General features: G+C 34.9%; 2 protein-coding genes across 2 annotated transcripts; one reads left to right on the top strand and one right to left on the bottom strand.

Annotated features, from left to right (window-relative positions):
- Window positions 1-15774: 15774 nt before the first annotated feature.
- Window positions 15775-18383, bottom strand: LOC120629479. The gene is made up of 2 exons (XM_039898420.1): window positions 18303-18383; window positions 15775-16221 (listed from the first exon to the last, which is right to left on the bottom strand). Exons 1-2 carry the CDS (start codon window positions 18378-18380, stop codon window positions 15775-15777), a joined length of 525 nt encoding a protein of 174 aa, XP_039754354.1. The 5' UTR covers window positions 18381-18383.
- Window positions 18384-56741: 38358 nt separating this feature from the next.
- Window positions 56742-142649, top strand: LOC120629558 (protein eva-1-like). The gene is made up of 8 exons (XM_039898518.1): window positions 56742-56814; window positions 98735-98952; window positions 108614-108752; window positions 112610-112759; window positions 113648-113791; window positions 123577-123669; window positions 137610-137759; window positions 142126-142649. Exons 1-8 carry the CDS (start codon window positions 56742-56744, stop codon window positions 142647-142649), a joined length of 1491 nt encoding a protein of 496 aa, XP_039754452.1.
- Window positions 142650-144179: the final 1530 nt, after the last annotated feature.

Raw genomic sequence — 144179 nt, 5'->3', positions numbered from 1 at the left:
AAATACCTATATCTGTATCGGAACTTCTTTGGTACCATTTCTATGTTTTTTAAATATTTTTCTTTTCTGTATAACTTATATTGTGACTATCGGATACCCGCGACTTATTCGACAAAATCCTTCTAATTTCGAGTACCTTGTAGTGGCCTGTTAATTGGTTAATCATAAAACAAATTTTGCAATGTTACCACGGATAAAGAATTATCTTTCTTTCTTCATAGTTGCCCAGGTGAGAGGCTTTTTAAGTGATCCATTCCTATTTCTGAACGAACAGGTGTTTCAAATCATTGATGAAAGAATGAAATTCCTACATCCACGTAATATATTGCCTCTATACTCAGTGTCATCACTCAACCCAAAGTAATTTATCACAACGGCTTTCGTTACGTTCCACGTCCTAATTATTTGTTGGAAAAAATCCAACCTGTTTAGGTGTCAGATTTTGGGACGAATTTAGCTCCCCATTCCATTTTAGTTGTAATTTATATTATTTCTGTACTTGTTAGCGCTCGCTAAGACATGGTGATTTTGCCATATAAAATTTAACCATGGTTGTGAAAGCGTTTGTTAGCAGAACACGATTTAACTTGACAAACTATCTTTTGTAAGCTGATAGACTGTTATCCCTTTTTAGTTAGTACATCGGCTTTACTTTCAGGGGGCTGAGTTCGAATCCCAGCACGCCTAACACTGTAACTTTTCAAACCTATGTGCGTAATTTAAAACAAGCTCAAGGTAAAGAAAAACATCGTGGGATAACCTGCATGACTAGGTTCTCCATAATGTACCCAAATGCGTGTGTCGTCCACCATTCCGCACTGGGCCACCGTGGTGGGCCATAAATCGTGTTTTTTTCAGAAAATTCCAGTAACAGTCCAGAGTAAGGTAATATGCTTTGTTTATACCCCGCCTCAAAGGGCGCGTAAACCTGTCGGTTTAGTTTTTTTTAATATTAACGTATAATAATTGCGTCATCATCAATAATAGTTCTTATTAGTTTGACGGCCGATTGGCCCAGTGGGCTGCGACCCTGCTTTCTGAGCCCAAAGCCGTGGGTTCGATTCCCACAACTGGACAATATTTGTGTGATGAACATGAATGTTTTTCAGTGTCTGGGTGTTTATCTATATTTATGTATTTTATTCATAGAAATTATTTATCAGTTATCTTAGTATGAATAACACAAGCTACGCTTACTTTGGGACTAGATGGCGATGTGTGTATTGTCGTAGTATACTTATTATTTATTTATTTATTGAGGTTTATTATTATAAACTTCAATAAATAAATAAATACGTGTGTGTGGTTACTTTTTGATTTAAAAATTATTATTGTAACATTATACACAAGTATCACCAAGTACCTAATATGATTCTTCAAATGTTATAATGTACCATAATAACATTAATTATGGTACTAAAAGTACCATAATTCAGGTCAGGTCATCATCATGATTTTATCAACCCATTACCGGCCCCCCACAGAGCACGGGTCGTCTCCCACATTGAGAAGGGTTTAATGCCGGAGTCCACCATGCTGGCCCAATGCGGATTGGTGGACTCCACACACCTTTGAGAACATTATGTAGAACTCTCAGACATGCAGTTACCTCACGATGTTTTCCTTCACTGTTTCTCCAAGAGATATTTTAATTACTTAAAACGCTCATAACTTAGAAAACTTAGAGGTGTGTGCTGGGATTCTAACTCGGCCCCCCGAAAGTGAAGTCGAGCTCCTGCCCGACATTGACAAATAAAGCAGGTGGCCCATCTTATACTAAGTGGAAAAATCATCGCTTATATACAATCAACACTTCGCAGTGCGTGCACAGAAATCGAGCTACTGAGTGCCTGTGTCCACCAACCTGAGGCTAGGTTGTAAGCCTCATGTATTACACCGACACCCACGCCTTTCAGACCTAAAGACAGCAATAACAAAGGTACTTCCTCGGGTGAGCACAAATAGCTCGACTGCTAATAATATTTTGATGTGAAATATTTTTACTGGCGAGAGTAAAACTGATTGTTGGCGCGGGTATAAAGGCCGTGGCGACGCATCGCCATGCTATATAGAATATAATATGTAATATACGTAGTCCATACATAGTAATGTGTATAGTGTATACAGTGTTGTTTACGATTTTACATATGGGAGGATAACAATGTATTAGTTAAAAAAAGCGTGTGTGTACTTATGTACACGCGTTAGAAGTTACACTACTTTGGCGTAACAAGATAAAAATCTTTTCAAAAATTTTATCTTTCGCCTTACTCTACGTTTGTATAAAAACGACACTAACAATAGAAAAAAGGTATTTAATACATGGAAAGTTTTATTATAACGCATTATCGTACGCTTGAGCCAGAGTTATTGACAATTCAAAGTGTACACTGTCAAACCTTTTCTTGAAATACTAAGACTAGACTATAGCTATATTCAGGTAGTAGGTTTTTTGTGACGGTGTGCGCGCAAATATTTACTCTCATCATTGTTACTTAACGCGCCCAAAGAAGTATAACATCAAAAAATATTTTATACAATAAAATATGTTTGACAGCGATAATTATTCAAAAAGTAAAGTGAAATCACAATATGATTGTAATGCTTTATCTTATCAGTATGCCATATCTGATTGCTGTCGTAATCTGTTTTTTATGTATATAGCTTATAGAAAATAATTTCAGTGTTTCACACCTGCCAGGCGTCCCGTGATGGCTCACACAGATTTTTGAAGTTATACTTCTTGAGCTACGATGAAATTTTACGATAAACGAAATGCGCGCGCACACCGTCACAAAAAACCAACACCCTGAAGTTAGCTGTAGTCGAAATTTTAGTTTTTTAAATAGAGGCTTGACAGTGTTCACTTTCAATTATCAACGTCTGAGGGCTCATTCCGGTGATTTAATTGATTCAATTGTATAAAAAACTCAAATTTTAATGTTCAGTGAAACTTGGTGGTCCGATAATGAGATAACCAGATAATGCGTTTATTTTATTATAAACGCATTATATAACTTTAAATATATTAAATACCATTTTTCTATTGTTAGTGTCGTTTTCTCTACAAACATAGAATAAAGCGTAAGAAAATTTTTGGAAAGATATTTATCGTGTTACGCCAAAGAAGTATAACTTCTAACGCGTGTACGTAAGTACACACACATTTTTTTTTAAATTATTATTTCGCTTATATAACTAAGAGATTTATTAGATAACTAAGAGCAGCGAGGTGAGACTTCGCTATATATTATCCCGCTTCCCTCAAGATACAAGTCTGATTCCCAGTAGTAGGATATTTATTTCGCCCATAATGATATAAACTTTGAAACGCAATTATATTTTATGTGAAAATAATACGTTATAGAAGACAAAGGTCTATCAGCCTACCGGGACGGAGGCAAGTTAATTAAAGTATGAGATTAGTTTAGAGGACCTTATTAATCTAGTTAATTTATTACTATCACTGAAGTTATTTTACCTGTAATTTATTTTTAAACTTTTTAATTAGTTATACTGTGTTATATTATTATAATTTAATATATGTTGGCATACTTTTTAGCATTTTTAATATCTCAAGTCCCATTTTTTTTATGTAAACAAAATCTTAAATTTTAATAATGAAACTATGGAAATAATAATTACAAACTAAAATTAATATTTACAATAAATATAAGCAATCTAACTGTTCACTTATGGGCATGGTACCCAAAATGCTGGCGCTATTGCCACTTTGTATAGCTAGACATAGCCGTTGGGCTAAATAAGCGCCAGCTCTTGGGTCACCAGACGTAAGGACCAATTAATGTATGTTCATAATAAAATTTCTAAATTAAAGAAGAAATGTGACTGCAATAATTCAAACATTAAAAGTTAGAATAAACTTACAGTGCAATATACTAGGTTACATAAAATTCATAATTCGTTTAAAGGAAATTGCATACAATTCTACAATAAACTACCCATTGATATCTTGGAGATGTCTCTTAAAAAGTTCAAAGTTCCTATTATAGTATAAAGGACTGCGTAATCGATAAAAAAGCTTGGGTGTGTTATTGCTCTAACCAGGTTGCTCTTCTAATAATTTTAAATGACATTGTTGTGGGCTTCTTCTTAGACCAGGACGCGTTTTAAGTTTACGAAAGTGGTTATCGCCATCATCTCACTACCGTGTAATTCTTATGTACGCATCAAAAGTGCCACCTATGAGCCGGGCCTACTTGAATAAAGATATTTTTTACTTTTTTATTTTATTTTAATTATTTTTGCTTATTGTATTTCCATTAAGCCGTGAATAGGTAAAAAGGGTTATTTTTTAAAGTCCCGCGTAAGCGTTTTTCGCGGTTGTCGTACGAGTCGTAGGAAGTATAACACAGATCGGGCAGTGGCGTCGTTTGCGCCAATAACGTCGTCTGAGCTTCTGCGATCACCAATCTGTCTGCTTGACGTGGTGATTAGGCTGCCAGTCAACCGGAGCGGAGCGAGGCAGCGGAGCTGAGAAAGAGAAATTTACTTATAGGATTGCACAAAATCTCCGCTGCTCTTAAGTGAACCAGACACAGTACGCAATTGCGCTCCGCATTAGTCCGTTTCTCAGCTCCGCTGCCTCGCTCTGGTGGACGGGTAGCCTCACGGACAAACTCTTCCGTTGGGAGAGGTCTTTAATCCAGCATTGGACTGTTCTATCAACACCATCCTATTTATACTACTGGGAATTAGCCTCCTGTCTTATAGGAGGTTGGATATTAAAAGTTTTGGCCCACCTTGCGGGTCCAATGTTAATTTGCGGACTTTAACGATTATCTTATTATCACGTGTTAGTGCAAATAAACTGATTCGTTGGACTTGCGTGTACCCCGATAAACGGGCGTGGACTCTACGAGCGTGATCGTACAAATAAACATACTAAAAGTGCAAAGCTGTAGAAAAAGCCGTCTGCCGAAAATATCAGCCGAATAAATATTGCTCGGTAACAAAAAGCTATTAATTCTGGTACAGCTAATTCAGTAGGGAAGGTTCGGTACAATTAATTTTATTAGCGCGATAAAATGATAATAATTTAGTATGGCATGACCGGAAATAATATCCTGGTGCGTTAAGAAAGGAAATATAATGACCCCCAGTTTGTATATCGTACAGTTGGGAAAAACTATCACGTTGGAAAACCAAGCAGGTATGTTATTATACTGTGATTTACCAAAAGGCTCTGAAAAAGGAATCAATGTATTCAAACTGTATTGTTTGTAAGTTTGAATTTATATAATACTAGCGGACCCCAGCGCCATCTGTCGGGCTAATTTGTAAATCTAAACCATCCAGGGTGCCACCCTGACCAAACGTATACCAAAAAAATTCATTCAATTCGGTCCAGCCGTCTAGGAGGAGTTCAGTGACATACACACGCATACAAGAAATATAAATATAAAGATACCAATTCAAACTTACAAACATATTATAGTCATCTTATGGGTTAAGGAGATTTTATATGATAGATTTAACGTAAAGCTCCCTTTTGCTCTCTTAATATTTTATAGATATCACATACCTAGATGCCCCTAATTTCTATTATATATCTTGTTAGTGTTTTTTTAATGACGAAGATACATAGCAGGAATTCGCTCTACTTTCATCTGCACCCAATGTGTACTCTGAATTTGAAAGAGCAACTGTTTAAGTTTTTGTCAGATTGTTCCAAGTAAATTCTGCATTCAAAGAAGGTCGTAGTCACACTAAATAAAAAGACATCACTTTTTAAAAAATCTGCGAAGTAACTCTTCGAAATGTATTATAAATAATGTTTGTATGCATATTTGGATTTATAGTACCTACTACAGATCACGATAAATCCAATATGTTTGTTAAGACAAATAATTTGTCAAATTCAAATGCTATGTTTTTTTAAAAGATATTTTTCCTAATGCGATCTTAATTGAAATGAAACTTGTTCGATTTTGTTCTCAACTGTATGATATCTATACCTACTGTATTCGAACGATATTGGGGAATAGTTAAGGTGTGTGCACCGATAAGTCTTCGTGACTAGAATTTCATTAGAGTATTAAATAAGCCTGCTGTTTTCAGATTTAATTTAGCTAAGTACGGCTATGGGATTTTCTCAATGACATCTCGAAGAAAAATACATTTTCACAAGAAAAAACAGGAATACCAACGTCCATTTAATGAAAGTTATCATATTTCATTCCATAGAAAGCTTTTTTTGTTTTTATTCTGCCTGTTGATTAGGAATCTACCTAGCAAGTTTCGTTTGGAGTAGTTCGGATAATATCTTTAAGCGCTCGTTGTGTTGCTGTCATCAAGTGTTAGTAACAAGGAATCTAAGACTAAGAAAAATAAATGAGTTAGTGAAATGATATGATGATATGATTTTCTGATGGTGGACCTTAAAGGTTTTGTTTGTGTACCATTCAACGTCGTCATAGTTTTTTATTATGTTCTACGTATGTGTTAAACGAGCCTCTGGGAGTCGGCAATAAGCGGCCGAGGACCGTGGATTTTAGATCTCCGTACAAAATACCTATATGTCCAGCAGTAGACCCCAATCGGTTGAAGTGATAATGATGATCACTTAGGTTTCACCAGCTCTGTTTGGGCAATGTGTGTAAGCCAAGAGTATGTTCAAGCATTGCTGCAACTGGTGACTTTACCAACAAATTCCTAAGGTAATTTTGGACCTACCAATGCATAAATTTAAAGAATTTGTTAAAACACATTTATTACAGGAATTGAATTTCTTAATGACAAGGTTGCTTGGAAGCATCCGGCTCCGCTTTCAACTCTCACAAGATAGAAAAATGAATGTTAAAATGTAAATTGTTGATGTTGGAAAAGAGCAACTGCTGAGTTTCTTGCCGGCCTCTTTTCGGTAGAATCTGCCTTCCGAACCGGAGGTAGAATCACTACAAACAGACAGACTTGAAAAGTTTTGAAAGTGCTTATATTAGGCTTACTTGAAATAAATTAATTTTGAATTTTTTGAAAAATTGGTTTCTTAGTGTCCTATCGTCCGTCCATGATCTGAACTATGTGCCCATCTTGTTACTTTGGCTTAGTGATTGGCTAAGTTAAGTATGATTTTAAGACTTAAACAGTAACCCATTTTTATATAGTGATAATTAAGGTACCTAGCAGGTGGCCACCTTATGGGAAGTGGAAAACCAAATAAAAAGGCCTACAAGCATAACAACCCGCAGATCTGGCTAGGAACACGGCCAACAATATGTCCATCAATCTGAAGCGTAGTGGTGAATCCCCATGTGCCTCCAATAACATCGGTAACCACGCCCTTCAGACCAAAACGTACCAATGCTGCTTGGCGTCAACACTTCCTCGGACGAGCGCTGGACCTAATATTTTTTACTGTATTAAAATTAATTATAATTCCATCATAAAATATACATTCAAAATTGACTTGTAATTTATTTCGACGGCCGACTGGCGCAGTGGGCAGCGAACCTGCTTTCTGAGTCGTGGCCGTTGGTTCGATTCCCACAACTGGAAAATGTTTGTGTGATGAATGTTTTTCAGTGTCTGGGTTTTTATCTGTATATTATAAGTAATTCTGTGTATTATATTCATAACAACATTCATCAGCTGTTTTAGTACCTATAACACAAGCTACGCTTACTTTGGGGCTAGGTGGCGATGTGTAATATATTTATGTATGTAATTTAAATGCGCGAAGCGTGTTTAATTTAGTTGTGACATATCGTCCGTCGATTAATAGCTTTTATGCCGAAGGATAATCATAATTGTTGATTTTGATTAGGTAATTTAGAATAAAGGCCTATTAATTATGCCATGGTCTCTGGAAAATGGTTATTACAAAACAATGTAATCACAGCTAATCTGATTATCAATTTGCATTGGCATTGTTTGTCAATATTTAACTAGTAATAAGGATAACCTTATATTATTATAGTTCACAACCATATCGCTGGTTTCTGAGCATGAACCTTTCATGCTACTAGAAATCAGTTTAGGCTTAGAGGGCCTAAACAACAACCATCAAATTATATTATGAGTTATAATAATAACCGGGATTAAGGGCTCAACGTGCTTTCCAAGGCACATATGTCCTATCGTCCAGCCTGAGTAGTGCCTCATACGCTTCATGTACCTTTAATTACACTGGCAACACTCTTTTTACAGAGAGGAACAAGCAGTACCTATGTTATATACTGATAAACAATCTTTTCCAAAAAAAAGTATATTTCTATTATTATTAAGTAATTAAAACTGCATGTATAATATTTAAGCTAATCACCCGAGGGGGTGAAGGCACTGAAGCTGAAATACACGGTTTCTTAGTTTAGCTTCAGAAGCTTGTAGTAAAATAATTATTTAAGATTTCATGGATGCCCCATCCTATAAAATGAGAAAACCCTTTACTATATTGTTGAGACTCAAGATTTCTTTTGGAAATAAACATTATTATTATTATTATTTTTTCTATCATTTATTGATTTTCATTTTTTTTTTAAATTCTTAACAATGCTTACAAAACAAAAAAAACACTATAAAAAATTTATAAGAAAAAAAAGCAAGCAACCGGCGATCAGGGATCCAAAGTGAGGAACCTTCTCACAATACGCGCCGTTACCAGAACAAAGCTGTTAAAACCCCTCCTTATGCTTGGGATCTATCCCGGCACTCTTAAGCTAAAATATTGCAAACCTTTCATGAAGAACAATCTACTTTTATGGTCATATCAATATTATAAATGCGAAAGCGTGTTGAATGTATGGACGCTTCTAGCTTTTTCTCGCAAAAACTTCTAAGCAGATTTGTATCAAACTTTAAGGTACACATCAAAATATGTAGGCTGTCATTAAGTCAAGTCAAATCAAGTATATAAATTGGTCAAAATATAAGAAAGTCGGATTAAATCTTGCCAACTGAGAGCTATCTTGGTGTGCGCCGCATTAACAGTTACAGTTGGGTGATAATATATGGGAATGCTTTTCTTAAGCAGTTCTAAAAATAGTCCCTGTCAGCATATATCTATCTTTTATCAGCATCATCATTTCAACCAATGGACGTCCAATGCTGGACATAGGTCTTTTTTAGGGAGTTCCACAATCCACGGTCCTGGGTGGCTTGCCTCCAGCGGCTACTAGCGACTCGCCTGATATCATCTGTCTACTGCGTTGGGGGCCGACCTACGCTGCGTTGACCGGTGAGCGGTTGCCATTCAAGCAAATTAAGACGCTTTAGATATTCAAAGAAGTAAGTAAGTAATAAGAACCAAATTGTTAAAAGCCAAACATAGTTAAGGTGGCGCACAGGATAGCAGGGCAGGGTATGATGCGAGAAAACTGTAAGAAGTGAAGTTGTAAGCATCCAATAGTCATTTATAAATAAAATAATTTTAATAGGATTTCTCAGTTTATTCGTTTAATGAATATTCAATATTGACCTTCTAACGTAATTGAATGCGCGGTGTGCGCTTAATTTAGGTGTGACGAATCGTCGATTAATTGACGAAAAGGGTTCGTTTTTATATTGATAGATGGAAATCGTTAATATCAATCAACTGGCTAAAACCATTCATAGAAACCCTATCTAAATAAATTCAAATTGCAACATTCATTTATTTCGAGAATAAAATATATGAAAATAAAATTTAGAAGTATACATTATTCGACTAATCAAGCCCTTTCGTTTGACACCCATATTGTGGAAGTTGTTAAAAATATGAATTTCGCCATTTTAATCAAACACAGTTAAGAACACTCCAGACTAATTCATCTTTAAAACAAAAGAAAACAATCGGTTCATCCGTTCTGGAAATAAGATGCAACTCTCGGACACACGCTCTCACACGGGGTTTAAAAATCTCATAAAGTCCGTTAACAGAACTTTACATCAATATTGTTATCAGTGTAACAGTAAATTAAGTTAACAATTTTATTAGCCTCTCAATACTGGGTATAGCCCTCCTCTCTCAACGGGGATTTTAGAGCTGACACCGCTGAGACACCAAGCTGTGGGTTGATTTATAAATGATTATCATTATAATTATGTAACTGATAATTACTGGAACTGACGACTTCATATTGTGCTCTCCAACACAGGCGGGTGGACATTGTCAAATTCTTATCATCAGGCTGGTACTGAGCATCAACAGAAAACCTTAACACAATGCTTGATCGGACCCCATAGTTCAACATTCCAACCACTTTATTATCAACGAACGTAGGCAATATCGGGGAAAGATTTATTTTCTGTTTTAATTGGTAAACTTTTAATCGACTAAACTGATTTTAATCAATCTTTCGCCACATGAAAGATATTTTGTCCTATTGGTTAGAAGCAGGCGTTACTTTGCGGAAATCAATGATATAAAATGAAAATTAGGCTTATTTGCTATACTTCGCGAAAAGCAGGAGAATCTGTATGGTGTAAATTATAGTTTCTTCAATCCTTATACTCCACACCGAAGAGATCTTCAACAATGCACCCGCTACGCACATTTTGCTCCGAAAACGGAGCATCCTCAGGAGATGTTGACTTTACAATGAATAATTGTCTTGCCTTTCATGAAATTGCAAGAAAAGGACATTCCAAAATCAAAATCACAATCATTTATTTTCTAAAAGCTTGTAGCACTATATATATTACAAAAAGCAGATACAGAACAATGTTTTAGCTCATAAAAAGGCATGCAAGTTTTAACAATAAAAAAATATTTATATTCAGATATTACAGCCGATTAAGTTAATTATTACAATTATTATTACAATGTCAATTATAAACTTTTTGGCCTTTTATGACCAAATTATTCATCTTTAATTCCTATTTTAATTTTAATTTATGTATTAGCATATAATACATACCGAGATTTTGGTCTGTCTGTTCTTCCGGTAATGCATAGTAAATCTTAGGTGCCATTAGAAAAATACTTTTCCCAAACTGCACAGATGAATACTTGGAAAAACCTATTTAAATTTCCTCCTTACGCTCTCAGAGGATTTAAAAATATTTCCAGGTAATCCGCACAGTAAAATCATTTAATTACACAGTTTTTCATAACAAATTTGTAAATAAATCGATATAATTTAATAAACGGTGATTAAAACGGATTTATTTAAATAAACTCATTACAAAAAAGTTTTCGAACAGCATTCATAATGGCATGAAAGTGCGCGTAATTTCCACGAAACGCTGGGATGAATTTAATGAACTTTTGCGAACCCATTTGCGAGTTTAATACACGGGGCAATATCGTTTTAAAGTGCGCGGATGACCAAACGACATTCGCAGAGTCATAACACGTTAAATTATAATTGTGTGACCCGAAACAGTACCGCTTAATTATTTGCCAATGAGAGTTAATTACTATCATTTGGATCTATACTAACATTATTACAAAGTATAAGGGTGTGTATGCCATACGCACCATTCTGGTTGCTGTTGCATTATAGAGTTCGTTTAATGAGGAATGTACATTTTACATTCCAAATTACATTAAAGTATGACCTAGCCACCGGAGGAGAAATAAAAATTTATGTAAAAGTAAACCAAAAACCAAATATTTCCTTGTTTTTAAATAAAGAAGAAAATAAATTTTATTGCAGACGATAGTACGTAGAACTAAGAACGTTATCTTAATATTTAAAAGTAAAAACGGCAGAAAAAAAAGTAGTAAGGTATACAATACAAAAGTAGAGCAATATTATGTAGCTGAAGAATTTGTGTTTGAATGCAGTAATTTACGAAATGGCATTTTAGGAAAATATATTTTTGCGCTAGATGGCCTGTTTATTAAGGAAGATAGAATTACTTGATTCCACCAAAATACATGAAAACAAAGACAGTACATAACATGTTAGGATGCAAAAGCGGCCTGATAACTTAAAGTGATATTTTAAAGGCGACTTATTTGTGAGGAGCGAGCAGTCAAATATACAGTCGATGATGCAAACAGTAAAGGTAAAATACAGAAAATGAACCCACAGTTAACCGCTAGCTTAACTAATAGTATACAAAAAATTACCTTCAGAGTCCATGAATATATGTAATGGAAGACAAAAGCTTTTAAAATTTTAACGTGTTAGATTTTACCATTCAAAACAATTCAAACAAATCGTATATCAAAGAATAGTATAATAATAATTTACATGGATTGTCTTGTTTACCCATAAAAACAATATTGAAACTGGTACAGTTTTAGACCTCTCACTACGGTTGCATTTAGCGCATTGTAGGTTGACTTCAACGATAATTGGAATACCTATACAAAAAAAAAAAAAGTACTTGATAACACTTTAACATCATTATTGAAAACAATCCCAATTCGGAAATTCCAATTCATAATATTAAAACAACTTGAATGAAATAGTAGTTAATGCCGTTGCTTAATTATATTAATATGTTGTTTTACAGCTTAATGTATTGTTAAGTTCTTCGGAACTTCAGGTAAAAAACAACACATCGAAAGAATGAAAAAACAAAAATGATGGAGCGATGAAACTCCCCCAAGATACTCTATCGATTTTATGATATTCGCGTTGCTAATTGAATTAGATCGAAAAGCCACTGGTCGGGCATTAAGCAAAAGATAAATTGCCTCGTTTCACGCTTCAAACCGTTAAAGCCCGAAACATACTTGTAACACTAAAGGTTTTACCAAGCAAAAAAACTTAGTATTCTTTTTAGCCCTCTAACTGTGTATAAATCCTTCCAAAATGTCAAAACATTATCATTTTATTTCATGTAATAACCCCCCGCCTGGTTAGTTATCTAGTGGCGTCTTATCAGTGTTCTTCCAGCCACATTCCTGTACTGGCTATACTCTGTGAGTTATTGGAATTGTTCTTTTGAAAATTACTGTTAACACTTCCTTTGTGAACTCGGGCTTGCTTATTTAATAATCAGCATTCATTCTTTGAACACGGCATTTCCTCGTAGATAGCTTTGAAAGTTTAGAATGTAAATGTGCTGAACTGTTAAACGTTACAGTATAGATGTGTAATGTGATTGCTAAATGATAATATAGTACTAGTACTTATTAAATATTTAAATCGGTTTAGCCATTTCCCAGGCAATAGAATGTCAGATAGATAAATAGAAAAAGAATGAATATTTTTCACTCTTTTTCTATTTAGCTATCTAACAATCGATATAAATAGTGATATACCATACAATCATCATCATATCAACCCATTACGGCCCACCACAGGGCACGGGTCTCCTCCCACAGTGAGAAGGGGTAAGACCGTAGTTCACCACGCTGGCCCAGTGCGGATTGATTGACTTCACACGCCTTTGAGAACTCTGTGGAAGCAGGTTTCCTCACGATGTTTTCCTTCACCGTTGAAGCAAGTGATATTTAAATACCTTAGATCGCATATAGCTTAGAATAGCTAGAAGTGCGTGCTGGGATCAAACTCTGCCCCTCGATAATGGAGCCGAAGTCCTAACCACTTGGCTACGTGTGTTAATATTGGGTTCTCGTTTGTGAATTGTGCCAGTTTGAGAACGATTTTAATAAAACTGGAGATATTTGCTTGCCGCTTTGTCGGTTTCATATTTATTCTTATGAAGTTTACCAATTCTGTATATTGGCTACTCAGGAATGAATCAAGCCGTGTATTGAACTCGTATATTCCTACTGTAAGCAACACCTGTACAATACAATATGAAACGTCTATTGCAGACCAAATTTGTTTTCAAAAGTAGTTTTATACAGCTTTTACCTGAATTAGCATAAGCTCTCATATTCGACCTTAACTCTCGGATTTAAGGACTTTCGATAGAACAATATAGAACCGAAAGCCTAAAATACCACCCGTCTATTATTTTAACTACTCCCAGCATGTTTAACTCAAACATTTACTTGGATAGTAAAGGGGAATTTTAGTCATAAATGTGGCAAATACTTTGATTGGAAAGCAAAAGTTCATCATACATAATGAAAACATAGTTAAACTTGCTTGCCTAATATCAATCCACCAATACCAGACAAATCTGGGAAAAGCTTTGGTTTGGGCAGATTATAGCATACCAAGTATAAATTATGAGTTATGACTGATGTTACAGAAAAATATTAGTGTAACTAAACTTATAGATTTTTAATTATACCTAGTTTTTAGTTTTATTAAAAGCCCATCCTTTATACTTAATATGCGTTGTTAGTTATTATTTAGTACGTACAATAAGACCGGAATATTTTTTAGTCTACTTAAGTTAAGTGTTATAAATTTTGATATTTTAATTTATTTTACAAGCCAACAATATTTATGTTTTAAAGAAATTTAGATTTACAAAATGCAAGGACATACTATGAAATATTATATGCTTCTTATCTAATATCCAAAAATGCAATGAGGAATAAGACTAGGTACAATGCGAAAAACCAATTAAAGTACTGTAGGGGAAAGTCAAAGACACAATCACATGGAAAGCCAGAATTTCAAATACAACTGAATGTTATTTTGAAGAGCTTTTTTAATAACTCACTACTATAGCAACATAAAAACTGATATGGGTTTTTGTTGGAGGTGCTGGAATGGTGCACACACGGGCTATAGGAGGGCCACCCCCAGAGCTTGGTTTGTTGGGCCGGTATAGTTTAGGATTTAAGTTGTCTAACATAGGATAGTGGTTTTGTATTGTTACTAACATTATATTTATTTATTTTAATATTTGTTTCGGTTTAATTATTAATTATTAGTATTTTATTAATTTTAATTATTTTTATTATTATTATTATTATTATTGTTAATTTAATTTGTGCTTCATTTTATGTTATTTTTAAAAGCTGTTAAGTGCACACTATATGGGCTATGCCTGAAATAAAATTTTATTATTATTATTATTATTATTATTATTATAAAACTCCGATTATTTTTAATACAATGAATATGTATTCCGAGTAACAAAAAGTTGCCCGTCAAAATGGGAGGCAAATAAGCGTTTTAAGGTTCAAAACCTCGTTGACGTACAAAAATACAAAATGTAAGTAAATCAGTGAGCTCGGTGTTGCCGCACGTATAGAGGATATAAAAGGTATTCTGTACGCAAATGCATTCCTGATAGTAACCCTACCCATCGTATTGGAGCTTAGAATGTTAGTTTAGTATTCATGAATATGCTGGTAGTATGTTGATGTAAAATATAGTTAATTCAATAATTTTTCGTTATTTTTGTTTAGTCTTTAAACTATTAAAACTGCTATTAATACTCTTTTTCCATGTTAAAAAAAATTATGAAAAAATAGTTGACAATAAAAATCGACTTGCAGAGCATGAAGTTAAATTAGCACCTCATCCCACAATTAGTTCTGCTATTTTAATTTTGTTATTAGCACAATAAAAAGTATCACAGTTGTTACTATACTAGTTAATCCTAATTGCTTTGCGAATTGACATCAACAGGATTACTTGGATTACAGTAGGTATGACGTATTAAATTTTAATTTATTGCAAACTATTTATCCGACCTATTACTATAATTTAAGCGACCTCTTGAGACTGAGTTTGGTGCAACATCGTGAAGAAATCTGTACGCCTAAGAGTTCTCAATAATGTCGCGTGTGAAGCCTTCCAATCTGTTTTAGGCCACAGTGAATTACGGTAAAATTTTCTCGATCTGGGAGGAGACACGTGCCTTATAGTGGGCCGATATTGGATTGATAACAATTAATCATCAGTCACAGCAATAAGAATAGGTGCTTAGATAATGCAGTGTACTTTCAGCAACATTTGTGCTATTGAAACCAAAATACCAAATCCTTTTTGGATATTTAATTATTTATTGAAGTACTAAAGTCCTCAGTATCACCGGTTTCGCAGCAATTAATCCTTTTTGTAAATCTAAAGCTCTGTCAATCTGCCATTCTCTTAACGTTTTCACTTCAGTGCCTGGCACAACATTGTTATCGACATACTTCGCTCTATACAACTCTTCTCTATATTTCTTGAGTTGTTCTTTAATGTATTCAACGGGCACTTGTGATATCGCAAGCAATCTTGGTTTATTGCTAGTGTTTTCAACGTTTTTAGCTTCATCCAGCTCGTATATTAATAATTTATCATGGGATTTTGGTTTCCTCAAAAAAACAGCGTAGTCTTCGCCGATGTGTAGGAAACCTTGTAAGTTGTGTTCAGATTTGTAACCATCCAAAAATTGAAATAGATTATGTAATCTTACTGCCTCATTATTCCCCAGCAGGAATATTAAAACAGCAAAGTAGGTCTCCTGTAATTAATGAAAATTCATTTATTTAATACATACTAAGTGCGGTAATTAATTTATTGTTTTTATCTTGCCATATCCAGCTTGTTGCAATGGACTTTGTAATGGCGTTTATAATGAAAAATCTTTAAAAATTAACCATATGGCAAATATTTATCATAAAGAGATCCGTTTCAGTTACTGGAATAATGTTGCATTCATTACAGAGCAGTGCTAAAATGTATTTGCTTCATTCCAGAAATGTGAACAAATCATTACATATACATACACGGTTCCAATACGTAGAGATTTTATAAGGGGTTTCGTATACATTATGAGATTATTATAACAAAATACGCATGCTACATTTCAAATGCACATCCAAAACATTTGTTGGTTTTATCTTCTCACATTAAGATACTACAATATGGCAATACAAAGAAACCGTATAATGTACGTTGAGAATGCAAACAAAGACCCTTTTGTTGAAGAATGTGATAATTTACAAAATCTGGAACATAGCCTCATAATTATATGTGGTTGTTTTGGTTTTAATGGCAAGTGATAAGATAAATATTTTGTTAGATATTCAACGAATAAAAGTAATTCGTTTCAAATATTTTATTATTAGATTTTAAGTATCTTTAACAGAATGCATAAGCAATTTATTGGGTGTGGTATAGCTTTCTGAGAATGACCTCCGTAGGCTGAAATGATGATGAATGGATAAGTGGCTCAAGACCTAGGACTTTGGAACTCCACTACAAATTAGCCCTTCAATGCAATCTCACCTGCTGGAAAGTGATGATGCAGTCTAAGACGGTAAAGTGAATTTAATTTGTTTGGTTAACATTGTATAACGAGTCCCACAATCTCCCTCTTTCAGAATCAGTCGTATTATATGCGAAAAAAGGTATCAAAGCGTAGCGAGGCGGTAAACGATTAATAAAATTATTTATAGCGAGGTATTCTTTCATATATCTTGCTCATCAACATATAGATGTTAATTATGGCTTTCAGATCAAATATCTTCAGTAATGCAATATCTGTTAGTGCATTAACAAATTCCAATTTCCCGCGATCCGGCATAGAAGCTCATCGTAATTTTATATCTTCCGGGAACGCTGCCAAATGATGGTACATCATGTTATACGTAATTTTGAGAATAAATCGTGTCTATTAAGTCAACGGAATTATGTTTCAAGGTCTCTAAATCTCATTATGACGCAGAAAAATTAATTTCATTCGAAGATACTACAAATACGGCTATTAAATTACTCAATACATACTTCTATCCTCAGGTACCAAAAAACTGCATTATTTGCTAAAAATCAAGTTGATCGGTTGCTTAGTTAAGGCTTTAAGAAAGGACAAACAAACACACTTATGAGTTTTTTTAGTTGCTTTGATGATTAGTTGAATGAAATTGTGTTAAAAGTTTATTGGTTTTGTACCGTCCTCTTGGGTAATTCACGTAATTCCGGCAAACAGCTTATGGGTGACATCAACTCGATATTTGAGTGAGTTTATATTAATCTGAACTATTTCTAATTTCTATTTCACTGAACCGATAGTCTTAACAATTAGAATAAGCAGATGTTTTATTTTACTATATTATTATATCAATATGTTGCTAAGAGGATCAGACAGTTGTTACAAATATGCCACAAACAAAACATAATGTTTGAAGCAGACATTTTGTGCAGACATCATATTATAACGTGGGACAGCGGCAATAAGTTGAAAAATTATGAGCTGGACCATAATTCATTAGACCATATTCGCGGTGGATAATCCCATGAAATGAAGGATGGATAATTAATAAAGCATACGTCATGAACCGAATAGTTTAATTCATTTTCTTGTTGCTTTGAATAGCTGTTTCTAAATAAAACTAAATTTTAACATTTACATAAATCTCCATTGCAAAGTGCAGTTTAAAAATACGACTGCACTTTGCAATGGATAACTAAATAAAAACTACAGATCCATTTTGGTATAAAATTAAGCATTCACCAGTTTTATATTTATTCATAATCCTACGGTAATAAAGTTTTCCAATAACCGTGTAACGGGAATCATACAAAATACGAATGCGGACGTACCCAATTCATGACGTCACAATATAATATTAACTTTTGACAAATATTATTTCGGACAACGGGGACCGTTGATCCGTGCATCAAACCACGTATGAATATTCAACACTCAACTTTACGCCGAATAAAAAATCTGCCAATAACTTTTGTTGTATTTTACGAGGCTCTAAAAATTTAATGCGTTCAACAATTTTCCGATTTTTATTGCTCCGAATGCAGCGCACGTACACGCGTTTGCTTTCGATTGTTTGCGCTCAAAGTGTTTTAATTTTGTTCCGAATGTTAAATGGACGCCTAGGCGGTCTGACGGTACCCGAAAAGTATTGAATAGTTTGATTTTGTATGACGTAGGTTACATGTTGCAGGTAGATAAATGGCGTCAAATATCTTTGTGATAGTACGCAACAGTTTCCTACAGGTAGTTACAGTTTTTTGATAGTGATGTAGTATAAAGATCCTTGTTGCAAAAAGATGGCATGCATTCCTTATGCGGAGGTTACAAATGTACCTCATTTATCTTGTTTAAAGCTTCGGTTCATTCTCACTTTCACAGTCAGAGTTCTGAGTGGAATGTTTGAAAGAACTTTTTAGTAATTCCCCGAAAAAAATCAGGAACAGACAAGGAGAAACAGAAAATGTGAGAAAAGAAAACCACTCATTGAACTTACTGCTTTAAAACGAGGACAATTAGTTCCATTTTACTTTGACGGTAAAGTAAATGGGTAATCGAAAACGGCATTGCGTTTGCGAGCGTACAAATCTCATACTCTTAGTAAAGTACATTAATTGGATTCACGATGCCTCTATAAATGGCCTAATAATTTAACGATTAAAATTCCGATCCGTTTAGAATCCCAATTATTCACTATCAAGCCGATCATTGGGTTTGTATGCGGTCTAAATCAAAGCTTTGCTAAAAGCAAATCCATAATGCATTCACCTCTTCTCCTGCTATTATCATGTTAGTAAATTTTGTATGGACCATTGTACATTGAGGCGCACCTTTGCTAATGCGCAAATCCAAAGCTGTCCATTAGAATGCGTAATATGCCGAGACTCGGATTTCACGCGTTCGAAGGCAAATGATACCTATATTATAGTTCGGTCTCCTTTGCACGGAGACGGAATTCGATCCCGGCACGCAACTTTAACTTTTCGGAGCTATGTGCGCTTTAATTGAAGGTTCAGGAAACCATCGTGAGAAAACCTGATTGTGAGTTCTGAAAGGTGTGTGAAGTTTACCAATCTGCACTAGGCCATAGTGGACTACGGCCTAAACTCTACTTATTCTGGGAGGAAACTCGTGTCCTGTATTGGGCTCAATAGCACCGAATGACAAACTGGCGTGACGATCTACGTTTGAATCCAATATTGATACTTCGAACCCATTTATGGCGCGCCATCATTATTCAAATATCACGACCAAGTTGGCCTGTGCTCTCTATGCTTTACGCTAAATATTATATAATGCACATTTACAAAATGCTTCGACTTTGAAACTATTTGTAACGCTAAATATTGGCTCCAGACTGTGTTAATTACAGAAGGCATTTTAGTCCGTACATAATATGTAATAAAGTTTATATTTCCACGTACCCATAAATCGGTATTTTGAGTCTACATACTCCAGCTTGTTCCTGCAGGGCGATTAAGCTTCGGTAATGTAATAAATTACTTTCGCTATTGTAATTAATAACATGGCTATTAATATTTTTACTCATTAGAGCGACTGTATGAAGCCAAATGGGTTTTTAAGGCATGGATAGACGGTATAATAATTCTTCATAGGTAATTATAATTAAAAATTGAGGGTAATTTGTATCTCTAACCTAACATGTCCGAAGGGTATCGGGACGGTCTACACAGAAGACAAGATTTATACGAATACAGTTCTATTGCTTTACTTGATAAGTTGAAACTATAAAACAGGACAAAGGTGTAGAATAATAAGTAACCAGATCCTGTGTGATTACTCAAGAATATCTTTTGTTTTCTTTGATTTTTCTATGTATGAAAAATTAAAATATGATAAAAGTATCGAATTCATTAATAATACTACTTATCAGATCGTTATTTATGTTGATGTTAATGTATTCCATAGGTTTTAACTTAGTTCACATTAGTATAATATTTTACAAAGAAGTTTGAACAGTCACATACTCATATTTGACGGCCAATTGGCGGAGTGAGCAGCGACCCTGCTTTCTGAGTCCAAGGCCGTGGGTTCGATTCCCACAACTGGATAATATTTGTGTGATGAACATATGAATGTTTTTCAGTGTCTGGGTGTTTATCTATATATTATAAGTATTTATGTATATTATTCATAAAAATTATTCATCAGTTATCTTAGTACCCATAACACAAGCTACGCTTACTTTGGGACTAGATGGCGATGTGTGTATTGTCGTAGTATATTTATTTATTTATATTTCTATTTTTAATAAAGTGAGTAACAATTATATTATAGTAGCATTTTTGTAAGAGTAGTTGAGTTTGTAAGAGTGTATATCATGTACTAGACTACATAAAATAAGTAATTCATTTAAAGGAAATTGTATACAATTTTACAATAAACTACCAGATCTTGGAGATTTCTCTGAAAGAGTTCAAAGTTTGTATTAAACGTAAGCTTATAGAAAAGTCCTATTATATTATTAAGGACTACGACAACGATAAAAATGCTTTGGTGTTAATTTTTGCTCTAACCAGGTTGGTTCTTTAATAGTTTTAAATGACAATGTGAGATGGTGAAAACAAAAAAAAACAACAACCGGCGAAGTTTGTTGTGGGCTTCTTCTTAGACCAGGGCGCGTTTGGAACCCTTGTAGCTTTAGTTTGAGGTTGACGAATTTAGTTATCGCCATCAACTCACTTCTATGTCATATTTTACATGTATAGTACACATCAAAAGTGCCACCTATGTGCCTATTTGAATAAAGAAATATTTGACTTTGACTTTGACATACCTAATACTGTTTTAGATACTGGATAAGATTATCATGTGATCCAATGCTTCAGAAATAATTTATAGCCCGCTTGTACATGTTGCTATGAACAATAAATACATTTAATAAAATAAAAACTATTTGAATTGTATGTAATTAACTGAAATGCTGCGCTTATTTGGAAAATCATATGCATTTTTTTTATCTAATATATATAAAGTCCCATTTACTGACAGCAACTATTTTTTTTATATATAAAATAGTATCCTACGTCAACCGCCAGGGTGCAAACTGTACAAGTGGTGGGAGAGCTAAACATAAGTAACAAACAAGCAAATAAACAAACTTACTTTTGCATTTGTAATATAAATAGTGATTTATTTTGTGGGAGGGAGATAACTACGTCGTTTTGTCAACATCATATTAATTCTACGGAGGGCGCGAATGCGCCCATGTTCTAAAAAGCAGTCCACAACAAACTTAACCTTATTCCTTGTAATTTACGATTACAACTGCAGCTTATAAAACTCGCTCTCAAAATATATCTTGAAAACAGAAAAAAATACATAATCCAACATAATTCTTGTGTGCACTGTCCTTAACGTTCGGGCGCTGTGAAAATAAGGGTCGACATCGCGCGCCGCAAAATTTATAGGTACCTCGCGTTAAACAAAAAAGGTACAGTATCTTTAAAATGTGGCCCTTTTTGGGGAATCAGGGTGAATTTTACTGTAATTACCCTAACGTGATTTTGTCGCCTGAAGAATTGCAATTCCCTAACTTGCCTTAATATGCATAGTGTTTATAATTAACTTCTAATGTTTTTTTTTTATCCTTCGAAATTTTAATCACTAGTAGTAGTTAAAATAAGTCGGAAAAAGTTATTTTTCCGGGGTAAATATTAAAATATTGTATTATAGAATATGTAAAAGTATTTAACAGCCGGTTTGCGCAGTGGGTAGTGACCCTGCTTCCTGAGCTCGAGTCCGTGGGCCCGATTCCCAAAACTGGAAAATTTTTGTAATCCATGTTCATCACACATGGATGTTTTTAAGTATTTGGGTGTTTATCTGTATATTATAAGTATCTATGTGTATTGTATTTATAAAAATATTCATCAGCTATTTCAGCACCTACAACATAAGCTACGCTTACTTTGAGGGTAGATGGCGATGTGTCGTAGTATATATTTTTCATTTATTTATTTTATTTATTTATCCCTACTCCAGGATATATGCTGTCCCTAGGCAAAAATAATCGGCAGATTCGGTAAAGCTGTGCAGCCGTGCATAAGTGATGTAAAACGGTGATAGCTTAGTGCGTAAGACTTGGGCATCACTTTCCGTGACAACAAATTCAATCCCCCAGCACGTACCTCTTACTGTTCGGAGTTATGTGCGTTCTATATCTCTTAAATTATACTTGATTTAACGGTGAAGGGAAACTTCATGATGAAAATTAGAGTATTCCATATTCTCTGGTCTAGTCTAGTGGGAGGCTTTGGCCGTGGCTAGTTACCCTATCGACCAAGACGAGCCACTAAGCGATTTAGTGTTCCGGTGCGATGTCGCGAAAACTAGGTTAGCCCGCACTTGACCAGCGAAGCGGGCTACTTCCTAAAACCTCGTCATTGTGGGAGAAGACATGTGCCTTATTAAATGTGCCAAATGACTCCTTTTAAAGGACACAGGTTAGCCCGCAACCATTTTGGACTGTATTCTCACTTACCGCTTGTCGAAATAGCAGTCATGGGCTATTTTGTAGTGAAATAAAAAAAATCGCCCACCATGCGGTATAAACGCTAGTTGGCGGGTTACCAGGCATATGAATTTCGTTGCAGGCTTAATTGTTGTTGTGAACAAAAACATTTATAATCATCATCATCACACCAACCCATTACCGGCCCACTACAGAGCACGGGTTGAATGAAAAGGGGTTAAGCCCGTAGTCAACCACGCTGGCCCAGTGTGGATTGGTGGACTCCACATACCTTGGAGAACTTTATGTAGCAACTCTCAAGCATTCAGTTTCCTCACAGTGTTATCTTTCACCGTTCAAGCAAGTGATATTTAAATTACTTAAAACACACATAGCTTAGAAAAGTTAGAGGTGCTTGCTGGGATTCGAACTCGGCCACCGGAAGTGAAGTCGAGCTCCTAACCAATGCGCTATCACCGCATGAATCAATTAAAACGCACCCAAAACTATTCTTCCTATTAAAGTCATATCAAACTTAATTAGCTTCCAGTGTCTCTATAATTATTGTGCAAGCAATTTCGGTTGATAGTCCAAAATATATCCCAATTCACTCATAATTTACCAATTAGTTTAATTATAATATGCATCCGCTTTATTTCAATCAGCTGATTAAAATGTCCAGTGACCGATTAATAAACTTTGGTGTAATCAAACCCGCAAACCCGCAGCGTGGTTACGTATCTCGCGTCAGGCTTGCGACGTAAATCTCGAGATCACTTCTCGCAACCGTCAGTTTTCCACACAGTTGTAACATACAAAAGTGACGTATGCCAGCAGTGATCGCGAGTATTACGCCAGTCGCAAGCCTGTGTCGAGATACGTAAGTTCTGCCGTATAGTGCCGCCTGGAGGGTCTTAGCCACCAGATCCTTCTTTATTTTTTTTATTTTATTTACACTTTTATTGTACACCGAAGAAGAAAAGTAGTTACAGAGATATAAATACATATCAAGAGAGTACAATTTTGTGGCCTTATCGCTACATAGCGATCCTTCTTCTGTATGAGTGAGGCATAAGTATTGTGCCCAGAAACTTATTGATCATAGCCTCGTGGTTAGGACCTCAGCTTCACTTTCAGGGGGCCGAGTTCAAATCCCAGGATCTCTAGCTTTTCTAAGTTGCGAGCGTTTTAAGCAACGAAAATATCACTTGCTTCAGTGGTGCAGGAAAATATCGTGAGGAAACCTGCATGCCTGAGAGTTCTCTATGATGTTCTCAAAGGCATGTGGAGTCCATCAATCCGAACTAAACCGAAACTTTGTTATTTACTACATTATCTTAATGTTATATAAGAATTTTGTAGGTTATTATTAATTAGACGAACATGAAGCGGTGATCGCCCAGTGGAGAGGACTTCGACTTCACTTTGGGGGGGCGAGCTCGAATCCCAGCACGCACCTGTAATATTTTTAAGTTATGTGCGTTTTAAGCAATTAAAATATCACCTGCTTCAGCCTGCAAACATCGTGAGGAAACCTGCATCCCTGAGAGTTCTCCATAATGTTCTCAAAAGTGTGTGAAGTCTGCCAGTCTGCACTGGGCCAGTGTGGTGGACTACGGCCTAAAACCTTGTCAGTGTGAGAGGAGACCTGTGCCTTGTAAAGTGGACCGGTAATGGGTTGATAGGATGAAGTGTCCACGTTTACGGTCAGCAAAGTCCTTTCACCTTTAACACATTTATAAGTTTTAATCATTTTGCTTATAATATAATCAGTGTGGTATGCTTAATGTAAAAAAATTGTAAACCAGGCTGGATTAAAAAATATATATTTATAGTATGTTTCCGCGTCTTAGGTCAGCCAAATCCTTTCACAAAAACCTGCCTCAAAGAGATTACTTTAGGAAAAAGACAGCTTTAGCATAATTACAAAGTTTTAATCCTCTTCGCTTATAAAATTTACCTGTAATCTGTATGAGCTATAAAGTATTCTAAATAGAATAAATAAGTAACATTGTGGCTGTAATCTAGCCAGATGGTAAATATAAATGTAGTTAGCAGATTTTTTTTATTAGAGGAAATATTTAGTTACTGTCTGAAGTGACTCTCATCACTAAGGAACGCTTATTATTTGTTTTTTTTTTGTCTGCTTCGTTTTATAAAGAGTTACGTTCCGTTAGTTCCAAACAAAGATGGCGACGCTTTCAAATTCGTTGGCGATTCCAAGAAAATAAGACAATTTATCAGTATAAAAGTAACCTAATTACGCGCACCTCTTCAGTGTGCTACTCAGTACTTTATTATATTAAAAAGATATCGAATAAGAAAATAGAAAAAATAGGTTCGATGTCCAAGATACATGTTTCAGTATTTAGCAGATTAGGCTACTCATTGTCTATCGGTAAGTTGGTCACTATATTATATTATTGGAAAAGATACATTTCTATAAGATTTTAAGTAATTGTTTAAATTGGCTACGACGATATTGACCAAAGAATAAGCGTCACTTTAATATTATTTTATTAAAATAGCATTATACCATAAAAACAAATGGCTCTAGTTTATGGCGTGCTCATAGAATATGCATGAGCTGTCCACTTTAAAAATTCTAACACACAGAGTATAAAAGCTTTTATGCATATATGCATGCATTTGACATTATGTACTAAATGTTGTGGGTGAAAATAGTCCTTGAATTTTGAATTTTATCATGAATTATTTACGCACAATTATAAAATTAGTCGAGTATACCTACTCATTGACTAAACCTCATTTTGTGAAATCGTCGCGATGTTGTGAATTAATTTTTGTCGATAAAATTTTAATTACATTGAAATATTTCGATCAGATAATCAAACATTATATCCTATTACGTAAGGAGATAAGTATTTTTTTGTGAATTTGTATCATGTTGTGTATGAATTGTTTCTATGACAGAAACCAATAAATTTGCCATACTCCCATGTTAATCTCAGATTCATCATTATATCAATCCATTACCGGCCAACTACAGGGCACGGGTCTCCTCCCACAATGAGAAGGGGTTAAGGCCGTAGTCCACCACGCTGGCCCAGTGCAGACTGGCAGACTTCACACACTTTTGAGAACATTATGGAGAACTCTCAGGTATGCAGGTTTCCTCACGATGTTTGCAGGCTGAAGCAGGTGACGTTTTAATTGCTTAAAACGCACATAACTTAAAAATATTACAGGTGCGTGCTGGGATTCGAGCTCGCCCCCCCCCCAAAGTGAAGTCGAAGTCCTCTCCACTGGGCGATCACCGCTGCATGTTCGTCTAATTAATAATAATCGCTACACAATTCTTATATAACATTAAGATAATGTAGTAAATAACAAAGTTTCGGAAAGTTACGTACAAAAAGCAAAATAATGTAATAGAATAGATATTTACATACGTATGTATATTTATCTACTTACATATCTGACGGCCGACCGGCGCAGTGGGCAGCGACCCTGCTTTCTGAGTCCAAGGCCGTGGGTTCGATTCCCACAACTGGAAAATGTTTGTGTGATGAACATGAGTGTTTTTCAGTGTCTGGGTGTTTATCTGTATATTATAAGTATTTATGTATATTATTCATAAAATATATAGGCTAGATGGCGATTTGTGTATTGTCGTAGTATATTTATTTATTGTTTTATTTATTTTATCTACATACGTTATTAAAAGTGTGCTATTAAAAACAGAACTAACCAAGTGATAAAGTGATAATTTGCAGGTTTCAAAGGGAATCTAGAATTTTCTAAAGACCGTCCTGCCCGAAGATGTACCTGCAGTAAGTTATATACTATAAAGCTACAGCTAGCACAAGCTCATTATAATATGAGCTCATTTGGAACTCACTTAGGCGAGGGGTAACTTTAACAAAAGAAGTTAATATAACTCCCATTTGTAACTGTAGTGTTAAAGTAATGCTGTGCACAGATATGATTTATAACAAAGCGGGGGTCGTTATTTTTGCACGATGCTCTTAAAGCTTGTTATTTTCATAATAATTGAGATTCATGGAATAATGCGTGTCATTGACATAGTACAGGGAATTTATCTTTAAAAATATATTTTATAAAACAAATTGTAAACATCAATTTTTCACTTCTCGTGCAATGCAGTATAAATACTGTATATTGTCGATGATGCTACATAAAAATATATATAAATGATTTTCCAACTCCAATCTTCTCTCATCATCATCATCATCGTAAGTGCGTAATTTATAGTAGATCAAAATAATAAAAAAAAAAAAAAAAAAATATAGACCTTTAGTATTGTATAGTAAAATGAAAACCTCTTAGGAAAAGGAGCTCGAAAAAACCAAAGCAATTACTAGATATATTTATTTTTTAAAAACTAACTTCAGGATCCTAGATTCTTTTAAACTTTTAAAGTAAGCTCGTGCATATACGCTTACTTTGGGGCTAGGTGGCGATGTGTGTACTGTCGTAGGATATTTATTATTTATTTATTTATTTATTATATTCAATATTGTATAACAATCTGATTGCAGCTTTAACAAGTATTGTATAGTGAAGTGGCTCGTGTATACTCAGCTTAACTTTTGCGATGTAGGTGAAGTGTTCTATGTTGTGTGAGAATATGCACACGCAGGTTATATCGCGATCCTCTGCTCTTTGTAGGGGCACCCTTTGCTTGTATGTAATGATTTATAAATATTATGAGTCACTATAAACGACCTGGGGTAGACTAGACTAGCCTAGCGGGAAAGCTAGTACCAGTCAGCTTCTCAAATCGCCAACCTCACCTGCCCTGCCTGCCAGTGCACCCTGCTGACTTACTTACGAAACTCTGGTGGTCAACCAATGGCTTATCAGCTGGTCCAAAAGACGAGAGGTAAAGACTGCTAAGTGTGAGGTTCTCTATCTACGTTTACTTATTACATTACGTATAAGATAACTCCGATTTATGCGGTATCGTAAACCGCCATCTAGTGACAGTACAGTTTTCCAATAGTTTAACTAGATGGTGCTACTTTTTTACCATGTAAATTGTAGTAAATATTCACGTGATCGAGTAAGTAAACGTAGGTAGAAAATTTCATACTTGACACTCAGCACTACGATCACCAACACGAATACCAAGCTTGTTGATTATTAGCATAAATTTGATGGTCAGAAGTAAAGAATAATCAAACAAGCGGCCCTGGACCATGTATTTTGGAACTCCCTTCAGAAGACCGATCGAGACCCGTCCAGCCATGTCGTTTAAGGTGGTGGTGATGATTTTTTTATTCCACTACAAGTTGGCCTTTGACTTTATAAGAGTATCTACCATTAGTATATTAGTTAAATATATATTTTTAGTTATATTTTTGTATATCGAAGCAAGCAATTATGTGAATTAATAAACAATTTCATTCTTTCTTTACTTTCCAGTGCAAGCTTTTATCGCACGCAATGGAAGAATCGTTTTCAAGTATCGAAATACTTGAACGTCCGAGTCAAATGGACTTTATTCGTATCGTATCAAAGCCTACAATTCTTAGCTCGGGCCTTTGACAGATCGTTTGTAAAATAAAATTCTTTTCAATTTTAGAACCCACTCAGGGGTAGGTACATCTTAGCCAGTTGGCTTAAAAGAATTCCACCGAACTAGACCAGACCTGAGTTGAATTAAAAAACATTCATTCCAAATTAAAATACAGCTTGAAATCATTTTGAGAACTAACGACATACAATCCAAAACAAAAAAAAAACCGCATGCTGTTTAGAAATATCAATCCAATAACAATCACAGATTTCCCATTTTTGTCAATTCAAATATTTTTATTATTTCTAGTATTATTTTTAGTTAACAAGTGAATTTCGTGCCGAAAGTGCCTAAAGGCAGATAGAGTTTTTAGGTTTTATTTGCAAAAATTCATATCGGAGTCAGGTCTCATAAAATGGTTTCATAAAAGGTCTATTCACCAATAAATGGTACTGAATGGCTACGCAATTTGAAAGTAATTGTTTTGAATATTGATCTAAAGAGCTTTTATATAACTGGGTTTTTAACAGTATAGCAATTAAATAAACTGCCTCATTTATGTTTTACTTAAATATCACTTGTTTTTATGGTGAAAGATAGAAAACATCGTTAAGCCTGTATGTCTGAGAGTTCTCCATATAGTTTAAAAATAGCGCGTGAAAAGTTTACCAATCCGCAATTCGTAAGCGTCATCACGCTGTTTGAATTGAGACCGTAGTCCATCGACAACCTTTCGCATCCAGAGTTAAAAGGTCTTAACTATAGTAAACTTGTATATGATATGTTGGTCAAGATGCCAATATTTTATATTATATGTTAGCGACGCAGATACCCTTTACAGTGAGAGAATAAAAATTAATAATTAGCTTCGGTGACGGCGCTCTCTGAGGCAAAGCCGTCGCCACCGGTTATAACCATTTCATGTAAAACCAATCGACCTAGCAAACTGCATTAGGACAGTGTAGATTTTAAGCTTTTATCCCCGCTAATCGAGAGGACTTTGCCCTGCACTGAAACATTAATAAACATAGAATGAGAAGGGCATTCAATTGCTAATGCTGGCTTTTTATTTATACTATCCTAGATATCTGAGGAAAAGTCGCGCAGCTAAAGTTGTATTAGGTGGGACACACAGCTCAGAGAACAATTTACGTTGGAGTCCCAAGGTGCTAGGATGGCGACCTAGCATGGGTAAACGCAGGAGGTGGAATGATGACATAAAGCGAGGGGAGGCACTAGACCCAAATGCCATGATGATGATGATGGTGAGATATGGGCGAAAGAGCTTTACTATGTATTCCCATAAGAGCTAACTGTAGGTCTGAACAACGTAATCGAAAGGTCTAACGAGTAGCAGTTATGTCTACGTCGAGCCCTAGGGCGTACGTTTAAAGGCAATCGTATTAAATATCAGGAGCTTTAGAGACGCCGTTTATTGGATATATTAATTTATAATCAAATTAATTAACCTTAAACATTTAATGTAGATTCACAAAATTAATAAGTATAGCAAAAGGCAGCTCTTCTTATAGGTATTTTTTGCCGACTTTCCTAGCACAATAGTGAGCGGTGTGGTCTTTTAAGTGGGTGATTTCGGTTTCAATCCCTGAGCTAAGCTACGAGCTTGTATTTGGGTAATTTTTACAATTTTAGAATTACAATTTTAGGTACTTTTCTGGTGGGACATTCCAAATGTGGTTAGTTACCACCCTATCTGAGATCGTCATGCCAAACACACATTTTATAAAATTTAAATTATTTTATTTTTCTTTTGCCAATCAATAGTTAACAAATTGGTTGACTTAAAACTAATAACAGGTTTCCACAGATAAGTTTTATACAAACAAGGTTACCTGATAGAACCCAGCAAAAATGCAGCAAACTATAACTAAATATTAAGTTTACCTAGCATGCAACAGTTTATCCACTAAGTTGCGACGTACACTATTCATATTACCAAAAAATAAGTCAATTTCGGGGTCATTGTAAACAGATTTAAGAAGGCAAGAGACACGGGTTACAAAATAATATATTAAGTTTTATTCGATTGGGTTTCAAATTAATTAAAAGCTGAATGTAATAACTACTACGATAAAATGTTTCAAAAGAGTTTGTATATTATGTCAAGATATAAAAAAATTATAAACGGTGCTCTTTATTTTACAATTATGCTATATGTGTCAATTCCTAAATTAGTAAATTAATATTTTGACGAATAAAGTTTTAGTAAGTGTTAAATAACGATAGCAAAAAAATTTTGATTGGAATAGCGCTATTCCATTGTTTAGGAAAGAGTTTTCATAACACGAAAAATCTGATACGCATTTGAATTATTTACAGTTAACAAACGCAACGTGAATGGTTTTCAATTTGCAACGAAAACCTATGAAAATATTACGTCCAACTTTTCACAAACCCTACTGTTGGACCCTGGGAACAATGTATTATAATATTCATTGTTCTTAGAATGCAACTTCGGGGTGAATTGTTATTTGTGCACTAAATTTAAATTAATTTAATTTGAGTAACTGTTCGATGCCCATTAAAAAATACCTTTTACATTATGTTCGCTATTATATTAGCAAGGAAGGAATGTTTTACTTGGCACAGACCTAAATATAATATGTTTATTTTTTGTTTTATACCGGTTTGATTTGCTTTTTAGTTCACTTGTTTATTGTTTTTAGCGTAGATGTTACAATATGTAGGTACATTTGCCTTTTAATAATAATAAAATCTCTTTATTGCTTTCATCATTGCTAGAAACAGAGTGGACTCAATAAATAAATCACATTTAATGTTATGAATATAATAAACTGTAAAGTTATTTAAAACACCCAGGTCATCTGTATTTCATCTTATATACTAAGAAAAATAAAATCAAATTGATATTTGTCTAAAACAGCCTCTAAATAAAATATTTATTAAATAAGTTAATGATCGCCAGAGAAGTTAAATTACCAAACAAGCTTTATGTCAATGAAAATGATCACGTAATGCAGATTAAATGCTCCAGTGACAACATACAGTTAAACCACGATCCAATTGCAGGGCACAAAGAAGTATCCTTAATTAAACAATGAAGTGGGACATCATTCCCCGAAATAAAGCCATTACATGATTGTGTGAACAGAATTCATATCCGGTTGTTATGTACGGATAAAAAGCGTTTTAATTTCCACCCAGCATTTAAGAGTTTCCGGTGTTGTTTAAAGCTCGGTGCTCATACGCAAACTGTAAATGGAACTTCTTCTTTTTCTAAGTAGCAAAAGTAAAGTCTTACCCAATTTCATCATCACCTAAAACACTAATTAATCAAAAAATTACTGCAATTTCACCCTCTAACAAGAACTCACAGCTTGTTGTGGATTAAAAAAAGTAAACGATTTTTTATTTCGCTACAAGTTAGACCCTATAATCTCAACTATTTGTAAGTGATGATGCAGTCTAAGATGTCAGCGAGCTAGCCTATTAGGTGTATACCAGTTAGATGTCGAACCCATATCCCATTAGGGATTTGTTCGCTATATCTAACATGTCGCTTATTCGCTTGCGGTGGTTCAGTCGGCGTCTGTAGGATGCTTCACGCCACGTCCAGCCACTTGTGGTGATGTAGACGGGCTTCATTCACATCCATAAGTTGGTTTGTCCACATGCCTGAACACGTGATCGAAATATATCTCATATCAACCCTTTACCTATAGGGCACGGGTCACCTTTCACAATAAGAAGGGTTAAAGGCCGTAATTCACCACACTGACCCAAAGCGGATTTGATTAAATGCTTAGTGCACGTAAATCCGAAAGTATGAGGTTCCTCTCAGAGGAACACGGCCCCAAAGAAGGGAGGCGGTAGTGAAGATAGTTAATAGCAGCAACAGCTTAGAAGATAACCAGGTTATCGCTGTTTTATACAATTTTCACCTCTTTTTTTGTCAATTAAACATATATGCGTCGTACATGAGTACGTCGCTTAATGCGCGAGCCCGTTTATTTGATCCCCGGTAATACGTTAATAAATTGGTAATCAATCGATGCTAATACGGAAATGGAAAATACGACACGCCATTATAATATTGATAGTAATAAAAGATCGCGACTTCTAATGCATAAATCTATACTTTGCAGGCTGTTACCAGCTACTTCTGCGTTTTATTCATTTTTGTTTTTATATCCCGCGGAAACTGTTAGTTTTTAAAAAAAATATTAAAAATACATAAATTCAAAAATTCTTTATTCGTGTAGGCCTATCACAGGCACTTATGAAGCGTTCATACATTTATGATTATTGTAAGGGGATGGTGATAACTTCGTTCATCAACTTAAACTTAAAGCTTTAAACGCGCCCTGGTCTAAGAAGAGCCCGCAACAAAGCTGGGTGATTTTTTTTTATCACCATCACACTCACAGTAAATATGGCTATGAAGAAAAAGAAATTCTTAATATTATAATCGGATATTTCTGTAAGCTTACGATCTCCTAAGATCTCTAAGATTACATTCGATAATTTGTTATAAATTAATGTACAATTTCCTTTGAATGAACTAGCAATTTTATGTAGTAAACTGCGCAACGAGTTTGTTTTTGCTGCTAATATTTATATAGGTACAGTCCATTTTCTTTTTAAATTTCGTTATATTTTTATGGACATAAATTAAATATACCTACTCGTATATACCAGTATATCTGACTACTGAGCTACAGAATGCAAGCTATCTCTGCAAAAGTTTGATCGGTGTATAGGAATCGAAAGTATTTTTTAATCGACCTTGAACGTTACTGAGTGGTTTTATGGGATAAATTTGGGGTTTTTTTATCAAAGAATTCTCACTACCAGCCCAAAGTCCAGGTAAAGTCCCTGTTTTAGTGCTGGTTCAGTTCTCTTTTACAATAGGAGAGAGGCAAACAGAGCTAATCTGAAAAACCCGAAACTGGAGCTCCACTCAGCTCCAATTTGGGTTTGCGGGCTTAATAACGATTACTATTAAGCGTTGGTGAAATAATGCCTAAGTCTAAGCGTAAACCCACCTTCACATGAGAGAAGTGTCCTCAGCAGTGGGACTTCAACAGGCTAACAATACCGAGGTTACTGTGCTCTTTGAGGTGCTTATTATCACCGGTCCACTACAGGGCACGGCAGGGTGATAACGTATCTCGCGACAGCAATGCGACAGGAGTAAATCTTGCAATCACTGCTGTCAAACGTCACTTTTCCATACAAAAAGTATACTACGACTTATGAGGCCCATAGTTAGCTACTAACTATGGACCTCATAAGAAGGCTCAGAGTCACTCAGCGGGGGATGGAGAGAGCTATGCTAGGAGTATCTCTACGTGATCAAATCAGAAAAGAGGAGATCCGTAGAAGAACTAGAGTTACCGACATAGCTCAGCGAGTCGCGAAGCTGAAGTGGCAATGGGCAGGATTACGAAAATACGTAATCACCCTGCGGGTCTCCTGTCAGAATATTGAGGACGAAGTGCACCATGCTGGCCAAGTGCGGATTTTTCTTCTGCAAACTCTGGTGGTAAGTGATGATGCAGTCTAAGATGGGTAGTGAGCTAACCTGTAAGGGAGTTTGGTATTCATACCCTTAATCGGTTTCTACGCGACATAGCACCACTAAATCGCTTAGCGGCATGTCGTTGTCGGTAGAATGGTAACTAGCTACGACCAAAGCCTCCTATAGAATTTATAATTTCAGAATTTTCTCTGTAGTCTGCTACAGAGAAAATCCTGAAATTATAAATTCCCAAATGGCCCCTGCCGGGAATCAAAACCCGAGACCTTCTACTTAAATTCCCAGCGCTCATCATTGCGCCAGGGAGGTCTTCAAAATTGGTGGATTTGTGGACTTCAGGTCTTTAAGAACATTTTGGAGAACTCTCATGCATAGTTTTCTCACGATGTTTTCCTTCACCGTTAAAGCAAGTCATATTTAGTTCTTATAACGCATAACTCGTAAACCAGTGTAAGATAATAGTTAGTAAAGCGTACTTGGAACGTAGAACGTAGTGTTTTGAACTTTTAATCACTTTACTCATTAGTTATTGATAGTAACTAAACTAATAGTAACCTAGCTTTTGCGGAGCACGTAGATGGAAACCGTAGATTTGATCGTTCTGGAATTTTCTGTTTAAATTTGTGGTTCCCCCGTACTAACCTAGTGAAAACGTTGTAAGGAGAAAACTTATATATCGAAAGCGTATACCTTTTATTAAAGGATAAAGTTTTGATCTCTTAACTATATGTAAGGCGGTGATATCCAAGTGGTTTTAGACTTTGGTTCCACTTTAAGGGGGCCCGAATTCGCATCCCAGCACGCACTTTGAACTTTTCTAAGTTATTTGCGTTTTATTTATTACTAGCTGACCCGGGCGACTTCGTCTGCACCTAGAAAAAACCTAGAAACTAATTGCAGCGCTACCTACCAAGTGGACCTGTTTTATTTCCAAACTATGCTTTTCGCGGCCGTACGTGTTATTCTATACCAGTCGCAACTTCTAAGCGATAGGTTCAATTTGAATATTTTAAAACTGAATTTGCAGGTATATAATCAAACTTAATATTTATATTACTTTATTTATTTCACATTTATAATATTAGTATTTAGTAGGATGATACGCATGCATTCGATTTTTATATCACATAAAACCATGAAGGCCGTTCGATTCCCACAACTGGAAAATGTTTGTGTGAGTATCATTACTGTTATTCAGTGCCTGGGTGTTAATATGTATATTATAAGTATTTATGTATATTATTCATTAAACACAAACACAAGCTTCGCTTACTTTGGGACTATATGGCGATGTGTGTATTGTCATAGTATGTATATATTATATATTAAAGATAGTGGGAAACAGTTGTTGGGAACACAAAACGTGTTCTTGCGGCGGTTAGAATTTAATTCAAAGCTATAAACTTGGGGCACAACACTAGCATTAACCGAAGTTTTTTTATTATTCAATTCTGTAGGTGAGTATTTCATATTATTTTAAATTAAAAGGTATTTATTCCCAAAAAATATTGTTATAATGCACTGTTAATAAAGCTCTGATATGAAACTTGAATATGCAGTCGCAATTAGCTTGATTAAAATAATTTGTATTGAAATACGGAAATATTTTACACGTGAAATAAAATGTAAACAACTGAATTTATTTTACAGCTATTCGGTTCCAACTGATATGTGCGTATTAAGTGTTCTGTTTTATTTGACTATGGTAATAACATATACGAAACTTAAAATCCTAGAAGAGAAGAAAAAGTAGCAAGGTTTTTTGTTTTTTATTTAATAACTAACGAACCCTCGCGACTTCGTCCGCGTCTGAGTCAATCGAGAAGCTAGAATAGATCTGATAACATCACAATCATCGTGGCTAGCTATGAACCTACCATTATTTTACGTGGTATACTGAGTTAGAAAGTTGTTTTATACATACATCCATACACTTTCAAATAAAAAAAGAATTATTAAAATGGGTTCAAATTTAACGGCGCTATGAAGAAAAAAAAAATTGTTTTTTTTTTCTTTCAAAATTTTCATCTCGTTTCCCGGAAGAAACTATCGGGTTTATCGGGATAAAAAGTATCCTTTATGTTGACTTGGAATACCAGCTACGACTGTACCAAATTTTATTTAAATCCGTTCAGTAGTTTTCACGTGATGCCCGGACAGACAGACAGACAGACAGACAAAAATAAAATAAAAATCTGTTTTGGACTCTGAAGATTATGAACTCGGACGATTATGAAGCATCCCCCTATCAAAATTTTTAAAATATATTGAATGTACAGAAATCTTCCAGTTACAGTTTTATTATAAGTATAGATGGTCGGACAAACCTTACCGCAGGAGGCATACCAGGAACACGGTCTATAAAATGGCGCCCTGTGTCTTATCAACCTGAGGCGTTGGGGTTAACCGTCATGTAGCTGTAACTATACCAATAACCACGCCCCTCAGATCGGAAAACAGCAATGCAGCTTGGCAGCCAGAAAAACATTGCTGTAGTACTTCCCCAAAAGATCTCTATCACAAAAAGCTGCACTAGAATACTGAAAATAAAACAATAAAAGCATAACAATTGATAAACGACTGAGACACCGGGAGGTATCTTTGCATCGTTCGAGTCCATGTAGGACTGGAGTATATCGATAATGTAGTCGTATTTATATCAAAATACCCACCAATTCCATCTCATGAACATTGGTTATTAATCAAATGTTTAATTATTTACCCACTTTATAGAATTATAAAAAATCAATTATTGCAACTAATATTCCTAGCTTGTATTATAAAGAGTCAACATGTGATTCTTTGTGTTTTTGTAAGGAATGAAAGTACTACAACTATTTAACCGATTTTATAAATTCTTTAACCCAAAACAAGTTTTATGTAATTGGTTTTGTATATAGGCATAGTCCATATGCTTTAAAAAATATTGCCCAATTGTACAAATACAATGTTAGCAGATTAATAATAGAAAACCCATTAATGAAATAATCCGTTCGGAAACACATCTAGAAGATGTATTTCCGAACTGTTATATGTTAACTGTTAATGTGTTTTCCGAACTGTTCAATGTTAGCTGTTAATGTGTGTTATGTTAAATTTTATATTAACTGATCATCTGATCTGATGAACTGTTAAATGTTAACTGGATCAAGTTGGAACAGTTTGGTTTTGTTAGTACTCGTATCATCATATCAGCAGGATGTGGCGGCGAATCGACGTCTATACTGGTGGACTGGGTCTCTCATGTGTTGTGCTGGTTGTGTGGGGCGACAACGTGACTTGTATATTATATTATATGGAAGTTAATATTATTTCCTAAACAGAGCAACTGGGTGACCGGTGCCAAGTATTTGGCCAACCTATTTTTGTTTTATAAATGTTATCTAGTTTCATATTTCGTCATTAGAAGGAAAAATAATTTTTATGACTTGGTATCACACATATAAGTATTTGGTAACTTAGTAAAGCGGTGATAGCCCAATTGGTAGGACTTCGACTTCACTTTCGGGGGGTAAACCCAAAAGTAACCGACTATTAACCTCACGTAATAAGAACTATAATTGAAAATAAGTAAGGACAGGACTTCCTGACCTTAAGAAAGTGTACAGATCCTTCTTCCTTCTGTATCAAAAAAAGAACAAAATTATGAATTCAATTCCACCGACGTGAATATTTTGATTCGCCCACGCTTTGAAGAATTGTGTGGATAACAACAAGCTCTTCCATTACATTGATGGGATGGGGTAGTTTTTTAATTTTTTTTATTCTTTGTTAAACGATTTGTTAATTTTTTTTTATTAAAAGAAATGTTTTATTATTAGCGCCTAGCTGCTGAACTAACCAGCTAAGTTAAGGCGTTGGCGCTGCTACAAATTTATAAAGTTGTTAGCGTGCTGCGGGCTTAAAAAGGTTGGGAACCCCTGGGTTAGGATATATTTACAAAAAACTATAAGTTCCGTATGAGTCTGAAATCGAAACTTGAATGCTGGTTTCACAATTCCAATAAACGAGATAAAAGATTCATCCGTTGTTCTCGAAATGCATCTTTATTTTATGCGTAAAATAAATAAGCAAATGAATTTATTACGAATTCCCAGCAGTCGCGGAAGTAAGGTTCATAACAGTATCCATTACAAAATGCACTATTTTCAGTTCTCTATAATAATGCGGAAATTCTCCGGGTAATTTAATAGCGATCTGATTCAGAAGTGTGTTAGATTCTTAGGTTTGTGATTCTTGTAACATTAATTTGACAATTTATCTTCTTCATCTAAGCTAATAGACGATTATTTCGTTTTATTGTCTTGTTATATTTTCTTTTTTTATCTTAAAATTTCAAATTATTTAAATTAAGACTATAATCTTTCTTCCTACTTACCCTTCATATACTTTTTCATTAAATCATGATGAAATATGATAAATATCAAGTTACTTGTACTAAATTATAACTCGGCATTATTGTCATTTTACTTATTTGCCTACGTTGTACTTTTAACACGTGCATTGATAATGATTGCTTTAAATAACTTATGTGCTCTAATACTAGCTTCAGTGGAAACATTTTGCTACTATAATTTAAATAGTGTTAAGTATTTATCTAACTTAGTGCTAGATAAACCTGAATTGAATGAATGGTTAACCTTCAACCTTTCCGATAGCATTCTGCTCTTTTCAAAGGTAAAAATGTTAAACCTGTCGAGCATATTCTGTTGAGTTATTAATTCAAATTTCATACCTATTTACTTAAAATTATAAATGCAAAGTGTGTCTGCTTCTTTAATTAACCCACCTACATATATTTATACATATATCTTATGTATACATGATAATATTGAGTCTCTAAGTAATGGGACATTACTAAAGCACTAAGATAGATTACATTGTATTGTATTGTATGAGATATTATCAATTTATCATAAATAATTAGAAGTTTAATAAAACAATAAGAAACTTATTTTACAGGGTTAAATTCGCAAGTTAATAGTGTATCAGGACGGGAAAAATAAATAAATACAACATTTAAAAATGTATTATAAAAAAATATTTTTCGATTAAAAATGCACTACTCTGTGTTAAATTATTTAGGGATAAATAATTATACATTATATATTATACAGAATAATATTATTTAACAAAACACTTTCTCCAGAACGTATATATATTTTGCGCCGATAATATATTTTGATCCTTTTTATTTGTCGCTCACATAAACAGGTGTCCAGTACACGTACTCTACCCTGTGTAAGCTGCGAGGAGCGTTGCGTATTCAGACGGGATCACGGAAAGCTCTCTCTGAAATTTCATCCCGGCATGCCAGAATTCAGTATCGCCACTCCGCCAACCAGTCGTACCCGCGCAGCCGTGCCGAACAGTGTTCCCGTAGGTTCGATGATAAATAGATCGAAAAAAAACTTTCGTAATACATGTGCTATTGAAATGAGAAAGTGAATTCATATAAAAACTTTTATTCACATAAGTTAGTGAAATGAATTGATCGATAAATGTACTTTGGTTTTGGAATTGGAAATAAACTACACGAATGATAGTAAATATTATTTTATATGTTGTGCTTTTTAAATAGGATTGTGTGATATTTGATCGGAAAAAACTTCGATAGTGAAATGTTTGGATTGTGATGTTTGGATTAAAGTCGTATTTTTATTTTGGTTTTAGTTTACTTACGGATTTAGTTGCGTTGCATTTTAAAAATAACATGTGTTTTTTTGGATTGTGGGATTAAATGGCTTTATGTGAGTATCTTAATAACTTGCTTTATTAATATAAGGATTAAATTCGGTATTTTTGTTGGTTATGCTTCGTGATTTCAGTAATTAGGATTTACAGTTAGGAGTACATTCTTCTTATTTAATTAATAATTGATATTGTATATTATACTATAAAAATAACTTTACGGAAATACAATATTTTTAATAAATATTTTCAATAATAACTTTCAGATATTTAGCAAAATTATTTATTATCATAACCAAAGACATTATAACTTATATAGTTTAGTGGATGACACAATAACCCGGAGAAACGTGGTGGGTCTATGTTTTCGAGGAGACTCCAGCAATTATTTTTAAAACCTTGGAATTAGCAGCAATTATTTTTATTTAGGTTCAGGTTTTATTAGGAGAAGCGATAGAAATCGCGTCCAATTAAATAAAAGTCAACCTCGATTTACGTTTGTGTAATTAAGGTTCACATTTGTTGAGGCGTAGAACCGACATTTTTAAGTTTGAAAATATTTAGTGCTTTATTGGTATGGTTTATTATTTATTTATTTATACAGTTATAATTCAAATACATTGTCATATAGATTACATAATTATTATAATTTCAAAAAAGGAATATCAATCTTGTTTGTAACCACTGACATTATTAGATCTAGTGTATGTAACATTTTAAATGGAACCCTGTGAGGGCGCTATAATCAGGTTAGGTTACGGTCTAAATGATAAGTATTGGCATTTCCTGTTAAGAAATTCTTAGTATCAGCCCGGAGTAAGGAAATAGGCGTTGTCTCGAAGAGCATGTTAAGACCTCGTTCCCACTTATTGTGATTATTGTCACACAGAGATTATTTTATCCTCCAACACAGACATCCCTAACGATTTATCTGATTTACAGTAACATAGTATTAAATTTACAACACCAGTGTTAAAAAGATTAACATTCATTTCGGCATTCATAAATTGGGAAACAGCTGATAAAAATTCCAATTCGAGCATAATGTTATTTCTGCTGCATGAAACGAACGCAATCGATTAAATTGGAACCGCCGCACCGTTTACACTCTGTGTAGGGTTCTTCTTAAGACCAAATTAAAGATATTTTATAATATTTTTACCAATAAATAGTAGAAATAGGACCGATTATATTGATCATTGTTTTAAGGCGGCAAAAAAGTCACCATGTATAATTTTATATCTTTATACAATTCTTGTATATATATATATATAAATGGAATCTCGGAATCGGCTCCAGCGATTTTCATGAAATTTAGTATACAGGGGGTTTCAGGGGCGATAAATCGATATAGCTGGGATTCATTTATATTGGTATCTCGGAATCAGTTATATTGGACATACGACTATTTTTTTAAGTCGAATCATTCGCTGACAAAGTCGCGCGGGTCCGCTAGTATAACGTAAAGCGGGCAGCAGCGTCCTCTACGCTACTACCATCTACTGTGACTACCAATCCGTCTGCCTAGCGTGGTGATTATGGGCAAATAATCCCGTTGGCCGAGGCCTTTAGTCCAGCATTGAACTGTTATAGGCTTTAATGATGATATGATACCCGCGTCTAGGAACTGAAGATTGGGTCTGTACCAGAGTATAGACCCAATCTTCAGTTCCTCTGACCTGTTCTTCGAACCCTCTCTTCTATGAGAATCAGTGGTGTGCATAGAGGGTATGCACCGTGTATGCACAGGGTATGCACAGGGTGTGCAGATGATATAAAATGAAGAAATCTCCAGTATACGAGCTATAAAAACCTAATGGTAGGCATTTAATAACTCTTACAATGCCTATCCTTAAGTTTTTTATAACTCGTATGAGAGTATTTTTTCATTTTATATTATCTGCCCGCTTAGTTCATACCCTGTGCATACCCTGTATGAGAATATGAAATTCGGATTCGTTAATGAGATTTCAGTTTTATTTGCACGAGTGATGTTTAAGTCGAGGTGTTATTAATTTAATTTAATTATATAATTTTGATTAATTTTAGTAATGTATCATTTTAAATAACTTCAGTAATTTGCTTTCAACTGGGTCAGATTGATTTTATTATTGGTGTGGGTAATTTAGCTTTTTTTTTTTAATAGTCTTAGATCTCGTTGATCACTCATCATCATTATATCATCATCATTTTAAACGATAGACGTCCAGTGCCCGACGTAGACCTTTCGAATGAGCTTTCACACTCCACGATCCTGTGTTACATGTGTCGAGTGACTCTGCGATTCGCTTGTCGTCTGTCCACCTTTTGAAAAGAAGAAAGAAAGATTAATAAAACTATCTTGATTAATAAATTATGCCAGATATTATAACTTGCAACACCTTACGTTCTCATTAGGTAAATTATATCAGATGCTTCCATTACATAAATAACAGAAGAGCCAGGATTACGCTTGTCATGTGAACAACCTAGTAAAAGGTTACAGCTCAGCATTGTGCTACATGTCCTGCCAGACATAAAAGCTTGCTAGCTAAGCTAGTCCACGTGTCGCAACGGAAATAATGATTTCAGCTGCCTATTCTAATAAATTTAATTTGAATTTAGTTCTAATTAAAACTAAAAACAAATATGTCATCATCATCATCATATCCACCGATTACCGGCCCACCACAGGGCACGAGTCTTCTCCCATAATGAGAAGGGGTTAAGGCCGTAGTCCACTACGCTGGCCCAGTGCAGTCCGTAGAAACAGGTCATATTTTAATTGCATGAAACGCACATTACTTTGAAAAGCTAGTGATTCGAACTCGGCCTTCCGAAAGTTTAGTAGCGTGGTGGATCTACGCTGGCCTAGTGCGGATTGGTGAACTTCACACACCTTGAGAACATTATGGAGAGTTCTCAGGCATGCAACTTTCCTCACGATATTTTCCTTCACCGTTGAACCAAGTGACATTTTAATTGCTTAAAAACGCACATAACTTAGAAAAGTTAGAGGTGCGTGCTCGGATTTGAACTCGGCCCCCGAAAGTTGAGTGGAAGTCCTAAAACCACTTCAAACATACAAATATATATATAAATAAAATCTTGAAAATATTTAGACTATGAAACCTCCTAGATTTTAAACAACATCAATCTCTTACTATACTATATGTAACCATGCAATATGTCTATTAGTAATAGTGGGGATTCTATTAATACTGGTCTATCCAGTGCGGCTTGCCACTCAAGCAGTCTGGGACCCCAACGTCCTTCGGCTAACTGTGGATTGGTATTTGACTCGTTTAAAATAAAAAAAAGCCAACAACAACAGGTGAAAAATCGAAAAATTCAAATTGGTAATTTTGTATAGGAATAAGCGAAACGAAGTTCACCGGATCAGCTTGTTAATTTATAAAGTTTTCAGCACTTGGATCAAATGAAGGAATTCGTAGCTACCATTTCTAACTTACAAAGTTTAAAGCAGTTGAATCAAAGTAAGGAAAAGGATTTTGTGTAAGGCGACCCTACATAGTTCTAACTGTAAACTATTTGTATGTTATTTAATAAATACTCGTGATTCGAGCCATTTCTTTTTCCTCTACAAGAATTTTTGCCATTGACTGCAATCTCACCTTCAGGATTATATATCCCAAACTGTCCCCGCCGGGAATCGAACCCGGGACCTCCAACTTAAAAACCACAAAGCTTACCGCTGCGCCAGAGAGGTCGTCACAGGTCTGTGGTTGCAACCCGTTATACTGTAGTAGTAAAGCTTTTTGTAACAGAGCTCGTCCAGGGTAGCTTTACCGTTTTGCATTTCGGGCACCAAGTAACAATGCTGTGCGCCGGTCTAAATGGTGTGATTTCCGGTTTAATTACAGGCTTATCACCTACGCCTCAGTTAGATGGACTCGGGCCCTTTTGTTTCTTGCAAGCCCTGCGAAATGTTGTTTTGAATATAGGTGTTTTTTTTCACTTAACTTCAGGAGGGCCATCTAACTGGTTTTTCAAGTGTTACTATAAAAAAAGATCTACACGACTGGACAGGAGTGAGTGTTATGTTTTCAAGGTTTATTTAGTCCTTACAAACTGGACAGTCTTTATAACCTTTTTAAAATAATAAAACATAATCCTACTCAAACAGGTGCCTTTTCTATTGGACACCTCTTATAACTAAGCTGAATTTTCCACTAACATCTATCCCTATACTTTACTTATTATTATAAATGTCAGTTTGTTTGTTACGCTTTCACACAAAAACTACTCATGAAACTTTGTAAACATATTCTTGGAAGTTTTAGAAGTAATATAGGATACTTTTTATCCCGACATTAAGCTCGGTTCTTTTGGGAGAGGAGATGAAAGTGTTTGACGATTTTACACCATAACTCCGTCAAATTATAACCGATTTAAATAATTATTTTTGTACTATAGAGGTTATAATATGTGTTTAATTTTGCCTAAACTTTGTGAACGTGGTTGGAGATAGAGCACAGAACTCCTCAGCGGACAGCAGCAAACCCCTCATTTAAGGCTTAACGATACTGAATACTTAAATTTTTTAGAACTACAACTGTATTGAATGCCACATCAAAACACAAAATCAAACGCAGGCGAAGTCGCGGGCAACAGCTAGTAAGGGGATATAAAATAATCCGGCAGATATGGTGTGTAAATATAAAATGGCACTCCTTAATTTTTAAAATTACGTACTTTTACGTACTTTTTATTTCGACTTGAAAATTACGTACGTATCTTGACTACGAGAATAACAAAGCAAATGGTTCACACTTGCCTTGTTATTCTCGTAATTTGCATGATAACGTACGCGGCGAACTGAGTACGCAGTGGTAGAGTCACTACAAACAGACAGACTTGACGTTTACAAATTGCTTATAATATAGGCCAGGGCGCGTTTGGAACCCTCGTAGCTTTAGGTTTAAGTTGGCGAACGAAGTTATCACCATCCCCTTACAATTAACAGTAAACATATATGTATGAAGTGCCTGTGATAGGCCTACATGAATAAAGAAATTTTGAATTTGATTTTTGAATTTGTGATATGATTTGATTTTCGGATTGGGCTAACAAAGGTTTCTCAGACAATAAATTCTCCGTAGGTAGCAGCTTGGAGTTAGACAATTGGCTTGCCTTCAATGCTATGCCTGAAAGAGCAAGTTAAATAGTCGGTCGGTCGTCGGTGATACCAAAATCGTTTAAGTTTGCTAATCTGTATTTGAACACCTTGGAGGATCTTAGCTGTAATCTAAATCTCTTCTAATTTATCGACGTAAAGATACGATTGTAGCTAAAATTGCATAGTGAGTTTTCTTTTATAATTCATAGAATACTACAATATGAATACATAAAGGAAAAGGGGTGAATATCTATCAACGCATAGCTCAAACCACTAAAAATCTCGGGCTGAATTCAGGATTCTTGATATCTTGATATTTTTTATGATCTAGTTTTCCGAAAAAAAAAATCAGGAAAATCCACCTCGAAGGAAATGAGATAGGGGTTGAAAAGTTGTATCATCATCACTTCGACCCATTACCGGTCCACTACAGAGCACGGGTCTCCTTAAACAATGAGAAGAAGTTACAGCTGTAGTCCACCACGCTGGCCTCGTGTAGATTAGTGGACTCCACACACCTTTGAGAACATTATGTAGAACTGTCAGGCATGCAGGTTTCCTCAAGATGAAAACCTTGAAGCAAGTGATATTTTAATTACTTAAAACGCAAATAACTTTGAAATGTTGGAGGCGTGTGCTGGGATTCGAACTCGGCCCTCCGAAAGGGACGTCGTGCTCCTGCCCAATGCGCTATGACCGCTTATTGAAAATCCACCTCGTAGGAAATTAGATAGGGGTTGAAAAGTTGTATAGTATAATTTTATAAATTAATTAAATTTTTCTCCAAGGGTAAAAAAAAATTATAATTTATGTGCAAAGCTATTCGTAAATAATAACTAAGGATTACTATCCGGAGGCGGGCATAGACTACCACGGGAAAAATTCGTAAACTCACGCGAAGTCAAAAAGTCTTAACAGTCGCGGGCAATCACTGTTCTTATATGACGTTTTAATTTATTGAATCAAATGTACGATTTTTCCGTAATATAACCCAAAAGACCATAAAAAGCAATAATTACAATCTTAAATTATACATAGTCTTGAATTTAAATATTCCAAAAACATAAAAAAAACAACGTATTATAAAAAACCATAGAAAACCTGTGAATATGAAGACATATATCAAGAACGCAACCACAAACAAGAGCCTATTGTGTGAATTTATCGAGTTTTAAGCGGTAGGATCCAACGGGAGGAAATGTGAGGATTCTCTGTAAGGCGACCCAAATCCTGCAGCGTATATAAATAGTAATAACTATAATCTCCCAGTATTGGTAATATGGTAATATTCGTGGTTATTTACATAATTCAAGCCGCTTGTCAGTGAAGATGATTAAACATCCCATTCCCATTCGTCGTCCTTCGTCTTGAATGTATATTCATCTATGCATTATTGTGTGTATATTATATGAGTTGGAAGCTACGCTGTGATTGATTTGTTAATGCTAGTCGAATATATTTGGCAGGCCTACTGTTTGCCAAAGGTCGAAATACAAACGATTTTTGCTATCAGGGCTTTTCATTATCTATGGTTTTTTGCTTAAAGACATTATTGGCAAAAAAATATGGCAGCGACCCTGATTTCTCTCCAAGGCTGTTGATTCCCACAACTGGAAAATGTTTGTGTGATGAACATTAATGTTTTTCAGTGGCTGGGTGTTCACCTGTATATTATAGATCTTTATATATATATTTCTTATGTGCGTGTATATGTCACTGAACTCCTCCTAGACGGCTGGAATGAATTTTTCGTTATGCGTTTGGGTTGCACCCTGGATGGTTTAGATTCACAAATCAGCTCGACAGATGGCGCTGGGGTCAACTAGCATTTATATATATTTTTCATAAAAATCATCTTAGTACCGACTCATAACACAAGCAATCTTTATATTCTTATAAAGTGGTGATAGGTTAGTGATAGGATGTGGACTTGAATAACACTTGCATTAATAGTAAAGGAAAAGACTGTGAGGAGACCTGCATCTCCCTAAGAATCCATAATGTTTTGAAAGGCGTAGGTAAACGACAAAACCGCACTTGGCCAGCGTGGATCCGTGCCCTATATCGAGCCTTATATCGTTTGTAGAATAATAATGATGATTATGATAATTATTTATCTTTATATATTTTGTCAACCTTCCTAGCGCAGTGGTGAGCGTTGCGCTGCTATATCTGAGACAAAGACACAGAGGGTGTGCACAGGATACGAGTAAACTTAAGGGTAGGTTTTGTATTACTCTTACAATGCCTACCATTAATTAATTTATAACTCGTAGTGGAGATTTGTTTCTTTTTACATCATTTGCCCGTTTAGTGCTAACCCTGTGTGCGCGCCACTGCAATCCAGGGGTTAAAAACTTTGGGAAATTACAATTCCAGAATTCTCTGGTCTGGTCTTGTGGGCTTTGGCAGTGACTAGTTTCAAACCTAATGACGACGACGTGCTTTCAATCGATTTATCGTTTCGGTATCATTAGCAGGTAAGCTCGCTGCCATCTTAGGCTGCAATATCACTTATTCTTCTTTGTCGTAACACTCTTGCCAGAGTGGTCGTGGTCATCACGGTGGGACATTGTTTGTGGCAGTTGTTACTCGCCTTACAATCATTCGCCACTTCTCCTTATTTGCAGATAGTCTGGTACACTAATGCAAGGGACCTCCCACTGAAGATTTGATCTGATTGGTACATCACATGGGTGAACTAGTGCCTTCTACCTTGCCCTGCACAACAAGGCAACAAGGCGTTTTTGTCTCGAGGAGTTTGGAGTATGTTATAAGACGTTGCTTGATGTTGAGTTCTCGGATAATAGAAATATTGGTGCGAAATTCGTTCCATGAGACTCCAAGCATACGTCTCCAACACCGCATCTCTAAAGCATCAATTTTCCTCTTCTCGTCCTCTCGCAAAGTTAATCACTTACTCCAGGTGACATTTCTTGTATAAATTATTGAATTCACAAGAATATTCAACCATCATAATTTATTGTGTTAAACACAATAAATTATGATGGTTGAATATTCTTGTTCATCATAATTTATTGTGTTTAACACAATAAATTATGATGCCATTGCCACATTTACTAAGGTAAAAAGATTAATACTATTAATATTATATTATTGACAAAAAGTTTATCCAAAAAGAACTATAGACGACACTTTTGCTTTGTTAATGCTATAGTAGAACCCAGTTGGCAGCCCTGTTGTTTGCCAAAGGTCAGAATAGAATATAATAAATTTTTGCTAACGGAAAAATCTTCATGGATTTCCATTATCTGAATCATTGTATTTTGTTAAACAGAGATGCTTTTACTTTTAAAATAGAATATATCATCTAATATGTATTATGCTATTAGGCACATTTATAAGACATAGTTTTTTGCGAGGGTGGCAGATTGTTACAAATAATTTCATACATTATGAACAACGAAGGCTTTGTGAATAAACGGCTTTTATTTGCTTATAAAAAAATATTGTTATGGAAGGTAGAATAACATTGTAAATACATATTTTAAATACAGAATTATCTGTTTCCCCTAACTACGTCCACATTTTTGTCAAATCTTATTTTTCCCGAGATGAAAAATATATTATGCCCGTGTTTGCTAAAATTCATCAAGAACGGTGCAGTGTATAAGCTAAATAGAAAAATGGGTAATAAAAAAAAACATACAAACACATGCGCATCAGTGTGGTACCATAATGGTCGCGTGGTGGAAACGAACGGGTTATCAGTTGATAGCCGGTTCATTCTGGGTCGGGCAAATCTAAAATTTTTTGGAATGCTATACCTACCCCAACAGGTTAGCCTGATACCATCTTTAACTATATCATCAATTCAGACTACCCAATGAGATTGCAGTCAAGGAATAACTTGTAGTGGAATAATAAAAAGCCAGGGTCAAGAGTATTGAAGTCCTTCCTGGCGCAGCGGTGAGCGATGTGAATTTAAGTAGGAGGTCCCTAGTTCGATTCCCGGCAGGGGCCATTTGGGAATTTATAATTTCTGAATTTTCTCTGGTCTGGTCTGGTGGGAGGCTTTGGCCGTAACTAGTTACCACCCTACCGACAAAGACTTGCCGCTGAGCGATTTAGTGTTCCGGTTCCGGTAACCTATTAGGGGTATGACTATCACACTCCCTTACAGGTTTGCCTGCTACTATCTTAGATTGCATCATCACTTGCCACCAGTTGAGATTGCAGTCCAGGGCTAACTTGTAGTGAAATAAAAAAAGGGCAAATAATATAACATTTATATTGCGATAAATAGGTGTTAATGTAAACTATATAATCTTATTTATATTAACATTTTTAAATTCTCTTTTAATGTAACCGTACCTACGCAAATAAAGTATTATTTTATCATAAAACACTCCACAGATTCACTTTTTTCATTCAAATAATTGAGACATTAAACTACGAGTAGCTCTCGATGTTCTCTGCAATACAAAACGAAATACCCGACTACCATTACGTGGTGAATATGCGGTAAACGTATTCTGTCAACGCGAGTTTAATGTACTACAATCAACCCTCAAGGATACATGGAATCTGCATTTACTTGAAGGTATGATTATTAATTTAAATTTCGGCTCACAACACGCGATTTTCTCATCAGCATTCTATTTCATGTAGCGTAAAACAGGATCTATCAGCGAGATAGACTTTTGATTAATTATTTCTGAATTTTCATATTATATTTCCATCACGTCTTGGAAGCGAAGCTCTGTATTCTAGGTCATGGTATACGTTACGTGTTAGGAGAGATTGGCAAATGTTTTAATTACCTGATTAGTCTAGTGGTAATAAAATTAATATAGAAAGTAAGTGTACTTAATTGCACACCAACAAACATAAATAATTGAACTTTAGTTGTACAATTGGCGGGCTTATCGCTAAAAAACTTGGTTAGCATGCTATGAAAATTAAGCTTAATTTGCTATACTCCGCGAAAAGCAGGAGAACCTGACTTTACAATGAATAAAGTCTTAAAAACATCTGAGGATGCTCGGGTTTCGGAGCGAATTATAAGGATGGTGTGGATTATAAGGATTTAAGAAATTATAAATTACACCACACAGGTTCTCTTGCTTTTCGCGGAGTTTAGCAAATTAAGCTTAATTTTCATAATATATCATGGATTTCTGCAAAGCAGTCGTTGCTTGGATAGAAAACCAAAATTGGTTGGCATTATTAGCTATTGATCACAAGCCCCTGGGTTCGAATCCCGGATCAGGTCAAAGCTTGGTACGTATTGGATTTTCTGCTTATGATTTCTCAGAGACAGCCAAGAGTTTGAAATTGGCGGTGTCAAGTTACAAATATGACAAAAATAAAGGTGAATTATTGCGTCCTAGTATAACTTATAGTTATTCCAAAATATATTTACTGGATAATAATATTATGTATTTTACTGAAATAGCAACAATATACCGCTTATAAACAACTATAAAAGACGCCTTTTAAACCCCTTTATAAAACGACACAGCAATATTTTCAAAGGATTTAAGCCGAATTAAAACTCAATCTCTAGGGGTTAATTTTCTTGGAACATAGGACCTTTATAAATTTACTCTAAGATTTTGCTGTTCTAAGATTTTCCATTAACATCGTGAATTATATTAAGGTTACAATTATCAAGAGGTATACACATTTTAAAGAATAATAAAATCTTCATCATATCAACCAATTACCAACAACTACGGGCCTCTAGGTCAACTGTGGGAGTTGAGATGAGAAGGGTTTAGGTCGTAGTCTCCCACGCTGGCGCAGTGCAGATTGGTAGACTTCACACACCTTTGAGAACATTATTGAGAACTCTCAGGCATGCAGGTTTCCTCACTATGTTTTCCTTGAAGCAAGTGATATTTTATTGCCTTAAACGCACATACTCCTAACTCTGAAAAACATGTAATGATAATTAATAATACATTTTGATAACCGTGCGAAAAATTACTGAAATATTCTTATAAATATAACACCTGTAGTTAAAATAATTTATGTATCCTCAGCGTTTAGTATTTTAATGGAGAAAGCCTTTTATCTCATAGGAGGCATCGTTTATAAATTTTGCTTAAACTAACGGTTGATATTTATTTAATTGGGAGCGATTACTGTGCTATAACATTTACAATCACATATTGGTCTATCCAATATGTGATTGTAAATGTTAAAGCAGGCGCTATTTTGCGGAAATCCATAAAATATTATGAAAATTAAGCTTAATTTGCTATACTCCGCGAACAGCAGCAGAATCTGTATGGTGTAATTTATAATTACTTCAATCCGTATACTCCACACCAAACAGATCCTCGGCAACCCTCTACGCACGTTTCGCTCCGAAACCGGAGCATCCTCAGGAGATATTGACTTTACAATGAACAAATTGTTCATCTCAAATTAAGCTTAATTTTCATTATATTTACAATCACAATCAAAATCACAACCAAAATACAAAATACTTAAGAGTTTAATAGAAATTCAAAGTATCTCAGGAAATAATTAATATTTAATAATTCTTAATTTAATATTCTTCATATTAAATTCCTTACCACAACACCATCACAGTCTGAAAGAACACTTCTTCACATACATAATATTATAAAATGTCGACTAAAGAGAAAACTTACCCGTTTTGTTTCTGTGTACTTTCCGTTTAAAATTCTGTTTACCTTGCTCATTGAGAGTCGGGTCGCACAAAACAGTGATTTTCTAATTGAATACGTAATTTGAGAAACTAGCGTGCAGCCAAATCGCCTTTTCAGCAATTTAATTTTTGGGTCCAACGCCTGATTATTTCTCTTAACCTTATCTTTGCTCCAATTTTTTTAATTATTAGACTGAAAATTTTAATAATCTTTATAGTGTTGCTGTAAGGTTTAGTTTTAATATAATTGTTCACTGTACGACAAAATTGTATAGGTATTATTTATTAGTTTGTTACTCCTTCACACTTCAATGAGTGATCGAAGATTATGGAGGAAGGGAGATACCCTTAAATTACACCATAACTAAGCTACATTTTGAACAGAAAATCTGTCACTTTTTTATTCACATAGGCATTTCACGGGCTCTTTTGACGTTTTGCTCTATGACGATATTGTTTTCATTAAATTAGCTAACATTTTTCAATATGTTGTCACACCATATGCCATGTTCTGAACTATGTGCTATGCTAATAATTGTTCAACGTGGCGTGAGCGTTAAGTGCTGTCCAGAAATATTTGTTGCTATCAATACTGTGTTTCATAGCCAACGGAATACTAAAATTTCATTTGACTCGACACGTGTGAACGTTGCCTATGTGTTGCCACCATATTGCCAGTTGTTTAAAGAAAAAAAGGGGTTGTACAATAATAAAAGAGAAATCTTAATGACGAAATTTAACAACCGTATAACAACTGTACCAGACCAAAATTCTTTTAATTTGGGGGAAAAATGTTGTTTCTAAAAGGGAAAAGACGTTAATTTCTCTCTTCCCTCAGGATGAAGACATGTTTCTTTTTCAAAAACGCTGAGAATAAATGAAGGCAATCACGGCAGCGGGCGTCGTTTTATTTTTCTGAAGCACAGCGTTTAATTCTAGTAGAATGATATTTTAACGTCGAATCGTGTCTTTCTCAGTTTGTAATAAGAAGAACAACAAAAACGAAACTTATATCGAGTTTCTGATTGGCATTTACTTCGACTTATATAATATTCCTGTTATTAATAGATAAATGGATGACAGCAGCCATCTATAGGAAAGTTAAGCGGTAGTTTATTGTGTAAGACTTTTGAAATACCAAGTTCGATTCCCGGCACGCACCTCTAACTTTACAGAGTTAGATACGTGCGTTTTAAGTTTAATTGACCAAGAGGATGGCCCACCCGATAAGGAAGTGGAAAACCATTGCCTATAATCAAAGCAATACTTCACAGGGAATACAAGGTGTACGTCCTGCACCATGCCACTCTGTGTCGATCAATCTGATTAAGCCTTATGCGCCGATTACACCGGCAACCACGCCTGGAGTATAAAGTTTGAAGAAATTATAAATAACACATTACTGATTCTGCTGCTTTGCGCGGAGGATAGCAAAGTAGCCTTTTCATAATATATCATGGAATTCTGCAAAGTACCGCAAAGTGCTACTATCCAAGTTAAAATCCTCCAAACCCGCATTAAAACGAAGAGGCTGCATCTCTTCCCCTCATTAACCAAGAATTATCACCTTCAGCTTATTAATTAAGTTGATGGTGATAATTTAATGAATTTTATTGATACTAAGTAACAACACAATTTCACAAATCGCGGAAAATGTGGAGTTCGGTTACTAGCATTTAATATTAAACGCACAAGAGTTTTCAATGAAGCCAAAAATTAAATAGGAAATAGCAAAAATAATTAATAGGTGCTTTGTTAGAACCCTCAAATATGACTTGTTGAGTACATTCAGTAGGAAAAAATCTGTGAGCTATAGAGTCACTCTCAGCCTCTCACAGTTTGTGTCATAATGTTTCAACCAAATTTCCGTTACCTGTGCCAGCTACTGTGTATTGAGTACTTTTTTTTTATACAGAGAATATGCCTGACCCATATCACAACTCGCTTCAGAACTCCTCTCTTCCAGAGGATCCTCAAGCACGCCCTCTGCCAAGTCAGAGGGACGCGTGGAGAGCAGCAGGGAATTCCAATCTTGAAAGCCCGGCCCACATGGCAGGCCCAAGCTGGACTCCGCCATGTATGCCTCTTAGTTCCGAATCTCCCTCTGAACCAATCCGGCATGAGTGGCTTTATCGGCTTAGCTTCAAAGATCACCGAAACACACAAGCCCACCTACGACGGCAACGTAGGAATACTACAGGGGATTTAGTGCTGCAGGATTTGTTTAGTTTTTCAGATAAAAAGCATTTTTTTTAACTTGCCACAACCCTAACAAAGTGTGATTATTCCAAATATTTTGCACGAAATATATCCGGAACTCGCCATTTATTTCGTGAGGCGAAGGACGAACGAAAATAGACGAGAAAGTGTGGCTAAGGGAAATCGTTTGAAGATTCCCGCTATTTGTATTGGCATTCGCTTATGGATTCATCCGTTAATGGCACTAATCCAGGGGCTTCTTTGTTGTAGCAGTTGAGTGTGTTTACTAAGACCCAGAATAATATTAATTCGTAAGGATACCGTGACGTTTACGTTTATTTTATCTTTATGTTTCCTTGGGAGATATTGCACTTTTTCAGACATCTTGTTTATACTGCAAAATTCCTGTCATCAACGTCATCATTTATTTATTTATTGCTTTTGTGCACAACAAACAATATGAAGTTGTTGAGATATTTTTGCGTAGACAGCAATAACAGATTGTATCTGTTACATTTCGCTTATAGTAGGTATTAATATAATAATTAAGTTTTTTGTTATTTACCTAGTTACTTAAGGGATGATGGGGCTGGCATATCCGTGGTGGATAAAAGTCGATAATAAATAAGGATTAAAAAAACAAACAATATTAAGTAGGTATTTATAAGAATATTTATATGTTCCCATATTCCAATTTACGGTGCCTTTTATTTAAATTTAAAACGAAAGTAGGTAAGTAAGTACTAAATTAAATAAATATAAAATATATTAGATACAAAAGAGTGGTGTTACGCTTAATGTTTTTAATATCTACTTTTTGGATCAAACTTGAAGGTAGCTCGTTCATGAATCGCGGAACAAAAAAGGCGGTCGTTCAATATTGAACTAGTGAGTAGCATCCGAGTATAAATTCCTCATGTTAAAATGCCTGATAAGATTTAAAAATTATGGTGTTAAGTTGTCTTGGGTTTGGTTTTGACCATAGACCGGATATTTTATACTCTGATTAATTACTGTAATACATACATGTTCGCATAATTATTTATCATATTATTATGGGAGTGTGGCAAATGTTTGAAGCTATAATAATGTGCTAATTGCAAGTCAATTGATTCATAAAATAATTTTACTTATACTTTATTTTCACTTTATTCATAACACTCAGATGACTCAGAATAACTTAGGAACCGAAAGTGGCAAAGATTTACAATTTTTCATCCTATAGATCCCCGAGAACACATTATTCCTTTCAAAGGCGCGCAGATTAGAAGCGAAGCTCAACAGAAAACTGTTTTTCTCTTTTTATCTTAGTGCTATTGGCATTTTAACTTTATTTCCCTTGGGTTTTATTTCTTTAACCTAGGTTTAATATAAAGCAGTATGTAAGTTAAAAGAATAAATTACTCTAAGGCCAGAAACCCAAGCCAAATATATTCTGTTAAATGAGAATATATTTAAAACCATTTATGAAAATATTGTGTTCTTACAATCATTCTTTCATTAGGTACTAATTAGATTCCCGAGAGCAATGATTTGGATATTTAATAATTTGTACACGAAATCAAGAAATTTGGTCGTTCATTCTTCATTATATATTTAGAAAATGACAGATGTTTTTTTTTTCGTAAAAGCTTCCAAAGTAGATTTTTTTATATGAAAAAACTTTTTGTAGAACGTACTTATAGAAATGTGGCAGGTACATACGTGTATTTATGATGCTTTTTGTATTTAAAGCATAAGATAGATATACACATTGTATTTATGCACAATTATCGTTTGGGATGTTTGACTACGGGCCCGAATATCAAACCTAAGACTTGAGGTCTTAGGTTTGATATTCGGGTTTGCACATACATTATTAGGGTATGGGCTTACTCTATCTTGAAATTCTTACCCTAGCACGAAGTTGACTGACGTCTTCCACCCATGTGCCTCAGTCTTTTTCATCACAAACGTGAGGTAATAATCGTTGATGCTCGTTTACCTTTTGTTCAGTGCGGAGAAGTGAAAACTCTCTAAGAGGTTGTGTCTAGTAGTAGAACTGAGATGCTAAAACATGATGATGTTCGAGGACCAATCAAATGAGCTTCGTTTTAATTCTATATTTTCAGCTTAACAAAGCAATCCTGGTGGAACACTCTATTTTTTAGCTAGAATACTTTCGCAAGAACAGTTCGAAGAAACTTTTCTTTTTGTATATTTGATTGAACTTCTCGTAATGAAGTTGGCAATAGCAAAAAGTATTATAAATCAGGTCAAACAAAAATAAAATTATATAAAGTTTATTCATCTAGTCTTCTTTGGACCTAAGAAAGTTCTGAATCATTCAGCGGGCAACTGATAGAGCTATGCTCGAAATGTCTTCATGGGGAACACAAACCAAGGAAATCCTACGAAAAACTACGATTCTACCTAGCACGGACTTTGCTACTTGAGATCTTGCATTGCTAAGATTTTAGCCATCTTTTCTTCACGTCCTCGTCCCACTTTATATGGACTACATTTTATAGATTTGTATTAGTTTTGCTATATATTTTACTATCTCAAGTCAACTCTCCTTAGGAATATTGTTTTTAGCCATATTTTTTCCATACTAATATTAGCATGACGTGCCTGTGCACTTCCGCTGTTATACGAGCCTAGGTTTTTTAATTTTTCTTCTATTTCACCTAGGCTAGTGTTATATTTATCATGTCACGTAAATTTACTATCTAGAAATCTAGAAGACTTGTCGACTATCAAAACCTAACAAAACAAAACATCCAAAGGAGTCGAAATGAATTAGAATTGCCTGGTTGTCAGTGTTCTACGAGATATATTTCAAGAGAAATACTAGTAAAGAGAGTGATATATAATTTGAGCGACAAAAATATATTGTGCAAAATTTTTTTTTAAATTTTTATATATTAAGTTTGTACTACAAAATTGTGTGTTGCCCATCAGCAAATAGTAATATATTCTTCATTGAAGTGGTTTTTTATTTATAATCCAATTATCTTGTGCAGGTCAAAGGTGTTTTTGCTGAACGAATGAAGACAACAGAATTCAACAAAGACACAATAACATAATAGTGAAATGTGAAAGTGTTTTCGAAGTACAAGTGCTTAAAGTGAAGTGGACACGATGGCACGGACGACTGGGTTTCTAATAGTGTTATGGATCTCGATCATCCCTTCCCACCGAGCTGACAATTTAGGTGAGAATAAAATAGTTATTATTAATTTATTACTAACCGGTGATAGCCAAGTGGGAAGAACTCGACTTCACTTTTAGGGGGCTGAGTTCGAATCCCAGCACGCACCTCTAACTTTTCTAAGTTATGTGCGTTTTAAGTTAATGAAATGGCACTTGCTTCAACGGTGACGGACAACATTGTTTACCTACATAGGAAACCTACATGCATGAGAGTTCTCCATCATGTTCTCAATCGTATGTGGAGTCCACCAATCCGCACTGGGCCAGCGTCGTGGACTATGGCCGTAAACCCTTCTCGCTGTGTAAGGAGACCCGTGCTCTGTAGTAGACTGGTAATGTGTTAATATGATGATTATTTTCTTCTTCTCATAGTTATAGATGCAGAAAAAAGCTAAGTACGGTGGTGACAACTGTTTTCTGATCTGCCTTCATCCCACGGCGAACACGGTTAAGAAAAGAAAGCCCGCCAAGTTTAGAAGCTTTGATAGATGAATTTTTAATTATCTTATGAGAGAGAAAGCCATATTAACAGGCTAAAGAAGACGCTGATGATATAAATAGATTCAAATACTTTTTAGGAATTCAACCTATGATATTCTCGTTATGAAAATCTATTCTCAGCTCTGAGTTATCTCTTATTATTTAAAAGTTAAATTTTACCCTAAAAGGCAGAATTTTCACTGAAAATTAAATCATACCTGTGATTGCAATCTGACGAACATAAATACTGGTAACGGTAACAATCACGTTCCATTGTCATGTCATCGATCGTTGGGCAATGTATGGAAGCATGTCGAAATTACGTCACTACAATTATTTGACTCGGCGGAATAAATGGAACAGAATTCTGTATTCAATCGCTTTAAGTTTTAGTATTAGAAGTTTTTTTTGTTTGATGGTTGTTGAATAAGCCTAACTACTTCTAGGTAATATGAAGCGTTGATAGCCCAGTGGGCAGGACTTCGACTTATCTTTAAGGGGGCCGAGTGCGAACCCAGTACGCACCTCTAACTTTTCTAAGTTATGTTCGTTATAAGCAATTAAAATATCACCTGCTCCAACGGAGTAGGAAAACATCGTGAGGAAACCGATATGCCAGAGAGTTCTCCATAATGTTCTCAAAGTGGGTTGAGTCCACCAATCCGCACTCGACCAGCGTGGCGGACTACGGCCATAAACCCTTCTCATTGTGGACTTTGACTTTTGACTACCCAGAAAAGATTTTATTTTGATTCAGGTATTTTACAGTATCGACGAAATTCTGCGAAAACTCTTTTATTTTGCTGTCATTCTCGATCAAACTCTTTTATGTTTAAAAGTTAATTTAATCAGCATTATTCTATAAAAAACTTTTAAATTTAACGGGTTCCCCGCTAGATTTGAACCCCCTAAATTTGCAAAGGGCTCAATATGAATAAGAGACGTTATTTTATAGAGAAAAATAATTGGCTACATATAACGTGGTGATAGCCTAGTGGTTTTTTGGGTACTGAGTTCAGCACTTTTCAGAGTTATGTGAGTTTTTAATTGAAGTTATTAAATATGATTTAAACGGTGAAGGAAAACATCGTGAGAGAACTTGCATGCTTGAGAGTTTCCATCATGTTCTTAAAGACGTGTAAAGTCTACCAATTTGCGCTTGGCCACGTTTTGGGCTACGGCCTCCTTCTTATTGTGATAGTCGTCCTGTGACCTGTAGTGCGGCCCACAGCTGGTAACGGGATGATAAAAATTATTATTATGAAACTTGGCTTTCAATAAGTCTACCAAAATCATCCTTACCAATATTATGAATTCATAGGATTGTTCGATGGTTCGGTCTTAAATAAAGCAGAAAAAAAACAACGGATAGTCGTGTTTTTTCCATAGCTTATCAGCCGGATAGTGGGATAAGGTACATTTTTGGATAAACGCTCAGGTTCTATAAGATAAAGCTTAATCGTATTTCTGTTATAACCTCTCCGTGCTTATACGCTTTCGTATGTATAGCATAAGTGGAGAAATAAGGATATTGTATATGCAAATGTCACTTTTAATAGACAATTATTTAAAAATAAGATTTTATAAGGACATTTATGGAGGTACAAGATTTGAAGCTTTAAATTACTAACGTTAGAGATGCTACCAATGCGATAATTGGTAGGCTGGATGGTGATCGAAGTAGTAGTAGTCGCAGAGGACACTGATGCTCGTTCTCCGCTATTAATTAAAATTAATGTTTATTGGGTACATAACATTCCAATAACATCAAGTGCCAGAAAAAAAAGATCACTCGATTACCCAAGAAATAGCGCTTTTAGATAATAATAAAATTGTGGAAACTTTTATAAATTTAAAATGCATATAAAAAATTTCGGAACTAACAGGAATTGAACCTGCGACTCTCTAGCAATCGCAGCCTGAGCGCTTTTTCTAGGTCCATATTACAATGAGACACGTTTGAAACAAGAGATGACACACTGCTTTTTTATAATTTTATTATTTGACGCTACAGTCACTAGAAGATTGATGTTAAAGGCATATACTAATTTCAGCATCGACGGTAGGAGAGCCGTAGCTTAATTGGAAAAAGTGCTCAGGCCGCGGTTGCCAGAATTCGCAGGTTCAAAATCGAAGTTCTGTTCTGTTCAGTTCAAATCCTATTCAAATAAAATTATAGAAAAATTTATAACCATATTAAGCTGAATATACATATAAATTATGTAAAATCCGTGTGTAAAAATATTTCAGCAGATTGCATTGGAATTTGAGATGATTGTAGTGATTTACCGAAAGCTCGGTATAATATCGCAAGTGTACTAACAAGGCACATGTGATTACGTCCACAAATGTCGGTAGCCGAATGGAAATCACGGCCCATTGTCATGTCATCGATCGCCAAAAGATGTATAGGAACATGCCCAAATTACGTCACTTGATAAATTTAACCCTCTAGGGTGTCATGTATGCTAGTATTATAGATCGGGAATTGTTATTCCATTGTTCCACTAGGCTTCGATAAAGTTCGAAAATGTTATGTCTAGTTTACGAGAATGAAGAACCCAGTCGTAGACAGGTTAAATATTAGTTGCATAACTTTGAAAACTAAACAAGTTGCACGTTGGCGTGTTTCATATCCAATTAGGAAGACCAGACTCCATCGAGGCGTGCCACTTGTTTAGATTATTTGCTGATAAAATATAGAGATTAATTTTTATTAGGTTACAATTATAGGGATGACATGCAGCTGTTCTGTAAAAGCCCTTAAAAAAAAGATTACAAAAAATAAAACTTTGAAAATTTTTATCTCACCAATAAACTAATACCCACTACAGTCAGCGTTCTCTCTCTCAACCCTCAACCCTGAAGGTTGGTGAGATTTTAACGTTATTTTCAAATATTGTTTATAATTACTTAAAACGTTGGCTTAACGTGCTCTTCGAGTTTGGGGATGGACAATGCCATTTTTCTTACTCCAGGCTGGCATTTAAATTTCGAAGACAGAATATCAAACACCCAACGTTTAGCAGCCTAGCCTGGAAATCGATTCCAGATCCTCGTGATCCGTAATCAAATAAACTAATTTCTGGACAAACGAGGGAGTTAATGCTAATAATTTTGCTGCACACCATTCTCTACACTACATTCAAAGTCCATTTCCAGAAATAGAGCTCTCTTTTTCCTTAGAAAACATACAGATAAGGAAAAACCTCCTTTAGATCTGCAGAATTCCCACCTATACAATACATGAATAATGTTATTTAAGCTTTTCTTAATAAGAATATATTGTTGGCAATTTTTAGCCGTAAAAGCCTGCCTATTCGTCTTAATAATTTGTTACTTACAAAGATCGAAGGTTTTTATCTTATCCACATTAATGTCTCGTTGCTTTTAAGAATCTCTTTGTTAGAGGTTATCCCCGCAATTAATCTTAATTCGCTTCAGGAATCAAACATCTTAAATGTTTTATCGCATTATTAAGTTTGTGAAGCTGTTTCCACTCTAAAAGATGAAGTATATTTTTAGATCTAAGCATTTCTTGGTATCCGGCTTTTAAAACAGATTTACGAGTAACTTTCGTAGTTTAATTTTCGACTTTTTACGATTGAGATAACTGAAAAGGCATTTCTAAGGGAATTCTATGGTGGAAAAGTTTTTTGAATTACCGCAATAAAAAAGGAAAAGACATGAAAGCATGTTATAGTTATGAATAGAAATGCGTAATGAGTTTTTATTTCTGAACCATTCTGAACACTCGCAAAAATATTACGAATATCGTTCGTATATCAGAGTACCCTAACGATGAGGAAAGATTTAATCTGCTCCATACAAAAGGGACCACGAATTCGAATCTAAATAATGCTAAGCACACTTATCGGTGTCATCTAACGGTTGGGAGGATACGTGGCCGGTCAGATAAATTCCACCCATTATTCAGTCGAGGGCCTTTGTTCGGAGTGGATTTACCAAGTTCTTGTCACGTACAAGATGCAAGAAAACAGCCCATCCATTGTTAAGTTTTAAGGAACTTGTATCTATTGCTTACCTGGAGAGTTATTAACGTTTTTGTACGGATATACCAGAAGAGACACAAACACAAAGTATTTATGTCTTGTGTGTGGCTAGTGACCACCTTACAAAGACGTTCTGCAAAGCGATTTAGCGTTCCGGTATGATGTCTCGTAGAAATCGATTAGGTTATGGGTAAAATATAACTGCCATACTCCCTAACAATTTAGCCCGCTACCAGCTTAGACTGCATCATCACTTACCACTAGGTGAAATTGCAGTCAAGGCCATAGAGAACGGTACATTTAGGAATGCCTACCTACTACAGGACACGGATCTCCTATGAGAATGAGAAGAGTTTAGGAAGTTCTCCACCACGCTGGCCAAATGTAGATTGGTAGGTATACTTTACAAGCGTTTGAAAACAGTATGGAGAATTATCAATGGAAGTTTCCTTGAATTGTTTTCCTTTACCGCAAATAATTTTGCAACATCAATGGCATATGACAGTTGGTGGCGGTCACCGCATTATTTAACTAGATGGCGCCACGAAGATCCTGCATCGCACTTACACAGTCTTTAGCCAATACATATTCGAAAATTTAATGTATGTTAACAAAAATATATCTAAATTTAAGAGTAAATGTGTCTGCAATAATTTGAACAGAAGCTAAAATAAACTTGCAGTGCAATATACTAGACTACATAAAATAAGGACCTAATTCATTTAAAGGAAATTGTTTGACCCTATATACGAACGAACACCCGCTCGAAGGAAGATCTTCCTATTATTAGGTCAGGTATATCACCATAGCTCCCGTACAAGTCCACTTTTCGACAAAAGGTCTCTTCTAACGGTTTGCTCATAGTAACTATTCAAGGCAGAAAGTATGGTGATCGCAGTAGATGAGTGTAGTAGTACAGAGAATGCTGAACGAATAAACGAAAAAAACTCAAGTTACTCCGGAACATAAGAAGAGCGTGCCCGGGATCAAAGTCGTTACCCCCAAATGGGACTAACCCGCCAAGGCTATAACCGCTAAATTCGCAAATATCCAGTTAAAAAATGTTTATATATAACACATATTCAGAGTGGATTATGACGATGATCTTGTCACTTCAAACAGCACAAAAATAAAAATCAGACTACTCTTCCTGAAGGTTTTTTTTATCATGGAAATGTTATTTACGTTGTGAATTGGTATGGACTCGGGGAAAAACGTTTGTTTAGGAATGATCAAGTTTTTTTCTCAAGTATTTATCGTTTTCGGTTGGACATCTGATAAATTGAACCCATTATTCAGTCGAAAACCTTTGTTTAGAGTTGATTATACCATGTTCGTGTCACGTAAAGGATTTTGGAATTCCGGGAAGTATTTGAGGAATCCGGTGTTTTTGATCACCTGGAGAAGTTTCAAAGATCCTGTCCTTGTAAAAACTGATCGGAATTATTATTATATAAAAAATTCAAATGCGAGATTACTACCTATATGGTTCTATAAACGTGTTAATGGAAACCGAAATAATACTTCACTGGCTTTAGAGGAACACTACATACTGTCTCTGAGACTTATCTGTGAAACTGAAAACCTAATAGTAAACCACTGCCATCGTTTTTACATGCAAAATTTGAATTCTAACACTTTATTAGGTACGCGTTATTATCTTCAATCGGGTTGTGATAAGTAATAATGTTGTGAATTTGTTTGTATGGAAAAATAAATATGATTCTTTTGATTTCATATTTTTTCAGGCTGAATCTTTATGAAATATTAGATATATTTCATAAGGTTCAGGATGTAAAAATATGCATCATTCAATGCTTCCTTCAACGTTGTGTAATTTAAACGTTTCAAAGTTTAGTTTAGTTTATTATTTATAGGCAAGTACGCATCTCTATGGTGTGGAAGACTTCCGGCGTCAGCATTTCCTGTATCATATAATGATATAACCTCCCAGGATAATTCTAGTTCCTGTTGAGTCCTTATAGAGATACATTTAATTAGTTTGAAATTGCTTCGTTGGTTTAGTGATTAGCATGTAACAATATTAATATTAAAAGTAAAAATAAATTTTTAGTGCAGTTTACTAGGCTGCAAATTAGTAATTCATTTAAGGGTAATTGTATATCATTTTATAACAAATTACCAGTTAAAATCCTTACGATGTCTCTCAATGAGCTCAAAGTGTATATAAAACGTAAGCTTAATCCTATTTTGATATTAAGGATTACATGTACGATAAAAAAGGCTTGGGTCTGAATTGGCTCTAACTTCATAGCTATAAAACTAACTCGACTGTGAGATGGTGACAACCAAAAAAACCTGGCTAACTTTGTTGTGGGCTCTTCTTAGACCAGGGTGCGTTAGAAACCCTGGTAGCTTTAGTGTTAAGTTAACCATCACCTAACATCAGTGTTGACATGTTAAATGTATAAACGCTTCATAAGTGCCTGTGATAAGGTCTACATGAATTGAACATTTTTTGAATTTGAATTTTGAATTTGATCAATTCGGCCCAATGAGTACAATTGTGTTATTCTATCAAGAAATTCTTAGCCTCGGAGCACTTTTAGCTATGAGTTCTACGACTGATTTATTTCCAGTCAAGCCAGAGCTGCCATACCATCAGACTATGATGAGTGTAGGAATGAACTGTTTACACTTTTGCACTATAATATCTACCGCGTTCTTGAAAAATCTTTTCGGAGATTGAACCCTGCAGCCGAAATCGGTCAGGGAAACTGTTTTATGTAATATAACTATTTAAATAAAAACGTGTGTGTGCTTATGCACACGCGATAGAAGTTATACTTCTTTGGCGTAACAAGATAAAAATTATTGCAAAAATTTTATCTTGCGCCTTATTCTACGTTTGTAGAAAAAACGATACTAAGAATAGAATAAAGGAATTGTTTGAATTATTGAAAGTCAACTGTCTAACCTTTTTAGAACTAAAATGTTGACTACAGCATGGTGTCAGTTTTTTGTGACGGTGTGATCGCGCATCGCAAAATTTACTCTCACTCTCATTTTTCCCTAACGCGCCAAAAGAAGTATAACTTCAAAAATGCATTTGTTTAGTACAATTGAAAAGTTTATTTTAATTAATACAACCCCGCATACAAAACTTCATCTATGTTAAGTGTTAGTTTAGGATCAGCTATATCCGCCTGGTTCAACTTAATGGTTATCCTGGAAATTGATTAAGTTAACCGTTCTGAAAACAGGTGAGCTAATATTTTATTAAACTCTTAATAAAGCAATTTGCCTAAGTCAATAGCAAGTACCTACCTTCACTAAATATATTAACTTCACCTAATTGCTTACTCAATTATTAACTTCATACCCTTTTAAGTGATTTTGAAAATTAATTAAATGGAATTCATTTTTAAAACAATTTACTCAAGCAAAGTTTAAAAGTAATTAAAAGTAAAAAAGGTGGTCATTTATTTTTTCTCGTAATAACAGAGAACATGGCTTTTGCACAGAGATAGTTTATTTATCGAGTAGTAAAATGTTATAAAACATAAAAAAAATTTATAAAACATAACTTATGGTTCCGTTAAATATGAAAATACGTTCATAGGGAGCATGCATGTTTCCAGGCACGACAAAAATCTTCGTGCTAAAATGGCTATACAAATTTTGATGAAAAACTGTACTATTTACATCTTGGGAAGCTTTGGTTGTGGCTGGTTATCTCTATGTGATCAAATCAGAAATATGGAGATCCGTACAAAAACCAGAGTTACCGACATAGCTCAACGAGTCGCACGTCGAGCTGAAGTTGTAATGGGCGGGGCACATAGTTCGAAGAAAGAATCGACGTTGGTGTCTCAAGGTGCTGGAATGGCAGCCCCGCACTGGCAAGCGCAGCGTTGGTCAACCCCCAACGAGGTGGACAGACGACATAGATCCCGTCGTAGGTAGCCGCTGGCACAAAACCGTGGAATTTGGAACTCCCTACAAAAGACCAATGTCCAGCAGTGCACGTCTATCGGTTGATATGATGATGATGACGTATATTATATTAATAAAAATTAAAATCCTCAGCTATCTTAGTCCCCATAACACAAGCTAAGCTTACTTTGGGGGTAGACGGCGATGTGCGTATTGTCTTAGTAGATTTATTTATTTATTAATTAAAATTATTGACGCTTTTGCTTTAGAACTATAATCCTTATTGTAAGGCCGTCAAGGTATGCTTTTAGCAATGGCAGGCGGAAATTTTGCTACTTAATAATATTTTATATCTTTGACAGCAAAAAACCCAACCATAGACGTCAAAAATGCAGACCGATGTATTAATGTTAGGGATATACAAACGTTACAATAATTTGACTTTATCCAGAATTTTGCGTAACTTTTCACTTTGTGTCAAAAATATTTGAATAATAATAAACTGGGAAAGTTGGTTCGAGTAATAGTTTAAATAATTGCCATTTAAGCTGCTAATTTAATAGCAATCGCACACAAATAATTTGTGACAATGTTATTAATTGATTCTGCTTGTAATAACATTAAAACGTCGATTGAAACATTATTTAGCATATCGTTTTATCTATAGGTAAGCCGCTCTAAGCTTGTTTAGCCTAGTGGTTAGAGCGTCGGCATACCTTTCGGGTAGAACGAGTTCGATACCCGGCACGCAACAATAACTTTTCGGAGCTATGTGCGTTTTTAATTGAAGTAATTCAAAAAATCACTTGTTTTAACTGTGAAGGAAAACATTGTGGGGAAAAATTCAGAGTTCTCAAAGGTGTTTGGAGTCTACCAATCCGCACTTGACTCACGGCGAAGACTCACCTCATTCTGAAAGGAGACCGTGCGCTTTAGTGGGCCGGTCATCATCATCATCATCACCTCAACCAATTGACGTCCACTGCTGGACATAGGTCTTTTGTAGGGAGTTCCATAATACACGGTCCTGGGCCGCTTGCCTCCAGCGGCTCCCAGCTACTCGCCTGATGTCATCTGTCGATCTCAACATTATTTGAACAAAAACAGAAGGACTTTGGGCTGGAGTGGCGATCAGAAAGTGTAGTATTGGTAAACTCTCTATTAGATGGAAACATGACATCGAGAGAGACGCAGGGAATAATTTGGTATTTATTCCGACCTTATATCAAGGAGCGGACATCCAACAACTGTAATGATAGAGTCACTACAAACAGACAGACTTGACGTTTCCAAACTGCTTATATTAGGCCTACTTAAAATAAATTAATTTTGAATTTTGAATTTGATAGACATGATACGGTAATAAAATTAGGGGTTATTAAGCAAAGCAATTGAAGTCTAATAATTCAGTTTTAACAAAACCATACTATCGATTCAAACAATAAACCAATTACGCAAATGACTTAAGTAACTTAAAACAACGTTTTATTATTAAGGTCTTGTTATTAAGTTTAATTATAGTTTCGTTATATATGTCCTGTAGCGCCCTTATATTATATTGTTCGAATCGATTTCGGTAATAACCATACCTTTAGTGTTAACTGAATCCACAATAATAATTAAATATTATCAGCTCCTTGTGTAAGTAATTGCATTAGACTTCAATCAATACCTCTTCTTGTAGGTCTGGTGGCTAAAATGGTTTACTGTGGTTTACGAGGTTAACGAGATTTTGATACTAGGGTCTACAGTGAGGTATTGGATTCTTACACGATTGTTTAAAAAAGGAGCGTAATGGTAAAGTCAGACTAGCGCAGTTTGCAGCAATCCTGCTTTCTGAGTCCAGGGCCGTGGGTTCGATTCCCTCAACTGGAAAATGTTTGTGTGATGAGAATGAATGTTTTTCAGTGTCTGGGTGTTTATATGTATATTCTAAATATTGATGTATATGTATCTATATATATAAAAGAGAAAGTGTGTGGGTAAGTTCCGTATAGGCTCCGAAACGGCTGGCTGGATTTCAATGAAACTTTCAGGGAATCTCCGGATTAACCTGGCCAGTACCTAATCCTGTAAAGTTTGGTGATGATCGGAGCACTCCTATTTTTGAACTGTCAAATACAGCTTTTATTTACTATGATGATATTCTATTGTTGGGAGTACATGGGAGTAGATAATGATCTTCACCCGCTCGAGAAGAGAATAGAAGAGAATGAATACGGAGAGAAATAAATGATTTAATATATTATGAGACTTAAATTAAAAATTCAATGATGTAAGTTTATTGTTTAAATAAAATAAAGCAAAATCTAGCCCGGCGAAGCGGGCTGGGTACGCTAGTTATTCATAAAACATCAGTCGTCTTAGTACCCATGACACAAGCTACGCTTACTTTGGGGCTAGATGGCGAGGTGTGTATTGTCGTAGTATATTTATTTATTATTATACATATTATTATTATAAAGGGTTCATTTGCTATGTATGAATGTGAGTTTATTTAATTCCCCGTATTGAGTTCTAAATAACTAAATTTTTTAATGTTTTAATTATTTTAAGAATCCTTACATCGTAACTGGGATTGGTTTAAATTAAAATATTGCGGTTTACGGCAGAGTGTACGGCAGCTATGTTTTATTTCTTATTTTTTTTATTCACTACAAGTTAGCCCCTGAGTCTAAGATGGTAGCGGACTAAGCTGCTAGGGAGTATGGTAGTCTACCCCAAATCGATTTCAATTCGACATCGCACCGGTATACTAAATCGCTTAGCGGCACGTCTTTGTCGGTAGGGTGGTAACTAGCTACGGCTAAAGCCTTGCACCAGACCAGACGAGAGAAAATTCAGAAATTATACTCCCACCGGGAATCGAATCCGATATCTACTTAAATTCACAGCGCTCACCGTTGCGCCAGGGAAAACATCAAAATTGTTGTAGAAATCCATCCCGAATAATGAAATATACATGAAATATAATAAACACAACCCCGCGCCTTGACGTGGGTGGTAATTCATCTTCTCAGTAACATTTTACACGTGAAAATAACAATATTTAAAACCAGCTAATGTGAATAAGAACAGATAATAGGTAAAGAGGTGAATGAAAATTAAGCTTAATTTGCTATACTCCGAGAAAAGCAGGAGAATCTGTATATCTCCGGCAATGTACCCTCTCGGTACGTTTCGCTCCGAAACCGGAGCTGAGCATCCTCAGGAGATGTTGACTTTCAATGAATAATTCTTAACTATTATTCTTTGTAAAGTCAGGAGATGTTGACTTTACAATCAATAATGTATATCTATACTTATAATAAAACTGTAACTTGAAGATTTCTGTACATTTAAAATATTTTAAAAATTTTGATCGGGGGACGCTTCATAATCGATACTGAGTCCAACAGATTTTTATTTAATTTTTGTCCGTCTTTCTGTCTGTCCGGGCATCACGTGAAAACTACCGAAAGGATTTAAATAAAATTTGGTATAGTTATAGCTGGTATTTTTTTTCTTGCACGACTATATTTTGCACGGCTTACAATGGCAACACTCCTAATACACCGAACTTATATTTTAGTTATGTAGCAGCTGTTGAGAGCGGTTATAGTATATGTATAGGGTATATATATAAAACTTCGGTTTCCTTTGCGGGGGTTCGATCCCCGACACGCACCTTTCACTTGTCAAAGTTATGTGCTTTTATGTAGAGTTACACAATAACGTGCAACTTGCTTAGATTCCACCTAAACGGTGAAGGAAGATATCGTGAGGGAACCTGCATGCCTGAGAGTTCTTCATAATGCTCTTAAAGGCGTGTGCAGCCTTCACCAATACACACTAGGCCGTAGGCCTAAACCCTCAATGTGGGAGGTGTAGAAGGCTGGTAATGGGTTGATATGATGATGATGATGATGATGACGATGATTCTATTCATTTAAATGTGACGTCACTTATTTAGAAGCGTCTAACTAGAGCCCTCTTCATTTCCCTACCTAAAACTCGGTTAAGCAATACAAAGTAACATGAAAATGGAGTTACATTCCATTCAATAGTGGAATGCCTACGAGACAGAAAGCAAAACACACTTGCCGCTTATTTGTGGAATGTAAATCACGTAAAGGGCCAAACCCTTAAAACGCCTCAAGGATAATATAGTGTAACAGGAAAATATTTAAGAAAAAAGCTGACTCTAGCTTGTTTTATAACGTAAATAACATAAGTGGTAGCAGATGTACCTATCGTATTATCGAGAGATACAAAAAGAGCGGTAGTAAGTTTATCGTTAGTATCCGTGTGTCTGTCTGTGGCATCTTAACTTTAAAACAAAGTGAAGATTTTAATGCGATTTATTTTATGTTCGATAGCTGACGGTATAAGTGACTTTAACGGTGAAGGAAAACGTCGTAAAGAAACCTGCATGCCATATTATTTTCCATGAAGCTTTTAAAGGTTTGTGAATTCTACCAATCTGCACTTGGCCAGTATGGTGGGGCTAAGCCCTACTATTTCCGGTAATAACTTGGTAATGCTGTTAGCTGACGTGACCGAGAGGATTCTAAGCTATAACTTAAGAAGATCTATTCAGGAGGGTGAAGATCATCAGTGCGTTTTTCGAAGATTGTATGGGCATCAACATAGCTCCCGCTCCTCGCTCGACCATAACAGCAGGAAGATCGTCTTCTGTGCTTGGAGTCTGAGGTCTTTGGAAGTTGTATACAACGTGTAAATGAAAACCGAAATAATACTTCACGGGTGTTAGAGGTACATTATGTACTGTCTTTGAGTCTTATCTGTGAAACCGAAAACCTTATAGTTTTTGAGTAAACCTCTGCCATATTTTTTATTGAAAGAAATCAGATACAGCCCTAACATCCATTGCATTAAAGTCTTGTGTCTCCTGTCAAATATGCTTCTTTTGATTTAATACGATAAATTATGTTTACAGTGTGATTCCTTAAAATTAAAAATTCAAAATCCATTTATTTCAAGTAGGCCTTAATAAGCACTTAATAAGCACTTTTGAAAAGTCAAGTCAGTCTGTTTGTAGTGACTCTACCACCGGTTCGGCAGGCAGATTCAACTGAGAAGAGCCGGCAAGAAACTCAGCAGAATGCTCTCTTCCAACATCATTTTATAGATTAAAGTTTTTTATGTAGTATATTTATGGATCCTTCAACATTATTTCGCAATTCGGTTAAATTTTGTATATCGATGCCGGATTTTGTGGTGCCCTCTAGTTAGGTAATGCGGAGACCGCCCAAAGCTATGTTCGGTTCGGTTGCATATTCAAGAGATGGTAGCTTTGAGCTGTGGCTTCTGCATCAAGTAGTCTTACAGCTGATATAATACTTGGGCTCTCGAAATTGGTTGAGCAGGTGCCGATTAGGAGAGGAGATTATCACCGAGACCACAAGAAAAAATCGAGCTCAAGTCGAGGGTCGTATATTTTATTTATTACTTGATATTATGCTATTTATTGCCTTTCAAATATGATTATAAGTTTAAAAAAACCTCGCATATTTTTTGTTTATTTTTTCATGATAAAAGACCGCACAAAACACAAAATATATATTTTTCAAGTCCATAAACACTAAATCTTTCTCTTTTTACTACTACCGTTTGCCGGCAAGAAACTCAGCTGTTGCTCCACCGACAACCAACTAACCAACATCAAAAATGTATAGACAGACAAACAGGCATATAGTTAGATGCAATTATGAGCGAAAAACAAAGTAATCATATACTTTTTCCGTAGATATAATGGTTTACATTTATCTCCTCCGTCAATTCTAAATCTAAATTCAGTAGAATCAATTTGTCAGATCGGGATTTTATGTCCTAGTTTTAACCAAGACTTATTGTTTTCCAGACAAATGTATATAAACATTGCTTCTTATACACATGGCTGAAAATTCTCATTCCCATAATTTATAAGGAATTTAAGTATCTAGGTACTTTATAAAGATACGATTATTAAGTACCTTGATACATCAAGAAAAGTTCAACTTAGTATTCACGTACAAAACACATTTGCGTGAACAAAATAGCCTTTGAAATTTTTGAGTGGATCACGTTTTGATAGCTACAGCTTTTAAGTAAAGGAACTTCGCAAACTTTATCCTAAAACTTTGACTCCTGCTTGGTAATTCGTTGGGCTAGAAATTATCATAATACTCCACCTTTGATAGTAGGTACCTTTTTGTCGTCTTTTGGAATACGAATTACCTATAAACATTTTCAAATAAGATTAATGTTTCAAGTTCATTCAACCCACTACTTTCTCGTAGTAGTAGTAGTTAGAATGTTGAACTTCAAATCAAAAGGTCTTGATTTTGATTACTTGTTCGGGAAAAATATTTTCAGAGATTGTCGGGGATGGAATTTTATTCTTTAAGTACCTACCCCCTTTGAGCTAGTTAATGGAACTGCATCCACCCTCGTGTCCCACCAAACTAAATATATATAGCTTGGTGAGCTATACATATTTAGTTTGGTGGTTAGTTTGGTGGTGTGGTGGTCTAAAATACTATACTTTGAAAGAAGAGGAGTGATGATCTAAAAACTTAGTTGTGACTATGAAATTGCCAGTGTCTAATCTGCTATATTAATTACTAAGGAACCATAAATTTCCGGAGATAAAATTTAATTTATTCCGCATTCGGCTTCGGCTTTAACAGTGAGTGATAGATTTTTGTAGGATGATGATGACGATGCTGATAATGGTATATGATTCCGATGAAAGCAATGATCATTAATTAGCTATACTCCGCAAAAAGCAGGAGAATCTGCTATTCATAGCAAATGTTCACTGTAAAGTCAACATTTCTTTCTCTCTATGATTTGTCCGTACAAATTAATTAATAAATCCCTATCCCTATCCCTATCTCTACTAATATTATAAATGTGATTGTAAGTTTGTTAGGTACGCTGTCACGCGGAAACTACTTAACTGATCATCAGGAAACTTTGTACATATATACTTGGAGATATTAAAAGTCACATAGGATACTTTTTATCCCTAAATTAAGTTTAGTTCTTTTGGGAGAGGGGATCAAAGTGTTTGACGATTTTACACCATAACTCCGTCAAATGATAACCGATTTAAAACAATTATTTTTGTACTATAGAGTTTGTAATATGTGTTTAATTTTTCCCGAATTTCGTGAAGATCTGATGAATGTGATTGGAGATGGAGGACAGAACTCCTCAGCGGACAGCAGCTAGCCCCTAATTTAAGGCTACTAAAATTTACAATATAAACTAATAATGTTCAAACTTATCATTTAAATTAATTTCGTCCACAAGTAAATAATAAATCTCCTTATTATGCTGAAACGTGCGAAGAGAGTACACTGATTGAATGGTGCTGAGAATACCGATTCTCCTGCTATTTGCGGAGTATAGCAAATTAAGCTATACATTGTATATCATGGAATTTCGCAAAGAAACGACTGCTTCTATCCAGTATTATATTGACGGCTGATTGGCTCAGTGGGCAGCGATCTTGCTTTCTGAGCCCAAGGCTTATTATATTATTCATAAAAATATTCATCAGTCATCTTAGTACGCATAGCACAAGCTACGCTCACTTTGGGGCTAGATGGCGATGTACTGTCGCAGTATATTTATTCATTTATATTTTATATTCGCTGGAAACTTTTCATTGGAGAACATCGCAAAGAGTTTTTAGTCTAATTTACTACGCGGGAAACGGTAAAAAACTACTTTTTATGAAATATTTCTAATATTATTAATGTTTTTTTTTTTTTATTAATTATCTTTATTGAAAGGTATAAACCCAGTTATAATATTGCATGTAAAAAGTAGTTTTTTGTATTATCTTGATCTGAAGTTGTGTATGAAGACGCATACGACAGGTGTTCAAACATGGGAAGATGATATTTTAAGTTCATAGAAATGTTAACCGTAGGTACTAATAAAATATCGATATGGTGTCACAAGGGCGAACTCATACCTCATTAAATTAAGTACGGCTGAACTAATCTTTATAACTTGTTTAACCAGATACTGGTTTATATACGCAAATAATTCCATGGAATATAATTTCTTTAACAAGTAGAGGAAAAAATTAAACTTAACAAGTCTCGTTCGGTTTGAAACTTTGTCGCTAGAATTCTTTTAAAGTTTAACACCCTGAAGGCTTGAACTGAAAAAAGAGGATACACTGTTATAAAACTTTAGTAAAATCCGTAAGTAGTCTTATTTACACGTCTTTGTTTTGGCTTGTGGCTTTATCCGCGAGGTCTTATAAAGTATTCAGTTCTTACAGTTTCAGATTGAATATCAACAATGTTTTTGAATACCTTATAATATTTAACTTCCCTCTTATCATCTTGTAAACTCTAATTTCCTGAACTAGAAGAACTGTGCTAAAAAAGTGAAAGAGGTAGAAAGGTTTTTATGTATTTTAATATGATTGAAAAGTGTATTATTTTTGCAAACAGAAGACTTGGAATGCTTTATTCCCACCCTGGGGGAAAAAAATAAATCAGAAAAATAATGAAGCTGCTTGTGAACACAAAAAAACCAAATACTTAAAATTTCATCATGTAGTAGTAAACAATAAATTTCCGAAGGAGACTCCATAGACTTTACCATTAAAGGGAGTATTACCTGTGATTTTTTTTTAATTTTTTTTCTATTTAATCAAAAAATACCAATATATATATATATATATATATTTATTTATTTGAAAGGTGTAAAAATTTAACTCTTAAGAGTTTTACCGTTACACCCTGCGCCGTCGACAATCATTGGTCGTGTATAACTACATTCTGAATTCTAAAATTATATTTATGCTAAACTAAAGACAAGTGGCGCTAAATAATAAGTACTTAACAGAGATATTCAGCTAAGTGTGGGCAGGTTAATAATAAGTACTTAGATAAAAAATGTACGAGAAGAGTACAAACTATTTGTATACGCATCAAGACTTAGTACACAAATGCTTTCTTGTTTGATTAATATTTAGATTGGAATCTAAAGTAATGTATGGAATGCAATGACTGCTTTGGTGATCATTTATAATTTTTATGCGTTATGAGTATTTCGTAAGGGTAAGTTGATGGTAATATTCTTTTAGTTTTGGTTATAAGACCTACGGGCTGAGAGAGCTTTTTTGACACAGCTCGTCCGAGGAAGTAATATCTGCCCATTGTAAGCCATGCTTATTATTTCATACTTCTGCCACAACGCAGCAAGGTTTTTTTTTATTCCACTATAAGCTAGCTCTTGCTGGTAAGTGAGAATACAGTCTAAAAAAAAAAAAAAAAATAGTTGAAGTCTAAAGAGGTATAGGGCTAACATGTTAGAGGTAGTTATATAAAACCCATGCCTAAAATCAGTTCCTACGCGAATTCGGCGGTAACTAGCCATGGCCGTAGCTTTCACCACAAAAAGATCCATTTATTTAAAAAAAAAAAACAAATTGTGTGTCAACTCTCAGAACTCACTGCTAGCTAGCAGTGAGCTACTGCAATATTTCCATTAGTGGCTCTGGGTGGTACGCAGCGACCCCACCTCGGTAACAATTTTACCCCATTTCTCACTGTAATTGGGGGTGGCATAAATCTGGATTTGCAGAGCAAATGGATAGAGAAAAGAAATAACGTGGCAAGTTGACATCGCAACTATTTTCGCTTTATGAAATTGCTGTCATTTGAACCCCTTTTAGCACGTCACTCACATACGTACGGGAAGCAGTGATATGTTATCAGTGCGTGCGTGTGACGTTTGCGTATTCATAATCGTAATCTTTGGTTCGTTTCGCGTAAGTTGATCGCACACTGCTACACTACATATAGAAGGGGTAGGGCCATTTAAAGCGGGTACCTACTGTTAAAGAAATACTTTAACAGTCTTATATTATAAAGTTGAAAAAGGGTTGAATAATTACTTTTTCCTAGACTATAGTTAAGAAAAATGTTTTTTTTATTTAATTTTTGCCGTTGTTTAGTTTATCTTCCATTCGATTTTCTGTGCAGATCTCCGTTAAATCAAAATAAAATTTATTTTAGATCTCTAAAATATTAAAATCTAATTCGATTTAACGTATTTAATATATCACGTAGTAAAAAGAAAATTATATGTGTTCAAAGGTAGATTAAACCTTTACCTTGTTTACTTACTTAAAAACGTAAATATGCACCAAATATAATTTAAATGCGTTTAATTGGTGCTAATAACGTTTTTCGCATTACCAGTACTGTCAAGTGTGCCGTTTTCACGCCTGTTACGTGTGCTGCAGCAATGTGTGATGAACTACTTAGCTTGTAATAAATTATGAATTATCATGGATCAAACGTAAGGTCATATAGACCTTTTGTTATTTTGTCCCGAAGCATTTTCCATAATAAGAGAAACAGGGATGACGGCACAGATGGCTCTATCGGGATATACCGATATTAGGTTTCGTTAAAGAACTTGTATATTTGTTATTAATATCGCTATGTCGTTCGTTTTTCAGAGATTTGCACCACCTTTAGTTCCGAGATATATAATTATCTTTTTGTACACTTAAAAGTAAATTTTCCTCAAGGTCAGTGCAGATTGTTTGTTGGTCTATCTTTCATGCCCCATCCAAGCCACTCATTGACTTTTGGAATGAAGTTAGTTAAATGGACGTAGAATGCATAGCCCACTTGGTCTCGGAAAAACATCTTATTACTAAAAGTTGTTTACAAAAACATTCGTATTTTTACACAACAAAAATATGCTTCATTTATATCCTAACAGAACAACTAGTTAAATTGATTTTTGGCATATAGATGAACAGACGGAGAACAAAAGCTACTGTTTTTTTTTAATCTTTAGTTTTTTGGGGACTTTATCCTTCTAGACATGCCAGTTTAAGATTAAACAAAATAAGAACCAAATATTACAACTAATACTTACATACTATTTATGATTTATGGATGAGCCGAAGCAACTGAGTCATAGAAGTCCATCGCGATCGCTGATGTTGGGCTACTCAGGGATACTTTTAGCGCTGGCAAAATATCGAATACCCAAGGTTTATTACAGGTCTCACAAGGGCAGCTATACGTGGAATGTTTGCGTGTGTCTAATGCTAGAAATTCACACGTCTTAGTGGAAAGGAACACAAAATTGTTTATACATGCATACTTAAATAGTGCACTGTTATATACTCGAGGTCAGTGTCTCACTCCTCCTAGCTAAGTTTTTCGAATTACCACACTAGCAATGCCGATGGTAAAAGCTAGTAACAAAACAAATAACACGATAACTCAGAATTACAGTACAATTCCTAATCCCACCAACCAGCATTATATTAGCATGGTGAGTCTTATCTCTTAATCCCTTCCTGCAATGAGAGAGGAATATACTACCCTGATTTAGCATGAAGAGTACGTTGTACAAAGTCATGATATAAAAACGGGGGATACATTATATAGACGATTAATTTGAAATTCATTTTGCTCTGTATATTCTTTTCAAGTGACGTCGACAGATTTACGTTCTCGATTCTATTTTTGATGATACAGGAAAAAACTAATTTCCTCGGATGTTGATTTTCGCTGATCCACAAAAATTATGGTTGTACCTACGTATTTCGTAATATCTTATCGTTTACTTATCGATTTTATTAATTAAATAACATTATCGTTTCCTTTTAGAAAGTTATTTAGATATAAATATTAGAATAAATAGTTTCTGCAACATATTTAAGTCTATGCCACGTGAAATGTAGAGAATTACTAAATTCTTCCTATAATACATTTTACTTGGCTTGGACTTGTATGATGTTACAGAAAATTTTTATTTCTTGCATTTTTTTTTTGTCGAAGTCTGTTATTTTTTGTCAAAACCTTACGTTGTAGTATTTAGTAGGTAATGTCGTATCATGCGACATTAAGACAGGATACGTGACCAAAGCAACACATTAGCGCGTCTTCTTCTGGTTTGGTTAACATACCCTAGTTTCCAGCCTGGATAAAAGATAAGGTTTTGACCGAATAAAACCCACTTCTTACTGAAATAAAATATATTAATTATGAATACCATGTCACTTCTGAATAACAAAGCTTTGTAATAATGAAAGTATTATTAAAATCGGTTCTCTAGTTTCAGAGTTTATCGGTTGCAAATGAATATATATATGATTTAGGATTTTTACATAAAACGACCTTCACCGAGATGTTTGTTGAATGAAACGTATTTTATATGTCAATAAATATATTGAATTTTAGTTGTCTAACAAATTTCAGTCCAGGTATGTATAAAAATTAATTAATTTTTTTTTTTAAACATTTTACCGGTTTGATTACTAGACAAATTCTATACCAATCGAAAGTATAGAATATGCAAACGATATATTACGTTACGTTACGTTGCCGGTCACAACTCTCGGGTAACCAGGTAATATATAGATATAATCTATGAGCCAACTTCAAAATATAGTTACTGAATTTAGAGCTAAGTAGTAAAATACGTATTAACCCGTATGATATGTTAGTGTGAACATTGAATCCAAGTCGAAGGATTCTTGAATAGCGTTCCTCGAGAATGACTTCACATGTTTGTTCAACTAACAATGAACCATTTGAGAGCACACTCTATTGTTTGTAAACGGGAAGTTAGCGGAAACTTCAGGCGCTCCAGAAAGTTACAGCACTATATCTTCAAAAGATAAATTCAAAGCAATTGTGTCGTGTTTATTTCTTTTGCGAAATCTATTCTGTTCCATTCGTTGCTCAGATTGGATTTTTCTTACCGATATATTCTATAGTTAATAGCTTTTTTTCCTTCTGCCATACGTAATAAACTAGACTGCTGAGCAATGGAGGTACCATTACATTTGAATAGAGTGCACACTGCTGATTCGTCATACGTTATTACTACTTATGTATCAAAAAAATATTGAACTTTACGAAAGCTTAAGAAAAATAAGGTATACTGTAGGTATACCTTATCATAAAATGAGATTAAAAAACGATAGATGTGATTTTCAATCGTTATTTTTAGGCATAGAATGCTATTCTTCAAAATATAGAATCACTTGCATGTAATTAATACCGTATTGCACTTTTTTTAATAATTTATAGCCTGTTTCGCTCGAGACGATCTAACAACTCTAAAAGTACCTTATACATCGAATCGAAATGTGTTCAGGCATTCACAAAGTTTGGTGGGATAAAGAAACTCATTTTCATACACACATGAATTCTCAATTAATATTACAAAAACTTTTTGACGTCTTTAACATCTAAGCCGCGCCATCTTTTGTTTATCGTAGCGAAAACCTCATGTTTACCACCGCTCCACTGTGGTTATGTCGGACTCCTACCGAATAATACCCCATAGTGTTCCAACCCGTCACCTAGAATCACCTAGAGAACGCTTTGATCAACAAAATTGCCTATATTTTTTTTATAAAAATCCCACGCAGCAAACTAAAGTCGCGCACATGAAGTAATAAAGCTGTAATCTAGCGTTTTATTTCCCTAACATCTTTAGACATGTGTGGTGCACGGGGTTAATAAAACATCTCCCAAGTGCTCCGGGGGTAGTAAAATTTTAATGGTGGACCCGTTGTTAGTTTGTTATGTTCATAAATTTTTCTTATACAACTCTAGGGGAATACTAACTTCCTTAAATAAATAAAAAGTGCACAGTTCAGCCATTTTTTGTTTTCGGAGATATTTTGTGATGTACCGTCTCAATGGTTGCACAAGAGCAGTTTAGTCACAAAATTATTACTCAAAGTATCATCATCTGGGCAAATGCCTCCTGTCATATTGAAATTATATTTTTGGTCACGTAAGTTCAAATATGATAACACGTGTAAAATGCCATTACCATAAATTCAGACCACTCTGAATATTATTTTACCTTATTAATAAATTATGCGGTGTAAAAGGTTCTTGAATGTCAATATTCAAAGTTCTCTTTGCCAGTCGAGGTGCGTTAGCTATTTATAAAGAAATAAATACTTTGCGCGCGTTTACCGTTGCCATCAAAATTTCCTATAAACCTTTGATAAAGTATTGAAGTTCGTGTGACCTCAAAGACTTGCTCAAAACTCTCAACTTTCACTTAACCCTCGTCTAATGTTCAGCTGCGCGTAACACATAAACTGCTTTTGAGGTTTAACTAGAACTGGTATTCGATTATTTGCGTACTCGATTCAAGTTTGTTACTTTGCTCAATTTCTCGTGCACTAAATCTACTTGACTCAATTAGTGCCTGATTAACGAAAGAAGTCTTTAGCGCTGCTTTCATAATTTTTAGTTTGCACATGATTAAAATTTGTCGCGCTAATCATATTATTATATTATACAGCACCTTCACAGTTTATCACTTTTGACATCTTCTAAAGTTTATGACTTCATCCAGTGATGATTATGTCTTAGAAACGCACGCTATGAGCTCAGAAAGCTCAGAATCAGCACGTGGTAGAGAGAGCTTAAAGTATCTCCAAGTGGTCAAAACAGAACGAACAAAACATATATATCTACGAAGCTGAAGTGGATATGAACGGGGAGCATGCCCTTTGCATCGTCACATGAGCATCGTCCATTGGTTATCCACCAATGGACGATGGGGTACTAAGGTGCTTTACCCCCCGCATCGTTAAACGCAGTGTCATTAGACCCCTGGTAGATACACATATACATCACATCAAACGAATTGATGGGCAAGCGACATAAGATCTTGGAATTTAGAACAAAAGTTTTATGTCCAGCGGTGGATATCTAATGGGTCGAGAGCTCCTTCTACATTACTGTTTTCATTTGAATTTTTTTATCTTCTTACTCGTATTTGAGTAGTGGTTTCGTTTTACACCATATCCACTTTCCCAACTTACACAGCGATTTTTTTCCTCGGTACTATGCAGATTCAGTTTCCTACCACGAGTTTAATGTATCATATTGTGGTTTTTTTATATGCTAATAAATGACGGAACAAGACTGTTTACCTGATCGTAATTGGAAAACTATTGAATATAAATATAGAAACACTTCGCACGACTACCTGTCCATCAACCTAAGGAATTGGTGCCTTATTGTGATCTTTTTACCGGAACACAGCAATGCTACTTAGTAACAGAATATAAACATGGCAGTAGTACTTCCCAAGATACACAAAAAGCTCTGATACTACTTTCAAGTTGAACTTTATGTTTGGTCCTTCTTTTATTCTCTTCTTAATAGTCAATTATCTCCCTCTTATTAAAAACTTCGCTTTCGCTTTATTTATAACTCTACTTCTTATTTCAACCTTCGATCTCGCCTTAGTAACCGTCTGGGACTCCCATTTTAAAAAACGAAGTTCTTCGTTACTTCTTTCACCTTTAAAGCTATTATGCTCTGGAACAATCTGCCTGCTGAAATCCGTGAAAGTAATTCCCTTCCTTTATTTAAGAGTCGTCTGAAGGACTACTACCTCTCTTTGAGTGATGGAATTTGAAGTAGATTCTTTATTAACACTCTTGTCACTATCCCGTTCTCTTGCTGTAAGTCCTGTCTACAAAGGCTGCCTGTAAGAGATTGCTTGCAGCAATAAGGCCGCCTTTACATATCTACATTGTTTACTGTATACTCCTAACTGTTTCTTTGCCTGTATGTTATACGTGGAATAAAGTTTTTCTTCTTCTTCTTTGTTCAATTGATAGTGTTCTAATGAATATACCATACTTCCTAAAACTTCATCATCATCAGATCAAACCAATACCGACCCACTTAAGGGGCGCGGGTCTCCTCCCACAATGAGAAGTGTTTAGGCCATAGTTGCTGGCCCATTGCGAATTAGTGGACTTCACAAACTTGAAATGAATAAAACATTTTCCACTTCTGTCTCAACGATTACACTGCCATCAATCGTGTTCGCGAATTGAATTGATAGAATATTGTTGCTCATAATATACTCTAGAGACCATCCGGATTTCAATCCGAATAATAAGACGTATCTTTGGGAATTGTAATGGAATAAAGAAAATTCATCCCGAATATTGTTTAGTAGCTATTCCCCCGAACCTCTGTGCCAACCTGCTTCAAATAAGTTCATTTCATTCGAGTTTTCTTAATTCCAGTGTAAGGATAATATTTTACTTAGTCCAATATTCTTTTATTTTATCCCGCTCTTGACTCCAATCCCACCTGTGTTAAGTGATGATGCAGTCAAACCCGTATACCTAAAGTGTCTCTACGCGGCATTATTGTCGGACAGTGGTAATTAAACCCGGCTAAGTTTGTTGTGGGCTTCTTCTCGGCGCCTTTGAAACCCTGGTAGCTTAAGTTTTAAGTTTACGAATGTAGTTATCGCCATCACTACTCACTACTTTGAACACATTTTGTATGTAATCAACACATCAAAAGGTCATCTATGTGCCTATTTAAATAAAGAAATATTTTACTTTGACTTGAAGCTGAAGCCACCAGAACAGACAAGATAAACTTTTTAAAACCCCTCCTCCCCCTCTTCTTCCCGGGTGTCTTACGAGGCGACTAAAGGGATAATACCGGAGACCGTGAAGCAGCGTTCTCTGTGCTACCATTTATTGCAGTCAACCCGTCTGCCCAGAGTGTTGACTATAGGTAAACCCTCCCGTTGAAATAAACCTTTAGCCCAGCAGTGGACTGTTATAGGCTATTGGTTCTAGGCTATCTTATTTTGTTAATAAATAAACCAGCATCAGCTGTTTATTAAAAAAGTTGGAAGGACTAACTTTAAAGGTTTTTGTTCATTTTTCAATGATGTTTCGTTTTATAAATTTAAAATGCATTTTTCGGAACCTGCGACTCTCTGGCAATCGCGGCCTGAGCGCTTTCTCCAATTAAGCCACAGCTCTCCTTTTGCGATGCCGAAATTAGTATATGCCTTTCACATCAGTCTTATAGCGATTGTAGCGTCATCTAGTAGGAAATGTTGCAGTATCGATCTACTTTTCAAAGTTCCATATTACAATGAGACACAATGAGATGTTTCGTTTTGATTTTATTTCGTTTATCTTGTTTAATATTGTATCTTGGTAAATAATTGTAATATTGTAATAAGGTGTGTGCCGCTGGATCCAAGCGGCTCAGAACCGTGGAATTTGGAACTCCATACAAAAGACCTATGTCCCTATGGACGTCTATCGGTTGATGTGTTGATGATGATGATTGTAATAAGGTGAATTAGGTTTAATTTCTAAGATAAGAGCGCTGACTCGCCATCAAACTGGCTGTCCAGTTTGGTGCGAAATTAAATATAAGGACATTGGTGCATCTAAATTTATCAATAAATTAAAAAAAAAAACCCGAATTCTGTCATAAGATGCACTTCCCTGATCTGTTAACTATTATTTATATTTGGGATGAAATTAAATACGTTTTTTATATTTCAGCTATACTATGTAGCTGCTTGTACAATTTTTAAGCCATCAGTATAAAAAGAGATGGGATAGCCTCCTCTTTGGAAAGAGAAATTAATCCTATCACTGCTTATCCCACTCGTGTATTCAAACCATGTTTCATCAAAAAGGATGTCTAGACTTATTCCACATTTCATGAATAAACTGAGGAAAATACTGCGAGGAAAAAATTGTCATTGTACTTAGTTCTATTTATCTAAGCGAGGTTTTCTGTGAAACTAGTAAAATTTCTTTTTCCGCACAAAGGGGTCAGAAATGTACAACGGCTTTTTAGTGAAAGGATTGGAAAAAAAACTAACATTCTCTTTTTTTTTGCTTGCAACGCAAAGATAGCAACGTGGATTGTGGTTTATTTCGAAACGGTTGGGCCTATTATATACTTACCTATGTAACTGATAGTAATAGGAAAAGTCTTAACATCTTCCGAAAATAACCTAATATCAAAACAGAAGTAGGTAGACTTTATGACGCTATACTTCGGCTTTAGAAACCGCTGATATAATTAATTATAGCTCGGTGATCTTTACAAAATTACGTTAGTAATTATCGATCCTATCGAGTTTTAGGGATTCGTATTGAAACATAAAGGTAAAAAACTTTGAATTAAGTTACGCTACCCCTTCCAATATTGCCTTGAGATATCGGAAACACCAAAAATTAATGTAATACGATCGTCGCCTACATAAGTGACCAGTCATTGAATAACAATAAATAAAATAAAATGAAATAGTAAATGAAATAGGTTACAAGTTGCACATATGAAGCCAACAGGAGTGCTTTGGCACTCGTACTAGGGAGGCCGCAACTTCAAACATTCTTAAATAATAACAAAATAATATGTATATGTGTATGTGTGTGTACGTGTGCGTGCGTGTTGTATACATATGTGTGTTGTGTGTGGTGTGTGTGTGAAAAAATATAATATTATTAACTTGAAAGTTATCATTATCTATCTATCTTTCTACGGCAGTTCAAATTTAATACAATGTAAAAATAATTAAGGGTGCTTTCTTACCAGCTGCACTCAAAAAATAGTCTCACTAGCATTCGAACTGTCGTAATAGAAAAGAGATTGTGTAAATTTTGCGCAAATTTTCAGATGTCTGGCAACTTTACGTAAAATTGAGAACTTTTGTTCAACCTAAAATCGTTCAAGCCTCCACTCACTAGTAGAGAACAAAGCCTACGCCCATTTTGTTTGGACAGAGAAGTTAGCTCACTAACTGTTTAAATAATAGTTCCAACAGCCTTAAGCGTGACTAACTCGGTAAATTAAACTTTGGAGTTAAGTCTAGCTGTTGTTTAATACTGTGTTTAAGTTTGGCATTTGAGAAGAAAAAGTTTGTTTCTTGCGTTAAGTCTCCAGGCACAGTAATATAAATAAATAAATATAAATATACTACGACAATACACACATCGCCATCTAGTCCCAAAGTAAGCGTAGCTTGTGTTATGGGTACTAAGATGACTGATGAATATTTTTATGAATAATATACATAAATACTTATAATATACAGATAAACACCCAGCCACTGAAAAACATTCATGTTCATCACACAAACATGTTCCAGTTGTGGGAATCGAACCCACGGCCATGGACTCAGAAAGCAGGGACGCTGCCCACTGCGCCAGTCGGCCGTCAAATCAATCAGTGGCATATAATATCAAAACAGTGGCATAATACTAAATCAATTGTGGAAATTCTGTAAGGAGACTTATGTCTAGCCTATCTAGAATCTTATATCATCATCATCATTAAGTTATAAACGTTCCCGTGCTGGGTACTTTGGCTTTCTTATAGAGAGGGGTCATTAAAGCATCGACCCTCCATGCTGCTCAATTGCATATACTAACATATTTTTTTACAATAAACCCATCGATCACTAGTTTTATAAGTGATCGATGAATAAACGCCAAAAGCAATATATGGCATGATAAGGGAACCGAGGATTTCGGGATACCTACTTGGTAAAATATGCTGAGCTGTAGAACGACAATCCAATTTTATTTTACCTATATAAATAAATAAAGCTTCAAAGTTTTCCGATTAAATGTAAGGCGGATTCGCATGCAAAGGGTTTTTATTTAAATTTTCCTTCAATATGTGAGCGAGACATTATATATCGTATTTTATTCAAAATTGTAGACGAATATATTATAAGATTGTTCGATTCTTGAATATATAACAGGGACGTAGAGCATATTTACCTATCTAAATTTTAAATAACAAAGAAGAAAAATTTAGACACCGTTTAATTTTTTTTTTTCGGTCTGGAGACCAAAAAGCTGAAATTATTTATTCAGTAAAAGAATAAAATTTAATCCCTCGTTAGTTTACAAAAATTATTAAAATAATAAATATAATAGTGGTTAGTTAAATTACTTTTCAATTTAAACAAAATATTAATAAAAAATTATTTAGTTTAATTTCAATAATCATCATTTATAGGAATTACAAAAAAAAAAATTGTAAGGTTTTGACGGTTTAAGTAAAATTAATTCGATTCTTAGTGTGCACAAATAAAATTCTTAATGTCTGAAGCGATGACCCAGCTAGAAAGTATAGAGATAAAGGAATCTCCACTTATGTCCACGAAAATTAGGTAAATATATTATAATACTACCTATTATTCCTTTTCCGATCACTTAATTAATAAACTGTGCGTTTCAAAATAAATCGCACTAGAAAATATATTGTTTGAGGAGGCAGCGCTAAAGTCAAAAGACACATAAGTAATTTCCAAATGACCGTCAAACCTATATCTATCTCTATGTATAATAATTAATCGTGAAAGGAAAGCTTATTTGTATACCAAACTTCGGCATGTTAAAGACTATTCATATTTCATATCAAACTTGATAGCACAATGAACTTCTAAGCAACAATGTTCAGTGAAACTTTCGTAAATGAAACCCACTATAACATAGACTAAATTTCTCCTTGGTATACCTAATAACATTTTGGAGAGTCTCTATATCTACTAGAAGGTCCAGAAGCGCTTTTAGCAACTTATCAAAGTCAAAGGAACTACACGGGTAGGTATTTAGTTTAAAGCACTTTGTTATATAGATATACATAAAACATTTCCCTGACTGAATTACAGTCAACGCACCTGACGTTGAAGCCAAAACTTGAATTAATTTGCCCAACCTAGGTATTTATTATTAAGGTGCAATATACAAGGTTTTTTTGATAACCTATCTGAAAGTTGGTTTCCATGAAGGTTGTGTAGCTTGAACTTAAAAGCTTGTACTGTAAAACATTTTGAATTATTCAGTTCTTCTATTCCTAGTTGAAAGCAAATTTTATTTTATAAATTTTAAATAATTCCTCCAAGTGTAAATTAAAAAATTATAAAAACCAAACTTAATGTCTGGAATCATTGATGTTACTATTGTTCTGGAATAATATTTTGTTAATCTAATTTTGATTATCCCAAACTGAAACCAAACGTTTACTCAAGTAGCCCAATCACAAACTCTTTTAGAGAAATTACACATATTTTAAAAACTACGAAATCGCTTAGCGGTAGACGTTTGTCGGTAGGGTGGTAACTAGCCGTGGCCTATGAGCCAGACCAGAAAAAACTCAAAAAATATAAATTCCCAATTTACCCCTGCCAGGCATCGAACCCACGACCTCCCACTTCTAAGAGCTGCGGTCAGGAAGCTCATTTCCCATAAAATAGTTGCTAAGACTACTTAAGTTGTCATTATTTGATTTCGCTTGGATTCTTAAAGGTTTTATGACTTGTTTTGAAGTCGTCTAGTGTAACGATTTACTGGAATTATCATCACAATACTCTGTAATAGTCGAAATTAGAATTATTATTTATGTAGTTAAATTGTACTACTTTCATTTTTATACTGTGAGGTAGAGCTAAGTAACACTGTGCTTCTGATTTGAGACAGCTTAGAAACGAACATAAATAATTGTAGATTATAAAGCTTAGTTTAGTCATTAATGCACGTTTTCATTAATCACGAACAAGTCAATGTCTACGTAATTAACGTAAGTAAGCCACCAAGGAGATTCTAGGCATACATCAACAGTTCACCAATAGTTATTACCAAAGAGTTCGTGAACGTTTTTATCTGTACACATCGCCTAAGGCAACCGATTGAGGCGATACGTAGGTACAGTGAAAAGGGCATAATAGCCTAATGCAGGTAGGTACTAAATTAAAATAGTACCGCATGAACTTTCTTGTAGTTGTAATCGTTGCTTTATTAGCAGAACAGTATGTGCTGTCTTAAATAAACATAGGAACGGGTCAAAGACAAAGACCCCATTCATTCAGCGTGAAGTGCTCGCAATAAACGCAAATGATAAATTTAAACAAGTCATTAAACTAGCAAGACTTTGACCAGGGCTATGAACTGATATTACGCTACATTTTAAGCCAATAAGGTAAGCTTACTGCCTCGTTGGTTAAAAAGTACTGGGTTCGATTCCCGGATCGAAATTGTTGAAAACCCACCGTATACCCATTGGTACTTGGCAGGCATTGATACTTCTTGAGAGGAGACCCTGGCCTTGCAGTGAGCCAGTTATGTGTTGATAACGATTATCAAGATGTCAAGGAATTCTTAGTACTCGCGAACTAGCTCGGCGTGAGGAAATTGTATCTGTCCTGCCTTTGTGCCTCAGCAAACAGGTTAAGGTAAAATTTTAATACCAGCTATCCAAACAGACATTTAAACAAACTCTTACTTCCCGTAGCAAGAACTGCATCGTATCGCAAAAATTTATATTGTTTGTCTATTAAACTATACAACGATTTGCCTGAAGATATATAAATAGAACTAATAATAATATGATTGTTTGAACATTTGCCTTCGAAACCGATGTACCTTGACTTGACATTTTAAAAGTGCTGATAGCGCAAGTATACGTCTTATATATTAAAATAAATCAACTTTGTTGCGTAAAGTTTATAATATACATATTATATTCAAAAATCTCCTCGTGCAAAGTCGTACACGTTAGCTAGTTAGTCAACAAATAAAATATACTTAGGGCGCTGTCTTCTTTATCTGAAAGAATCTGCCTTCCAAACCGGCGGTAGTACTACAAACAGACAGATTGGATGTTTCAAAAGCGCTTGTATTAAGGCTACTTGAAATAAATGAATTTGCGTTTATTCTTCGTGGTCCCTGCAAGAGATACAATGCTGCCGAATTAAAAATGTATCAAGTCGTAATACTTGTAACGTACAGTCTTATTCAATAATTTTAACAGTGAGCTACGATTATAACATGTTCTAATTTTTCATCTTTTCTTATTCTTTCTTTAATATCATGTTCTTCAATGAATTAAAATGTTCGTTAAACAATCAATATAATCTAAACTATCGCAAGTTTCAAACACTCGGAGTATAAAGCTAAAGACAAAGAAATAATTACAATGTGTATTATAAATCTGAACAAGCCATTAAACTAGACGTACGTACATATGTCCACAGCTGCACTCTTTATGTTTTTCAACGTAATGACTCTAAATCACTCTGGGTCGCTTCCATTGACCATGTACGTTGGTAGTCGTAAAATGTTTTGATGGCATCAGCCGTACATTCCTCGAACGTTAATGTCACGCCATCCCTTACTCTGTCAGGGTTTTTTTCTTTGACGCACGTAAAACGATCTCCTTAGAGTGATTCCTGGGAACATAAATAATACGGTTCACCACGCTCGACTTCAAAAGGGAATGTATTGTTCGTTTAGCCAAACACGTTTTTGTGGGGCTTACACGAACAAATGTAAGACTTCCTTTGATGCTCGTAAGTGTTATGAGGAATACAATTTATTTATAACTTTGTCTTTTAAGTGACTGTTATGTAAATAAGCATTCAAGAGTTTCTCGCAGTTATGAACGCTTTATTTATTGGATGTGCTTAATGAAACCGATTTTTTAATTTTACTCTCACCTCTGTAAGATAATCAATTGGTTCAGAAAAATTAAAAAATCGATCAAAAACATTTGATAGGGCTAAACGAGCCATGGCCAAGGGATGTATGCTGCAGAGGGCGTACGCAACAGTTGGAGTGAATTTTTTGTTCGTTTGTTTGAAAACTTTTTTGCACACACACATTTTATACAAAGTAAACACATATAATACAGAAGAAACTTGGAATAGAAAATTACGCTTGCAAAGGCGGTCTTATCGCTAAAGCGATCTCTTCCAGATAATGACCTTCGCGTACTTTGCGACAGTCTAGCTTGCCATCCGTCCACCAGTATCGTCATGCAATGCATCATAGAAATAGGAATCATAGAAAGGGCTGAACAATAATCGAAACGTTTAAACATAATTATGTTAAAAAAGTAGGTAATGCATATATACATACAGCCACTGAATACAAAGAAGTCTTAGAATTTTCTTTTGGTACTTTATTGGTTGACACAATACCCGAATCCAAAAAATACATTGATTCCATGACGCTAAGACCACAAAATGTATTATGTGAAAAATTATTCTCTTTACGGCCCGCTATATAATAAAATGGGAAGAAATAAAAATGAGTTACTATTTTCCTTTAATACCGCAATTTCTACGCCTTCGTGGCTCCCTTTATTAATTCCACGGCGACATGAAAGAAATATCTTTACAAAGGGTAGGTACCTATTACGACGCCACTTTTTTTTCTATTTCAAACTTAAATACTGCTAATTTCAAATATAAACATGACACCTAGATTCTGTTAGGTCCTTTTGGGTAATTTTCACTTGTTACGCAAATTAAGCTTACTTTGCTTTACTCCGCGAAAGGCAGTAGAATCTCTATGGTGTAAATTATGATAAGTAATTTTATTTTTAGCGTATTGGGTAAGAGCTTGACTTCACTTTTGAGGGCCGAGTTCGAATCCCAGCTCGCAAATTGTGCGTTTTAATTAATTAAAATATCACTTGCTTTAACGGTGAAGGAAAACATCGTGAGGAAACCTACATGCCTGAGAGTTTTACATAATGTTCTCGAAGGTGTTCCACACACCTTCGAGAACATTATGTAAAACCGCACTGGGCCAGCGTGGTGGACTACAGCCTTAACCACTTCTCATTGTAGGAGGATACCCGTGCTCTGTAGTGGGCCGGTAATGGTTTGATGTGATGATTATAATTTTTTTAGCCTAGACGCATATAAATAATAGAATGTTTGCACTTTGTTTGTTTAGCAATTGTTATTCTTACATACATCTTGCGATCAAGCTATATGAATCTTCTTTTCTTATCCGCTTGGCTGGTATTTGGAACGCCCTGCCGAGTGCTGTATTAACTAAGTCTTACGACCTGGGTATCTTTAAAACAAGAGTGAATAGGAATCTTCCAGGCAAGAGCGTCCTATCTTAGGCCACATCTGCACTTTCCATCAGGTGAGATTGTGGTAAAGCGCTGTCTATTACCAATAAAAAAAAATTTTTTTATTATATAAAACGTAAGCTTGTAGAATAACCCTGTCATAATATTAAGGATTATAGGTATGATATAAAAAGGTTGTGTATGAATTGATCTAACTTCATAGCTAAATATTAATTCGACTGCGAGATGGTAATAACAAAAAAAAACCTGGCTAAGTCGGTAGTGGCTCTTCTTAGACCAAGGCGCGTTTGGAACCCTACTATCTTCAGTTTTAAGTTAATGAATTTAGCTATCACCATCAACTAACTAACTTTATAAGTGCCTGTGATAAGGTCTACATGAATAAAACATGTTTGAATTCTGAAAAATATCTTTCTAGTTAGCGGTTGAGATGTGAGTTAGTAACAAATTAACAGACTCATTTTATCATTTAAAATAAATAAAAGTATGACACTGCTATTTCGGAATACTCAGATAGCTACTAGTACTAATATACGCTCTTTTAAAGTTACAAACTCTAATGTGTGACAATGTTAAAGCTGGCCTACTTAAATTAGAGAAGCTTGTTTAGAAGCTTTAATTACATCTTAGACGGCCGACTGGCGCAGTGGGCAGCAACCCTGCTTTCTGAGTCAAGGCTATGGGTTCGATTCCCACAACTGGTAAATATTTGTGTGATAAACTCAAATGATTTTCAGTGTCTGGGTGTTTATATGTATATTATAAGTATTTACTCGTATGTAAATTATTCACAAAAATATTCATCAGTCATCTTAGTACCCATAACACAAGCTCAGCTTACTTTGGGACTAGATGGCTATGTGTGTGTGTAGTATATTTATTTATTATTATATCTTTTAATAGAGAAGAGGCGTATGCCCAGCGTATGGCTGTTCATTAGGAGGATGACTCTCGACGAACCTCAAATGCAAGCGCCGCAAAATTGTATAGATATAATATATAACAGAGTTTTTACGGCCCTTATGTGTTTGAGCAGTTTCAGCAGCTGCAATCGCTTTTTTAGGACGTACTCGGTAAGTCAGAGCATGCTAACGTAGCAACCCACGCGAACGCACATACCATCGACCCTGGTTTTATAGTCATACCGTCTGTAGGTATATGTGTGTGTTTTTTGTCTCAGAGCACTATTATACTGGATAAATTAACTAGAGGTCTGGGCAAGACGTTAAGCAATATGTGTCAAAAGATTTAGGAGTCAAAAGATTTGTTATTCATCGAGGTTAACACTATAAATAAAATTATAACAAAAAGTCTGCGTTGCCTTGCTTAGGGCGGGGTAGCCGTGAATAATGACTGAAAACAGAAGCTCCTTGGAGTTGCCTAATAAATATTTACGAGCAATATAGAGTTGCTAAAATTCAGTTAATGATTGTTGGAAATTGAAATAGCTCCAATCTAAAGTCTAGAGAGTCTTGAGCGGTAATTATATACTTTCTTTCTTTTGTCTCTTTCATAAATATAATAAATTTTGCACATTAAAGACTCTTTTCTTTCTCATCATGAACATTGAGATCTCCGATGTTATCTTCTCTCTTAGTAATTTGTACTAACGAATATAATAATTACGAGATGAAACTTGTGAGATAAAAATTGATTTATGAATAGAATTTTAAATTTGATATTCCCAAAGAACCTCAATAAAATAAAATTCTGAGAGTACTTCTTTATTGAAGAGGTCACTGAAACAGTTAAGAATCAAATATTTATTTTCTTATTAATAGATTACATAGATTTTACGTGATAAATGATTAAGTCAAATAGATTTGGTCGGAGTTTAGGCAAGTTTTTTTTTTATATTTTATATTAACCATAGGCCAGCGCTTGGCGACAATCATGCCCGTTGGAAAGCAATGATGAGGTCTAGGTTGACGCACGCTTGCCTAAAAAGCCAATTCACTCGAGCCTTGAAGGTACTCAAATTATACGTGGCAGGAAACACAGAATAACAAAATTACACAGTAAATTATTATTGTATTCCTGGACGACGAAAACTGTCTCTTACTTAATTTATCATAAGAGTGTCTGTTTTAAAAAGTAACAGTGTAACCATTGAAATAAATAAATAAAAAATCTTTGCGATCTATGATTAAACCTTCAGGTAAAGTCAAAATTAATTTATTCAAGTAGTCCTAATAATATAAGCTCTTTTGAAACGTCAAGTATGTATGTTTATTGTGAATCTACCATCGGCTTGGTAGGCTTATTTTACTAGTTAGCCGGTAAGAAACTTAGCAGTGGCTCTTTTTAGACATATGTATATATTATTACTAAGTAGATGTGCACTGCAAATATACAAACGGCCGACGGCCGATCGGCGCAGTTTGCACTGCCCTACTTTCTGAGTCCAAGGCCGTGGGTTCGATTCCCACAACTGGAAAATGTTTGTGTGATGAGCATGAATGTTTTTCAGTGTCTGGGTGTTTATATGTATGTTCTAAGTATTTATGTATATTATTCAAAAAAATATTCATCAGTCATCTTAGTACCCATAACACAAGCTATGCTTACTTTGGGGCTAGGTGGCGATGTGTGTATTGTCGTAGTATATTTATTTATATTATTTACAAACCTATGATATTAGTGTTGATAGTATTTTAACATATAAAAACATTAATACATCGTGTGGGCGAATAATACATGTATTCTTTCCCTTGGAACTTTAATTAACAATTATTAAAAGCTTCAATCACCTTAACATTTCCAGTCGCAAATGACCGTCCCGGGAACCTACTTTCGTTAGACTATATATAAGTCGATTTCGCTTTATATTATAACGGCAGGAAAATGTATACACCCACACGACAAAGATAAATGGTGTGCTAAGTATATCTACTTCGTTCGTGTTTAATTATTTCGTAAAGCACCCCCTTAAGTAGGATGCATGTTAACCGCAGCGGAACAGATGCTCGTTGTTTGGTACAAGTGGGCAATACCGCTGATACTTAAAAAGATTCCTATTTTAAGAGCCCCATAAAGTAGTTTCACATTATGGTTTAAAGTATATTTGGATCAAATTCAAAAATAGTAAAAAATAACTTTGTCTGGCTGGAGGCTTTGGCGTGGCTAATTACCACCCTAGCAATAAAGACGTGCCGCTAAAAGATTGTCAAAGGAGCAAAGAAGCTTTCCGGTACGATGCCGCGTTTTTTAAATATCAACCATACCTGATAGTAAGTGATGATGCAGCCTAAGATGAAGCGCGCTTGCCTAGAAGATGCCTATCCACTCTTGATTTGAAGGCACCCAGATTATAGGTATCGGGGAAGACGGAAGATGGGACGGCCCGGGCCCGGGCCGGGTGTGGATCAGAAAGGAAGAAGCAAAACACTTCGTACGTGTTGATGGTATTTCAACAACTTAACGGTGCAGATTCTTTCGGTACCTCGCAGTTCGATGGTAGAAAGGAGATGGTTTAACCAAATCGAATAGCTCCTGAGAACACTCTCCGAAATGTATCTTATAGAAAGAATACAGCTAGACAGGCAACCTTGCGCCGGTGTTCAAGGCGTTGAAGTCTACTGACTACAAGGCCATTCTCAATGAGTCTCATCCATCAGGTGAGATTGCAATCAAGGGCTAACATGTAGTGCTACAAAAACATTATACTTCACTTATATTTATAAATAAAAAAACTAATAAAAAGCTCATGTATATGTAACCTAGATGTTATTTTTATAATATTGAGCTAAGTATACATTTATTTATCTTTTATTCAATCTTATTTATACACATTATACACAAATCCCATAAATTCAACTATTACCCTACTTAACTAATGCCTTACTTTAAATTTTAAGTTTTAAATTATACTTTAATACACTTTTAAAGCCCGGGGACATAATTATAAAGTTTTTATTTTAAAAGCACTTTCGGGAACTTTAAAGGCTTTTTTTTTTAACCGAACAAATTCCACGAGTATAATATTCATACAACACTGACTGTGAATATATATATCTATCCTTGAATAATGGTTTTTTTTATTCAGATGACTTCTGCAAACTATTTGCAAGGTTCACCAGCTATGTACCCAAAATATCATTAATTTATTTCAATTTTTTGGCGTCGTAGGTAAAAAAAAAATTATCGCCAAATATAGCTGTCTCTTTTCACCTGGACCATATGTCAAAAGCGTAGTCGATCATTCGCCACGTGCGCCCTATTACGCCTCTCTTCGAGTATGAAATACGAGTACTCTATAAATAGATGACATACCCTTAATGACCCGTTGTCTTAATGACTGGGCCCGAGGGGTTCGAACAGTTGGCTGTTGTAAATATTTTTATCCCACAACTTTTATTATCAACAGACGCTCAGTTGTGTGTGGCCACGATAAAGTTCGATGGGTTTCGACGTGGATTGCATTGCTGTCTAAATTTAACAATATTATAATGTCGAGGAGTTTGTAAAAGGTAGAGTAGTCGTCGTAGTAGTGAAGCTCTTTGAGACAGAGCAATTTGTTGCAATGCTGTGTTCGGAAGGGTTTTGTAGCTGGTGTAATTACAGGTACATTTGGCTTAACACCTACGCCCCCCCAGGTTGATGATTAAAAAAATGTTTTTTTTAGATATATAATATAATGAAATATGTATTTTATGGGTATATGTATATACGCACCACCTAACTTTTTTCTGTAACTGTTTTTTATCTTCGCCATTGGTTACCTGGAAGAAATCCTCTTATAATATTAAGGATTATTTAAACGATAAAAAAGCTTGGGTTTGAATTGCCAGGACGCGTTTGAAACCCTCGTAGCTTTAGATTTAAGTTGGCGAACGAAGTTATCACCATTCCGTTACAATTATGTAAACAAATATGTATGAACGCTTCATAAGTGCCTGTGATAGGCCTACATGAATAAAGAAATTTTGAATTTGAATTTGAATTTGAAATCGCTATGTAGCGATAAGGCCGCCAAATTGTATACGTTGTTTTGTTATACTTTTCTTTTTGTTCTATGTATTTTGTGTGGTGTGCAATAAAAGTATATTCATTCATTCATTCAAAAAATAAAAGGTGATAGCCTAGTGGGTAAGACTTCGACCTTTTTTTCGGGGTATCGTGTTTGGATCGCACACCTCTAATTTTTGAGAGTTACGTTCGTTTTAAGCAATTTAATATCACTTGGGTTAACGGTAAAACAAAACATAGTGAGGAAATCATATAGATTTCCTGTGTGCTGCATGTGTGTTCTCCATTAATTGCCCAAAGGTGAATGAATTTTACCGATGCTTACTTGGCCAACTTGGTGGACTACATTTATCTTCAATCTGCTCAGACCTTTACTCAGTTGTGGACCTGTAATATGGAGTTTGTAATCCTCTAAGAATTTACAATTAATTAAGAAAAAAAAAAAGTAACTTTATTATTTTTTATTAAGTCTAAGCGTTAACGAACCCTCAGTTAAACACTCATTATTATAATCGTAGAATCTAACGTCTAAGGAAATATTATTTTAAAATTACATTTTATTTCACGGACCTCGATTTCCTAAAAATAACATTAAATGAGTAAATTATTAAACTTTGAATAACTATAACTTGATAATCAATTCAAACAATTCACTATTCAGTAAATTTAACAAAATCTTGCGCACATAAGCGCAACATTTTGTTGAATTGTTTAGAATTTTTTTAATTTGCTCCCAATACTTATTTAACTTAATGAAAAGTTTGCATGAAATAATTCAAGTTCTATGTGCTGCATAGCGAATGTTTGTGACTTTACGCTACACCTCAGTCTTGTTAAGAGACTCAGACGGTGACAAGAGAATTTCCGGTGTCTTAGCCATTATCAGAGTATAATAATTACGAAACAATATTGAAATAATACTGTTTTTATTTCATTAAGTTAAATAAATGTCAAATCAGATCCAACGATGTTCTATGATAGCGCACTCAAAGGAGTCCAGAGCGGTGGCATAACAGAGCGTCATGCCATTTTACGTGACTGCATACAGGTTAATTTCACTGCTAAGGGCACCAATAGATGTTTTATTTAAAAAAACGTTTTTTGTTTTACTAGTTATCATAACAACACGGAACCGACGGACCGTGGTCATAAATTTAAAATGATCAATCGCAGTTCGGTAGTCTCGTCGGACCTATGAATCATATACTTATCGAACAGAATAAATTGATAGATTCCCTCTTCCGTGGCACGGAAAATATCGGTAGGTAGTATAAGGTCATTATTGAAAAAGTGAAAATAGCTTCCAGATGGCAATCGATCTAAGTAAAACTTGATGGATCGCCCAATTTGGATTTGATTAATGAGCAAATAAACACTGCCGAAATACTAGCATTTTTTTTTATTTAATATCAGTTAGATGAATGATGAACAATTTGTAACAACGTGGGTATATAAGCAGATTTTTCAAACATAAAACTAAGTTTTGTAATTTGTATTCAGGCTGTAAAATTTGATTAATTGCTGGCCACATCAGTCCACTCTCATAGGAGAGGGGGTTTAAGAGCGTGACCTGCCACGCTGCTCCTTTAATGTTGAAAGTTGGGCTAAAAAACTTGTAAGATATTATGCACGTGATAGTCCCGGAAAAGAGAGACAACGCCTTCTCGGTAACTATTTTTGCATGCATCCATACAAACTATTAAATATACCATACAATACGGTAGTTTTTGTTTTGTAATGACAAAGTAATTTGCATTGTAATATGATCTATAAATGAAGTTGTCTCTATCTAAAACAAACACTTTAAAGCTTCATATGTAAAATACAAAAACACTATTTTTAAAAAGCTAACAAACATTATGATAGGTCTATTATCAACCCCACTTTACCATCTAGAAGAGTTACCCTGAAAATATTTTTTTCAAAATTTTGTTTTACCAATTTGTCGGTGTGTCTAATTTGTGTATGTATAAATCTATGCGAAAATTTAGCTTTCTACTTAATCCTGTAAACTAAGCTGCAGGCGGGCAGACAGACAGACGAACGATTTTACTGTTTAAACTAATCTATATGAAGAATGCTAAGAAGCACCTATCTTAAATAGGCTGAAGAAAACCCTCAAAATCAATGGGAAAAGTCCAAAGCCTTAAACGAAATTAGAGCAGTCATAAAATTTTACGAGGCAACAAAGAATGATTTATTATGAGCGGAAAACTTTCAAGGACATTTCGTTCGAACAGCAAATTGAAAAGTTAAATGACAAATTTCCCCAAAGTATGTCCACGGATGTATGCATGTTAATCCGAATGTCCGGACGTGATCTGTTTCAGTTAGTCCTGATTAGCACTACGATGTCGCTATTTGCATAATTTCAATTGGCTCTCCGCAAACCCTCAAAGGTAAAGGAATATTTGCCTACCGACAATCTACGGACACCGATGGTGCAGTCTGGGATAAGGTTTACATTTTGAGTGTTTTCTACTACTATTTATTTTCGTGATAAACACTATTGGAAGAAAATTTAGGGGGTTTACTGAGGTTTAAGTAGCTAGGCTTGTTTATTTTGCGTACTTTCATAGTGTGATGTCCTACCAGATCTTTTATAGAGCAAAATAGCTATACTTAAACTTTACTATAAAAAAATAGGTATACTTACTGTAGCTTCTCAATATATTTATAATAATATGTATAGTATTATAGTTATTATATGACAAGAATTAATCTTCATAAACGACTAACAAGATATGGTCGTGAATTAGTTTTATATAAATATGGGCGAAGCGTTTTATTTAGCACTTGACTGCAATCTTAACTGCTGATAATATCGCCTAAATGGGAGCAAGATCACAATTTTCGAAGTCTACTGCTGAATATAGGCCTTTTGTAAGTTTTGATACGGTTTTGTGCAATTTTGCCTAGTACTCTTACTTGCGTATTTTATTAAGACTAATAAATAATTAAGATGCTAATTCATATCATATAATTTATCTAAACAAATAATAAATATATATTTTTTAATTTCTGTTAATCTTTTTAACAGCTTTTATATTTATTAAAAAGCGACCTCATATTTTTATTTATTTCTCTATCTTTATGAATTTTTTAATACCAAATACCGGGTAAACTAAGCTCAACTGCCCACGCAGTCAGTAAAATTAGACAGATTACTGACGTTGGAATAGATAGGCTTGTTTATTTTGCGTACCAACTTTCATAGTGTGATGTCCTACAAAATCTTGTTATGGGGCAAAACTGCTTATATTTATAACAAACATCTTTCAAAAAGTTGATATAAACAATCTATAACAAAAAATGGTCGTAATTTGTTTTATTTGCACATCGTCTGCGAAAGGTACTAAAGTCATTTGTGGCATTGAGTATACGGTTTTTTAATATGATACCTAAAGTAATTATGGACCTACCAATGCATAAGTTTAAAGAATATTTTTCTAATTTATTACAGTGAGGTTACTATACAATTCATGGATTTCTTAGAGACAAGTTGGCTTGGAAGAATCCGGCTACGCTTTCATTTCTCACAAGATGAAATGTTAAAATGTAAAATATAAATTATGTTGGAAAAGAGCCTACTTGAAATAAATTAATTTTGAATTCTCAAAATTGCTTAACCTCAGCTTTTGTATTTCCAAGCAATCGTACTCTCTAGACAAATCAAAGTTTTTTTAAGATACGATAACAAATAAACTGCCAAGTCAATTCGAACTGGGCTCAAAGTTTTACCAGAATAATATAGTAATGCCATTTATAAAAATATAAAATTATTCAATTCTTATATTTTTTATGAAATATTTATTAGTTTTTTCATATTATATTTATTTAAGACTTTTGTCCCCAGAGTTGCTCCTTGGAACACTCCGAACTCACCAGAAAGCTGCATGTGACGAAGAGATGGTGACTCTAATATGTCCACGGGGTACAACTATTAGTATACAAGTAGCACAATATGGGACGTCTGCGTCACAAAGCTCTTGTTCATCAGAGCTGACGGAGTACCAGCCTGTAGCTGTTGAAGTTGTTGGAGACACATCGTGCACGTGGCCAAGTACTTTACAGGTAATTATAGCTTATATTATTTACATATAACCTGTAAAATTTAAGTACACAGACTAAACTAAACATAATTATTGACAAGTCTACAAATAAGTCCCGCCTAGGCTTGGCTATAATGAACATTGTGAAAAGGTAGAATTACTTTAAGATATACCGAGAGCTAAGTTTAGTTTTGCTAATACTTAGTTTTGAAGATATGCTTACACCAGAATTGGAACCAATGCCAGTAACTAAGACGGCCTCGCGGTCGCAATTATTGTGGTCGTTCTGGTACGTTGTCGAGTAGAAAACTATTCGGGTTATAGTTTTAATATAACTGTCATGACCCTAACAGGTCAGCTAGCTACCATCTTTGATTTCAGTGAAGGGGTAACTTTTAGCCGAATAATAAAAAAGGCAACGCCTTGAAATAAATCTTCATCTTATGCCTATTAATGCCTTGAAGGGAAGAAATGAGCTACGACCCTCAAAGCAGCTCAGATACAGGTTGATGGGCTTTAACGATTAGCTATTTAAATAACTGGGATCGACAGCTAAAACCTAATGTCAAAAATAATGGAAAATTAGAGCATGACTATGATATGAAAATTGTAGACTGACTTTAGCTACTTTTAATATTTAAATTTTGCGGGTATTAAGAAATTCTAGTACTACAAACTTGCGTACATCAGTAATTAATAATTATTAATAAATATAATACTGTTCTGCAGCCTTTACAGTACAGAGACCGACCACTAGTACGAACCATTAATAGTGTTTGAATATTTAAGGCGAGCGAAGCTTACCTACTAGTAAACGAGTTTACAAGTAGGTACTAAGCAAAGCTATAACTTTCACAAACTCGCCAAATTCTGGTATCACAATTCCTATGCTTTCAAATCTAATAAAAGTATCAATAAATTTGTATCTTAATCTAGAAAGATCTCTTTAAATATATCATACTAGCTGATGCCCGCGACTGCGTCCGACTTTTGTTTGTATTTTTTTTAAGTTGTGTATTCTTGTTAAAATATCGGGTGTAGTTCTTAAAAATAACTTTTTCAATTAAGTGTATCTCTATTAATAACTGTTTTTTTAGGTGTAGTTCTTATAATATTTTTTTAACTCGCTATAGCTTTTGTATAAAATGTCCGATTGGAATGAATAAAAACGTATTTTACTGCTATATAAATAAAAATAAACCTGGATAATAAAATAACTTATGTTTATTCTAATCTCCATTTTTTTTTATATAAATTATAGCCTATGATACTTCGCGATAGTTTATCTATCATTTAGCGGAGAAATGGTTAAAGTCAGTCCAGTACCTACTTATGGAGCCTCTTTATAATATTAGTATAGATAGGTATAATTTTAATATAGATACGGCTACATATTTTGACTGCCGCCTGTTTGTGTCTATTATAGTTTTATGAGTTATCCTTTGCAATTTTGCATTCTGGAAATTGTCATAGGCTACATAATGCCTGAAATAAATGGGCACTCTTGGGTTAACCCATCATAATATTGTATCTATGAGACCGGTTACTTTGAATAATTTTAAGAAGTTTTTCATTTGGTATAGATTCAATTTGGGATTTTGAATAGTTGCCGCCTTCCACGATTTTCACTCGCACCTTACGAATTTTTAAAGTTTTTGTATTAACTTCGTGCGTGAGTCTAAATACTTTTTGTAAGTTAATTACGATAACTTTTTTTCGGTTTGAAGTTGGAAGTAGTGACAAGAAACTGATGATAGCGGATTTAGTTATGGAAATATAAGATTTTTGTCAGTTTTAATCTTGTTAAAAAACACGAAATAATTCATCATTACTTTGATTGTTTAATGAATATAAAAAAAATATCTAAAAAAGAGCATATGAACTATTAAAAAGCATTGTTTTCATAAAGGTTATATTATTTAAATATATAACAATAATTGGAAGTTAAATTCAAGTCACTGGTGCGTGGCAGGTTGAAGATTACAGCAATGAATATTCATATTATACAGTAACAACAACACAAAGTAAACAAATAAGTGTATTGTTTACTTTATGGTTATCCTTACCTTTCTCATATATAACTTTCTCGGAACTTAGTTTGGGTTGTTAGGCACGTTATAAGGTCATGTTTACCTTAGCGGAGTGGAGTTCGCCAGAGGTAACTTGTATAGCTTTAATACCTCGGTGTGGTAACGTGTATCTAAAAGGTTTAAACCCCACTTTTCAGGTAACTAACGTAAACGTCTAAACTTTTTGTTAAAGTCAAAACTCAGTGTCAATGCCCTCATTTAGCGTTATCTTTGGCAATCAACTTCTTATTTTTATTAATTCCACTCATTTCTCCTTATCTGCAAGTGAGATATGGTCTAAGATGGTAAAGGAAAAACCTGTTAGGGGTATAGTAGTTGAATTAAAGTCATACCTTTACCCAGTTTTATTTTACCATACTATTTTTGAACAGAAGGCGCTACTTTGTGGTATTCCATTTATGATAAACTAAAAGGAACATCTGTAGGCTAGTACGTTGTATTTTATAATTTCTTCAATCTGTATAGTCCACTTTAAACAGATCTTCCGCGATGTTCTCCCTCACACGTTTCGCTCCGACAACAGAGCATCCTCAGGAAATGTTGACTTTATGATAAATAATTGTTATGATGACAGAGACTTAGCAATTTTATTTTTAATTCAAAAAGTTTGTGATTATGAGTTGGTAGCGGGCCAGAGTATGGTAGTTATATTTATAACCCGTACCCCCCATCGGTTTGAACTATGCAAAATGGTACCGGACCGCTAAATCGCTTAGCGGCACATCTTTGTCGGGTGGGTGGTTTCTAGCCACGGCCAAAGCCTAGCACAAGACTAGACCAGAGAAAATTTCGAAATTATAAATTTTCAAATTGTCGCTGCCGGGAATCGAACCCTAGCCAATTCACTTAAAACCACGGCGCTCACCGCTACGCCAGGGAGGTCTCCAACTATTCATTGATTCAAGATTGAAGAAATTATAAAGTACAACGTACAGATTTTCCAGCTTTTTGCGCATTATAGAAAATAAAGCTGAATATTTATTCTATGTTTTGCTGTTTTTAAGTGTTTATGGATTAGAATAAAATCAGAGACAGACTGCCCGGAATAAACAGAGCTAGGTACGAATATAATATAACTAAGTGGCACTAATACAGTACAAAAAAACTCGAGAACCTACGTGGCTGAGAATTTGCATACGACCTCTTGGCTTATCTTGTTCAACACTTGACCCCCTTCGTGTCGGTGAAAATGGCTCTCAAGTGGCAAACGTCTTTCGAGAATTTTCTCTCTTGTCTTTGTTATAAAAGATTTTGTTTTTGTCTATTATTATCTGCCTACTGAGAAATGAAATACCAAGGGGTGATAATGACAATGTACCGGTAAAAATTTAAACTTGATTGCGTCACGAAAAAAGAGCACTTACTGCCCGTAGGTGTTTTAAGCAAGCCAACTCTTTCTTTTTATAAAATAAAACTAACATACTTGCCCTTAGCCAGTTGGACAAACATAAAACATGCATACTAATTAGGTAATCAAAAAAAAATTAACGAAGTTATACATACACAAATTACTTTTAAAACGAAATCACATCTAAATAGACGAAATAGGCATAAATTCAGTTTAACCAAGACTAAAACTAAGTATGGCAGCAAAACTATACAGGTTTAGGTAGCTATACAGGTATACAATTATAGTCTACCCAAAGAGACCTTTTGCGAGAAATCATTTAAAAATTAGCTATAAATTAAGCATTGTCTAAATTTTTGTAAACCTAAACGCGCTACCTTTTATTTTATTTTACTACTAAAAGCTGCAATTAATATAAGTTGCTAGTTTTGTAACACACTAACTAGTTATTATATTACCTACTAATAATATATTACCACTTCTTAAGTTAATTTTAATTTCTCATTTAGTGAAACTGTTTCTTTTGAGAATAAATGTCTTTACACCTAATCCTGCTTATGCACTAAAGTCATAAATCGTTTTGCTTTTCGTTAGTCTTGTTAAAGCTCAGAAACGGTTTGACTATTTTCTAGCTAGCCGCAGTACAAGTGAGATATGAAAAAAAGATAAATTAGAAAAAACCGAATGGGACAGCTGAAAAATCGGAAAAATCTACATTGGTAATTTCGTATGAATAAAGGTGGTATGGAGATCATCTTACATACACCACTTTTTATCCCAGGAAAACAAACCGTTTCTAAAGGATTTGTGAAAAACCGCAATAAAATCGGGAGGCAAACAGTAAATATTATTAATCCATTGATTTAATAGCGGTAGGACTTCGACTCCACTATCGGGAGGCCGAGTTCAAATCACAGAACGCACTTTTAACTTTTGTAAGTTATGTGCGTTTTAAGCAATTAAAATATCAGTTGCTTCAACCGTGAAGTAGTAACATCGTTAGTAAACCTGCATGCCTGAAAGTTCTCCATATTGTTCTCAAAGGTGTGTTGAGTCCATCAATCCGCACTGGACTAGCGTGGACTACGGCCTTAACACTTCCACATTGTTTAAGGAACCCGTGTTCGTAGTGGGCCGGTTATGGGTTGATATGATGATGAGGATATTTGATTTGATTATTACTATAACTGATATAATCACAGCCATTGGCATGTTAAATGTAAAGCGAATGACACACAAACGCACTTGAACGGCAATGTTCAAGTGTGCGTGCGATCAATCACAAGACTCTTGCTCAAACAGGCGCATGTGATTGGCCGCACCAAGGACACAAATTTGCAAGCCACCGCAAACGCGGTTAGACGCCTTGATTTGCTTTTGGCATTAAGTGTTTATTACTTTACTAAGTGTTGCACGCGATCTTCGTCCACGTTAATTAGGGTTTTTAAAAATTAAAAAACAAAAAAATTAAAAAAATAGAAATTATCGTTTGGCTGCCGATTGGTGCAGTGGGCAGCGACCCTTCGTGCGGCCGTGGGTTCGATTCCCAGAACTGAAAAAAAATTTGTGTAATGAACATGAATGTTTTTCAGTGTCTGGGTGTTCATCTGTATATTATAAGAAGTTGTGTGTATTATATTCATAAAAATATTAATTAGCTATCTTAGTACCCATAACACAAGCTACGCTTTCTTTGGGGCTAGATGGCGATGTGGGTATTGTCGTAGTATATTTAGCATATATTCACCTAGGATAAAAAGTAGCCTATGTTACCCTCCGTCCTTTTAACTAACTCTGTGCCAAAAAACAAGTTGATTAGTTACTTAGCTTTAAGGAATTACAAATAAACACTTTGCATTTATAATATAAGTAATAATTTTGGAGCTGTTTCCATTGCGGTTTGAGTGACTGGCTGGCTAGTAACATGCACTGTTGTAAGACTATTCTGATACTGAGGGATTATAAATGAAAACATTAAGTTCTTCTTATGTTCCTGGGCTATTTTCCCTACTTAGCAGGAACCTTCCCTTGTATAGGCCAACCTATACATAGAGGGACTGCCTATATGTCATTGTCTATACTATTTAGTGTCATCAAATAACTGGAGCGTGTTTTCGGATATAATAACCATTTAACAATTTTTGACAACAGGTGGAAGAAAATTCATCTCACCCCGATCAATGCTCATTTTCAGTGAAACAATATATAATATAAAATTGTTTCCAATTTGAATTTCAGTAATACATATTATTTATAAAATTAAGTTGTTAAGTTATTTGCTCATTTCATCGTAATTTAGGTTCTTTAGAATTTGTCTAGACTAGATAACCGCAAAAACAGATTATTATTTTATTTTTCTTTAGAATTAGGTAACGTTTTAGGGCTATTTTAACAAACGCAAATTTTATTTGCATAAAGCTAAACCTATGAATGGTAATTATTTGATTAGATTCCTTTGCTATGATCATACTATCTCTTAAATACTGATCAACACACCTTGTTTTAAATACAGATTTCAAAGTTCGTTAGTATTTTGAAATCATACAATTCAAATTAAAATTCAAAAATGTTTTATTCATGCAGATCTTATTTCAGGCACTTATGTTCATACATTTAACACGTTACACTAATGTTAGTAATGGTGATAACTGCATTCGTTAACTACTAAAGCTAGGAAGGTTCCAAATGCGCCCTGGTCTAAGAAGAGCCCACAACAATCTTAGCCATGTGTCATCACCAATCTCACAGTCTAGTTAATGTTGGGCTATGAAGTGAGAGCAATACCATACCCAAGATTTTTTATCATACATATTCTTAATATTATATAATATGATTTTTCTATAAGCTTAAGTATGTTTTATATCAACTTTGAACTTATTCAGAGACATCTCAATTTTATGCAGCCTAGTAAACTGAATTATAAGTTTATTTTTACTTTATACTTCTAATAATAACGTATGATTTCATCAAATTAATACTGGCGCGTCTAGTGTGATATGTGTGTAAACTGTGATCAGATTATCTTGATATTATTATAAAGGATAGGAATAAAACAGCTTATGTAAAATAAGAAATATTGTTAATATTATTGTTCATTATTTAAATATGTTTCAAGCACCTCGACCTATACCTAGCTTCAGCAGTTTTCATTACATAGTTTTTAAAAATACTTTATAACATTGAAAGATAGACGTAAATAGAACAAGGGTGGTGTGACCTAGTTGTGACAGTGCAAATCCGTCGATTGCTTAAACATTATCAATGGCTGGATGGACGACATCGAAGTCTGAATTTAGCGTTTAATCGAGGCTGACTTCCTATCTACTCAACCATGGGTGATCGATCTAAGCTCTACAGGAACATTTTATGTTAATTTTTAATTAGACAAGGGTTATCGAGTCTACCGGTGATCCTAGAGCGGGCAGTTACCTTGGCCATAGAATTAGTTTGGCCATCCAAAGGGGAAATGCATCATAGGACATCTTAGGAACTGTGACTCGCGGCGGTGGTTTCAAAGAAGTTTTAGATTTTATTTAGTGTCACATAGTTTATTTTAGGATATATTTATAAAACAAATGTGAAAGCTATAAATAAAATAAAATAATATTTTTAATTTTAATGAGAATAGAAAATTTTGTAAAATATTTATTAAATTATAGTTTCATTTCATTTTAACGATTGAGAAAGTTTAGGGGGGGATTAGCATCGCTTAAAGAAGTTTCAAATGACACTTTAAAATGTTATATACTTTGTCGTCCCTAAAATAAGGAATAAAAAATATTCTAAAACAAATGTCAAGTATAATGATACTGCTTGTGGCGTTTCAGTGGTTGTAAGCCTTCGATATAGGAAATAATGATCACAATTCAAAAGCTATTAGCTGTTATCCTGCGGTCAACACTCTCGCAGCGTCGCGGCAACTGAGCTCTTATTTCATTAAAACATGGTTAAAAATATATTATATGAGAGAAAAAAATCCTCCCCTATACGGGAACATCATAGTCTAACTAATACTTATAATGGACCTGGCGGATTCCCAAGATAAAAGTACCTAAAAAATAAAGGCACTAAATAAAAACCAATACTTACGGCATGTTGACGTTCCGGAAGCCTGTCGTTTACCTTTCATAATACCAAACTTACCGAGGTTCGATTATTTATCATCCATTTACTTCTCAAGAAGTTAAATCCACAGCAGTTAGTAACCACGTAGTTTTTGAACGATAATACTTACGGATTCGTGAAAATAAAAATCTAACCCGAAGTGCTAAAAAATTATAGGGAGAAATAAAATTCGTATTTCTAGTCATACACTGAGTAAATGACTGGTAATTTGCCGCTTGAATACCCAGCTAGTAACAAAAGTAGGACGTTTGTGAGGCATTTTAAACGTCGATTGAGTGGTTTTTGGCATGTCGCTACATTCAGTAAGGCTTTTACGGCTCTATCCGTGACGTGATTCTACAATACGACTTTTTTACGGTGAGTCAGCGGTTTTTATACCTTTTAACCGTTGGTTAGCGTGTAATGGAAAATAAGTGATTTAGCTTGGAATATGCTTTTTGCATTCAAACTTTTAGAAATGTTTGTTTTATAATGCAGTATAAAGGTATATAATAAAACCACTCTCTGCAGCGTGCTTACATATATATCTAACCCATTTTGTTGACTTCAACATAAAACTATCAGGGTATCGATCGCACCTTGGTTGAAGAAGCAGTCGAAAGCAAATTTAGCTGGGTTAACAAAACTAATGGTTTTGTTATGGTAGGTAAATAAATCTAAATACCTGGTTAGATGATGAGTTTATGGGGGATATTAAAGCACACTTTTTTATGTAAACATCTGCTGCCGACGGTCAAACTGGCTGTTGGCAATGCGTAGTGGCGAATTATATAATTTGTTTTTTTCTTATCCGAATATCGAATTGTTCCTACGGAATTTTTAGAAACCGAAGCCGCGGGATAGCTAGTTGGTTAAATAAAGTCTGCAAATATTATGTGGACATAACGTAACTTGCTGAGTACTCATAGGCTAGTTATTCAATCGATAAGCTGAATTATGAAAAGATAGATTTATACAGAAGCATACCGCACCTTTGTGGGAAACGGAATGGTTATGTTGAACTTGCTTGACCCATTAAAACAATATGTATTTTTAATGGACCCAACTCCTTGGTACTTGATACTCGATGGTAGTGGAGTCACTTGCGTATTCATCGCGCTCCCGACTGGTTTTGACCACTAGCCGTGCGATTAGGGTCCCATTGTTAACGGCAGTTTCCGCTTACGACACTTGCTAAATCATCAAATTTATTACCTAATCACAAAGATTATTCAATCACACATTCTGTACTGAAAAACCGGCCTTGAACCGCCGTATCTTCAGTGGTAGAGTTTTTGGTAACAGAGCTCATTCGGGGAAGTATTTTTGCCATGCTTTTTGAAGTTATACTTCTTTTGGCGCGATGGAGAAAAATGATGAGAGTGAATTTTTACGATGCGCGCGCACACCGACACCTGAATTCTACATCGTAAAGTTAGTACTAGGTGGCATGAAAACTATGTTCAAGTTGTATATTCTTGTATTTTTATATTTAGAACATGTGTTTCGTAACAGTACAAACAGTGTCAATAAATAGATATTATTACGTTAATAAAAACTTTTTTATTCAAATAAAATCTTTTTGACTAATTTTAATATTTATCGTTAATCACTACTGCATTTTAGTTATTTTTTTTCCATACGCCAAAGAAGTATCCTTTTGTTTTCCTTATCCTAAGGTTGCCTGGAAGAGATCGCTACAAAGTGATAAGGCCGCCTTTTGTATACTTCTTCTGTATGTGTTTTCTTTTATTCTTCTTCTGAATTTCCATTTGTGTGCAAATAAAGAGTATAAATAAATAAGTATAACTTCTAACGCGTGTACATAAGTACACACACTGCCCTCAAGCAATATTATTACAAGGCTGTATTTTGGTCTGAAGAGCGTGGTTGTCTGCGTACTTAAAAACCACATCAAGCATAACACCTACGCCTCTGGTTTATGGACGCAGGACACTTTCAGGACGTGTTCTTTGCATGTCCTGAGAAGTGTTACTGTTTAAAGGCAATGACTTTTCACTTAACATCCAGCATCTGTTTAGTCGGTTAATTATCACCATAAAAAATATATGTTTTAAAATAGCTTTATGTATTCAGGCCTATGCAATAGCATGATCGGCATACTAACTAATATGCGGCAGTATTCTTTGTTGCAGACGGTGGTAGAAGCTTGTCAAAAGAAGAGGCAGTGCAAGTTTCACACCAGTCCCAAAGCCTTCGGGGTCGACCCGTGCCCAGGATCCAGAAGGTTCGTCGAAGTAGCCTACAAATGCCGTCCTTGTGAGTATCATAGATTTTCTTTTCCTATGTAAGTTACTATAAAGTTTTGGTAGGATTTTTTTGGCTTACCAAATGGTAGAATGTACTTGGCTGTTTTAAATGTAACTAGATCTGTATGTACCTAAATTCTCGTGAGTATTTTTATTTTAATTTATTTGATTACTAATTAGATAGGTTTCTGGATGCAGACGATCCTCTTTCATACGGACACAAGATTGAATAAAAATATTGTAAATGGTTAAACTTTCAACGAATAATGCTTGTATAACTTTTTGCGGGCTTATTCGTAGTAAATACTTATATTCCAAACTGATATTCTTGACTTGTGAATAGAACCTGTAAGGTTTCTACTACTGTTAGCTACCAAAGGTATTTGAAATCGAGATTCTTTGTATTATTTCTATACACTTAACTTAAAGTGGTGATAGCCCAATGTCTAGGGTTTCGACTTCACCATCGGGGGTTCGAGTTTGAATCCCAGCACGCACCTCTAACTTTTCTAAGTTATGTGCGCTTTGAGCAAATAAAATGCCACTTGCTAAAACGGTGAAGGAAAACATCGTGAGGAAACCAGCATGCCTAAAAGTTCTCCATAATGTTCTCAAATGTGTGTGGAGCACACCAATCCGCACTGGGCCAGAGTGGCCTTCCCATTGTAAGAGCAGAGCTGTGTCTTTTAGTGGGCCAGTTATGGGTTGATATGATGATGATGACGACTTGACTAGTATTGGTTAGCTTGCACCCATATTCAAATTTATCCTTACTTATTTACCAGTGCCGGATTTACAACGTAGCAAGAGTAGCAATTGCTACACTCCCCGCGCGAATGGGGGCCCCGCATATTTAATACCGCTCATCTCTGCCTGCCTGACTGACTGACTGACAGACACGCCCACGCACACGCACACGCACACAGACATCGCCTATCGTAATTTACTACATTATTAATTACCCACAAAATTGTAACCTATAGATAGCAAATACGTATTGTATTTATGATACGTATTTAAGATACGTATTGAGTATTGAATTGTATTTTTACCACTTTATACTTAGGAACCCATAGCAGATCTAGGGCTCTTTTAAAAAACTTGCTACGGGCTTCGCGCTTGCTTTGTCAGGCAACTAATAGAATGATAATGATAATGAAGAAAAACGAATAATAAATAAATTGGCATTACGTGCGTCTTCAGGTTAAAGGCATGAGAAGGATGATAAGGGTCTAAGAAGAGTTAAGAGAGCGCTAATAGCCTAGTAATTATAATAAAGTAAAATGAATAATAAATAAATTGGCATTACGGGCGTCCTCAGATTAGAGGCATGAGGAAGCTTTACAGTGGCGCCACTGTGGCGTGCTAGCCGCGGATACAATACCTACATTATAATATGTAAACGCGAAAGCAGCAACAAAATCGTGACACACGCACGCTATTTTTGCAAAGTAAAGTAAGACGGATAAATATTTTTTTGAGCTTTAACGATATATGGAGAATGCAAAAATGGAGATAAAATTCAAACGTAAGTATTTGTTGGAGAAGCTAGGAATTCTGTTATGTTATATGATAGTAGTTTAACAGATATCTTAATCGAATTCTTATGAAAAGGTGTTGGAAGACTTTTATTAATAATTACGAAACATAACTACTGAAAAACATACTGCTGAAAACATATTTTGTAAATTCATGTTATTTTATTTTTATTGCACTTCTTGACTTATTTCATTGTGACCACACCTACAGTGTGCCAAAGTTGAATCACTGCTGTTTATCGCCGTGGTAGGGTTACTACATCGCATTTTACGCCTCTAAAATTAAAAAACTGCTACGCTAGTCAAGTCATTGAATTTTAGGTAAACACTTCATTAGAGAGTAAACAGTTATATTGATCGTCGGCTGCCGTAATAAAATAGAATACGCAAGCCCTTTCTCCAGTTTAAATAAAATTGGCACACTTCCGAGCAGGTCAGCGGATTCCTTGGCACCGATTATATTCCGACACGGTTAACCTCTTATTCTCGCTAAAAACATGCGAAGGAAGTTTTCTTGAGATAATATGTAACATTCGTGCCAGGGTTGCCCCTTTTACTTAAAAGGTCAATGCTCACTAACGGGACTGCTAGGAAATTTATTGCAAAATGATGAATCAAAGTATATAACTCGGATAAAACCAATGCACAGTAGATTGACTATCTGTTTGATAGACTTGTAGCTTTTCAGTGAAATTTTTATTTATTAGTATAAAATTCTACCTTACTGAAAAAGTAATATCAAAATTGGTTCAGTCTTTACTGCAGTTCTTGAAAAGCTCTATATCTGCATGTAAAAGTCGTCCGAAACCTTTACCTACTCTCCGATATAAATATAATATTAGCTTTAAATTAAGACAATGTTCAGCTTCTCATGCGTGATAGATGTACATGCTTGAAATCTCCCTCTCTTTTGTGGACCTATGACCAGTAGATGTTTAATGTAATGCTGACAGGTAAGTAAAGGTAATCAGGTAGTTAGATTTTTCATCATTAAAGACGGACAATTTGTCCGTCTATTATTTTTGATATAATAGTAATGTAAAATTAATAATGAATAATAACATTGATTTAAAAATTAAAGACAATTTAATTGATTTGTTTACTTAAAGACATATAATGAAGGTGACAACCCTGTGAACACAATGCACATGAATATCTTAACCTCAATGCTATCGCTACAATTCTATACTCACCGTAGCGTGATAAAATTCCTGCCTCAAACACTCGACTTTTGAAGCACTTTTGGGAATCGACAGTAAAATTCTATGCAAGCCAGTAAAAGTAAAGGGGTACCTGTGAATGTAGAAATGCGGTATATCGACGCTTTGAGGAATAATTTACTTTGTACTAGAGATTAAGGAACTTGGTTTTGTCTACCTCCGTGCTTCGTACAGCATGTTTAGCTGTTGCTGCTACCTAAAATGATTATATCTGTGATCACGTTTATTTGAAAAAAAATCTCCAGGGTACCCATTACAGCCGCAAGATTTTTCTTATAATCACTAAATTTATAATTACGAATTCATTTTTATTTGAATTTTCCATAAAAGATTATTAAAAATTCAGCGTAAAAGTTAACAAAATATTTTTTGGAATATACCAGTAACGCCCTAAACACTCGGGCTAAAAAACCCATTTACAGATTTCTTTAGTCAAAGAAGTCCACCAATCCGCACTGGGCCAGCGTGGTGGACTACGGCCTTAACCCCTTCTCATAGTGGGAGGAGGCCCGTGCCTTATTTGCCCCAAAATTGATTTGATGATGATGATGAACCTGATCTGAATTATGTGCATTTAGAAATTTTACCAAAATAATTCCCCTTTCGGTTGCGGAATATTCTACATTATACGTATAAATAAATGTGACACTACTACGTTATAGGAACAAAAATGCTTAGATAATCTGTGAAATATTACGTTTTTTAAAGTAACCTAAAATTAGACCAATAAGCGTTCATGTAGTATTCTCTTATTCGATCGTATCTCCTGTTTATACTATACTAATACAAATGGCGAAAATGGTTTCCACGATCATATTTCGAGATGTTTCAGCAATTTCAACTTAGCTATTAGAGTCCCTGGAGTAATAGGTATACAATTTAAGAATGGAATTACATCAATTATGTCTGGAGACTTCATTATCTAAGAGTACATGTTGAAAGACATCAGAATTCACAAGCAATATACTTAAGTGCTGAGTTTTAATTCTTTAAAACATTGTGGAGAAAAAAGAAAATACTGAGTCGCTGAAAGCTTTATATGTAACTAATGAAAGTTGAATGGTTTTGAGGCTTGATGTAAGACTGTAAGGTTGCTTTTTCTTTGGCAGATGAGTTCCGAAGTAAAGTGGGCTGTGAAAACGACGTGCTTCATTTAAGCTGTAACCCACACTCGAGGGTGGCCATATATTCTGCTCAGTATGGGAGGACGGAGTACGACTCGATACAATGCCCGCAACCGCGGGGAATGAAAGAGGAAAGTGAGTATCCCTCGAGTTATTACGTTGTCTATAAAAGCATCAGATAAAATTGTGTGCGGTATCGTCCGAATCTTTTCCTTGTACGGCCTCGCGGCGGCATTGAATAAGAGTATGTTGAGGTATATTTTCCCAATACTGAAAACGGTTTGGGTTTATACGGTTACTTATATACTCCCGTGTTGTACGGGATTGTAAGCGTTGCATAGTACTTGAATATATTTTTTTACTCAAGTAAATTCTCGAATGTTCTGAGGGATATTCAATGACTTAATAGAACTATAGCTATAGGTTTAAATTGCGAACATAACTAACATTGAATTTCATCATGGTATAGATTTTTTTATTTGAAGTTCCTTTTTTTTTGTAGACTCAAGCTTGGACACTTTTTTAACTTTATTTTCGAACTTAAAGTAAATAGTTTTTCTCAGGTTTTCCATAGGATTTTAAGAAATCTTGAAACACAGGCGCGCTTCTGATCAACCTGGCTGTTAACGTCATAATGTAGCCAAAGTTCTTAGCTTTACTTTAAAGTTGAAATTATATAATAAGTTATAGTAAATTACTAATGAGAAGTAGAAACGTCGATAGCCCCCTGAACGGGGAGGCCGGGATACTCGGACGCACCTATAACTTTTCGGATGGAATTATCGGCATTTTTAATTTAAGCAATTTAATATCTCATAATTTGACCGCGAAGGAAAACATTATGATGAAACCTGCAACATTTCTCAGAGTTCTTTACAATGATTTCAAAGGCGTTTAAAGTCTTCCAATCCGCAATGGGCCAGCGTGGTAGACTACGGCCTACACCCGGATCCTATAGTCGGCATAAAAATGATGAAGCTACAAATAATTTTCATTAAGATTAAGCTTTTATTTATTTATCAGCATGTTTGGAGCCTTACGCAACAGAGACGTCGATGAGAGAATGCCACGGCAAGAGACGCTGCGTGCTCTCTGCAGACAGCAAGATGTTTGGAAAACCTTGTCGAACTGGCAGCAGGACTTATCTTAAAGTTGTTTATACGTGCGGTGAGTTGTAACATGATATATATAAGGTTTAATGTATGGTAATCATAAAACAGGCTTCGAGAACTTTTGAAACCACCATCTATATTAAGTTATATGCAATTGCATTATGAAGCGGTCCAGGGAGGGAGGGCGTGTGTTTTAAGCATTATAAATATCACTTGCTTAAACGAGGAAGGAAAACATCGTGAGGAAACATTTTGAAGGCATGTGAAGTCCATCAATCCGTACTGGGCCAGCGTTATGGATTACGACCTAAACTTATTTCTTATTGTGGAAGGAGTATAGTGGGCCAGTAACGGGTTGACGATAATGATTATGAATTGGATTATTATGGTTCTTATATACGAATTCGTTCAAAGAAATAGGAAGAAATAATAATAAATACACAACTGCCTCGTTGGTGTAATAGTTTACATATTCACCTAACGATCACAAGGTTTTGTGTTTGATTCACAGGGTCGGCAAGATTTGTTAACTTTTATTTTTGTGTTCAAAATGATCATAGCATTAACACCCACAATTGCAAGCAAGCATTTGCGCAGAGTTCTGGGTTTATTGTCTATAACAGTCACTCTTAGATCCTTGGTAAATAAAATATTAATATTATATTACCAAAATCAATATGAACCTAAAACGAAACTAAAGATAAACCTTTTGTTTTGCTCGCATGATGCCAGAATATAGCAAAGTCCTCTCCTTCTATTATTCTTAGCCCAATGAAATAAAGTTTGTTTGTATAAAATAGTCATAGATATAGGATATTACTTTATGAAAGTAAATCATAATTCATCTTACTATTAGCTCGAATGAATTACCGTTTTTTTATCAAGTTGTTTTATCTGTAACGTTAGGTCAACCAGCCATGGCTGTTTTATTTCTTTCTAATTATGTTGTTTTTCTTTTCCAAATACTTGCTGAGATATTCTATATTTTTTCAATCGAAATATTTTATTATATCCAGTAGCGATTTTATGTTGCCTCTTATTTGATGTGTTGTGATTATTGGTGTTTGCTATTATTTAGTTTACTTATACACTTAATAATAATGGTGGATTGCTTTAACAAGTTTACGCTTGATTTGCTTCAATAAGTAGAAAGTATTGCTTTCCTGTTAAATATTTTTAGTACATTTAATTCGCTGACACCCACTTCGGCTGAATTTAGTATACGGGAAAACGTGAACTCGAGTAACCTCAAACTTTGCTATTATTTTTCTGACTCCCACTGGATTCGAATTTGGATACGAAGGAAAGCATACAACTGAATTGGAACGTCCACAGTCTTACTAATTACACAAAGTAGGCCCTCGAAATAATTCATTAAAGTTAAACTTTCAAAGGAATGTTGGATGGGGACCTATTTTTAGTAATCATTAAATCTCCAGAACCAATAAACCTAGAAAGCTTATAGACTTTATCATTTCTTTGCTAATATCTTTCATTTCTTTACAAATCGAGAGAGACTGTGTTATAGCAAAAGTCATACCCGGCAAAGTTTTTTTTTTGGGTGATTTGTGAGATCAGAGCGCATTATTGTGGCAATAAGGATTATTTTGATTCCAGCCATACTTTATAAAGACAAAGACCTCTGTTAATTCCCAATGACTGGGCTAACATAATTCCTGATATTTCCTACAAACAAAAACTTAAGACTTCAAAACTTCGTATTCTGTTTCGGTCCTCCTCGTACAAGCTTTGAACGCTTTGGATACGCGCCAACTACAAACTTACTTAAAGTGATCTACAATGTTTACTTCTTAAGCATTGCTAATACTTTGGAAATACTTAAGCGATAATAATTGGATACCTAAAGGTTATTATTACGTACCGAAATATTGTGTATTAGAAAAATGCTGGCCCACACAAAAATACTGGACCCGGATTTCAGGCAAGCAAGTTTCCTCACCGTGTTTTCTTTCACCTATATAGCAAGTAAGAGATTTCTACCGAGAATCGAACTTGGTCCCCTTGAAAGAGAGGAAAAAGTATTACCCACTTAGGCGTTCACCGCATTTTCTGTATATTTAATTTTAACCCATGTAATATGTTCTTCTTGTAAAAGAATACGTCTTTTTTTCTTGCTTGTGATAAATTTTCCAGCTGTAAAAGTAGTATTTAACCAAATTTAAATCTTTGATCAAAATATAATCAAAATCTTTTTTTTTTATATTCGAACCAATAACTATGTAATATTATTACAAAAATGTAATATTATACTTACCAATCTATGCATAAAAAATAAAGTTGTGTTAGTTACACCATTTATAACTCAAGAACGGCTGGAACAAATTTTATGATATTTGATTTTTTGGATTCCTCTTAGACCAGAATAGTTTAATAAGTGTTAAAATATAACATTCACTAAAAAAAAAAAAAAAATGATCCGCTGTACGAAGTTCGCCGGGACAGCTAGTTTGTAATATTTATTATACGCCCCAGATTGTTTAGCACGAAACTTCATTCTGTGATTGAAACCAAAATATTATTAGTATCAAGATCTGATCTAAGATTATTTAATAAGATTTCATAAAAATTTATTCAATTAACTTTAAAGCGTCAAATGCAAATTCATTGATTACATATTCACACGTATTTGATTGAATAACACTAGTTTTTTAATCTTGTTTAATTTTTTCCGATTCACAATTGGCCGATTTTTTTATGAAAATAGTCAGTCTACCCGGCGTCAACCGTCGACCGTAAATATAAAACGTGTTTCTCATGGCGGCAGCATAGCGGACATGTTTTATTATCGGGCTGAGTGTTAAATGACTCTCACACCATCACGCTGAGGGAAATATGTCTTGTATATAAATATAATAGTAGGAAGAGCATTTTCATTTTATTGCGATTAACAGAAAACTGACGAGTTACACGCTCTTAGTGCGCGGGTTATACGAGTATATTGTAAAAGTGCCTAATTATTATTATTATTAAACTCTTTTTTTGTATACCACAACATTAACATATATAAAATATAACAAAAACAGAAACATATCGAAAGAAGTAGTAGTACAAAAGGCGGCCTTATCGCTTAATAGCGATCTCTGCCAGGCAACCTTTGAATTAGGAAAAATAAAGAAGCGGAGAATAGACTGCTGGTGGTACAAATATTAAACATACATGCGAAACTACATGCTAATACATCAACTAGTGTACACAAATAGATAAAAAGTAAATAATATAATTAATAAATAAATATAAAAATAAACTAATATATATAATAACAACACTTACATATTTAAATACTTTAACATACAATAAATGAGTAGGTATTATTACTTTCACTGAAAAAAAATGTTGATAAAATGTTACCTTTTTAATGGTTGTAGTAACAAGAGCTATAAATTAATAATAGGAGTAAATAAAAATTTTAAATAATTAAATATCGTTCGAGTCAACGGTGAAGGAGAACATGGTGAGGTAGCCTGCTTGCCTGAGAGTTCTCCAAAATTTCTTTAATGACCATTCCATACTTGGCCTGCGCGGTGGACTACGGCCTTAATCCTTCTCATTCTGAGAAAACCCGTGTCCTGTAGTGGACCGGTAATGCGTTGGTAATGATGATGATAATAAGGATCAGGTTAATCCTTATCCTTTGCAAGTAGTTAGTGTTTTTATCTAGAAACCGAACTAAAACTGTGAAGATAAAGTTTGTATGTAGCGGTAAAAGCATCGGTGTACGAAATTTAGAACAATTAATAGTTAGCTCGAAATTAATAAAACTATTTTATGATTAAAATCTATTGAGCTAACATCAATAATTTCAAGTATGATCTTATTCCCCAGAGAGTTTTGAATAATAGTTAAGCATTGCGATTGAAACTGGTTGTTCAAACTTCGATGGATTCCTTTCTTGGACCTTTGTTATGAATACCCAAATAGCAAGAATAGTTTAAAACCCTTTAGACTAGAGATTTAAAGCGTTGTAGCGAAGATTTAATATTGATTGATTTAAGACAATATCGGATTGATGTTTGTAGCGGTCTCCACATTCCCGAACTAGACGACGCTACAAAAATCCTGCATCGCACTAGCAAAGTGTTCACAAAAATTGACTATATATACAACTTCCAAAGATGAATGTTCGGACCTCGGTCCCCAAGAACGATCACCCGCTCGGACGAAGATCTTTCTATCGAGCGTATCACTATAGCTCCCGTACGATGTTGTTATTTTAACACTTTTTTGACAGCCAATTGGCGCATTGGGCAGCGACCCTGCTTTCTGAGACCAAGGCTGTGGAAAATGTTTGTGCGATTAACATGAATGGTTTTTCAGTGTCTCCGTGTTTATATGTTTATAATAAGTATTCATTTATATTATTCATCAGTTACTTTGGGGCTAGGTGTCGATGTACCTATAGATTGTTGTAGTATGTTTATGTATTTGCTTATTACTTTTGGATAGAAACATTGCATGCGTTATTGCGTAATTCCCCGGAATTCCATGAAATATAGCATAAAGCTCGAGGTGTTGTTGTCTTCCGCAATCAGTTTCTTACCAGAGTATGCACACAGCAGGAAAATAGCATAAAACGGCAAAAATCCACCTGCTATACGAGTTATATATCAATTTTAGGGTATGCATAGCTTTTGTGCATGTATGAAGTGCACGCCACTGATCCTCAGGGATGTTGACTTTACCATAAACAATTGCCAAGCTACTTGAAATGTTATAGGCATAACATAATATACTTTAAACTAGTCTCATAGTTTAAGCGCACATTCAACTTACTATACTTGGACTCAAAAGTTGATACACCCTATACCTAATATGCAGAGCTCTTTGAAATATAAGCGCAAATAAAAATAAAGCAAGTCTTAAATTTTAAGCGCACTTTTAATCCTAAAATAAGGCACTAAAATTTTTAAAGCACCTCATATTTTAAGCGTTACTTAAAATATAAGGTAAGCTTAATAAGACTCAACCCTCCGTAAGGATGTTCACTGCGCCCGTCTTTGACTATGCCAAGTATAACCTACGAGACATGTACATTCTTAATCAAAGATTAACTTAGCATCAAATTAAAAAAAAGCAAAGGTCTCTGATATGTTATGCTTTTCGTATGTTCCCCAAAATTCCTAGTAGGTATATATAAATCCGTCCTAATATTTTAAATTCCCAAGTACGTTTGTTTATTGTTCGCCTTAATATCTTAGTTCCTAGTAAGGGACATGTGATATCTTTTACAATATTTCCATTTTAAACGATACTCTTGTTACCTAAAAGAGTATTTTATTTTACATTTTATTCCGAATCTAAGCTTGCTATAAGCTCAGCATAAGTCAGTCGGGATTTTGCGTAAGTAATCCGAGATAGATAAATATACTTACTGCTCTGATATAGTACGTGGCAGAACCACTTTGAACACTACACAACAAGACAAATTTCCAAACGTCATACACTCAGAATATGCTCACAATAGAGTTGGCTAAGCGAATGCCTCGCCCGGGTCCGGTTATGCCGATTCAAAGTTTTGGAACAATAGTTTTAGAGGGCTTGCAGATGTACCCATATTGTTCTGAATATGCAAGTTTAAAGCTTTGTTCACACTGAGGCGAATACCGCGCGGCACGCAGGACGGAAGTCGCTCACGCCTATTGTGTCAACTAATTCGTTTTGACACGTTAGAACTTTGAATAGTCACTCAATTGACTGAGGTGGGACGTCGCGCATTGAAACGACAGAATTTTATTTAGTTTTCAGTTTTTATTTATTTTTCGTAAAGTATGATTACACATATTCACTTACAGAGAAATAATGTAGATCTGATACATATAATTTGATTAGCACTCACGTTGGAGTTACTTAGAGACTAGATCTTTAATACAAATAAATCATCATAAATCTCTTAAAGATTTTATATAGGTTACGCAATATCGTTACAACAGTGTAACTATAAACGGTATTTGCAAATAGGACACGTAATTTTTAATTTTGAAAAAAAAAACTATTTTGCAAAAAATTTGAACGGCTCTATATTCTTCACATTTTGTTGTTGAAATTTTTAATTCTTCTTCATCGTGGAAATAAGATGTAGCCTCCTCTTTGACTTAACAGAATACACTTCTTTTCAAAATAAATAGCTGGTGCAAACCAACTGTACCTATTGAATCTTGCGACTTTTAAATAAAAACACTACGTCTTCAATTTTAAAAAACGTTTTCCTCCACTGAGGAACCAAGAATAATAGGCGGGTAGTCGTATAATTTTCAGACGGTAAGCAAGCAAGTGAATGTATTGAAAAAAAACGCGTGCTGCGTTCCGTGTTTAATTTACCTTAGCTTTATCAAACCTTAAAGCAGACTCTCCATAGAAGGCAATTTTTAAGTCTTTGTTTTTGTTGAAATTGGCAGCGAAAATTATAAACTATTGTGATTGTGAAACATGTTTTCATTCAATAAGGTAAACCTCCGAGTGTGTGAGATCAATTTTAAAACGCATACCATATGGCCTGTAGGTACTCAGAAACATTTTCCAGGTTATTCCTGATACTGCCTTTTTTTACTTTTAAGTAACGGCCCGCCGCTAATAAATCCGCGTATGAGTCAATCTGAAAAGTTAGACATTTAACAAATTAACAAACGTAGTATCAGAAGCGCTGGCTTGAGAAGTGTGGAGGAATTTTAGCCTTAAAACCGGAGAAAAAAGGTTCTGTTTCCTCAGATTTTATAGTACATCACTGCTCAAAAACTTTGGCATCCCTTTCATGGATACTGAGTTCGATCCTCGGCATACCCATACTTTCAGAGTTATGTGCGTTTTAAAATTAACCAATTAAAATAACGTCGTGAGGAAACATGCAAGACGGAGAGCTCCAAGAATGCCTGTGAAGACTACCAATCCGCACTTGGATAACGTAGTGGACTACGGCCTATACCCTTCGCATTGTAGAAGGAGACATGTAGGGACCAAGTATATAGTAGGTCTGAAATAGGTTGATAATGGTGATGATGATGACAAAAAAATTACTCTATAGTTCCGAGAAAACCAAACCAACTTTTAGTAAGCGCACTGAATCGAATACATCGTTTGGTTGAAAATCTATAGTCTGTAGGGGACCGTATACAAAGCGTCGGATATGAGGCTCCTCTTGGATTAGTATAGCGGAAATTGGATAGACTTTGAACTTTAGGCTCCCAAGGCTAGTTGAAATGCCACTGTGAAAGTTCTTGGGTGTATTATGTCACATTTGCATGCAAGTTACCTGCATTTTAAAAATGTTTGCCTCAGATGCATCTCGATTGCGAGATACCTTCAACTTGCAAGTGTTGGCATAGCCAGCGGGCTTGTCACTTGCTTTAGACTTTCACGCAAGCGGCAGTTGTTTGGCTAACAAGTTTAAATCTACATGCAACTTGTAACCTAGATGCAGGTTTACGATTCCACTCGCGTATTACTGAGACACGTACAAATTGTAAGTGCGTCCTAGAGCAATAGCTCTTGAAATAAGGTTAGTGTTAAGTTTTTTTTTTGTATTAAAATATTTGAACTAGAATGTGGCTTGCATATTAAAATATTTGAACTAGAATGCAAATTGCGCAGAATGCAAAATTGAAAACTGTATCGCAAACGCATGCTAATAAAATCCAACTTGCAATAAGCATGCTATTTGAACATGTTTATAATATAATATAACTAGCTTGCATGCAAATGAAACTTCATACCTGCACACAGGAATTTGCAAAATATTGACGCGTTGTTATCCACGTAATAAAAATTCCTTTGATATGTTTGTAATTTCATTTAGGAGGCAAAGAAATATATTGTTACTTATATCGAATCAAGCAGCTAAAGGAAATCCCAAACATAACAAGGGTCACCATCTTCGAGTTTTAAAATTCAGGACAATAAGCCAAATCCATATTACCCCTATATATGCTAACAATATATATATATATATATATATGTGTAGTGTAGTATAGTGCGTATCAGTCAATGTTTTTTTTTACCAGACATTACGTATATAAATACATACCTAATATCGAATTTCTTCCTATACAATGAACAGAAACCGTTACTTGCTATTCCGCAAAAACAAGAAGACAAATCTGTGTGGCTTAATATACGACATTGCAATGCACGCCTGCCACTTAATGAAAGACAAACTAAATAAAGAAAAGCAGAGAGATAATCAAAACTCATTTAGCAGATGTTGCTTTCATAGATTTCATTTGATTTGAGAGAGTTATATACGCTCTAACTCAGCTTCCAAATTAGGCTCCCCACTTTCTAACTCGCTTGCAAAACACCTAAACTGCATATCCTTTCAAAACCGTTAAATAAGTTTCAAAAGGAGTCTGCAATTGACAATGATCCAGGAAAATTTTTTTTTGAAGACAAAAGAATTCAGGAGGTGTCTGTTGAAAACTTATCGCTTTGTAGCCCTACAGCAACAGTAACCTTTCTCCTTATATAAAGCGGGTGCCAAGGATATGAAGGGATTCTTTGAAATCCAAAGTAAGATGATAAAACGGGATGTGAAAATTTGTCTGCTGGTAAAATATTTGGTAGAACTTGATACATATAATCAGCATAATAATACAACGTCTTTCATCTGTCATGATGTCTTATTCTTGTGTACAGGTCGCATGAGAAAATCGGCGTTATTTTGGCAATCCTAAACTCGGATATCGCAGTGGAAGACAAATTTTTATTTATAATCTTGGTTTTGGATTTTGCCATATAATCACTTACTATTTTCTGTGTGAGTATAGTATATTTTAGGAAATAGGATCTTTCTTGATTTTCTGGTATCTCTAGGATTTTTTAATCCACCGATGCAGACAAGAATAAACTTTTATTACGTATTCCACATCAGTACTTTAATTTAAATATTTATAACTGTATCTTCTAAATACTTCATAAACATCGCAATTCCATCCGAGTTCAATTCGACATCAATCTTTCTATATTATGGAACCCATATTAAAAAAATAATTAACAATTACATTTAAATTGAATACTCTATTTGCAATGCAAATTTGAAAGTATTATTAAATTAATTTCTCATTAATATTTTAAAATAAATATCTTATCTCTTCTAATATTAAAATAAATATACCATGACGATATACACATTGACATCTAGCCCTAAAATAAGCGTAGTTTGTGTTTTGGGTACTTAGATAACTGATGAATAATATATATAAATAATTATAAAAGGTATACAGATAAATAATCATCACATAAATATTTTCCAGTTGTGGGAATCGAACCCACGGTTTAGTAGTCAGAAAGCAGGATGGTTGCCCACTGTGCCAATCGGCCGTCAAGTACAATTTAAATTACACGAGCTTTATCTTTATAGACGAATTAATTAGGGAATATTAGGTATAGTAAGTCAGAAATCGACGATGATCTGTCCCCAAACAGTGCCCTTTAACGTAGAGTAGGTACGCGCAGGTTTGCAGAACAATGTACAATGAGAAAGAAACACTGATACTCATAAGAAACCAGGAATCCAACGCAGACAAAGTAACGGGCGCTCGCTAGTACAGAAATATATTTTAGATAGGGTGGATAAAAAAGCGTTTTCCATTTTGTGAACAATAAAATATCGTCACACAAAAAACACAATCGCGGTTCAGGCACGTACGCACTGAATAAACTTTCCCACTGCTAAAAGCCCTCTGACTTCTAAATCACCCTAAAATCTAAAATTAACATCCCATTTTACGTTGCCCGTAATAAAGCATCGAGTTTACCCATTTTTACCACTTATAACTGTCAAGGGACTTGTAATCTTATGGCACTCGTCTTAAAGTGGTCATTATCTTGCAGTGCCTCGGACGGTCTTGAAGGAGAGGTACGAGAGCGCGCCTGAAGAGGACGAAGTCGCTCACGATGCATCCGATCTTGAACACGAAGATGTTGGTAAGTGATTTTTATATTCATATTCAAATTTTAAATAAGCTTTACTCAAGTATATTTTACTATTTTTTTACTTATCGTAAAAGTTTAACCAGTACCTACTTTCTTATTAGCAGTAGGTATTTAATTTTCTATAATTGGTTGGTGGACCAAAAGAATTAAAAGATCCACTTTCAGAGTTGTTTTATTTGTGTAGAAAAAAGAGCACTCCTAAAAATCTAATAGTGCTCTTTTTTCTACACAAATGCTATATAGCGCTCCGCTCCGTTCTTTTTCGGTAAAATGAAAATTCATCCTTATACCTTCGGTTCGTTATAAAACATAAAATATTATATCTAGTTCACGTTAACGCTTTTTCTTAATTAAAACTCTGTAAGTATGATCTAAGACTTGGAGGAGGCCCGTCGAATTAGCAGCAATAACTTGTATGTTTCTTGTATCAATGAAGGTGAGGTATAGATAATATTATAGCTGAAGCTGAATCTTGAATTGTGATGATGAGACCTTACATCGGAGCAAACGACTCGAACTACGAACTGCAATGCCGGTATCATGTCTTCTCGCCATATTCATTAAATAATTATTTAAATAATTGCCGTACATATCGTTTTCCGTAAAAATGTAAAAGATAAGTTGCAACTTAAATTATTTTCATACTAAAAAGTGGAATTATTTCGACTACAAATGACATTTCTATTATTCCTCTCTAGCTTTTGTGCAGTCCATAATTACCCCTAGCATTATATTACCCTCCTAAGCTCTCATGATCCCTATGAAAGAGATATGAGGTCGCGATATATTCACTCCTTAATTACCCCCTCTTATCCAATTACACTTTCTGAAAATTTAACCGAGTTGCTTGTACGTTCAAGCGAAATGAAACATTTCTGAGAGGTAAAATTTAGCTTCCAACATCATATTTTAAGCTCACATGATAAAGGGTTGTCATTTCTAAATTATGGATAATAGCTGAGATGTTTTTATTTAATATTTCTTAATCAAGTCGGAAATATCAGAAGGATGTTTATCCCTAGCGGTTTGATGGCCGATTGGCGCAGCGACCTTGCTTTCTGGCCGTGGGTTCGATTCCCACAACTGGAATTGTGGAATTGTTCATTACACAATATTTGTGTAAAGAACATGAATGTTTTTCAGTGTCTGGGTGTTTATCTATATATTATAAGTATTAATGTATATTATTCAAAAAAATTAGTCATCAGTTATCTTAGTACCCAAACCACAAGCTACGCTTACTTTGTGACTAGATGGTGATGTGTGTATTGTCGTAGTACATTTATTATTTAATAAAGTATACTATGTCTGTCTCCAGCATGCAAGCTACGAGTATATATCTATAAAAAAGTGTAAGAAATGTGATGAGCTGAACATACAAACAAACTAAAGAAAATGTAACCAGCCACCCCCTTCGCATCTTTATTATGGATACGATTTTTTATGAGATTTATCGAAATTGATTCTCCAACCTATAGCTTCATAATCATCTCAGGGATTGTATTAAGAAATTTGAAAAACCCTTGACATAAAGTAGGAGAGTGGCAAAGCTCACTTTTAGACCATCCGACACTTGTCAGAGAGTGAAAAAGGCCCTTAGCTGAGTTGGAATAGTTATTTAATGTTGCATTAAATTCAAATTCAAATACAGCAATGGTTTATTCATATAGACCTTATCAAGGGCACTTATAAAGCGTTCACACATATATCATGTTAATACTTATTTTGTTAACTACATTCGTCAACTTAAAACTAAAGCTCTTTGGTAAACCTCTATAACTCTATATTAGACTTATTTATTATTTATATTTGACTTATTTGTTTCAATTTGTACCTATAAGATGATAAGGAAGGGAGGGGCTGCCTGCCACAAGTGCTAGTTGTAATATTAGTAACTTACGAGTACTAGGATGGCCCCACTTTCAATGTATTATTTTTCAACTGTACGAAACAAAATACATATTTTTAGATTTTCGATTTTTGAGGAGGGTTCCAAACGCGCCCTGTCTAAGAAGAGCCCACAGAAAACTTAGGAGGGTTTTTTTAAATTAATAACAATCAAAAACAATGTTTTGCTCTAAACTAGGGAGTCTTTTAACCCGTCCAGCCCACTTACCCGCGTTAGAGTAACGTTAAACCATACCTAACCTAACAATTCAATATATTAATGTTTATTAAATTTAAAAGTATAAATGTTTATTAGTGTGTATGAAATGGCGTTTTGGAATTAAAGGCTATTTTATTTTATTTATTTTTTATAAACAAAAACAATGTTTTGCTCTAAACTAGGGAGTCTATTAAACCGTCCAGCCCACTTACCCGCGTTAGAGTAACGTGATGGGTGTATGCTATAAAATCCTATCTCCTAGGAGAGAGCATTCTAGTACCCAGCAGTTCGATGTTTAATAGGCTGATAAAGATTAACCTATGCAACGTTTACAGTCTAAATTCATACTAAAACTGCCTGTATGGCCGACATTTAGAAATAAAGGTCGTCTTTTAGTCCAATAGCTCGTTTATTCTCAACTTTTCAACAACAATGGTAAGGAGTTAAGTTGTTATGAATTTTATTCTCCACAACTTACTTCCCACAATTTTTACCGTGCGAACTATATTTTTCAAACGGAACGAAATAAAACTGCAAGGTAATTAAATTTATATGTAACTCGCTGTACCCAGCCACGCAGTTCTGTAGCTTAGTCTACTTAAAAAGGAAGCCACGCGTTTCTAATATGTGCTTTCATTGCCGCTAAACATTTAAAGCTTTAAAGCTTTTTAAAAGCGTTTGTTGCTTTTATGTAAGTTTGTTAATTTTGTATTTCACATTCAAAAATAATCTCTGAAACCTACTATTTGGTATTACAAATTCTTTTTCACTTTAGGCCTTTAGCATAGCTCAAGAGGAAAATAAAGGCTGTATAACATCACATTTTAATCCTTTGTAGCTGAACAAACGAAGTCATAATCGGGGCGGGAAACTCGGTGTGGCGGGCAGGGCTCGGAACCGGTTTCAATTTAGCGGAAAATGTTGGTTAATAACCGGTTTATTTTAATTTACTGCGTTTTACCGGTTAAATGATTGTATGAACCCATACCATTCTAATTGAGCGACCGATTTCGTAACGTTTAATAAATCTAAATTAGCCGGTTTATGCAAGAGCTAATTCCCTTTGACAAATGTCTAGCCTAGTTCGTGACGCGTGCGAGTCCTATTTTGCTGCTAAGAACAAAAATTAAAAATATATTAGGTATAAATGATACATCTTTATAAGTAGACTAGCGGACCCCAGCGCCACCTATCGGGCTGATTTGTGAATCTAAACCATCCCAAACTCATACCAAAAAATTCATCTAAATCGGTCCAGTCGTTTAGGAGGAGTTCAGTTATATACACACGCACACAAGAAATATATATATAAAGATTTGAATTGATTCTTATAAATTAAGGTTTTTAAATATAGAAAGCTTAATATAAGGAATAAATTAATATATTTAGGTACACATAATATGATTAAATTTTGGCTAATTTCAAAGAAAAAGCAAGCAGTTTAAGAAAAAATGTTTTGCATGGAATAACTGTGTGAGTGGCCAATTAAACGTCCTGCTGCTTCAGATTACTCGTACTCATAGCAGCGCGCGCAGCAAATCACAAAAAGAACTGAATTTAAAGTTTGTAAAACCGGTTAATTTAAATCTATTGAGTGAAATTAAATAAGAACCGGTTTTTCTGTTATATTTATTTCCAGTTTCCGAGCCCTGGTCAGGATATATTGTGTAGAATATAGAATTGAGGTCTGCATGAAAACTTATCAAAAGTACGTGGAACAAATCACGGAAAACTGCTTGTGTTTAACAATAATAAATCCAATCTAGTTAGATGACTCGACTGCGTTTTATGCTAATATTATGTACGAGATGTACGAGTTCAGTGGATATGAGTTTAAAAGTTAAAGCGAAACTAGAACTGTGATTCTCGGATGATAATCCGCAGAACTCTCTGGGCAGATGACATTCCTATTATTCTGAGGCGACGTTCACATAGCCCGTAATTACACTAAGCTTAACAATTTACGATCCTAAGCTCTCATTATCCCTTTAATGCCACATCCCTTCTACTGTCCTAGCTTGGTTCAGTGAGATTTCCTTTTGTTCTAAGCTTTGAGGAAATGTCTAGGGGGATGAAAATTCAGAACGGCGCAGGATGCAGCAGACGAATTTAGGTGGCTCTGCATTATATCTTTCGAAAGAACAGTTTTATATCCAATGTGATATGTAAAGTTTCTGGATGGGATTCATTATTCAGGTCGAGGATAAGACAATTTTTATCGTAAATCGTAAGTCCTGCTAGGTTTTTTAGGCAAAAATAAGTCTATACGACACATGTTCTATCCGCATGTCGTATTCTCAAAATGTAGAGTGTTTTTGTTACTTTCCATTGTTCTAAAAATGCCTGCACACCCTGCTTATAGGGAAGATGCGAGTTTGATATGAATGGAAAAGTGATTATGTTCATGCGATAATCAGTTTATCATTATCTCATAACGGAAATAAAAACTTAAATTTTTGCACCAACCCTTTCCTTCGTCTTTCCTAACGTCAAAGGTTGTCTGGAAGAGATTGCATCCCTTCGACGACCAATCACGTGACGCGCAGGTTTAAGCAAGTTTTCTGATTGGTTACAAGTAGGACGGAAACCCTCAATCCACTGCGGACGCTGGCTGCAAACATTGGATTAGTTTAACCTTAGCTACATAAACATTGATTGAAATGTTAGTAATTTAAGTCTCGTAGATTTTCGTTTGCTGAATCCCCGGAATACCGATAAAGCACACTCCACACTGCTTGCAAAATCCTCTTACTAATCATCTTAAATCATCATATCAACCCATGATCGGCCCACTACAGGGCACGGGTCTTCTCCCACAATGAGAAGAGGTTAGATTAGAGGTTAGAGGAGGCCCTGGATTGGTGGACTCACACAAGCCTTTAAGAATATTATGGAGAACTCGCAGGCATGCAGGTTTCCACGATGTTATCCTTCACCGTCGAAGCAAGTGATATTTTAATTGATAAAACGCACATAACCAAAAAAAGTTAGAGTTGCGTGTTGGTATTCGAACTCGGCTCTCTTCTCGGCTCCTGCCGTTTCCGTTAAAATCGGTCACACGTTCCTAACGTTTCCTTTTTCCGATTCCGATTCCATCCGTTTCCTGTCACGGTCCAGCATTAACACTATGATTACAAACCTTTGAGATAATAAAATGTTATTTATTGTGTCAATTCGTTACTTTCGTTTGGTAGTTCTCATTGAGAGCTATAAAATTGATGCATAAACAATGAAAGGACCTGCTCGCGCGCTTTCGCGACCGGATATTTACATCTGGTCTTCAGGAAATATTCTCTGCAACCCGAACCTTCCATTATTATTGTTTTCCCAGTGAACTCAAATTTGTTAAAGAGAGACCAACCAGTGGCCGTCCAGTAACTCAAAAAATAGTAACCCCCTTTGATATGGAGAGAGTAGTGAATAAAAGCATATTCGTTATTTTGTGGTGGCAGGCGTCTTGGGTTTGAAATTTGTCATAGTGTTTAGTATTCTTATATCTTCTTTCTTATATCTATTCTTATATCATCAAGCTCTTTCATTTGATAAACATATTGAGGGAGTAGTGCAAATATGTAATACGCCATTTTGAAGTGGCGGCCATCTGGGATTTAAAATTTGTCATAGTATATATATTCTGAAAATTAAGCTTAATTTGGTATACTCAGCAGGAGAATCTGCATGGCGTAATTTAAATTTTTTTCAATCCTTATGGTCCATACAAACAGATCTTCGGCAATGCACCCTCTACGCACGTTTCACTCCAAAACCGGAGCATCCTCAGGAGATGTTAACTTTACAATGAATTATTGTTATTATAAACTATTAAGAGTGATAAAGTGGCCAATTGGAGCCAATTGATTTTACTTGTGCATGTGATGCATTTTGCATTAGGGCTGTAACTAATTTCTTTCAGACTTCAGACTACTATTTTTTTTCAAAAATATGACTTACTCAAAGACTATTAGCGCTTCGGTTCCACAGATAAGTTTCAGAGACAGTTAATAATGTTCCTCTAAAGCAGCTGAAGTATTATTTGGGTTTCCATTTACACGTTGTATATTGTGGGGATTGTGAACAACTATGCAATCCGCTTTTTGTGACGACAGCCGTCTTGTTACCGATTTTCATCACACAAAGCTAAGAAGTATCGTTATTATATCCCGACTAACCCCATGAAAGCTTAAGTATTTATAACTGTAACTGGAGATTTTCTTCATTTTATATCATCTGCATACCCTGTGCATACCCTCTATGCACGCCACTGAGTATAAGGATTGAAAAAATTATAAATTTCACCATACAGATTCTCCTGCTTTTCGCGAAGTATAGCAAACTAAGCTTAATTTTCATAATATATCCGCACAAAACACAGACTCGTCAAACTTAGGTATAACACCCCGTCATTTTTGCGTCTAATGTTAAAAAGGGGGTGCGCTCTTGACTAGTTCATTGCTAGACAGGTCATCTTGATCAGCACCAGCATTTCATCTTTGCACTACTGGACAGAAGCTTTGTTTCTTTTAGGAAAGTGGGTTTAAAAGAACCATGCCGCTTCTCTTCTGCTATGTACACCACTTATTTCCATGTTTCTATTAAGTTTTTGAAACGGTGACAGTCTAGTGGGTAGGAGCTCGACTTCACTTTCGGGGGGCCGAGTTCGAATCTCAGCACCTCCAACTTTTCTAAGTTATGTGCGTTTTAAGTAAATAAAATATCACTTGCTTCAACGGTGAACGGAAGCGGTGAGGAAACATGAATGCCTGAGAGTTGTACATAATAATCTCAAAGGTGTGTGGAGTCCACCAATCCACACTGCCAGCTTGGTGGTCTATGGCCTTAACCCCTCCTCATTGAAGAAGGAGACCCGTGCCCTGTAGTCGGCTGGTATTGAGTTGATATGATGATTAAGTTTTCCAATTTCCCAGTCGCATACTCGTTTAATGAAAAGTGGCATGTAAGTAGTTCTGAACTTGTAAGTAAACCAAGTCACAGGCAAACTTCGTTGGGTACATTAAAATATAATATCTAGTGCAACTTTAAACTAAAGTTTGCTCCATATATGGAAGATGCAAGATTTGGTAAACATGTCGGCCGACTGGCGCAGTGGGCAGCGACTCTGCTTTCTGAGTCCAAGGCCGTGGGTTCGATTCCCACTACTGGAAAATGTTTGTGGGATGAGCATGAATGTTTTTCAGTGTCTAAGTATTTATGTAGGTATTCATAAAAAAATTCATCAGTCATCTCAGTACCCATAACTCAAGCTAAAGCTTACTTTGGGGCTAGATGGCGATGAGTAAATAAAAAAAAATGTTTCAACGACCTCCTTGGCGCAGTGGTGAGATCTGTAGGCTCAAAACTGGGTGAATCAAGGTCGGATCCCCGGTGGAGAAATCGACGTGCAAGGAACACGTCCTTTAAAGTGCCGCTCCGTGCCTATTAACCTGACGCGTAGGAGTTAAGCCTCATGTGTCTGTAATTACACCGGCAACCACACCGTTTAACCCTTCAAACCAGAACAAAGCAATGCTGCTTAGCGGCTAAGATAAGAATAGCGGTCGTACTTCCCCAGACGAGCTCTTTTAAAATAAGCTCTATAAAGTGTCATTTTGTAGCCACGAAGTTGCCATAATATAGAATGTTGCCGATAGTTCATTTATGGTCAACTTGAATCGGTTGCAACACATCTGGTGTTGTCACGTGTGTTGTCTCAGCAACACTTGAGATAAGTGATTTCAAAAACTACTGGTACACATTTTTCTACCCGCAACGGATGTTACCCGGGAAGAGACAAAACAAACCTCACTCGCATACATAAATAAAATTAGGAATCCGTTCTAAAATCAAGTGAATAATCGATGGTTGCTAGTGCCGAGAGATTTTCGAGAGGTTACGGCTAGTAACGGCAGGAGACAAAATTGTATCCACTTACCATCCCTTGTAGATAAACAAGTGATAAAATGTATTTGTCCACCTGCTTAAAGCAACGTGAGAAAAATAATTCTTTTCCTGCTATATTGGTTGAGAAGTTACATATTTTGTCCTTTTCCCGTGGAGAAATTTTCTCCTGCTTGACACATTATAACATGTTTTGTGGAGAATTCTTTAAGTCACGGTTTTGCGTTGGTGTATTCGGCTCAACTTGTGTCTGTTCTCCTTGTGGAGATTCTTGGTAGAATGGAGAATCCTTGTGGAGATTCGTGGAGTGTTGAACGGGGTCACTCTAACGCGTTGGGAACGACCATCGGTCTTACGAGATTAATGTCACTTCAGCTTCGTAACTCACCAAGCTATGTCAGTAATGCAGGTTTACGTAACGTTTAGCCGTCCAATCGAAGAGTAGTTTTATCGTATCATACTCTGTATGGTCAAAAAAAATGGACCTACTGCCACTGATGTTAGAGTTTAAAATCTTGTAATTTTGATTTTTGTTTTATAAACGTGCTTTCAAAAGCCCAAAGTAAAGAATTGTAGGCAAATTTGAGGTTCAATTCAATGCGATAAGATCCATTTTACTCCGACGTTCAAACATTTCCAAACTAGAAAACGGCTCTCCGATTGCGAGCGAGCACATCTTGTGCCAACCCTACAGGTTTAAAAATATAAAACGAAAACTTTGTAAAGGTACGTAATCCTGATCATAACGTCGTTGCCAAAGAGTCCACATTATTACCAACCGTTACAGTAAAAGTAAAATATAATAACGATACTTAATCGTTTGAACGTTCCCATTTCCAGCATTTTATTCGCTGAAATCCTGCGTTCGTCGTTCAGAAACGTTGCAACATATTCGATTCAAATAACTATTGTGAATATAATTTTATTTCTCATAAGAATTACAATGTTGACGTTATAGTTAGGATTTTATAGGGAGGAGTTTCTTGCTGTAAATAATTCTATTTCTGTTTTTTTTTAATTATATAAAATAAAATTTAAAGAAATAAAACCTGACTACGGAGGAATAAAATTTTTACTATCTCCAACTGGGCTATATAAAAACTCAAAACACGTGCTACCTATAAAAAGTTTTAAGCCCTTATATAATATCATAGATCATATATTTAATAAAAAGGCGTTGTGGTGGAGGTTAGAGATAATTTTACGACACTGCCAATTGTGACCTTTTGACTTTGCCTGGTTTTAACAGAAAACCCCAATGGATTTTCTGTTAGAAAATCTCAGTAGCTCAAAGTTAGGAAAGGAATGGTATCGCGTACGTTATGTCATTGTCCCCAATGATTGTTTCTAAGGTCACCGACCTGCAGTAGAGCAACATGTTGGGTCCATGCTGCATAAAACTATGCAGCTGTCAAATGCAATCGATTTTGCATAACCACACATCTGGCTATGTTATCGAAAATTTATCTACGAACTATTGCACGCGGGGGGACAGCTCCGCGCAAAAAAAACCTTCTTCGGTGGGCGTAATTTATATTATTTTTAAACCAATAACGAATCATTTTGATTTAAAACCTAAGCGTTTAATCTTTGTATATTGAGCCCCACATAAATAGACGCCGAGATGCTTTATAACATAAGCTCAGCTATAAAGATTTTTGGATAAGCCTTTGTGTTTTACGGTCTGTTTTTAGTGGGATGTTGTTTTAACGATTTCTGGGTAATAAAACTTCTTTAAAATGCGTTTTCGTGATTTATTTTCTGTAGCTTGACAGTTTTTTTTTTTGTGAATACAACCCTCATCACAAAAGTTGAAACTAACTCATCTGTTAAATTCAATTAAAATGTGCCTTTCATTCATGTAGTATTAGACTTTTGTTTTTAATTTACTTATATTTAGGGTCGTAGCAAGGTGCAGAATAAAAGATGTTGACGCCAAATCGCTTAGCGGCACGTCTTTGACGGTTCAGAATTAGGGTTTTAACTAGCCACGACCGAAGCCTCCCTCAAGACATAACTCAATTAAAAGTGATTTGCTTGTGCAGGTCTTGTATAAAGACTCAAGTGACTTTTAGTTGTTCATGTTTATTATTTTTCGGCGTCATTTTTTGTAACGACAAAAAACTGAATTAAAATATAATAATCATTATATATTTAATTAGCCGTGAAAAATTATGTAAACGATGGTTAAAAGCACATCCAAGGCAGACATACTACTTTGTTTTATACTAAACGTTTGTATACATACGCAAGTTCAAAGTAATGAATTAGGTCGCTATTCTTTAATTTTTAATTTTTAGTTGTTAAACATTGTTATTTTTTAAATTGAAAGCTGATAGTATTATTGTATAGGAATGAGATTCAGGACAACAATTATTTTTGCATGTCACTCCCTAGCAGATTGTTGTACTACTATTATTTTTGGCACCAATTTGTACTTCCTCGATCTGTGTAAATAAATAATTTGAAGTCTTGTCCGAAAGTAGGGCGTATTATTTTTCTATGAAACGTGTATAAAACCGCGGGAAACAGATAGTACCTTATATTCTTAAAAAAATAAGTAAGAGTAAAGAATCTGCTAGGATAAACTTGGTTTCCTTTAACAAAGCAAACTAACATTGGGTCTTATTTTTCAGTCTACTTTCGTTACTCTCTTGTTAAAAATAAAATATTCCGGACGCCACTCCTTAGTTACATAATAACAACCGACTAACAATAAGTCAGTACAGTTCATTCTTTGCCAGAGAAAAATACAGATAGGCTTTTTTGTATTATTATAGACAAGAATTCTTTTAAAAGAAATTTAAGAACACATTATACTTTTTTGGACTTAAGTCCTTCGGGAACTGTGTATTTCTTCGGGATGAAAAGTTGACTTTGTGTTAATTTAGTGAATAATCTATTCCAAATTTCAGTCAAATTAGCTTTGTAGTTTTTGCGTAACAGAATAATAAACACCCATCCGTCCATACAAAAAATATGAGTGACGGGGTTTATTTAATTTCTAACATATTTTATTAGTAGAGATTAAGGTCCTAGACGCCATCGTACTGGAACGTTAAATCGCTTGGTGGAACGTAATTGTCTCGAGAGGGGTAATAGCTACAGACAAAGGACCGGACCATTCCAGAGAAAATTCAGAAATTATAAATTCCTTGCTGGGTATCTTATCTGTGACCTCCACTCTTAGGCACAGACTACAGAGACCACAAGGCACCACTGTGCCAGGTGGTCGTTAAAATGATAAAGTTTTTGTTTTCTTGAAATCATAAAAACCACTATATCACTGGTTACCTTTAGTAAAAGCCTCCCTGACGCAATTTCTGAATTTTAACTGGCGTGATCTGATGAGGCGTTACGCGTTTAATATAATTGCCATACCCCTTGTTTGTTAATCCCCGAGGTACCATACACTATATTATCACTACCACCAGATGAGATTGCAGTCAACTTGTAGAAGAATGAAAAAATACCTACATTATGTCCTTCTCCTTCCGATATTTAATAACTTAAAAACTTAACGTTCAGTATAGAAATAGTAGAACAGAGAGCGAGTTTAAAGAATGACAAGATTGAATCATGAAAATACAGTTAATCGAAACTAAATAGAAGACTAACTGAAGGAGCAAGGGAAACATTGCTAGATGCAATCTGTTGTGGTAAAAAGTGAAGCAAAAGTAGAGCGAACTGAAGAGATTGAACTACTTAATTGATTTTCTTTAAGCACCATTTATATGGCGATAGTCTGCTGTTACGTAGGTGCGATTTTAAAAGAATATAAACAATAATCACTTCCACTTTAAATGTTAGAAGTTAACGAGATTTTGTTTTGTTTTTTGTTAACCGATACTTCCTTATTATTGTTATACTCGTATATATTTTATTTTATAAGCCACTTTTGATTTTTAAATATATCACGTAATACGTGATATATTTAAAAATCAAAAGTGGCTTATAAAGGACTTACAAATAAATTTGACTTTGAATTTGACAAAACGTTTTTTGATTGTGACCATCGGTATCATCCTTATTATTGTTATACTCGTATATATTTTATTTTATAAGACACTTTTGATTTTTAAATATATCACGTAATACGTGATATATTTAAAAATCAAAAGTGGCTTATAAAGGACTTACAAATAAATTTGACTTTGAATTTGACAAAACGTTTTTTGATTGTGACCATCGGTATCATCGACATCTCACCATTTTATCAAGCGACAGTGCTGCTGTCATTTAGAAAAATCCAAAGATATACTGCTGTCAATAGCAATTACTTAAAACATAGAAACTGATTTAGTCCGTTTGACAAAATCAAATTAGGGTTACATACCCATTTAAAAGATCGTTCTGGTAAGTATAATACTGACGCTACGTATATTTAGATATCGAGATAAAAACTCTTATTGTGTGTTAAACGTTAAAAAAAACTACTACAAACTGAGCGTAATTAATTTTTATCAACCCGTCACCGATCTATGGAGAACACGCATGCAGGCGATAAAGCGAGTAAAACTTTAATGTCTTCAATTAACGAGCTTGATTATTAATGTTAAATCTAAAGATAATAGACATAAAATATATATTATTCTACTTTTTTATGCTTTTATGTGTATATAATTATTTCTTCTTCTTTTCTGTACTTGGGTATTCTACACCATTCGTTGCCTGGAAGAGATCGCTATGTAGCTATGATGCAGCCAAATATACGCAGTGTTGTGTTGTTCTTAAAAAGATCTGTTTTTTGTTTTGTGTGCCATACAATTGTATTTTTTCATTCATTATGATTACAAAAATAGCATTTTAATTTAAAACTAACATAGATATAAAAATAATTAAAAAAAGACCAAGTAACCGACAACTACGTTTAAAAGCTAATTGCAATGAACGTAATACTTACAAATGAGGTAATCCCAAATCCCTATTATTAGAGCATTACAGTCGGATACGGTCTAGCGAATTTACTTAATCCTATCTTAATCTGGACTCGTGCAATATGCCGGGAACTTGTTTGCGGATGTCGGTTTCTTTACTCTGCCCGTAAAAACGGATTAAGTCCCTTTGAAGGCGAGGAGCTTTCGTTGCGGTAATCTATTACTGATGTATATTTAAAATTGTTATCGTTTCACTGGGTTTTTTGTCTAGAAATCTGAGATGATTATGGTTGTGTTTTCACCGCTCGGTTTTGATGAAAAATTGCCGCCCCATCATTTAAGAAAACATTAAGTTCTTAAACATTCGTTTAAATACTAGCAATATATATATATTGCTTGTATTTAAACTTGTTTGAAAACATTAAGTTCTTAAACATTCGTTTAAATACTAGCAATATATATATATATTGCTAGTATTTATAACACTTATTATAAAACGTAGCTGTTGCCCGCATTCTTTGTCCGCGTTTATTACGTTTGAAAACTCCATGTTATAACTCCATGCCAAAAATTAAGTTTTCTTAGTAAGGGGTTGGTAAAGGATTTTGTGTATTTTCATTTCATTCTACTTAGAGTTCGGTACTTCACAGAAAAGTCGTTTCCAAATCCTAACTTTAAAATACCTAAATATTATAAATGCAAAAGTTTGTTTGTTTGTAATTCCTGCATGCCCTAACTAAGCGTCCAACTTGAATCTTGGCATAGATTTGGATGAAAGGACGGATAGTAACTTAAGCTACTTTTCATCTTACGCACACAATCAATTCTTATGGAATTTGTAAAAAAACCTTAATAAACGCCTATGAAGAACGCGGGCAACAGAGATTTGTTTATAAAGTAGAACTATTCAAAGTGTATGTATCATCATCATCATCAAGAGTTGAATTATATGAAAGTTTATGGAAAGTCGAGAGTTGAGAGGAGACTATTTAGTTAACTGTGCAGTTAACTAGGAATTAACTTTAGATTTTAACTTCAAATCATTGTTACAGATGAAACCAATGATCGGTGGTGGGGAGAATCAGCGGTACCACCAGCGCCAGCAGTCGCCGCCGTCCCACCACAACGACCTTCAACAGTCACCAACATCACCAGAGAGGAACCGTCGCCAACTCCACCAAGGCAGCATATCTCTACAGAAGGTTCGATTTAAAAAGATTTTACTTAATAATTCCACAGAGTAAGAATAGTGATACAGAGGTACGATGAAGCCGTATAGATACAGCAAAAAGTGCGGGGCGAGGACATCACTTACTTCAGTAGCTTTTTTACGCTGTCGCGACACTGCCTTTGCAATTTTGTTTGCCTTTGCAAAAAAAACAATTTCCATGATTTCATTCATATTGTGATAATTTACATATGTTACAGTAAATTTATAAAGTGGGTAAATAATTAAACTTTCTTACAAATTTGATTACATATTTATAAATTTGATTAAACACCATTCATTTGATTAGGAACCATGTTCATGACATTGAGTTGGTGGGTATATTGATATAAAAACGCGTGCATTTTCGATACACTTCAGTCCTACATGGACTCGAACGATGTAAAGATACCTCCCGGTGTTTTAGTCGTTTATTACATACCATGCACCGGTTGTTTTCGGGTTCGACACCCAAAGAGTACCTGTTACTAAGTGTCCGTTTGTCCCTGGGGCCGTCTGTCCAACATTTAATTAAACGAGTAACTATGTCGTTGAAGTATTGCATGGCCATCAGTCGCGTAGACTGATGGCCAAGGATATCAAACGTTAAGCATCCATGAACCGCTGAACAACAACAGGTCTGCGTCTTATTTTACCACTGCTAAAAAAAATCTTATTAAGTGTCCAAGTGTTTTCTTGTTTATATCATATTTTATCGTCTTCTTTTTCTGCTGAAATAATAAATAATAAAATATTTTTGTAAATGACAAGTAGGTAAAATCACTTTTATATTTGTCTTATGTATTTACCTTCCTGTTTTTATTGCATAATATTGTTACCTAAGACCTTCTCATTACTCTAACTCAATCATTCTGGTATACCACGTGACATTTTCGCTTTCGTAAATGTGTCACGTGTCCACAATTTTGCGGGCGCAATGTTTACCCCTTCTGAGCCACAAAACACGGTCGTTAATTTTGCTTCGTGGCGTATAAAGCCTTCGAAACGAAAACTCGGACATCCGTTCGTCCGGCTTTGTTTTGAATGTCCAATGTATATGGGGCAAGGTATTTTTTGAGGTATAATCCTTGAATTTTTATGATAAAACGTTATACAGATTTTCGCGGTACCTACCTACAGAGTTAAATTAAAATAATGTGGAATATAATGTTAAGCTTATATTGACGCACCTTTTTTCTCATAAGCGTTTTTTTTTTTAATTTTTGTAGGGTATGTAATCTTATATTGTCACAGATTTTAGAGCGTTTTCTTTGAGTAGGGTATACTCAAAAAATATGAGATGAGCCATTTTATATAATCATGACCAACCCATTTCCGACCCACTACAGGGCCCAAGACACGAGCGAGAATGTGGAGGGTTGATATGAATATGATCAATTCACATTGTAAACAGAGATTTTGGCACAATTTAAAAAGGATTTAATTAAAATTATTGGATTAATTAAACTAAGTCAAAGTCAAAGTAAAAGTCAAAGTCAAAAGTATCTTTATTAATGTAGGCCCATAGGTGACACTTTTGAAGCGTAAATTACATGAGAATTACACGGTAGTGAGATAATGGCGATAACCATATTCATAAACTTAAGCTAAAGCTACGAGGGTTCCAAACGCGTCCTGGTCTAAGAAGAAGCCAAACTTAGCCGGGTGTTTTTTTTTTTTGCTATCACCATCTCACATTGTCATTCAAAATTATTGGTTGGACCTGGTTAGAGCAATTATTCACGCCCAAGCTTTTTTATCGATTACGTTGTCTTTTATACTATAATAAACCTTAAGAGTTATCATGAGAATTATAAATGCGGATTAAGCGTCCCCAAGCAATGGTTTCGATTATCGGCCAATAGCCTCTTAACAGACTAACTAATAAAATCTTATTGCTTCGTTAGGGAGGAAAATGGGATACATTATTACTTCGGGGAAGCCTTTAGTAATATTCCTTTTAAGAAAACTTTTTAAACTATTTGTTTAATTGTATTTTTTTTGTGTGCAAACTTTGTCTATTCAGTACCTACGACCGCCATGTTTATTTCTGCTGCCGAGTAGCATTGCTGTGTTCTGATCTAAAGGGCATCGTTACTTGATGGTGTAATTGCAGGAAGCTTAAGCTTAAAAATTATAACTCAGGTTGATAGACAAAGGGCGATACTTCGTAGGATATGGTTCTTGCATGCCCTGTGAAGTATTGCTCTGGGGTCTATGCGATAATTTTCCAGTTACCCTCATGTGGTATATCTCCTTGGTTTAAACTTTAAATCAAATTATATCAAATTCAAATTCAAAATCAAAATTTCTTTATTCATGTAGGCCTGTTACAGGCACTTATGAAGCGTTCATACATATATGTTTACATAATTGTAAGGGGATAGTGATAACTTCGTTCGCCAACTTAAACCTAAGGCTACGAGGGTTCCAAACGCAACGTTCCACAAGAAATTTAGCCGGGTAATTTTTTTTTTGTTATCACCATCTCACAGTAAATTTATATTAAGCTATGAAGCTAGAGCAATTCACACCGAAGCTTTTTTATCGTTTAAGTATTCTTTAATATTATAATAGGATTTTTCTGTAAGCTTACGTTTATATAAACTTTGAACTTATTGAGAGACATCTCAAAGATTTCATTTGGTAATTTGTTATAAAATAATATACAATTGCCCTTGATTGAATTTGCAATTTTGTGTAGCCTAGTAAATTGCACACAGTTTTTTTCTGCTTCTAACATTTATATTTTTACAGACCATTATAACAATATCTACTGTGGAATATGGCCTAAGTCTGTCCAAACCTCCCTTAAGTCACAACGTCATCCTGATCCAAGATGATCAAGAAACGCTCTTAGATTAACATTCCTTCTGAGCTTCAACCTCTTACAAAGCTTTTTCGCTCTATTCTTCAGAACCACTCTGGTAAGCAGTATAACCAAAAAAAAGGTGTTAAAAATATTGCTAGAACGGATATCTATTTTTCCACCCCATACAAACAGACGTGGTAACGCTATTAACGGTACCTTTGAAAAACTGAACTCGGGCACGGTTTTGTTTTACGTGCGTATTGTGTTCGAGGTGAAATATTTGAATATAAATAGGAACATAAAGCTAAAAAAATACGATATTTTTATAGAAATAACATAGCTAGTGCTAACTTGCCAGAAATTGTTACAGTAACTTAATTAATCGAAATTAGGTCAAGTACATAATGTAACCAAGATCTACTCGCAGTTCAGCACATAATTCGGTTCTTTGTGTATCTGAACTCAACTGAATTTAATTAATTAACATAACTTATTTAATAATAAGGTTAGTCTAAAGTCTATTTTTACTTACCTGTGTTATATTGAAAACAATCTTTTTGTTACATTTTAGTGTAAATGTTTAAAACTATTAAAACGATAATAAGGAGCCCACTAACGTTAAGTGAATTTGTTTTTTTTTAATGTATTTATTTCATCGCTCTTGTTTTTATTTATATTTTTAAAGCTACTGAATAAGTACTGAATAAATTGTTAACGTCATTAAACAAGTGAGAAAAACTAGAGTGTATAAAAACAATTCTCGATTTTGCAGTTTACAGTTTTTGTTACTATTATTTTAGTTTAGCAAAGTTGACATATTACTTTGTGTAAAAATTGTAGAAACTAAATGTTCATCGCTTAATTCAATCTGGGTTCAAACCCTTTTGACTGCAAAACAACTTCTCAGCTTTAAAAAACGTTGATTTAGATTAGCACCGAAAATCCATTTGCAGCAGCATTAAATGCGTGTTATTTTCAGGATATTTACAAGTGTCAAGGTTTTAAAATAAGTAATTATTGCTGCATAGATATAATGTTTATCTATGGTTCAGAAACATGATCGCTAACTATGGGCCTCATAAGAAGGCTCAGAGTCACTCAGTGGGCGATCATGGGACTCGAGAGCTATGCTCGGAGTATCTCTATGTGATCAAATATATGTAGAGATCCGTAGGAGAACCAGAATTACTGACATAGCTCAACGAGTCGCGAAACTGAAGTGGCAATGGGCGGGGCACTTATATCGAGGAAGGATGGATGTTGGGGTCCCAAGGTGCTGGAATGGCAGTCCCGCTTTGGTAACCGAAGCGTTGGTCGACCTCCAACGAGGTGGACAGACAACATAAAGCGCGTCACAGGCCGCTAGCACAAAACCGTGGAAATTAGAACTCGCTACAAAAGACCAATGTCCAGCAGTAGACGTCTATCGTTTGATATGATGATGCTGATGAATTATTGCTGATATATTTATGTTCAAGCAATAGATAATTCAAGTGGGAGCGATCGATTGGATAATGAATTGTAAATATATCTTTTTTTTTGTCCACAGATCAATTCGACATGATGTACGTCTACATAATCGCAGGAGCAGCTGGAATCGCTTTATTATGCATCATAATTGGTGTCGCAAAGTGTTTGATGCACAAAAACACCGGCGACCAACCCAAAGGACCAGACGTGTCTGCCTCCACGGACATCCCTAACGGCTTCAACGACAGCATATCAGAAGTCGATAACGATATCAACATCAATAGTCTCTCAGGACCAGTTGATACCGTGGATTCCAGCCTGAAGCAGGAAATGCAAATCCAAAGTATGGTAACGAATTTAAGCCCAAAAATCAATCGATACGTCGGTCGTCCAGTACCTAATACGTATCCCCATGTCAGCACGAACATGTACGGACAGGTGGCTGAATTCCCTGTTGAAATGCCTCTCCGAACTATGCCTCATGGTACGTTAGGACGCGGTGTTGCGGTTAAAACCTTACCTAGAATACAAATGCACGCAGAAACGGACCCTAATACAAGGAGTTTATATCGATATTCAAATGCACAGTACTACTTCGGGTGACAACAAGACAGTGGACAGTGCTCGGACGTATCCAGGACTTACTGTTTCTAGTTGCGCCGCCGTAGTGAAGGGAACTTTGTATTGTCCTACTTTTAAATACAGAAACTGTGATATTAATTGAAATTTTCCTATTGAACTACAAGCTGTTTTTTCATCCTATTGACGTGGGAAGCGCTGTGTATTTTATTTGAACGGGAAATGGCATTCGACTGTTTCCATCTGTTTGCATGAAAAGTCTTCAATAATAAATTATTAAAAGCAAGTGCAACTACGGGACACTGATTAAATATAAAACTGAAATGCAGCGAAATTATGTGACGTTGATACCTCTTTATACAATAAATGTAAATTTTCAGGTCAAAAATTGTATGTGTACCACACACTCCAATTTGTGACGTAAATTTGTACAGTGTAAAGGCACATACTAACGGCTCAACACCTTAACTTTACTGCAAAATTTAAAAACTCCGTATCATGTGATACAAAGTAATTTTTTCACAAATGTTAAAGAAGTACCAATTCGAAAAGTTCGTATAATAAATCTTTAATAAAAATTGAGATATGGCGTGTATATACCGATGTGATCCTGTTAATAGAGTTGTCAAGTGGCTAATCACAAAATAATTTTCGAGCGCGTATTTGATGATTTCAGTGTCACTAAGAAAAACATAAATTGTTTATACAAAATAAGGAAGTGATATTTCAAATAATGTACTTTTTATCTTCATTTAACAAGCAAGCAAAATTATTTCAATATCACAGTTTTATATGACATTCCTTAACGTCACTTATACTGTTTTAATTATGAAATAATACAGACAGTGGGTAGGCAAACGTCTTTCTCTTTTTACATAACATATAACTTGGAATGAATAGGGCATAATGAAGGTATTGAATTTTAAATATTCTAGTCAAAGAAGAGGTGTGTGACAAGAACATTATTAAAATGAGAGTCAAGACTATTAGAAACATTTAACTTATCAGAACGACTCCTTTTTGTTCAAGGACTTCGAATCAAAGACAAATAAAATGATACTTTTTCCAATAAAAAATACCTTTGCCTATGACGACATTTATTTAAATAGCACTGGATTTTTAAAGGTATGTCTAGGTTAACTTAGTTCAATCTTATTGTGATAAACTTTCTGTGTTTTCTTAATATATCTTTGTTTTTATTCACTGATTGTGGTTCATAAATAATAAAAATTAAAAATAAAAATAAATTTTGCGTTTTGTCCGTGTCCATTTTGTATATTTCTTATAACTGTGTTACATAATCGACAATAGTTGCTGTTTGAGTCCAAAAAATAAGTCTACAGTATTGATTTAATTTTCATTTATTTACGTCTTTTCGATTCGAGTGCTTATAAAACGACAGAACTATCTATGGCCCGACTTCAAAGTACTTGAAGCTTGTCACATAACATGGCGAACATAAGAGAAGGTTGATACACTATTGTGATCGCAGCTCCTACGTTAAAATGTCGTTGTGTGCAAAGGTTCCAAGGGTTAGTAAGATCTGAGCTGAGA

Source organism: Pararge aegeria, chromosome 14, assembly GCF_905163445.1.
Source record: "Pararge aegeria chromosome 14, ilParAegt1.1, whole genome shotgun sequence".
NCBI lineage: Eukaryota > Metazoa > Arthropoda > Insecta > Lepidoptera > Nymphalidae > Pararge > Pararge aegeria.
Note: the sequence above shows the minus strand (reverse complement) of the source record. Positions and strands in the feature narration are given on the sequence as shown.

Coding starts and splice junctions, on each gene's coding strand:
- LOC120629479 (XM_039898420.1), bottom strand. CDS start 18,380: ATGCACGGATCAACGGTCCCCGTTGTCCGAAATAATATTTGTCAAAAG. Junction 16,222..18,302: donor ATTGTGACGTCATGAATTGG/GTACGTCCGCAT, acceptor CATTAATTACAG/GAGACCTACTTTGCTGTTTT.
- LOC120629558 (XM_039898518.1), top strand. CDS start 56,742: ATGGCACGGACGACTGGGTTTCTAATAGTGTTATGGATCTCGATCATC. Junction 113,792..123,576: donor TAAAGTTGTTTATACGTGCG/GTGAGTTGTAAC, acceptor ATTATCTTGCAG/TGCCTCGGACGGTCTTGAAG. Junction 123,670..137,609: donor TCTTGAACACGAAGATGTTG/GTAAGTGATTTT, acceptor TCATTGTTACAG/ATGAAACCAATGATCGGTGG.